Source organism: Elgaria multicarinata, chromosome 17 (genome assembly GCF_023053635.1).
Source record: "Elgaria multicarinata webbii isolate HBS135686 ecotype San Diego chromosome 17, rElgMul1.1.pri, whole genome shotgun sequence".
NCBI lineage: Eukaryota > Metazoa > Chordata > Lepidosauria > Squamata > Anguidae > Elgaria > Elgaria multicarinata.
In genome coordinates, this window is record NC_086187.1 from 12143792 (window position 1) to 12285587 (window position 141796).

Sequence of the window (141796 nt, forward strand, 5' to 3'; positions counted from 1 at the left end):
TGCAAAAAAGTTAGGAAACTAGATTTTCAACCAAAACGGGCATCTCTCTCTCTCTCATTCTCTCTGTGGTTAGGGAGGCATCCAGAATTGTGATCAGATCCATTTTAAAAAATTGGTACCTGTCTGTACAGGTATATCTAAGATAGGGTGACCCTATGAAAAGGAGGACAGGGCTCTTGTATCTTTAACAGTTGTAATGAAAAAGAAATTTCAGCAGGTGTCATATGTATATATGGGGAACCTGGTGAAATTCCCTCTTCATCACACCAGTTAAAGCTGCAGGTGCCCTGCCCTCTTTTAAATCTGGTCACCCTGCTATAGCTCCTGCAGCTTTAATTATGATGAAGAGGGAATTTCACCAGGTTCTCCATATATACAAATGACACCCGCTGAAATTCCTTTTTCTATGCAACTGTCAAAGATACAGGAGCCCTGTCCTCCTTTTCATATGGCCACCCTATTAAGAGAAAGCCCCCATATTTAAAATTGTCTATAGGGCAGGGTCACCTTTCTGCCATGGAAACGGTGTGGTTTAGTGCGACCTGGGTGACAACCTGGGTAGAACTATTTGATGTACTTCTGATAGCCATTTACATCGGCAGGGGTCAGATCCAGGGTGTAGTCTGAAAGCACCCCAGGCAGCCACCTTGTAAACTAAGCTGGTCTGGGTCCAGCCAGTAATTGGAGGGAAGGCAACCTGGGAATCCCAAGTAGCCATCTTGATCCACAATGAAAGAAAGGTGGGGTAGAAATAAAGACATAAAGAATAATGTAAAATAGGTGTAGACACACATTTAGAAAGAATTGATATGGTTTAAATAGAAATAGATCTCATCATATTAATTAAGGGTGGAATCCTGGGCATGTTTAGACAGAAGAAAGTCCTACAGCTCCCAACATTCGCTAGTGAGAGCTGCTGGCTGGGGAATGAAGGGACTTGTAGGACTTTTTTCTGTCTAAACAGTCATATGATTGCGCCCAAAGTGAGCTGTGTGCCTGCTCTGTCCACTGTCCAGGTGCTAACTGATGAATCATGGAAAACGTCAAGGCCCCGGACCTGTTCCTTAGGGTTTTTCCTCTTTAAACTGGTCTTGGACTGGACAGCCCTTCAAGCAGCCAATGCCTTGAAATAGAGGACAGTCCTCTGTAAAATAGAACACACGGCCACCCTACTTGCACATAAACTTGGGGACACAGGACACATGAATAATAGTGCTTGCTGCCATTGCATTTATATACCACTCCCATAGCCAGGGCTCTCTGGGCGGTTTACAGAAATTCTAAAATTGAGATAAAAACAAGTATACAAAATTTAAAGTTCTAAAACACAGAACATACACACATAAAGCATTAAAAACCGTTAAAAAAACTAAACATGTGGGTGATTAAGATGTGCCGCCATATGCCTGGGCAAAGAGGAAAGTCTTAACCTGGCGCCGGAAAGATAGCAGCGTTGGTGCCAGGCGAGCCTCGTCAGGGAGATCATTCCACAGTCTGGAGGCCACCACTGAAAAGGCCCTGTCCCTCGTTGCCACACTCCAAGCCTCTCTCGGAGTAGGCACCCGGAGGAGGACCTTAGATGTTGAACGTAGTGACCGGGTATATTCACGTTGGGAGAGGCGTTCCATCAGGTATTGTGGTCCCAAGCCATGTAAGGCTTTATAGGTCAAAACCAGCACCTTGAATTGGGCTCAGAAACATACAGGCAGCCAGTGCAAGTGGACCACAGCAGGTGTTATATGGTCACACACACACATTTATATGTTGCCCAATCACTGTGTTAACCAACTCAACACCCGCTGGTCAAAAGCCTTTCAGTAGAAAGAAATCCAGCAGAATCCGCTTAATAGCCGGAATGACAGAGGAGAAGGACAACAAATAGATGGGTTTTCCTATTAATTATTATTATTATTATTATTATTATTATTATTATTATTATTATTTATTTGTATAGCACCATCAATGTACATTGTGCTGTACAGAGTAAAACAGTAAATAGCAAGACCCTGCCACATAGGCTTACATTCTAATAAAACCATAATAAAACAATAAGGAGGGGAAGAGAAAGCAAACAGGCACTGGGTAGGGTAAAACTAACAGTATAAAGTCAGAGCAAAATCAAGTTTTAAAAGCTTTAGGAAAAAGAAAAGTTTTTAGCTGAGCTTTAAAAGCTGCTGTTGAACTTGTAGTTCGCAAATGTTCTGGAAGAGCGTTCCAGGCATAAGGGGCAGCAGAAGAAAATGGACGAAGCCGAGCAAGGGAAGTAGAGGCCCTTGGGCAGGCGAGAAACATGGCGTCAGAGGAGCGAAGAGCACGAGCGGGGCAATAGTGTGAGATGAGAGAGGAGAGATATTATGATTTCTCATAAAGCACTTCCAATTTTGTAAGTGCTGTACAAAGAAAAAACAGTCCCTGTGAGTAACACAATGAGATCATATATAAGCTGACTTATACCCAGTTGGACCGTTGGTCCATTTCCCGCGGTCTGACTTTATGTGTGTGCATTTACATACATCGCCCTTACAGTTAAGGTATGTCACAGCGAGATTGAACCTGCAGATGAATGTATACGCACACGAATGGAGGTTTTAAAGGGCATGTGCAAAATCTCTCCGAAAGACAAAATGAGGGGGCAGAGATTTATCTGGAGCAGAATTCAGGGACGGGGACAGTAGAGGCTGGTGGCTCCAAGGTCAATGGGGCAGTGAATCCGCTCCGGGTTTTGGTCAGAACCAGTCAGGACTCTAAAGCACCTCAGATAGCTCCTTTAGAGTTCTAACTGGTTCTGGCTGAAATTTGGAGTGGATTTACCACCCCACTGACCTCAGAGCCACCAGCCTTCACTGGACCGGGCAAATGGGGCACAGAGATGGCTAAAAATAGATTGGGGTTAAGGAAGCCAGAGAGGAGGTCAGTTAACGGTAGGGCATGCGAGGAGATAAGGGAGGAACCTTCTGGTGGCATTATTTGTCCGACCAGGTCAGGAAAGCAAGTTTTGAGAAAGGTGGCATGAAAGTTCAGGTAGCAGGAGAGCAAACTCACCTGTCGATGGCTGCACTCCCCTCTGCTGGTCAGGATTCTCCTTGAATTCTTTCCTCTTGAATTTCTCCTGGATTGCAGAAATGCTGGGAGGAAGCTTTTGATATAAGGGTATCCTGGTGCTGCCAGCTCCAGATCTCCACAGCAAAGGAGGATTCCTACTAACTGGAGAGCGGAGAGAGGGAGACAGACCCTGAACCTACCCTCCTTCCCTTCCTCCCAACTGCCTAAAAGTTTGGATGAAGTTCCTAAGGGACCATCTGCCCCCAAGAGGAAAGGAGAGGACACTTCAGGAGACCCATCATCACCATTCTGCTTATCACAGCTGCAGCATCCCAGCGGGAGAAAAGGAATAATCAGAATGATGTAGCTTGCAGACACGGCGGCCGGCCCTGCCGATAAGCAAAGTGAAGTGCGGCCTCAGGTGGCGGAGAGGGGTGGGGGGGGCAGCAGTTGCTTTCCGGTGACAGGGTCTCAGTCCTCAAACATATCCGGCAAAATGATATTCTGCATGGTGTGAAGAATGTGGATAGAGAGGCATTTTTCTCCCTCTCTCATTATACTAGAATCCAGTGGAGTCGTCTAATGAAGCTAACTGGTGGGAGATTTAGGAGAGATCAAAGGAAGGACTTCTTCATAGTCAAGCTATGGCATTCGCTGCCACGAGACGTAGCGATGGCCACCCACTTGGATGGCTTTAAAAGGGGGTTGGACAAATCTGTCAGGGATGCTTTAGGGTGGATTCCTGCATTGAGCAGGGGGTTGGACTAGATGGCCTTGTAGGCCCCTTCCAACTCTGCTATTCTACGATTCTATGATTCTGTGAAATTCCTGGAGGAGAAGGCGATCCATGGCTACTAGTCCTGATGGCTTCGTGCTAACTCCGTTATCAGAGGCAGCATGGCTTGCTGGGGGATGCAGGAGATTCCCCCCCCCCGCCTAAACATCTGTAAGGTTTAGGGTGACCCTATGAAAAGGAGGACAGGGCTCATGTACCTTTAACAGTTGCATAGAAAAGGGAATTTCAGCAGGTGTCATTTGTATATATGGGGAACCTGGTGAAATTCCCTCTTCATCACCACAGTTAAGGTGCAGGAACTATACTAGAGTGACCAGATTTAAAAGAGGGCAGGGCTCCTGCAGCTTTAACTGTGGTGATGAAGAGGAAATTCACCAGGTTCTCCATATATACAAATGACACCGGCTGAAATTCCCTTTTCAATACAACTGTTAAAGATACAGGAGCCCTGTCCTCCTTTTCATAGGGTCACCCTAGTAAGATTTCACCCTAATGCAGCCTCCACTTCTGATTCCCGTTTGAACGCCGACAGACAGGGGGTCGATTGCATCATTGAGGGGCAAGAGACCCTCTACTCTGCTTTGCATCCCAAACCCGGCACGAGTGTGTGGATTTGCGCACTTTCCTTTTTGCATCGCTAGGGGGGAAAAAGAGGCGTTTATTACGCCTATAGATTCCTTCGCATCGGTTGCCCCGCAAGTTCGATTGGCAACCGTTAGTATCGTGACAATTTCCTTGTGCGCCTTGGAACTCCCTCTTTGGAAATGCGCGCTCCTGCTGCGCCCAATGGCGGTACCGGAGCTCCAGCGTGGGCCCTCAATGCGTTCCCTTCCCTTGCCCGCAACAAATATGGCGTCCGGAGAGCTCGCGCGCGCTTCTCGCGAGGCTTCCCTTGCGAAGGCGGGGAGAGCGGCGGAGGGGATGAAGCGCTGCCGCGTCGCTATGGCAACAGCAGACGCGTCGCCAACGGTCTCCGCTCTGCTCCGGGCAGGTAGGCGGCGGGCTCCCCTGAGGCCTCCATCCCCCTCCCGCCCTTCACACCTCCCATCCATGTCCATCCAGAGCCAGGGAGTGAGTGGGGCTGCCCCCCTGCCGTAGGGCCACGGCCACGGCCCGGCGCGGCGCCCCCTCCCGCTCATTAACTACCGGGCTCGACCCAGGTCCTGAGGCGGAGCAGCAAACGGCGCCACCCCCCTCCCCCGCCCCACTCCAACTCCCTCGAGGGCGGGGGAGGAAAGGAATCCCGCAAGCGCCGAAGGCGATGATGCAGTTGGGGCGCAATCCTGGGCGTGCCTAGGCAGAAAAAAGCCCTCCCAACTCCCAGCATGTTAATAATAATAATAATAATAATAATAATAATAATAATAATAATAATAATAATAATAGGGCGCAATATTGCATGCCTGGGCAGAAAAAAGCCCTCCCAACTCCCAGCATGTGAATCATCATCATCACTAAAAATATTAGGGTGCAATCCTATGCATGCCTGGGCAGAAAAAAGGCCTCCCAAGTGTGCAATATTGCACCTAATAATAATAATAATAATAATAATAATAATGTGCAATGATGCATTCTTGGACAGCAAAAGGCCTCCCACCTCCCAGCATGTGAATAATAATAATAAATTTAGGGTGCAGTCCTTTGCATGATCGGACAGAACAAGTCCTCCAACTCTCAGCATATGACTATTATTAATGATAATAAATTTAGGGTGCAATCCTATGCATGATCGGGCAGAAAAAGTCCTCCAACTCTCAGCATGTGAATAATAATAATAATAATAATAATAATAATAATAATAATATAATTTAGGGTGCAATCTTTTGCATGATTGGGCAGAAAAAGTCCTCCAACTCTTAGCATGTGAATAATAATAATAATAATAATAATAATAATAATATAATTTAGGGTGCAATCCTTTGCATGATTGGGCAGAAAAAGTCCTCCAACTCATAGCATGTGAATAATAATAATAATATAATTTAGGGTGCAGTCACTTGCATGATTGGACAGAAAAAGTCCTCCAATTCCCAGCATGTGAATAATAATAATAATAAATAGGGCATAATCTTTTAAAAGTTTGTGCAGAAAAAAGTCCTCTTAACTCCCAGCATGCAATAAATAATCCTAACCATAAATTTAGGATGCTATCCTATGCATTCTTAGAAAAAAGTTCTACAACTCCCAGCAAAGGATTGTGCCCTAAATTTATTTTTATTTATTTATTTATTTATTTCTCCCCCCCCCCCCACTCTCTGATTGGATCGAGGCGGGGGACAACTGCAAGCATAAAATACATAAAATACTGATTAAAAGCACAGTATGCACTGTCATTGCATGCTGGGAGTTGGAGGACTTTTTCCTATCAGAATGTGCATAGAATTGTGACCTAAATATATTTTTATTTATTTTATTTATTTATTTATAAATAAATAAAAGCTTTCTGGGCGGTTCACAAAAATTAAAACCATAATAAAACAACCAACAGGTTAAAAACACAAATACAAAATACAGTATAAAAAGCACAACCAGGATAAAACCACGCAGCAAAAATTGATATAAGATTAAAATACAGAGTTAGAACAGTAAAATTTAAATTTAAGTTAAAATTAAGTGTTAAAATACTGAGAGAATAAAAAGGTCTTCAGCTGGCGACGAAAGGAGTACAGTGTAGGCGCCTGGCGGACCTCTCTGCGGAGCTCATTCCACAATTGGGGTGCCACAGCGGAGAAGGCCCTGCTCCTAGTAGCCACCTGCCTCACTTCCTTTGGCAGGGGCTCACGGAGAAGGGCCCCTGTAGATGATCTTAAGGTCCGGGCAGGTACATATGGGAGGAGGCCTTCCTTCAAATAACCTGGCCCCAAACCGTTTAGGGCTTCGAATGTCAATACCAGCACTTTGAAATGGGCCCTGAATATATTATTGTTGTTATTATCATTTCATGCCACCTTGTGCTCCCTGGAGGAAAGGCTACCAACTGCCACTGCAGAGGCCACCAGTGAGGGAGGAAGCAGCAGCCAGGCACCTCTCCACCGTGCCTGGGTCCAGCTCCAGCTGAGAGCCCCCTCCCTCCTGCTGTCAACTGTAACTGCTGAACTTTCCAACTAAGATTGTAGTGCCTGAATTTGCTTTCCTTTCCCCCTCCTCCTCGTCCCTCCCAATCCCCTTTCCTTTTGTGTCATGTCTTTTAGATTGTAAGCCTGTGGGCAGGGACTGTCAAGAAATACTTTTGTAAGCCGCCGTGAAAAATCCTTAAATAAATAAAATAAATAAGGCGGATTGTGGACAAATTACAATTTGCCACTTTTCCTGTTTTGTTTTGTTTTTAGATGTCTAGCTGTCTCTCTTCACCAGCAGAATCTTCCTTCTCATGGCTGTCTCATCTTCGTTCTACCATAATGAAGCACAGGGGAATTCAACCAAGCCAGTGAGAATCACCGTGCTAGGCGGACACGACTTGGTAAATGTTTCTTCTGCAAAAGTCTCCCTTCATCTTGAGACGTTAGCTGGAGGCTATTATTGCCCTCATGTTCTACTTGTGGGTTTCTGCAGGCAGAACACTGTGAGCAAAACGCTAGACTAAATAGACCTTTAGTCTGATCCAGCATGGCTCCTTGTATACTCTTATGAATCTTTAAAGTATATCATCATCAAAGCAAAAGTAGAGGTTTAATCTGTGTCAATGGTAATAACTTTCCTAGATGCTTTTGAAATCCAAAGTTAGGCTGCTTGGTTTGATCTAGAAGCAGTACGGAGTATTAATCATCTGTCAATACTGGCAGATGTTAAGGATGGCTTGCTATATGAATTTTCTATAAGTTGTCCCCCTCCCCCCCAACACACATACACGGCAGTGAGGGTTTTAAAAAAAAACCATGAAAAACCCACTGGTACCAATGGAGGTGGCCGTCGTCGTCCCCCGCCCAGTTTTACTTTTTTGGCCCTTGTGTGTGTGTGAGAGAGAGAGAGGGAGAATGAATGGAAGACAGAAACAAACCTCAAAGTGATCTTGATAGGCTGGAGCGCTGGGCTGAAAACAACAGAATGAAATTTAATAGGGATAAATGCCAAGTTCTACACCTAGGGAAAAGAAGCCAAATGCACAGTTACAAGATGGGGGACACTTGGCTCAACAATACTACAAACGAGAAGGATCTTGGAATGGTTGTAGATCACAAGCTGAATATGAGCCAACAGTGCGATGTAGTTACGAAAAAAGCAAATGCTATTTGGGGCTGCATTAATAGAAGTATAGCTTCCAAATCACGCGAGGTACTGGTTCCTCTCTATTCAGCACTGGTTAGGCCTCATCTAGAGTATTGCGTCCAGTTCTGGGCTCCACACTTCAAGAAGGACGCAGATAAGCTGGAGCGTGTTCAGAGGAGGGCAACCAGGATGATCAGGGGTCTGGAAACAAAGCCCTATGAAGAGAGACTGAAAGAACTGGGCGTGTTTAGCCTGGAGAAGAGAAGATTGAGGGGAGACATGAGAGCACTCTTCAAATACTAGAAAGATTGTCACACAGAGGAGGGCCAGGATCTCTTCTCGATCCTCCCAGAGTGCTGGACACGGAATAACGGGCTCAAGTTACAGGAAGCCAGATTCCGGTTGGACATCAGGAAAAACTTCCTGACTGTTAGAGCAGTACGACAAGGGAACCAGGGAGGTGGTGGGTTCTCCCACACTAGAGGCCTTCAAGAGGTAGCTGGACACCCACCTGTCAGGTATTCTTTAAGGTGGGTTCCTGCACTGAGCAGGGGTGGGGTTGGAATCGATGGCCTTGTAGGCCCCTTCCAGCTCTACTATTCTATGATTCTAATTTAGGGGTGAAAGTAGCCGGGTGGGAAGGTTTAATCCTCTCCTACCCACGCATGGTGATCACAATCTGGATCGTTCCCATGCATGTTTACTCTGACTTAAAAAGAAACGACAAAAACCTGAGGATCATCTGCACTTCACATACTTAATGTATCGTGTGGTTTAGCCCTTGTTCCCCAGGCAGTCTTTTAGCAAGCTGTTTCTGGTTTAATTCAACTTTTATTGTTCCTGTTCCTACTGTGCAAATTGTTTTTAAATTGTTTTAGTATGATATAAGAGGTGTGTTGTTGTTTTTAAAAAATTGCAAACCGCGTCGATATTTCTATAGAAAAACAGTTCATAAATATTTTTAAAACAATCCAAGTATAATGCCACATGGAATCTGAGCTTTGATTCTGCACAGTGTAATGCCTCTGCAGTTTGTTCAGAGAGCTGTGGTGGTAGCAGTTCAGGATTAATCAACGTGGAGAACGAGAGCGTGATCTACGTAGATCAGGTCGTGCAGTGTGAAGGCATGGGATGCTGCAGCCTTAATGAAGCTAAGCAGGTGTAGGCCTTGTCAGTTTCTGGAAGGATGGCTACCTGGGAACGCCATGTGCATTGATTCCTGCATTGAGCAGGGGGGTTGGACTCGATGGCCTTGTAGGCCCCTTCCAACTCTACTATTCTATGTTTCTATGAATCTGTCTTGCCCAGGAGAAGCTAAGCGCGTAACAACGTTTGTCTGTTCAATAGAAAGGCGTGAAAGGAGATGGTCCGGTTACCTTTGTACGTGCCGAGTACAATGGCGTTATCCTTGGTGACTCTTCAAAAGTAGATGCTTCCCCAGAAGGAAATGTGAAGTATAATTTCACCACCACCTTTGACTGCCAGCCGGACGGGCCACACACTCTGGATGACATTGCACACAAACCTTTATTATGTGAGTAAGAGCTACCTTCCTGGTTCCCCCCCCCCCCCCATTAATAGGAATTGCTAGTGAATGGAAACTAATTTAAGAACTGGGGTGGGGGGAAATAATAATTTTTGTTCTATCATTTTATTTTATTTTTAATTTTATTTTGAGACAGACACAATTACATGCTGCTGATGTCAAGTGTTCAAATGCACTTTCAAAGCACTTAACAATCTTTATAGCAACTCTGTAGGGTAGGCCAGTATTATTTCTATGTTGTAGAGGAAGGGGCTGAGACTGAGAGCAGACAGGCTTGCTTCTCTTCTTCATGTGACTGAGGTGAGATTTGAACTCTGGAGTTTTCAGTCCCCACTTCTCTCTGGACCTGTTCAGACAACATGCTAAACTATGGTTAGGCCGCTAATCCTTTTGCAGTAAATGGTTAGTGAGCAAGTTTAAACCGTGGTTATGTAGCCACCATGGTTAGGAATGTTTCACGTGACACGCTAAGTCATGGTTCACATGACACGCTAAGCCTTAATGTTTAGCTCAAAATGCTTAACCACCATGGCTTAGTGTGTCGTCTGAACAGGGTCTCTTTTTCTTTCTTTCTTAAAATTAAAAAAATCATCAAACTGTATAGCTGTCATTTAACTGCTAATACACCAAAATCCACCCCACCCACCACTGTTGGGAGTCTATCTCCTCTTGGGAGCTCCACCGGAACAGGAGTGGGGAGTGCATGAGCCAGAGGCTTGCCTAGGCTTATTCTTGTAATGACAAACCGTTGTTTATTGTTACTCTGAATGCAGCCATTGTAAGGCGAGCGGCTGCGAATACAGTTTGTAGTAAGTAGGAGAAGGCTCTCAATGGCTACTAGTCCTGATGGCTAAGTGCAACCTCCAGTATCAGAGGCAGTAAGCCTGTATACACTAGTTGCTGGGGACCATGGGTGGGAGGGTGCTGTCGCACCGTGTCCTGTTTGTGAGTCCCTGGCCGACAGCTGGTTGGCCACTGTGAACAGATTGCTGGACTAGATGGACTCTTAGTCTGATCCAGCAGGGCTCTTCTTAGGTTCTTATGTTCTAAGTAACGTTGTGTAAAAAACAGACAATACCTTCTTCGTTGATCTATCCACACAACATTGTCAGTGGATTGTAAAGCAACGCATACCTCATTTTATTAAATATTGAGCTGAATCATATTCAAAAGTGGGGTGCTTTTAAAGGGACAGTAAGATTGCTGATTGGACAAGTAGGGGGGAGATGTGGGGCTGAGCTACTTAGAGGTGAGATTCCTAAATTGACAAATTGTTAGATAGGTTTCAGTGCTTGTTTCAGGGAACCCCTCGACCCGTGAGTTGCACGCCTGAAAGAGTTAAGCACACATGAGGGCAATTCAAATGAATTGTGCCAATAGCGTTCTGAACATCCTTGGGATTCCTGAGAAGCTTCTTGGAGGATCTTCAGTGAGAAGATGATGGGGCGTAGCTGTTCACTTTCACAAGGAAAGAGCAAAGAGTCTTGTGGCACCTGCAAGGCTAACAAATCTATTCTGTCATTAGCCTCGTGCAAGTGGACTGTGGTGCACAAAAGCTGATGCCACAATAAATTCGTTGATCTTTAGGGTGCCGCAAGACTTTGTTGTTTTTGAGTTCAGTGAGACACACTCAAGTAAATACTGTGACTTCAATGCGGTGCATATTCATATTTTTGTGAACCGCCCAGAGAGCTTCGGCTATTGGGCAGTATAAAAATGCAATAAATAATAAAAAATAATATAATAATAAGGGAAAGGACGCATTTTCAGGCCGCTGGGTGCTTCTGCATCTCAGAGCTTTAAGGAACCCCGTCCGGTTTTATGCTTGGTTTTCCCAGTCACTGTGATTGAAGTCTTACCGAAGGAGAAGAAGCAGAAAGACGAGAAGACTGTGACCCTCAGTCAAGCCGCGATGGACCTTCTGCCTCTCTTGGAAGGTGGGTGATAGAATTCATCTTCTGTCCTCTTCAGCCCATTGGAAAGTACACAATGGAAGGTACACAGTGTGTCTGCGTGCAGAACGCGCAAACAGAAAAGCACCCAAGCTGAACAAAATGGGGGAAAGAGAACATTTTCTCAAAGGTGCATTTTTGCATTTTGTGCAGGCAGGATGCACAGATTCCTCCCAACTCAGAAGTGAGCCCCATTGAGTTCAATGGGACATACTCCCGGGTATGCGTGTCTAGGATTGCAGCCCAGGAGTCCCTGCCATTTGAATACATTTCCTCCCTCATATGCCCCACCTGTGATCAGGATAAACAGTTCACCCGTGGCTTAAAAGAAAATGGGTAGTGCTTCCCCCGAACATTCCAACCAAAAAAGTCACTTTTTCTTTGTGACATTCCCAGATCTTCTCCAATCTTCTTTTTCTTTCTCTGCAGGATCGTGTGAATTTAATGCAACACTTCCGCTCTACCCTGTGCCTGGCTCTCCCCTGGAGACCCTCCGACCAGAGGCCAAGGTACTTTTAATACAGCTTTTCAGAGACATTCTCTCCAAATTGCAAGTGTGTAACATAATTTGGACATCTCCATTTCCAAATTATTGGTGACTAGCTTTCCAATCCTAAACTGATGGAATCAGCGTTGCTGTGCTTTGTATATCAGTACTTTTCTATTTATCTGCTCTCCCCTGTTTTATTGTTTAATTTCTTACTGGTGGTTTGATGGTTTATTTGGGGATTATTTTAGAATAAAAAGTGGGTAATAAATTTTAGAAATAGATAAATGAGTTTATTATTTATTTAAGTTATTTATATCCCTCCTTTCTGCTTGACACTGGGCCTCCAAAGTAGCTTACAGTGGGGGGAAGAAACCTAACACACAATAAGCATAAGAACAGGAGACTGAGGGGAGACATGATAGCCCTCTTTATTATTATTATTATTATTTATTTATTTATTTATTTATTTATTTATATAGCGCCATCAATGTACATGGTGCTGTACAGAGTAAAAGTTCTTCAAGTATTTGAAAGGTTGTCACACAGAGGAGGGCCAGGATCTCTTCTCGATCCTCCCAGAGTGCAGGACACGGAATAACGGGCTCAAGTTACAGGAAGTTACATTCCGGCTGGACAGCAGGAAAAACTTCCTGACTGTTAGAGCGGTACGACAGTGGAACCAATGACCTAGGGAGGTGGTGGGCTCTCCCACCCTAGAGGCCTTCAAGAGGCAGCCGGACAGCCATCTGTCAGGGATGCTTTAAGGTGGATTCCTGCATTGAGCAGGGGGTTGGACTGACTGGCCTTAGAGACCCCTTCCAGCTCAGCGATTCTATGATTATTTTCGACATGTGAAAGCAGTGGGCCAGATTACCTCCTCTTGGGCAGCTGGATCACTTTGTGGCTCCCAGTTCTTACCTTGGAAGCAAGGCTAGCTGCTCCATACATTCTCATCACTTGTTGGCTACAGCAACCCCACAGTGACCGGTGTCTTTGGCCACTCCTCAAACGTCCTTCTTCTGAGCTGAGGATAGGGACAGCTCTACCTTTAGGCAGAGCCAAGGGACCAGCAGGTGTTGCGGGGCAGGGAGCAGCAGCATGCTGTTGGAGGACAGTTGTGTATGTCGCGCTGGAGCGGCAAGAAGCCATCTTTTCCTTTGCCTGCTGTAGCAAAATGTCTTGGGATGGCCCCGGTTGAGGAAGAGGCTTCCCCGTACCTCTCACCACATCCGTTTTCCTCTGTTGCTGGCTGGTTCAGAGTAGAAAAAGGCAGCCAGGAGGATGGAATAGACTGAATCTTAACCTAGAGACCTGCGGCTGGATCATGCTGGCCTAAATGTGCAGTAATGTTGCTGCTCTCGTGGTGCTGTTTCCGCAGGATTGTGTCTACACCGTTAGAGAGTTATCCTCGTCCCAAAAAACCCTGAGAATTGTAGTTCTGCAGGGGGGTGGGCTAGGGATCTGTAACAGGGGATTCTCATTACCCTCCCACCCCCATTAAACTTCAATTCCCAAGATGCCGTGGGGATGCTACGACACTTCAAGGTGGTATAAAAGTGGAATTCGTTTCTAGTGCCAGCTCTTGTTTTGCAGTGTGCCATCGATGTAAAAGTGTCTGTCCACGAGAGCCTGCTGTCTCCAATACAGTTGTCCGAGGGCAATCTTCTCAGAGTGACCATGGAGGCTGCTTATGCCGTCCCTGAAGCGTTTGTTCCCGTAGGGCCCCAGCAGAACTACATGGTGGGCTTCCAAGTGCCAGCAGTCGGCGAGGTGAGAGCTGCTGGAGTCCCAAATTCTTGTATTTCTCTCCCTGGGCTGTGCTTTCCTTTCCTTCTGAAAGCCTTGCTAACAGTGCTCCTGTTGACATTAATAGGTGCCATGACAGAGCCTCGGCTATGGGGCGGTATACAAAGGTGATGATGGTGATGATGGTGATGATGATGGTGGTGATGATGGTGTCCAAACTAGCCCACTAGCAGCCCCGGTGCAACCATGTCCGGCTACTGAATGTTAAGAGATGTAAAACGTAGAGCCCTCTAGTTCTAATTGTAGGGTATCAGGTTTCTGATTTTCAACCCTCTATGAATTCTGTTTGATAAACAATTATGTGTTTATTTCAGTCAAGGGTCAGCTCAAATTCCAGACCCTAGCCTCGTTAATTGTTATTAACGAGGCATTTCTGTAGCTTCTCACCTGAGGTACCTGTGACTTTGCAATGTGAGTTACATGTGTGTGGCAAACGCTCATGAATCCAGATCCACACAGCAATGAACGAACGGGTGGACTTGGAGCAGGGAGAATCAAGTCCTGCCTCCGGTATGGAATTATTGTATGGCCTTCAGCAAGTTGTTAGCTCACTGTGGGCCTGTTCAGACGACACTTCAGGCTCTGGGGTTAGCGAAACTGTGGTTCTCTGGGGTCAGCACTAACCACAAGCCGCGCTGTCGCACACAGCACTTTTAAGCCACGGTTAGAGCCGCTAACCCTGCTGCAGACGGTCCGGTGAGCAGGGTTCAGCAAAACGCACTGCACCAGATACCCTAAACCCTGGTGCTTAACCACAAGCCTTAACCAGCAGGGTTGAAGGTGTCTTCTGAACAAGGCCCTATACGAGCAAGCCTTGGAGTCCCAAAATTAATGGCAGTTCCCAGTTCTAATTTGGAGGGCAATCACAGGACATAATTAGCCAGTTTGGATGTAAAGGCAAACTATGGTTTGCTGTGAACCAGGACGTCAAGGAGGGAACCAGAAACTGGGAGGGCTGATGGAGGGAGAAGGCGAGGCTGAGGAGTGCTTATGTAGGGTGACCATATGAAAAGGAGGACTGGGCACCTGTATCTTTCACAGTTGTATTGAAAAGGGAATTTCAGTAGGTGGCATTTGGATATATGGAGAACCTGGGGGAATTGCCTCTTCATCACAACAGTTAAAGCTGCAGGTGCCCTGCCCTCTTTTAAATCTGGTCACTCAAGTATAGCTCCTGCAGCTTTAACTGCTGTGATGAAGAGGGAATTTCACCAGGTTCTCCATATATACAAATGACATCTGCTGAAATTTCCTTTTCTGTGCAACTGTTAAAGATACAGGAGTCTTGTCCTCCTTTTCATAGGGTCACCCTAGCCTATGCAATGGCAAACCATGGTTTTGTGTTGTGTGTGAACTGTGTCTCCACCTCCATTGTAAAATTTGAAAAATAGTGGCCTAATTCATGTAAGAGGTTTTTAGGCAGACTGGGAAGTTTTCAGGCAGCCTATGTAATTTTTTATGCACCTTCCCTCCTGTAACTCTGTTGGAATATTTTTCTTCCAGGTGAGTCTGTGCTTCATTTTTTTCACTGTGCTGTATGAGTTATTTTGCTGACTCCGTGGATTAAAGGGCTTCTCCTTTATCACCCTTCCAGAAAGAATGTCCTTTCATGTTCAAGAATGGGATACTGAAGCTTGGCGGTGAGAGAGAACCAGTACCCCGGCCCAAAAAGTGGCCAGTCGCCAACATATTAGCCCCAGGGGCGCAGAACATCCCAGATTCCTTAATTGTTGGTGGTCCTTATGAAGAGGAGGATGGAGAGCTGAACACACCCGAGGTGACTTTGGCCAAGCTGGGAGGGGAATAGCTCAGCTAGTTGATTGGAATCATAGAATGTAATACTTGGCATACTAAGTCAGGCCACAACAGCCTGTTTACCCTGTGTCTTTTTGTACAGCTAAAGGAGAGTATAAAAAGCTGAATATTGTCATGATGTCCCTCCCCTCTTGTGAATGCAGTGTGCAAAATAAGAACAGGTTACATCAGCGGGGAAAGACAGGAAGCCTCTTTCCAGACAAGTTCGTCACTCTCCCTATTCCCCCATCTAGAAATGCCCTTTTGCCCTTCCTTTAATTTTCGTCTGGTGCCATCAAATAAGCACTTTTATCAAATACGTTTAATGGTGGGGGGGGGGGTTTCCTGCAGCCGAATGTGCAGTTCTCTTGAAATGCAGATATCTAGACCGCCTCAACCATGTAGTCTTTCCCTTTCTTTTCTTACAGGAAAGGGATGTCAGGATTCAGGGAGAAATCCTAAAAAAACGGATTGTGTGGGACTTGGAACGGCGCTGTTACCTAGATCCTGCCGCTGTGTTCTGGTGAGAAAACACAGGCCATTTTCCGGCGGTTCTTAACTTAAATCAGTGGGATAGATCAACCTAAACGAGACGTACTGTGGTGCAGTAGCTAAGAGCAGAAAGTTGGGAATCTTGCTGCAGCCGCCAACATTCTTTAGTGGCCGTAAATAAATTCCCTATCAGAGGATAAGATATGACTGAGTTTGACTTAGCTTATGGGGGTTTTCATAAGGGTTACTGAGATAAAGCTCTATCTACTATTTTATGGTATTTTTGTATTTAATGTTGTTCCCTGCCTCGATCCAGAGGGAAAGGCGGGTAAGAAATAAATTATTATTGTTGTTGTTGTTGTTGTTGTTGTCGTTGTTCAATAATTCATTTATTTATTACATTTTTATACCGCCCAATAGCCGAAGCTCTCTGGGCGGTTCACAAAAATTAAAACCGTGAAAAGCGCAACGAAACAACCAACAGTCGAAAAACACAAATACAAAATACAATATAAAAAGCACAAACAGGATCAAACCACGCAGCAGAAATTGATATAGATTTAAATACGGAATTAAAACAGCAAAGTTTAAATTTTAGTTACAGTAGGTGTTAAAATACTGAGAAAATAAAAAAGGTCTTCAGGTGGCGACGGAAGGAATACAGTTTAGGTGCCAGGCAAACCTATCTGGGGAGCGCATTCCACAGCCGGGGTGCCACAGCAGAGAAGGCCCTGCTCCTAGTAGCCACCTGCCTCACTTCCTTTGGCAGGGGCTCACGGAGAAGGACCTCTGTGGATGATCTTAAGGTCCGGACAGGCATATATGGGAGGAGGCGTTCCTTCAAATAATGTGGCCCCAAGCCATTTAGGGCTTTGAATGTTAGTACCAGCACTTTGAATCGGGCCCGGACCTGGACTGGCAGCCAATGAAGTTGTAAAAGGACTGGCGTGATGTAGTCTCACTGGCCAGTCCCTGTTAATAAACGGGCTGCCCTGTTTTGTACCAGCTGAAGTTTCCGGACCGTTTTCAAAGGCAGCCCCACGTAAGTGTTATAGCTATGGCTTTGCCTACACTGGTATCCTGCGCATTGGGATATTACTATATTTGTATCCTGATTGACTTCCCTGCTCCACATTTGTGTGCCCCTGCTGATGGTTTGTCGTACCACCCCCTGCCCATCACTTAACACTCATCCTCCACAGCCAGCCTGATGCTGAGTGTGGCTGTTTCTGGGAGGACGTTCTACGACCTGGTCGCAGCGGAGATGGCCTCTGAGTGCTGGAGGTGCTCTGGCAGCCTCAGTCAGAGGGTGTGTGCTGTGCTGGGCGCTGCTCTCAGTGTGTTGGGAAAAGCCCCAGTCGTGGTACGACTCGCTGGGGGTAGGAAAGACTGAAGCCTCTCTCAACCCCCAGCAATTCCTAGATCTCAACAGGCAGATTTAAATCTCCGCATCCCTGTGCGCTAGTGTGTGTGAGAGAAAGTGAAAGTGTGTGTGTGTGGACATGTGCAGCTCCGGGGGCGGGGGGGGGGGCAGCCTACACCAGATGTGGCCCTTGGAGCTGGAAACTTTGTGCACACACACACACGTACACACCCTATGCAAACTGAAGACAAGTACACCTTTCCTGGATGAAGAGGCATCTCGTGGCCACATTTCTGTACACGTGTTTACCTTTGTTTGGTCACTCGGCTCCTTGATACAAATACCTGCTGGTACTATTTCATAGAATCATAGAATAGTAGAGTTGGAAGGGGTCTCTAAGGCCAGTCAGTCCAACCCCCTGCTCAATGCAGGGATCCACCCTAAAGCATCCCTGACAGACGGCTGTCCAGCTGCCTCTTGAAGGCCTCTAGCGTGGGAAAGCCCACAACCTCCCTAGGTCACTGGTTCCATTGTCGTACTGCTCTAACAGTCAGGAAGTTTTTCCTGATGTCCAGCCGGAATCTGGCTTCCTGTAACTTGAGCCCGTTATTCCATGTCCTGCACTCTGGGAGGATCGAGAAGAGATCTTGGCCCTCTTCTGTGTGACTGTGACAACCTTTTAAGTAGGGTGGGGCTGACTGAGTGGAACCCTGAACTGGAACACCGTCTGTGCAGCAGCACAATTTGGCTGCAGGAGCTCCTTGTTACTCATTTTAAAATTCTGTCATAGAATCATAGAATAAGTAGAGCTACAAGGCCATCGAGTCCAACCCCCTGCTCAGTGCAGGAATCCTCCCTAAAGCCTACCCGGCAGATGGTTGTCCAGCTGCCTCTTGACTGCCTCTGGTGTGGGACAGCCCACAACTTGCTGCCCATCTCCCTCTATGCCACAGCTTTCGAAAGCGGATTGCAGATTGCCGCTACTGGCCTGTGGAGATCACCAGAGTGCCCGTGGTAACGTCCACCAAAGGAAAAGGCGGAAAAGGAGAGAAGGTAAAGGGCCTCTTATGCTCGGGCAAGGGAGTGGGTCTGCGTGTTTAGATGTTGCTTACTTGCATGTGATTCCCTTGGTGTCGGAGGGTGACTGAAGTCTGGGGAAATCCTGCAGCTTTGTAAAGCAGCTCAGCCATCCGGAAATGGGTCTACCATGAGCTAAAACAGGTTGGCAGTAACAGTGGTAGAATGTGTGTGTGAGCACGAGAGACCTGGACCAAGTACGTACTAATATAACAACGCATCGCCCATGTGAGCAGAAATGATTTAGAAGCAAAAGAAGAGCTTTCTTTCCAAACAGATCCAACTCCTCCATATCTGAATCATACGTACGAGTTTGCATGAGCTCTTCGCGTGCCCTCTCATGCCAGCTCTGTTTTCTCACCCTGCCATCCTATAATAGTTTGCTTTTGGCAGATGGGCAGAGAGAGGGGCAAGAGGATGTGGTGGCAGTGCTGACAAAGGGTCCAGGAGCATCACTGGGGCTGATAGAAGGGTGGGAAAAGCAGCAAGGAGGTGGTGCCAGGCCCTTGACAGCTGCCCAGCCATGGCCAGTTTATATGGGCACGTTATCTTTTCAGCAGTAGTTTAATTCAGTGCTGAAAGGAGCAAAAATCGTGGGTGCCAAGCAAATGCCTTCAACTGTTTGGCATTTGCCCTGGGTGCAACCTCAAAGAATGCCTTTTCCCTGGTGACTAGCTTATTTCTGAAGGCAGGGATGCCCAGAGCAGGGCCTTGGATGAGGACCTCAGTAAACAAGCGGGTCCATCTAGTAGAAAATGTTCCTTCAAATATTGCAGCAGAGACCATATACTCACTTCTAGGTTCAGTTGGAAGGTCTTTACTTTGGCAGGACTTCCTTCTGTAGGCTGTCTGGAATCCTTTCTTGAAGGCAAGGGCTGTTCCACTTGCTTGCAAGTTAACCTGGCATACCTTAGACACCACCTCTTCCCATGTCCCCCAAAATGATTTCTGGGATCTATTGAGGACATCCTCATCATTAATTCCATTTATACATCAGGTTTGGGTACCAAGGTATCAGAAAGAGGCATTTATACCTAGGAAGTGCTTGGCTCTTAGGTATGAACCTGCTTCCTCTGCAGATTCTCCAAGGTCCAAAGCTGACCGCCCTTGTGAGGACTTTCTGTTTGGGCTGGCCTTCAGAGCCCAGAATGCAGTCTGCAAATGGTGGGGGGACATTCTGTGAATGCGATTAAACGTGACTCTGTTTTGCTGCCGTTGTGTTTTTTGTTTCTTCTGCTTAGCTTTGGCTACCCACTCTGAGCCTTCAAGACCGGAGGCAGGGCGAGCTATAAATCTCAATCATTTTCCAGGGAGGAGCTGGTGGAGGAGCTGGTGGAGGAGATGAAGAACCCATCTCCTTTCACGGCGTGGCTTATGTCAACTTAATTCCTTTGCTGTACCCTGGCGTGAAGCGGATCCGGGGAGCATTCCGGGTTTTAGCCTACCACGACAGTGAGGTGTTCGAACGGGTGAGAACCTGCACTGGGTGTCCTCCTTGCCTTTTGATGTTCTGGCCATGGGTCTTGGGGAGAAGCACCATGCAATATGCTTTCCCCATTCATCCTCTGGTGCTCAGGTTGTATGAGCAGGACTGATTGTCTGGGTCTTCCAACATGAGATGGACCCGTGGAAGGAACTGCCTCCTCTCCAGCTCAAGTGCCACATTTAGAGGGCACCTCTGTTTGCCAGGACTCGCTTTATTATCGGTTGTACCTCCGCTTGATGGTTTCCCTCCGCCCTCGTTTGTTTCAGACCAAGTGCCTCTTCAGTCTTTTCCGTGACGTTGGCCACCAAGCGGCCCTCAATAAATTTGGGCCGGTAGGAATGTACACCCCGCATACCAAAGGTATCCTCGGGAAGAACACAAAGGATGACAAGACCGTTAAGGAGGTCATCCTGAGAAAGGTGCGTATGGGGAGAAAGAGATGGAAGCCTCGATGGTTTTACAGAAGAAAGCTTGTTTGGCGAGGGGGGCAAGGAGTGATGAGGACCCGTGCCCTGAGTGACCCTTGTCAACTCCATGTGTGCTATGGAGTCCTGTATAATGAGCAAAGGAGAGGGGAGAACCGCTCTGTTCCTGAGGGTCAAGTCATAGCAGCACTTGCTGTGTCTCTTTGGGCGGTGGTGGCTCCCTACCTGTCGTGTTTCTCAGAAAGCCCCTGCTTTCGATGGGAGACAAATGACGAGGCCTGCTAGGTAATCCACAGAGCTTTTATTAAGCAGCAAACATCTCTTCTACTTGAAGAGAGTCTAATCTCTTGGAAACTTCCCCCTAGGCAAAACTATGCAAACTAAGCGAGATAATTGTCCGACCAAGGAGAACAGGAAGCCCCTTCCCAAACGCCCGTAACTTCAGAGAGCCTGGTGCGGAGGCAGGTTCTGGCGCCATCCTAAACGGACCGACTTTCTCACGCCTTCCTTCCGCTCTGTGCGTTTTAGCTTTGGGCAGACCCTAGCACCAGCTAGCTTGTCGGGACGCTCTCCTCCGGAAGAAAGCTCACTTCCCACTGAGTGTGTAGGATTTGGCCTTGAGGAGATAAGCTCTGGAGAGGGCTGACTCCCAGCTGGTGAATCGCCCGTGAGAGCTTCCTCCCTCACTGGTACAGGCTGGCTGGTGTCTGGCGCCGCCTCCTCTAGGTCCAAATCTGATTATGATTGATTACTTGAAACACCTTTTCCCAAAACAGGGGCAGTAGGTTTAGACATGACACCACCAAGATGGATTTCAAGTTCCAGGATGCCCTCAGCAAAATGCCCTCTGTTGCCCCACCACTCAGTCAGTGAGCCCTGGTGTGCTTATCTTTAGCTGCAGTGCTAAACCCACACTACGGGGCCCGGCTCTAGCCAACGTTTTAATTTCCCCACCGTGCTCCAGACCAATGCTGTGTTGGGGATCTCATGGGAACATTAAAATGGGGTCTGGATCCAGCCACCTGATGCTCCTGTACTGGTTAGTCTGGTCGGAGGTTGCATCCTCCCACTTATATGGTTCCAGATTGGAGTTTACGTCCCTTAATTGTTTGGTTCCAGCCACCGTTGGGGATCACGTTTGAGGTATGGAACTTGGAGCGGCAGATAATTGGCTGGGCAATAAGACGGTCATAGTTCTGGCCTCAGCGGACCAGAAGTGTGGGTTCTAATTTGATGGACGTGCTAAATCTGAGGTTCTTTGACTGCTGAGCACTATATTTCACATTTCTTTTACAAGGCATCCAATGTTCTAAAAAAGGACGCGTCCGATATCACAATAGAAGCCGCTGTGTCTGTCTGCCAGAACCTGGAAGGACAGGTAAATGCATTATTTTAATAGCTGGGGAATTGTAAACTCAGCCCTTTCTCTTGAGTTTGAAATGCTGAGTCTCAGTCCTGGGTCATGTGAAACCTGTGCCTCTGAGCCATCTACAGAGTGTCTTTCTCAGCACTACATCAAAGTGTGTGTGTGTGTGTGAGAGAGAGAGAGAGAGAGAGACATGTGAAGCAGCAGGTTAGTTCATAGAGCAATTGTGGGCACTGCTTGAATGAGCTGTGTGCTCCACTTTGATTAGTTCTTATTTCTTAAGCCTTAGCTAAACCTAAGGTTTATCCTGGGGTCGTCCCTGTTCATGTAAATGACACACAGAATATCCCGGGAGCAGGCAGGGATGACCCCGGGACAATCCGGGGATAAACCTTCGGTCTAGCTAAGGCCTCAGAAACCATAGTTGGTCACGACTTCCAAACCAGCAAACAGTTATTTGCACAATCCCTACAAACCAGGCTTGCAAACCACAGTTTGATCCTGGTTTGCAGTCATGGTTTGGAGGGCTGTACAAATACCTGTTTCTGTGAAAGCAGAAGTACTTCATTAAAGTGATGCAGATGAAAAGGGCCCGGGGAGAGGAAGGCAGGAAGCGCATGAGCAAAGCACCCATTCACGTAACACTACTCATGTTTGAGTGTTGACCAAACCACATAAAATGGGATTGTAGAATAATAGGAGGGGGATATTCTAGTATATTTGGTTGGTGATGGGGATAGGATGGGTTTTCTTTAGTTAATGCAATTTTGAGCTAGATGCTGGCCCTGGGGGTGTTCTGCCAGGCTCATAAGGCCTGCATTTGCAAGACTTGCTTGCTAGTGAAAAGGCTGCTGTGCCGCTAGAAAGCAGCTGGTCTTTCTTTATTATAGCCTTGGTTAGCGAGGTCAGTGTAGTAGATTATGAGGGAGCTAATATTTTTGCATAAAAGAGACAGGCAAAATCTTGACATGGTAATATGCCCCACTCCCCTTCCTTTAGGGTCATGGAGAGCACTGATTCCTCTCTGGTCTCCTTTTCTCTTCGAATTTCCCTCCCTCTCCCCTGCATGTTTAGAAATGTGTTCGTTTCATTTATCAGTCTACCCATCTGTTCTCTCATTTCCCGCTCTGTGCTTACCAAAAGAACGAGGATACCTGTTTTATTTTTATAATCAGGCCTGCATAAGGGCGGGAAGGGGAAGAAGTAAACAGGGAATAAGAAGGAAATTTTTTGTAATGGTGGACTGTTGTAACTTTATTATAAAACAGTAATTTCTTTTCTTATAAAGTAATAAAAAGTTAGATAAATGTCATCACACAAAAGGTGGGAAACTATCTTTACTTTAGCTCCAGCTGCGTCCCTGCAGTAATATTAAGGAAAGCCATTACAAAACAGTATATCAATTGTATTTATGTAGTCAAGCCGCTATGGAAGTTCATATCCCATTGTGTATTTCTCTCCAGGGCCAAACTCCATCAGAATTGGTCCTGCCATTTTGCAGCAAGGGCTGGCTGTGCACAGTATCGATTGGCCAGCACCTGCATTGTCACAACCCCACTCTCCCAACTCCCATGCTGAGAAAGTGTCAATCTGCTTGTCTTTTCAGCAATATGCAGAATCTGGAACGTTTCTTGTGATAGAGTTTGCACTGGACAGAGCTTTGGTGCCCAGGCGTTTGCCAGAGGAACTCGCCAGCCGGTGCGCATGGGCAGCGATCTGGGGGGATTGTTAAGAAACACTTTCCATAAACGTGCATCTCAAGGTGCTTCTGTGAATTTTCCTCCTCGCTCCACAGACTGGGCCAGGCCGATAACTCCAGACTCTTAATCTTTCATTGCATCCTGTTCTGATCATGAACTCAAGGGGTCGGACAGATACCTGAGTCAATAGCAGTTCTAGCTGAATCAACTGCCTGTTCTCGTTTTCTATTTGCACAATTCTTTTTTTTTTTTCATGTAGGGGAGCATTTAAAAATGAAGTCCACCATTTGCAGTCCAAAATAGTACTATTATTCTAAACCCTCATTCCCATTTCAGTATCCTGTTACCTATTGTTGTGGAATCCGTATTATATAATGGAAGATACAGTTTGTAATGGAAAGTCGTTAGCCTAGATAGAAGTGACTTAGAAACGCAATCCTATACATGTTTACTCAGTAAGTCCCATTTAGTTCGGTGAGACTTACTCCCAGGGAAACTGTGTATAGGATTGCAGGTTGAACTGCCAGCTTACTAGAACCCACTTTTTTCTTCTCTTACGTACAGAGTGAGGGAGATGATTCCTCCACGCCCTCAACTCCCTCGAAGGACTACAGGAGCGAAGAAGGTATCAAGCAAGGCAGTATTCATAAGAGTTTTCTGCGCCTGAAAAACAATTGAAATTCTGTGCCGTGGTAGTCTAGTTTTTGTGCCGGGGAAAAAATCCGGCTATTGGGCGGTATAGAAATGTAATAAATAAATAAATAAAATAAAATAGTTCTGTAGATGGAATAGATTTGCACAAATATGCTTAATTACTATTCCTCTGCATAATTTATTTCAACGATTTCCAGAGGGATAGGCATCTCTGTTGCAGGAAAACCAAGTCATTAAGGTGTCTTGTGGCACCTTGATGTCTTCACAAATTTATTATAGCGTAAGCTTTCATTGACTGCAGTCCACCGTCTGATATATCCGATTATTTGTAATATTACAGCTCCTGCCGTAAGAAATTTGTTTATTTATTTTATTTTATTTGTTACATTTTTATACCGCCCAATAGCCGAAGTTCTCTGGGCGGTTCACAAGCATTAAAACCGTGAAGAGCATAAAAACAACCAACAATCTAAAAACACAAATACAAAATACAATATAAAAAAGCACAACCAGGATAAAACCACACAGCAAAAATGGATATAGGTTAAAATATGGAATTAAAACAGCAAAGTTTAAATTTAAATTAATGTGTTAAAATACTGAGAAAATAAGAAGTGCTTTAGGAGCCACAAAACTCTTCGTTGTAGCTTATGTGGTTTGGCTGGTACAGGGGAGCTGAGCAAAAGCCCTAAAGCCTTTCTCTTGACCACTGGGCTTTCCACCCCCCACCCCAGCTTCTGAGATTTCATCAGGCACTGCCTACCAACACGTGTTTCCAAGCATTTATTTGCAGCCATGAGGGCTAAAGACTTGTTTCTTATGGGGAAAATGAAGTACTCTAGAAACGCCCTCTCCCAAAATCTCATTAATGGGACCTTGCCCTATGCTCCCCCTGACATGGAAGGAGACTCTGTGCAATTTCTGGCTCTCATCCAGCCGCTGCACATGACCGACTTTGTTCTGCCTCAGTCCTCTTTCCGCACTCACAAGCCCTCCGCATCTGGGTTCCACTTCGTGGGAGGCAGAGCTGTGAGCAACGGATCCAAAGTGCAGGACACGGAATCACGGACTCAAGTGACAGGAAGCCAGATTCCGGCTGGACATCAGGAAAAACTTCCTGACTGTTAGAGCAGTATGACAATGGAACCCATGACCTAGGGAGGCCGTGGCGTTCAAGAGGCAGCTGGACAAACATCTGTCAGGGATGCTTTAAGGTGGATCCCTGCAAGGAGCAAGGGGTTGGACTCAATGGCCTTGTAGACCCCTTCCAACTCTACTCTTCTATGATTCTACTGACCAAGACCTTACTGGCAAGCAACGGCATGGCACTTGGAACGGCTCTCTTCAACCGTGAGGGCGGAGCAGCTGCTCTCCTTCCCCAAACTTTATTTCTGTGTCTTTTTAGGCGGTGGAAGATTACCATACGCAGATCACCAGCATTGCTGGGTCTATTCTGGAGGAGTACCACGAGCTGTTTGGAAGACAGATGGCGGCCGGGGTGGCCGTCGACAGCCACACCCTGGAGAACCAGAAATGCCAGCTTAATTATGAGCTGAACAGCTCAGGGAAATACTTCACCTTTAAGGAGCAACTCAAGGTATGGGCTCCGTTTCATTTGATTCTGCCATACCCCCACACTCTGCCACCAATGTCTCCAGTTCTGCCTGTGAACTGGAGACACTGGAAACTGATATACTATTTTGTAATGGCTTTCCTTAATATTACTGCAGGGACGCAGCTGGAGCTAAAGTAAAGATAGTTTCCCACCTTTTGTGTGATGACATTTATCTAACTTTTTATTTTTTTATAAGAAAAGAAATTACTGTTTTATAAGAAAGTTACAACAGTCCACCATTACAAAAAAAAAATCCTTCTTAATCCCTGTTTACTTCTTCCCCTTCACGCCCTTATGCAGGGCTGATTATAAAAATAAAACAGGTATCCTCGTTCTTTTGGTAAGCACAGAGCGGGAAATGAGAGAACAGATGGGTAGACTGATAAATGAAACGAACACATTTCTAAACATGCAGGGGAGAGGGAGGGAAATTCGAAGAGAAAAGGAGACCAGAGAGGAATCAGTGCTCTCCATGACCCTAAAGCAGCCTTCCTCAACCTGGGGCGCTCCAGATGTGTTGGACTGCATCTCCCAGAATGCCCCAGCCAGCAGCTGGCTGGGGCATTCTGGGAGTTGTAGTCCAACACATCTGGAGTGCCCCAGGTTGAGGAAGGCTGCCCTAAAGGAAGGGGAGTGGGGCATATTACCATGTCAAGATTTTGCCTGTCTCCTTTATGCAAAAATATTAGCTCCCTCATAATCTATTGCACTGACCTCGCTAACCAAGGCTATAATGGCACAGCAGATGTTTTGGAATACAACGCCCGGCATTCCTGATCACTGCGCGTTGTGGCTGTGGCTGATGGGAGTTGAAATCCAAAACATCTAGAGGGCCCCTGTGGTCATGTGGAGCCTTTGTGTCCCCCGCAGCACGCGGTTGTGAAAATTGTGAGAGAGAAGTACTTGAAAACATCCGCCTTCAACAATCTGGACCAACTGCAAGCTTTCCTGAGCGAGTTGTACGTGTACCTGGTGGATCAGATGCATGTTGCTTTGAATCAGGTAGGTGAAATTAGAAGACCGAGCCGCGTTCCTGAAGGTGCCGCAGCAACGCCACAGTTCTTTTTATTGGAGGGGTGTCTTGGGGGACGGTCAGATAAAGGCTAGAACAAGAATCGGTGATGGATGTTGCTATGCTCTAAGTGAAGTTTTGATCTGAAAAATGCAAGTCTGTGCCTTGCATACAGACGGTTGGGGTTCCAAGGACCATTTGTGGGGGGGGGGGGGGGGGGCGGTTTGCAAAAAAATTGGAAAAATTAAACAACTTTGTATTATGATACATTTTCTTTTAGCATTTAAGATGAAAGTATTTCTGTATTGTCCCGCCTCCTCAAAATGCTTTCTAAAATCTATGTAATAATAGTTTTATAGAAAGACTAGAGATGCAAAATGTCTAGAAGTAATGAAGCCAGGGGAGGATTTTTTTTTAAAATCCTCCCTGTAAGATTCCCAGCATAGTTAGTTCGTTCCTTATTAAAATTATTGATCTAAAGTATATTTTATTGATAGACATTTATGATCACTTTCTCAACATGCGAGTAGAGTCACCTTTGTGCGTTCTTGACAGTTTGCATTTTGTTCTATAGAGTCCTTTAGAGTGTTTCTGATGCTAGTTCTAATCTATTCAGATAATAATGATAGATTTGCTAATTGAGTTTACTTTAAAAAAAATTGTTTAAAACGTAATGTTCCTGAAGCAGCCCTACCCAACCTAATGCCCTCCAGAAGTTTCGGACTACAGTGCCCAGGTTTCCTGACTTTTGACCATGCTGCTTAAGGCTGATGGGTGCTGAAGTCCAAAATATCTGGAGGGCATCAGGTTGAGGAAGGCTGTCTTAAAGCAACAGCGTGACATTACATCTGTAAAGAGCACTAAAAAAAAAAGTCTTGCTTATTTTTCCGAAATTTGCATTTCCCCCCCCCCCCCCATGGCCTCAAAATTTCCAGATATTTTACATCTCTAGTCTGCATGTAGAAAGCCTCCCTTTGAGTAGGGATCTTCTTGGGTAGGGCCACAGGGGCCTTGGCGAGCCCACGTGGTTCTGCAAGCCCCCCGTGCATTCTTTGAAAATGTGTGTGGGGGTTGTCATCAGAACGCCCCCTCTCCCCCCTACTGTGTCGAAAATCTTTTCAAGTGCTAAACGCACCTACTTTGACCATGTCCCCCAGCACGTCTTTGCTGTTTCCCTTCCCTTGGCCAGGTGCTGTCCCAGCAGAGCCCAAGTCCTCCTCCTCCCATCGTCACCATCTCCCAGCAGCTCTGGCTCTTTGCCCGTGAAGCCCAAGTCAACGGAGACTATGACACGGCATCGACTTACTACCAGGAGGTGACAGAACTCCTTCTCTCCATGCGGAAGTGCTGCGGGAACAGAGAGCCTCTCTGGTTTTAAGGAAGGAAAGGAAAGGAAAGGAACCTCTCGTGCAAGCACTGAGTCATTACTGACTCTTGGAGGGACGCCAGCTTACGCTGACGTTTTCTTGGAAGGCCTTATATAGTGGGGTGGTTTGCCGTTGCCTTTCCCGGCCGTCATTACCTTTCCCCCAGCTAACTGGGTACTCATTTTACCGACCTCGGAAGGATGGAAGGCTGAGTCGACCCGAGCCAGCTGCCTGAAACCAGCTTCCTCTGGGATCGAACTCAGGCCGTGGGGAGAGTTTCAGCTGCAGAAACTGCTGCTTTACCGCTCTGCGCCACAGGAGGCTCTTTAAGGAAGGACCGGAGGCATTTAGGAAGGATGTTTCAGTCGTTTGTATTCTGGTGCCTCGACGGTGGCCATCATCTGGGGGAGGAGGTTGGGATTTAGGGGGAGGTATGGCTGTCTTCCACCTAGAAGTAGGAGGTTGGGGGAGGATTGTTGCTTTTGAACCAATGCATCCCATTATTTTTATTTATTTATTTATTACATTTTTATACCGCCCAATAGCCGAAGCTCTCTGGGCGGTTCACAAAAATTAAAACCATAATAAAATAACCAACATGTTAAAAGCACAATTACAAAATACAGTATAAAAAGCACAACCAGGATAAAACCACGCAGCAAAAATTGATATAAGATTAAAATGCAGAGTTAGAACAGTAAAATTTAAATTTAAGTCAAAATTAAGTGTTAAAATACTGAGAGAATAAAAAAGTCTTCAGCTGGCGACGAAAGGAGTACAGTGTAGGCGCCAGGCGGACCTCTCTGGGGAGCGCATTCCACCAGCGGGGTGCCACAGCGGAGAAAGCCCTCCTCCTAGTAGCTACTTGCCTCGCTTCCTTTGGCAGGGGCTCACGGAGAAGGACCCCTGTGGATGATCTTAAGGTCCGGGCAGGTACATCTGGGAGGAGGCGTTCCTTCAAATAACCTGGCCTCAAACCATTTAGGGCTTTAAATGTCAATACCAGCACTTTGAATCGGGCCTGGACCTGGACTTAGCGTTTTCTTGGTGAGACTTAAGTCTAATCTACACCTGCAGGCCTTCTGGGGCCAAGAGGGGGGACGTGGATCTCAGACTTTCCAGCTTCCGGGATCGTCCCCCTGGGTCCAAACACCAGCGCGTCATCCCAGAAATGAAGAGGGACGTTCCGGCGCGCCTTTTTTTATTATTTAACGAGAGGCGATGTTGTGCAACTGCGTGGGCGCGATCTTGTGCCAAAAGTAAGGTGTTTTTTTAAAAAAAAAAAAAAAAAAACCTGAAAACTCGGCACCGGAGACCAGCAAGAGACATCCCAAGGGATGACGAAAATGCCCACCCTCGATGGGCACGGACTCCCCCCGCAGAGGTCCTTGCCTGGTCGCTCAGCCCCACTACTCACAGGGAGGAGGGAGGACCCAGGAGCGAGCGGCACACTGCCCGCGGATCTTGGGCTTGTCCCGGGAGCGCGGGAAAAATCAGGATCAGTGCAGCACCGTTTATCCCGGGACAAATGAGAGGTCGGCCCTGGTTGACCCTGGGATTAGCTGTGCTCGAGCTGACCCCAGGATAAATGGCTGGTGTGGACACGGCCTTGTTGGACATATTTTGTCTCCTAGGGTACAAGGCCACCAGTTCAGATGGTAACACCATTTCTGGGCTGTGTCACTTTGGACTGCAGGCAGGGGTCGTCTGCTTGCACACTCCTCCAGATCGATGCCCCACTTATAGATAGCTGCCGTATAAAGCAGAAGCTCTGTAGGCTAGCTCTCTCTCTCTGATAACGCTAGTTTTCCATGTGTGGGGGTCTCCATGGGCAGGATGGGGGGTGGGTCTCATCTGCAGTCTGAAGTGGCACAGTCCAGGAAGAATTTTACCACCTCACCTGCTGTTTTTGAGCTAGGCTTGATTGACGGAGAGATTTGGGTCTGAAGGATAGATGCTCCTTTGAGGGCCTCTGCAGGGATGTGGTGCGGAAGAGGGATGGCTCACAACCCCCCCCCCCCCCAAGTCTTGAAATACCATCAGGTTAAGATCATACAACGCCAGTCGGCCTTTGACACGGAGAATCCTCAGGAAGATCGAGCCCCAGTCCTGATTCTCAATCCTACCCAATTCTAAGCCCTGGAGCAGAGGCCTGACTCCCGCGACGATACTTCTGTCCCCCAGAGATTGGCTCGCGACCGTCAGGATATCCAGAGCTGGCTGGATTACGGAGCGTTCTGTCTGCTCACTGAGAACAACCTGAAAGCCCAGGAGTGTTTCCGAGAGGCGGTTGGGCTGGATCACAATCACCTGCACAGGTATTCTTTGGTCTGAGGAGGGTAGAGCTGGGGCCCTATTCAGACCTTTGTCCTACAGCGGAAGGGCTCACCTGATGGAGGGGGGGCGCCTTGGCACGTCTCCCCTTGACCTTCAGTAACGTTTACTCTGGCCATAACACACAGGGACTAGGATGAGCTCTTAACATGACCCATCCTCCCCACCTCCTCTTTGTTTAAGGGAAAGGGGTACATGCCACAACACAGGCTCTGAACAACAGGCCTGGCCGCGGACCCTCCCTGCTCAAGCTAAGCCCCACCACTTGAAGAGCCTGAGGCGAGGGACAACCACCGCCTTTCTCCAAACTGTGTGGAGAAAGGGGTTAAATTGGAAGGATTTCAGTAATAAATTAAAGCGCTGTGAATTATATGCACTGGGGTGAATTATTGTCAGAGTGGGTGTTAAATGTAAATAACTGCAGATGATAAATGCCAAACAGACACGTGGGATTTTTGTGGTAGTTAAAACAAACCGATTACAGTTTTATTTTAAAAGTTCACAAGCTTTGTTTCATAATAAAACAGTTAAAAAAAACCCTTTTAAAACCTCTCATCCAATCCTTTCACTCTTCTCATACACGCTTTCCTTTCTCTCACACCTTCACTCTTGAACTTTATTATCAGTATTGGTTAATATACACTGACTGACTGTCAGCACACCACCCTCAAAAGACACCACTCTCTACACTGGACCTCAAATTCTCCAGAACCCAAGTACTCCCCACACCAAGAGCTAACACACAGAGAGCTCTCAATCCCCTCCGTCCTTCCCTTATATATCATTATTATTATTATTATTTATTTATTTATATAGCACCATCAATGTACATGGTGCTGTACAGATTACACAGTAAATAGCAAGACCCTGCCGCATAGGCTTACATTCTAATAAAGTTGTAGTAAACAATAAGGAGGGAAAGAGAATGCAAACAGGCACAGGGAAGTGTAAACAGGCACCGGGTAGGGTGAGGCTAACAGTATAGAGTCAGAACAAACTCAATATTTAAAAGCTATAGGGAACAGAAAAGTTTTTAGCTGAGTTTTAAAAGCTCCTCCCCCTCCCAAGACATTCTAACTCCGCCCACTCAGGTCCACATTCTAAGCACCACAGACTTACCAATTCAGACATACATTAGGGAACTGACTTGTGGGGTGTAATGCCACAGTACACAATTGTGGGAGGGGGGTGCTGTGGGCCTCTGTGTCATATGTTACTGGGGGGGGTAGTGGAAGGGGGAAGTGACCACGCTGCTCACAGTCTGTCCCAAATCAGGTGCGTGCGTGTGTGTGTGTGTGTGAGAGAGAGAGAGAGAGAGAGCCTTTCCCAACCTGTTGCAGTCCAGATGTGTCAGACTACAACTCCCATCCTCCTCCAGCCAGCCATGTATGTATGTATTATTGCATTTATATCCCGCCTTTTTTCCTCCAAGGAACCCAACGTGGCCTACATAATCCTCCTCCTCTCCACTTTATCCTCACAACAACAACAACCCTGTGAGGTGGGTTGGGCTGAGAGTCTGTGACTGGCCCAAAGTCACCCAGTGGGCTTCCATGGCCGAGTGGGAACTAGAACCCGGATCTGCCGACTCCCAGCCTGACACTTTAGCCACTACGCCACATGTCCAACACACCTGGAGGGCACCAGGTCGGGGAAGGGCTCATATGTTTCATCGCAACATCCTTTTCGCTCGTCTCAAGAGTTCCCAACTTCTCTTCAGGAGGTCTTAATGCACGCTGTTGTGGGAGTAGCAAGCTCCATTGAAAACAGTGGGGCTTACTCCTGAGTGCACAGGCATAGAATTTCCCTGAAAAAGACACTTATTGCAGTAGGGACTTCCATCGTCTTCAGCATAAAGGGTTGCGTTTGCCGTCAGGTTCTCCTCCTCCTCCTCTGTTTTCTGTTTGCCCAGCGTGCTGCTCTGCGGCATCATGGCTGTGATGCTAGAGAACTACGAAGAGGCCGAGGTCTTCTTTGAAGACGCCACCTGCTTGGACCCCACCAGCATTCAGGCCTGGACTATTTTAGGTACGAGGGCAACTAGGTTTGCTTGGGTGGGCTTGTTGATGCTTTCGTATTGCGTTGTCTCCCCAGTACCGGGTGTAGCTTTCTATTATTGCATAGGCTCTCAACAAGGAGGAAATTTTATAGTTCCAGGGGGGAATTGGGACCACTATTCAGCAAAGTATGATGTCCTGTAGATTATATCTTCCTACACATGTGATTAAAAACGTCCCAGAAAAGTGTCATGTCGTCTGCAAAAGCCAGGCCTTTGCTCTCTTTTCCCTCCCTCCTTCGCAATCCTAAAAGTTTCAAGCTTCCCATTTAAAGGGACAACGCAGAGCATGGGAGCTGAGAATGTAAAAGGAGCCTTGCTTTGCATTGCCCCTTTAAATGGGACTAATATAGAAAAATAAATAAATATATGCATATTATTTGGAATGCACCTTTTGTGTTAGACTATCTTGGGAAGGGGGGTATTATATTCTGAACAATGGTGAAAGGGGGGGAATGGAGCAAAAAAGGTTGAGAACCACTGTATTATTGGATTCCATCTGCACATGCACAGGAATTCCAAGGCCCAGGTAGCTTTGCTCTCTGGCCATCGTGATCATGTTGTGCCTGTACTTTTCCTTCTGCACTGGCTGTCGGTCCATGTCCTGGCCCGATTCAAAATGCTGGTATCAACATTCAAACCCCTAAATGGCTTGGGGCCAGGTTTCTGGAAGGATCGTCTCTTCCCATATGTACCCAGCCCAGACCCTAAGATCATCCTCAGCAGTCCTTCTCCAGGAGCCTCCATCAAAGGAAGGGAGGTGGGTGGCTACCAAAAACAGGGCCTTTTCTGCTGTGGCACCCCGGTTGTGGAATGAGCTTCCCAGAGAGGCTCGCCTGGCACCTTCTTTGTGCTTTTTCCGGAGCCAGGTGAAGATCTTATTTTTCCAGGCGTTTTAGTCTTTTTTGTTTGAAATGTGTCACTGTATTTTAAATCTTTGCTTTGCGGCTAGGTTTTATCTTGTTTTGTTTGTATGCTGTGGATTTATATGTTTGTAATGTAACTGATGTTGTATTTTACAGTTTTAATCATTGCAAACCACCCAGAGACCTTCGGCTGTTGCTCAGTCTAGAAATGTAATAAATAAATAAGCATTGGTTTGAGTCTGGTTTGGTTCCCAATCTGATACCTTGCCCATTCCTGCCCTTTATCTTCTCAGGCCTACTGCTTTGAGGATTCAGCCTAAGCATCTCCAACTTCCTTTCGGAAGAACTCTCCCCTTTTTCCTTCCCGTTAAGGTACCTGATCAATCAAGGGTCCTCTCCTCCCTGCCGTGATTTATCCGGATGCATTTCCCCTTGCCTTTTCCTCAGGGCTGTTCTATGATATCCAAGAGAATGACATTCGGGTGGAGAATGCATTTCACGAGGCTACCAAACTCCAGAAGGCTCGCCTGGCCAGGGAGAGACCACCACCCGAGAGTGTGGACGCAGGAGGACGGAGGATTCTGTCTGCCCACATGTCAAGGGCTCAGTCTGTCGTCATTTGCATGGAGGAGTTGGGTAAGCTGAGACACGGCCTGCGGGACAGTAGCAGAACGCAGGCCCTGGAAGAAGGCAGAGTTTGTCCCCGGCACATCAAAGCTCCCAATTTTTTTCACAACCACAGAAACGTTCTTCAAGTTCAAAGCAAGCAGAATGGATTATGCTGGCCGGGCCATTGGCATGGGGTGCCTGTTCTATGACCCCTCCCTGAGGCCTAATTCTAATGATGCTGGTATACCAATGACTGGGCTGTATCACTTGTGATGATGGATGGGGCTTACATAGTGGAAGGCAGTACACCAAGGAAGGAATCTGCTGGTTTCTCCCATCTCAGAACAGACACAAAAGCGGGGGTGTGAGCAGCTGGAGATTTGACCAGTGTTGGGAGGTCAGTGTTGGGAGGCACGCTGGCCGAAAACGGGGACTCAGCTAACAGCTGGAGGGGGAGTTGCTCTTCCCAGTGCCGGCCAGCTTCCTTTCTCCGTGCTGAGAGAAGCATGGAGGTCTGTGCCTCTCCCAGCACGGAGAAAGGGAAAATGTGATGAACTACACCCACTGACATCATCTGGCTGTGGAGGGCCCAATAGGGGCAGTTCAGGGGTGGGGGGGGGCACCTGAAAACTCTTCCACATCCGTGGGAGCAAACAAGCTGCCTGTCTGACACCAGCTTTGGTGGAACCCTTATTTGTGAATTTCCATATTCTGACAGTCTTTGAATCGGGAAGTCTCACCCATGACAAGTTTTGTACATAGATACCTTCCAACACATAGCTTCAGCTACTGGGTGGGATAGAAATTGAATGAATGAATGAATGAATTAATAGGGTTCCATGTCAGGACATGGGGTAGTCTTTGGGTGGCAGGATATGGGGCGAAGGACCCCTTTCTGCTAAACGGAGGCCTTGCTATCTGTTTGGCTATATTTGAACCCAGGTTCGTTTCTGTTCTCTTGCGGTTGCTGATTTCCCTGTAGCTTCTGAAGACGGTGCAGACGCCTCCCTGAAGACCCAGCTGGACTCTCTAGAGCCAGCCATAACCATTCGCTTGCCCGAAGAAGAAGTCACGGCCAAGCTATCCAAACGGTTGTCGCTAACGTCCAGTAGAATCAAGATGGGCCCTCAGAAAGGTTAGGGGCAGCAGGCCTGAAGTGCGCGGAATAACCAAATGAGCCACACAGCCGCTCTTGGTGGTACGAATGGGCCCAATAGTTTGCCAGCAGCCTGAGGGATGATGATGATGATGATGATGATGATGATAATGATGATAATAATAATAATAATAATAATAATAATAATAATAATAATAATAATAATAATAATGTATTAGCCGCGGGTAAGAAATATGCTTCTGCTAAAATCCAACGATTGTGTTCGGGTCGGTGTAGCAGGGTCTGGATTGTGTAGGCTGATCTTTTCGGTAGACGAATGGCCCTACCTATTGGCAGAGTGGCTGGCCACCGAGGAGGTAAGCCTCCTACACTTTAGCAGAGCTCAACAAGAGAGGGCCACAGACCAGGCTGGGCTATACTAGACTAAGAAAGGCATCTTCTTCCATCTTCCATCCTACTTCCACCATCCGTTGTGGTCCCCATCCCACCTCGGTGGTGTGCAAGTGAAGCATGCCCCACAAGGAGAAGAGGGTAGGAAGGTCGGACAACGTGGTAGGAAGAGGACCAGGGCCACTGCCCCCCTCCATCTCAGCTTTTCTTTAGTTTCCCTTCTTCCCCTTGGCTCCTTTCCCCAACCCCAGAGAGGCATTGAAGCCTCTCTCTCTGTGGCAGATGGGGGATTGGCTGCTGTAGACTGTTGACAAGCATACATAACATCATGTTGTTATCTTTGGGCAGGCAGTTGGATAGTGGCCTGATAGAGGGCCCATGCTTTGCATATTGGAGACTCTTACAGTAGTTTGCGGGTCCTTTACATTACGTTGTTAACCTCCAGGACCTCTCCCGTGCTTCGTGACCATTTCCGCAGCTTTATTTGTAACGGGGATAATGAGCTATTTAAATATCGCAGTTTGAATCTCAACATGTAATGATGGAGTTGCGCTATAATCACAGTGCCATCTAGTGGCTGTATAATGAAACATGTAGAACTTGCCAATAAAGGAAATCCCGGGTGGAGTGGGGTGGAGAGAGAGTGTTTAAAAGAGTCGATCTTAATTCTGCAAAGAATCCGGAAGCAGAAGCCCTGGTAAAGTTACTGGATAAAAAGCTTATAGTGAAGCCCTAAAATTTCTTCCGTATTGGAGTTCTTTAGTACTGTGAAGGAATTACTTTTACAGAATTAGCCGGAGGCAGAATTAGAATCATTTCTTTTAGACAGCAGGAGCTGAGCCAACCAGCTAGCACTGTACCTGTTTCACAGTTCCTTATCTCGCTCTTTAACACATTCATGGGGCTACGGCTTTGTCGTTTAGTGGTCAGAATTCCCCCTCCACCCCACCGCGGTCTTGTCTGAATATAGTTTGGTGGGTGCAGTTGGGGAGAGGGGTTGCTTGATGGGTGTGCTTTTGCTGTATTTGCTTAAAAGTTCAATTTTAAAAAAATACGTGTCTTTGGCTCCATGGTTCAGTGGTTTAAGGGCTCAGCGGTTCAGTTCCTTTTGTTAACAAACGGAACCACGGAGAACCAAAGAGTAGCGCTGGAGATCGGCTCTTGATTTTGAAGGGGAGCCCTCGAATGCCTTGATTTTGTCCACTCCGTTTCAGAAGCAGCCAAAGCTCCTGCGGTTGCATTTGAGCCTGAACCTTGCCCTGCGGCCCCTCCTGCCCAACCCACCGCCTCCATCTTCATGGAGACAATAAACTTCTTGATGGAGGTCAATGCCATCCAGGTGAGTGCACAGTTGATTGGGGATGGATGGTGGTGGCTGCAAAATGGTCACGATCCACTTCGATGGGGGGTTTATTTGATTGATTGATTGATTGATTGCACTTACATACCGCTCTTATAGCCAGGGCTCTCTGGGCGGTTTACAGAAATTCTAAAATTAAGATTAAAACGAGTATACAAAATTTAAAATCCTAAAACACAGAACATACACCCATAAAGCATTAAAAAACGTTAAAAAACTAAACATGTGGGTGATTAAGATGTGCCGCCATATGCCTGGGCAAAGAGGAAAGTCTTAACCTGGCGCCGGAAAGATAGCGTTGGCGCCAGGCGAGCCTCGTCAGGGAAATCGTTCCATAGTCGGGGGCCACCACCGAAAAGGCCCTGTCCCTTGTTGCCACACTCCGAGCCTCTCTCGGAGTAGGCACCCGGAGGAGGACCTTAGATGTTACCAGGGCTGCAAGCTTTACTTGGTGGATTAAGGTGCAGCCCTATGTATGTTTTAGACAGACCAAAAAAGTCTTACCACTCCTAGCGTGACCCAGCCAATACAGCAACCCAAAGGTAGTATGAGACAAGCTACCGTCCAGAAAACAAAAACTACCACTAATTGCTAGAAGGAAATGCCCACAACTAAACTATCAAAACTCATCCACTAAAATTGGGCCCCCAATGAATAAACTTTAGTTGATTGAAGTTTTAGTTGATTAAGGGAATAAGAATAATAACAAAACCAACAGGTATTAGCCATGTTTCCACCCCAAAAGGGCTCTTAAAACGGTGTACAATGCATAAAGAGGGGAGAAAGCTCCAAAAAAGGAAACATCCTATAAAATAAAGATAAGGTGGATTGTGGGCTTCTGTGGGTAACAGTGGAACCAGTTACCTAGGGAGGTGGTGGGCTCTCCCACACTAGGGGCCTTCAAGAGGCAGCTGGACAACCATCTGTCAAGTATGCTGTAGGGTGGATTCCTGCACTGAGCAGGGGGTTGGACTCGATGACCTTGTAGGCCCCTTCCAACTCTACTATTCTATAGGGCTGTGCTCCACTTCTCTTCAGGTCGGAGAAGCAGTAGCAGATTGGGGTGCTTCGCCTCCCCTTAAGGTGGAGGCAAAGAGGATCGGGGGGGGGGCAGCGGAGCATCACGGAGTGGATCGAGATGAAGGCGGATCCTTCGCCTCGATCCGGAGCTCCCAAAAAAAAGGTAAGGGGGCCTTACCTGGCGCTGCCGCCGCCCGTGCGGCGACAGCGGCAGAGCCAGGGGAGGGGGGGGTCTTACCTGGTCCGTCGCAGCCCGGCAACAGCTTCACTTGAGCTCGCGGCTCAACCCAGAAGTGTAGGCCGGGTTGAGCCGCGGGCTCAAGTGAAGCCGGCGACGGGCCACGATGGACCGGGGGCGGATCTACACAGTGTACTGAAGGCGCTTGTGTGCGCCTGCAGTGCGCCCCGAAAACGATTGTGTAGATCCTACCCAGGAAGAGGGGGAGGAGGAGGCGGCTGGGGAATCCGGCCGCGTCCTTGCCGCCGCCCACCTCCCCGCCGGCCTCCCGCTGCCGGTGAAAGAGCCACCCGGGTCGGAGAGCTTGGCGGAAGAGGCCGCCCCTTCAGTACGCTGTGTAGATCCGCCCCAGGTAATTGGTGTGCACGAGGGAGGGGGCTTACCTGGCCTCGCAGCCACCGCAATTTGTGTGGCGACGGTGGCGCAGCCCGGTAAGTCTATGGGTGGGGGGGAAACGGAGCTCCAACTCGGACCTGGAGCTCCATAACGAAGCGGACCAGGCCACAGGCGGATCGTGGCGGGGCGGATCGGCTCGATCTGCAACTTCCGGATCGGGCCGCAAAGAGGATCGGGGGGTCCGTGCACAGCCCTACTATTCTATGAAATCTGCTTGATCAAACCGTGATGCTTTTAGGGCGCAATCCTATGCGTATGCAGAGAGGGGGGAGAAGGGGAACCCTACTGCTCCCCGCATGCCCCTGCTTCCATCCCGGTGGCCTGTGTTGCAGCCCTGCGCTGCCGGCTTTTCCCTCTTAGTTTGTTCACAGGGCGTTGGCGCATGAACTGCTCTGCCCACAAGGAGGCCCCAGCTGCGACTACTACCTGGTGCTGGCCCAGACGTACTTGCTCAAGAATGAATATGGCAAGACAGAAGAATGCCTCGAAATGGCCGTCCAGATTGATTACCTGGCAAGTATCTCTTTTCAACGCCGGGCTGGTTCTTTCCCTTCCCCAGCTGCACAAGGAAGGTGCCTCTGTAGACCCATACCCAAAGGGAGTGAGAGCGTCAAGTTACGGATGTCACAGGCTCTCATTGCCACTGGGCCCTGTTGTTTTCATTCCCCCCGCCCCCTGTACACACATCCTATCAATTGAGGGTAATGCTTCCAGAGAGCCAGCGTGGTGTAGTGGCTAAAGTGTCGGACTGGGAGTCGGGAGATCCGGGTTCTAGTCCCCACTCGGCCATGGAAACCCACGGGGTGACTTCGGGCCAGTCACAGACTCTCAGCCCAACCCACCTCACAGGGTTGTTGTTGGGAGGATAAAATGGAGAGGAGGAGGATTATGTACGCCGCCTTGGGTTCCTTGGGTTCCTCCTCCCTCCCAATCCCCTTTCCTTTTGTGTCATGTCTTTTAGATTGTAAGCCTGTGGGCAGGGACTGTCAAGAAATACTTTTGTAAGCCGCCGTGAGAGCCTTTTTTGGCTGAATGGAGGCATAAAAATCCTTAAATAAATAAAACAAATAAATAAAAAAGAGGCAGGATATAAATGCAATAATAAATAAAATAAATAAGTATCCGATGAAGTAGGACCCTAGTCCGCAAAAGCTTACGCTGTGGCCTTTAAGGTGGCAGATGTTCTCTTGCTGCAACAGGCTTACACAACTGCCCCTCTGCAGCAGAATGCATATCCACCCGACTGCTAGACGAAGCTCTCCCCTGTCAACTTTGTGGTAAGAGCGGGAATGCCGCTCATCCATACGGAGGGAGTTCGTTGTCCAGCCGAGAGTCAATTTTGAGACGGACAAGCGGCTAAGATTCCAACAATGCGTTTATTTGATGCACTTTGCCTCAGGCCCAGACAAGCAAGGAAGTACGAGCGCCGTTCTGTGGTTACAGCAGTGATTTTATACACATTAGATCCTTCAAGGCGCAGTCTTGTGGCCTCAATCTCGTTGCTATTCTTTTCCAGGCATGGCGGGGTGCCAAGTTTTCTCAGTAGGAAATGATACTTCTCACTTTTGCTTAGCCACTGCAAAATTCCAGTCAGCCCCCCCCCCCGCCCCCCGCCCCAACTTTTTGGTGGCTGTCGCTCTTCCTAGCTACGCACTTTGCATTCCTTGTATCTAAACTTAAAGCAAGAGCTTTTTCCCAGGGGTTCTAGCTGGCTGACATCTGTGTAGTTCAAGGACTTAGTGAAATTCCCCACAGCTTCGCCTACAGAAAGCGCTGAAACATTCAAAAAGTCTCCGCCGCCATTTTGTTTGCGCAGAATCCGGAGGTCTGGGCCCAGAAAGGCCATCTCTGCTACCTGACTGGGAACTTCAGCGAAGCCAAGGCCTGCTACGAGCGAACCATCAGCTTTGTGACGGATGCAAAGGATATGCATTTTGTGTACCTGCGGTTGGGATCCATCTACCTGGAAGGGAAGGAGGTGAGGAGTCGAAATAGGAGGGGGGGGGAATTGCCAGGTGAGCTGGCAACCTTGACGTGATAGCTAGTTGAAATGTCCATGTGCAGACTCACGGTACCACTGGATGCCAGTTCTTTGTGGGGAGGAGTGGACAACAGGAGAGGGCTCTGCCTTCTAGCCCTGTTTGGGGGGCTTCCTGGAAGCGTCTGGTTGATCACTGTTTGAAACAGGACCCTGGATTTGTTGGGCTTTTGGAGTGATACACCAAGGTCTTAAAATGTTCTGCAAATTATCGTCTCTTTGCTACGGTGACCTGTGGGGTTTTTGCTTTTGCTGCAAAGCAAATTGATACTGCTGTATAAATGCTGTGGACGTCATATATCTTGACTTCAGCAAAGCTTTTGACAAAGTACCACATGACATTCTGATTAACAAACTAGCTAAAAGTGGGCTAGATGGAACAACTATTAGGTGGATCCACAGTTGGCTACAGAATCGGACTCAAAGAGTACTTATCAATGGAACCTTCTCAAACTGGGGAGAGGCAACGAGTGGGGTGCCGCAGGGCTCAGTCCTGGGCCCAGTGCTCTTCAACATTTTTATTAATGATTTGGACGAGGAGGTGCAGGGAACGCTGATCAAATTTGCAGATGACACAAAATTGGGTGGGATAGCTAATACCCTGGAAGACAGAAACAAACTTCAAAGTGATCTTGATAGGCTGGAGTGCTGGGCTGAAAACAACAGGATGAAATTTAATAGGGATAAATGCCAAGTTCTACATTTAGGGAATAGAAACCAAATGCACAGTTACAAGATGGGGGACACTTGGCTCAGCAATACTACAAACGAGAAAGATCTTGGAATTGTTGTAGATCACAAGCTGAATATGAGCCAACAGTGCGATATGGCTGCAAGAAAGGCAAATGCTATTTTGGGCTGCATTAATAGAAGTATAGCTTCCAAATCACGTGAGGTACTGGTTCCTCTCTATTCGGCCCTGGTTAGGCCTCATCTAGAGTATTGCGTCCAGTTCTGGGCTCCACAATTCAAGAAGGACGCAGACAACCTGGAGCGTGTTCAGAAGAGGGCAACGAGGATGATCAGAGGTCTAGAAACAAAGCCCTATGAAGAGAGACTGAAAGAACTGGGCATGTTTAGCCTGGAGAAGAGAAGATTGAGGGGAGACATGATAGCAGTCTTCAAATACTTAAAAGGTTGTCACACAGAGGAGGGCCAGGATCTCTTCTCGATCCTCCCAGAGTGCAGGACACGGAATAACGGGCTCAAGTTAAAGGAAGCCAGATTCCGGCTGGACATCAGGAAAAACTTCCTGACTGTTAGAGCAGTGCGACAATGGAATCAGCTACCTAGGGAGGTTGTGGGCTCTCCCACACTAGAGGCATTCAAGAGGCAGCTGGACAACCATCTGTCAGGGATGCTTTAGGGTGGATTCCTGCATTGAGCAGGGGGTTGGACTCGATGGCCTTGTAGGCCCCTTCCAACTCTGCTATTCTATGATTCTATGATTCTATGAAAGAATAAAGATAGTAATAATAAACCCTAAGATTGCTTTAGCAGTGGAGGAATTGAACTCAGCTCTCCCCGCTGCACAGTTTTCTATAATTGATTCCAAAGGTTTATGGGCTACTCATCTCTGGCAGGTCACATAGACAAATGTGTTTATATTGTCATCTATGGATCGTTTTTTCTTTTTTCTGGAAAGGTGGCCAGAGAAAGCTGCTGTCGAGAACCAAACAGCCGGAGTGCCATGTCAATGGCCATGGCCTTGAGAGTAACTCTCCCATCTCTTCTTTTGGCAGTACGACAAAGCAAAGTACATCTACCTGATGGCCAGTAAGAAATCGCCTTCTTGTCTCACGTGGCTGGGCGTAGGAATTGCCTGCTACAGGGTAAGAAACTCGGCTGCTTTGGACATGAAGTGCCATAGCTCAGTGGCAGAGCGCCTGTTTTGCATGCAGAATGTCACAGGCTCAAAATCCAGCATCTCTAGCGGGCTGCCTAGACGGTCTGAAAGACCCACAGTGGCTGTGAGATGGCGCTGCGTCAATTACATGACACAGCAACCACCTTGCAGCCATCACGGGGCTTTACCACGAAGCTGCGACTTTACAAAGTCGGGGACTTAACCTGACTTTTTTACCTGGAGCAAGGCGAGTACAGCACCTCCGCCATCTGTCCTCACTCTGGAGTCACAGTGGAGGTGTTCCCGGGCCGATGGCGACCCCTGATTGGTTGCCATCTGCCTGGATAAGGGGCGGGCCAATGGCCACTGGAAACTCCACACCTTTCCTCTGCGTCAGGATTAGCCACCGCCACCCCAGTGTAGAGAAAGCGCAGGGCTTTGCTTAAGAAGGTGGCAGCCCAGAGCCATATAGGCAGCCCCAAGGTCAATAAGCCAAAGATATTCATCTGAAGCCAAGGAAAACAAAACCAGATCTAGGGATGCAAGGAAGTATAGTTGAAGTCATTCCAGGTTCAAAAATAGTCCAAGCTGGGACCAGGAGCTGCAAGAATGCTACTGCTGTGGATAAGCAGAAACAACAATTGCTTCCAGCCTGGAGAAGAGAAGATTGAGGGGAGACATGATAGCACTCTTCAAATACTTGAAAGGTTGTCACACAGAGGAGGGCCAGGATCTCTTCTCGATCCTCCCAGAGTGCAGGACACGGAATAATGGGCTCAAGTTAAAGGAAGCCAGATTCCGGCTGGACATCAGGAAAAACTTCCTGACTGTTAGAGCAGTACAACAATTGTTTCCTAGGGAGGTGGTAGGCTCTCCCACACTAGAGGCCTTCAAGAGGCAGCTGGACAACCATCTGCCAGGGATGCTTTAGGGTGGATTCCTGCATGGAGCAGGGGGTTGGACTCGATGGCCTTGTAGGCCCCTTCCAACTCTGCTATTCTATGATTCTATGAACTGGGTTTGAGACGTGCCTTTATGCCGAGGCTGACGGATGAGTGAGGCCAGCTAGCAAACACTCTCAGAAAGTGATATGAAAGCGGTATATAAGAGTCAGGAGCCACACGACTGCTTTATAACGGCATGGAAGTGCACTGACAACTGTTGGGGCTCATTGATACATTCCATCTACTGCTTTCATACCACTTTCATCGTGCTATATCCTGCTTGGTGTGGCTCCTGCCTTTTATATAATGCTTTCATAGTCCAATATCCTGCTTGGTGTCGATTAGGCTTAACTGTATTCCTTCCTCCCTCAAGCTCAAAGAGATGGTGGAGGCGGAAGACGCCCTCTCCGAAGCCAATGCCCTCAACAACAACAACGCCGAAGTGTGGGCGTATCTGGCACTAGTCTGCATGCAGGTGAGCTCCCAGGGGGCCATTTTATCCAGCAACAAGCAGGGTCCTTTGCTTTCCTCTGCAGCCAGGTGGGGACAGAAGTGGATGTATTCAAGGATGCTATTAATGGAAACAGGTACTCTGACGTCCAGTCTTAACACAGTTCCCCATGGGTTTACCTGCCTGTATGTTTGAAGCAGCACATCCTCTGAGATTTGACTGGTAAGAGGATGGGTTCAAGGATGCTCTCTGTCAAATAAAAATGTTAGATGTAAAAAATAATAATCCAACACAGTTTTCTTTCTGTTTGTTGTCATCTTTCTCTTATCTTTCCCGAGAAGTCAGCAAAAATACTCTTCCTCAGGGGATGTGTTCCTCCACTGTCTGTTCTCGTTAAAAATGTGATTAACCCCTTTTAGTATCTCACAATTGCAGTCTTGCCTTGTCAAAATCAGCTTATCGTGAATCGTTGCTTTTCAGGGTGGAAGACAGCTGGAGTCAGAACAGTCCTATAAATATGCTGTTAAGGTTTGTTGCCTTTCCTCTCTTTCCGGCTTGCTAGATTTGTGGAGGGGTGCAACATTTTGGCTCTGAGGCCACTAGCATGTGCGACTAGCCGGTCACTCATGCTTAAGCCAAGAATGATTCATTCATTCATTACTTTTTCTACAAAAAAAGGGGTATCTCACATTTTCATTTTTTGTGAGATATCCAAAGTGCCCCAAAACAACCAAAAATGAAAAACAAATTAAGAAAACAAACATGAGCAGCAAATACGCTCAACCATGATCAGAAAGCCAGGCATAATCAATGCAAACATTGATCAGGCCAAAAGCCTGCCAGATTAAACAAGCAGAAATTAAACTGGAGTCCGAACACCATTGGAGAGAGGGCCACTCAATGGGCAGTTCCATAAGCACAGCACCAGAGACGAGGCCTTTCCATGGGTTCATGCCACAACACAGGCTCTGAACACCAGGCCCGGCCGCGGCTACTCCCTGCTCAAGCCAAGCACCACCGCTTGATACACCTGAGGCAAGGGATAAAAACCGCCTTCCTCCAAACTATGTGGAGAAAGGGGTTTAAATGGAGAAGGATTTCAATATATAAAATAAAACACTGTGAGTTATATGTGCTGAGGTGAATTATTGTCAGAGTGGGTGCTAAATGTGTAAACTTCAGATGATAAATGCCAAACAGACACGTGGGATTTTTGTGGTAGTTAAAAACAAAATAATTAAAATTGATTTTCAAAAGCTCACAAGCTTTGTTTCAAATAAAACATTTGAAACCTTTCATCCAATCCTTTCACTCATTCACATACACGCTTTCCTTTCTCTCACACAATCACTCTTGAGCTTTCTTTATTATCTGTATTGATTAATATACATCCACTATGTGCACACCACACTCCAAAGACACCACTCTCTACCCTGAACCTCAAATTTCCCAGAACTTAAGTACTCTAAACACAGAGAGCGCTAAAGACTCTAAGACAGCCTTTCTCAACCTGAGGCGCTCCAGATGCGTTGGACTACAACTCCCAGAATGCCCCAGCCAGCTGGCTGGGGCATTCTGGGAGATGCAGTCCAACACATCTGGAGCGCCCCAGGTTGAGAAAGGCTGCTCTAAGAGGACCTAAAAAGTCCCCTCAATCCCCTCCGTCCTTCCCTTATATATCACTCCTCCCTCTCCCAAGACATTCTAACTCCACCCACTCAGGCCAATATTCTAAACCCACCACAGACTTACAAACTGCAGACATACACTTGGGAACTGACTTGTGGGGTGTAACGCCACAGTTCCCTCTGAGGACACTTCAGATAGAAGTAAAGCATACAAAAGGGTTTCTCTAGTTGATCTAAGGAAATGACCACCACCTCAAAACAGAGGTAATTTGCTTGAGACCAAAGCCAAACCACCTGTTCTAACCGTGTGCAGCAGTCCATGCATTCTTCCGGAGACGAGATGCTATTCTTGCAATCCTCAGGGTGTCTTCTGTCATGTGCCAATAAATGTTTGTTACCAGTTGCCCGGCCCTGGTGCAAACTAAACAACAGAAGACTGAAACCAGTGTGGTAAAAATTTAATCACTAACGCATCGTTATTGTATATGTTTTTAATTTTGTAAAGCTGCCTTGAGTCCCAGTATCGGGGAAAAGGCGGGATACAATTAAATGTAATAAACAAACAAATAAATAATAAATCCTGTGTGTACTTACTTGGGCCAAAGCTACACTTCGATTAATGGCACTGAACTTCAGAGTAAACATGCATAGGATGGCACTGGAAACTACTCTGTGAATTGTCTAGTCAGTTACTACCAAAATACTTATTTGAGCTTTGATTCTGTTTAGAAACAAATACAGATGTAGATTGTTTTAAAAACGACAGTATATTAGATCTCTGAAGATTCCCGTAATGAAAAGTGAGACACATCATACGTTGCAGATGCCGTTGAATTAAACATGGCATTTCTGACAGCTGGTTTTGCTCGCTGCCGTCTCACCACCCTGACGTGAGATATCAGATACCAGCGTTTGGCAAACTCACAATGACACTATTTCAGCTTGTCTTGTGTGGCCTTGGCGTGGGATTAGCCGGCCCAGTCTTCCTCCTTGAACCAAGGCAGACTTGACAGCTCTTTAAATAGTTGCTTGATTTGTGCCTCACTCTCCTTCTCCTTTAGTTGCAGCTGGAGTTGGTCAACAAGGAGCTGTTGCAGGAGATCAAAGAGGTCCAGTTAGCTGTTGGCTTCGGCGATCCTTCTTTCTGAACCCCTCCGACTTATGCGGCTTCAAACAAACAATTGGCATTACAGTGTGAAAAGATAGGCCAAATTCTTGCCAGTGGGCAGCCTGGGCTGCAGTCCGCAAAGCCCAGAAATGCTGGCCGTTGCGGATTGGTTACGTCTAAAATTCATTAAGGATTGTGGGACTTCCAGACGGCAGCTTTATAAGCTCCAGGGAGCAAGAGGAGCATCCCGGGATACACAGGTACCTTATTTCTTGGCAACACCCCCTGCTCATGGCAAGGTTCTAGCTGTGCGGCGTGCACAAGCAGTGCCCTCACTGTCAGCCGTGTGAGCCGGAAAGGAACCACAAAGGCGGACTGAATGACAGAGACAAAAGCGCTGTCTGCTGTCTGAAATTTCAGGCGACAACAACAAACCAGACAGAATTTGAAAATAACTTCTGGAGCTTAAATTTAAATTCATTTCTAAATTTAAAATAAACTTTATTGATTTATGAAATGCATGTGTCGTTTTTGTTTTTTTTAAAAAAAAACTCAGCAACGTACACAGCTGAAATACGAGGTAGTGGCAAATGTGTTGGACTTAGGCTGGGGAGATTCTGGTTTAAATCCCTGCTAAGTCTCAGAGCTTGCTGGATGATGCTGGGTCAGTCATGGTCTGTCTCAACTTACTCTACCTCACAAGGTAGCTGTGAGGATAAGATTGGGGAAGAGGTAAGTATGCCTCCCTCAGCCCGTTGAGGGAAAGCTGGGGTGAAAATGTAAGAAACAAATAATAAAATAACCTGTAGAGCGATACAAATAAAAAGCATTAGCAGCATAAAACTGTGCTCCAAATCCATCACCTAGCAGTGGAATACTTGAAGTGATGAAGCTTGTGACATATAACTGGCATGAGTTCCAGAAAGTCCGTGCCACAACTGAAAAGGCCCCGTTCTGCACCCTGCAAATCTCCAGTAAGTGAAAAGACGTAGAGCAGCAATCATTAGTTGTTTCCTGGCTCTTCATGCCCCTTTTACCCTCATCCCCAAAAGGTGGAAATACCTCTCTTAAGGGTTAGTTACTGACAGTAAGAGCTTGAAGCTAAAATATGCTGGTATTTTGGCCCTGCCCCTTTTGCCCGCCACTGGAATGCACCAACACAACACACACCCCAAGAGATTCTCCAGAATGTCATTTGGCCCTCTGGCTGAAAGTGGTCCTGCACCTCTGGTCTCTCTCATGTGCAAAGAAATGCTTGTTACCTTGCCCTGCATGGTGCAAACTAAACGAGAACAGAAGGCTGAAACAAGTGTAGTAAAAACTAAATTGCTAAGGCATCCTGTATGCACTTACTTGGGCCTAAGCTGCACTTAAATTAACGTCTCTTAATTCAGTGTAAACATGCATAGGATTACACAGAAAATTACTCATGGCTGGCTGGGGCCTGCTGGGAGTTGGACCTTTTTTTCTGTCTAAATATGCACAGGATTGTGCCTTTAGACTATTCACTCTGATAGGTAAATTTCACATCTACCCAGTCCAGTGGATCACAGATCCTTTCGCCTGTATCCGAGGCAGAGTAAAAGAAAGAACCAGAGAGTGAAAATGGGGAGATAATAGAGAAATGGAGTGAGATGAAATGAGTGAATTCCAATTCTAAGAGTGATCCTGAAGACCTTGGGGTGTCATTTCATATCTCAAGATTTATGTCAATTTCATAATGAAGCACACCGGCAGACCTGTTATTCCAGCCTGCGTAGCCATTGGGTGGCCTTGGGTCCCACGTTACAGAGGACAGTCCTCTATTTGAAGTTGGCTTCTATCGAAAGAGCTGCCCAGTCCAAATCCAGTTTCAAGAGAGAGAAGCCTAAGGGGGGGGGGGGGGCGCTTGAGGCTGCCCATCAACAGTTACCATCAGGATAGCAAACTCAGTCAGCACACAGGGTCACCTGGCCACACAATGGAGAGAGAGACTGAATTTCTATTTATATTATAGCAATTATTTTAAAATTTGCATCTCTATAAATTAGACTCTGCAAATGTTAGGCAAATCTGTGTCCTGTTTTGGGTGGTGTGCAAGCAGCCATAACCAGTAATTGCTGATGTGTAAATGGCTGTATTTTTCAGTGGCCGCTATAATCCGTAAACTTTCTAGGGAAGAAGTCACCGGTGCTCCTGCCATTGCTTTTCCACTGCTTCCAGAGCTCATTCCACATTAACACGTTGCAGCGTATTTCAACTTCTGCAAAGACGCCTGGCTAAATAAATTGCGGGATCTCACTGTGGCTCTGCTTGTACTCGTCATAGAACATTGCTGCCACTCACAGCACATTCAGCAAGGCTGAGTTCCTAAGCCAGGGGCAGTTTTGGGGGAGATGGAAGGGAACTGATCACGCCTGCGCGTTCCACCAGGCGGCTTGGCCTCTAGGTGGCGCTACTCTTCCACGCCCACCCACAGCCCCGCTTTCCCTCCGGCTCACTAGCCAAGACCCGAGAAGCTGCGCTTCGTCCGCCGGCCGCCAGAGGGCGCTGCGACTGATCTGCTCGTGATGCTCTATGGCGCGGCTAAGGGGAACGGAACCGGAAGCCGCGGGCGGGGAAGCCGCTGCTGTGCGGTGCCACAGGGTGGGAAGCTGTCAGGAGGCGGGTAGCAGCGCCGCCGCCGCGGCCCTGGGAACGGCGGCGATGAGGCGGGACGTGCGCATCCTCCTGCTGGGGGAGGGTAAGAGCCAGGGTCGGAAATAGGCGGGGGGGAGGGGATGGTGGTGCAGCCGTGGCACGGGGGGAGAGGTGGGGGAGGTCCGAGGTCCTGAGGGGTGGGTGGGGTCCGAGATCCTGAGGGGGCGGAGCAAGGGGTGGGTGGGGTCATAAAGGGGTGGAGCTTGGGGGGGTCAGAGGTCCTGAGGGGAGGGAGGGGGTGCGAAGTCCTGAGGGGGTGGGTGGGGCAAGAGGTCATGAGGGGTGGAGCTAGGCGTGGGTGGGGTCATAAAGGGGTGGAGCTAGGGGGTCAGAGGTCCTGAGGGGAGGGAGGGAGGGGGGTGCGAAGTCCTGAGGGGGGTGGGGCAAGAGGTCATAAGGGGTGGAGAGAGGGGTGGGTGGGGTCATAAAGGGGTGGAGCTTGGGGGTCAGAGGTCCTGAGGGGAGGAAGGGGGTGGGTGGGGCAAGAGGTCATGAGGGGGTGGAGCAAGGGGTGGGTGGGGTCATAAAAGGGTGGAGCTGGGGGGTCAGAGGTCCTGAGAGGAGGGAGGGAGGGGGTGTGAAGTCCTGAGGGGGTGGGTGGGGTCAGAGATCATGAGGGGGTGGAGTTATAGTGGGTGGGGTCAGAGTTCACGAGGCGGTGGAGGAAGTGGGTTGGAAAACCTGAGGGGCTGGAGGTAGATGGTGGGTGGGGGTCAGAGGTTCTCAGGTGGTAGACCTGGCAGAAGTCCCAAAATTCTGGGCGGCCAGGAGGTTTTGGGGTTGTGATGATGCAGGGGGGTCTTTGGAGGGTGTTTGAGAAGAGTGGGGATGGAGGAATCCTAGTTCATAGATGTGTGAGGAGAACGTAATCCTAGGTGTCCCTCCAAGGTTTTGGTGCAACAAGAGTACACGGATACCTTTTTTTTTGGAGGATGGGGTGTAATTCTAAAGTGTGGGCTTGGTCAGGGGCATTTAGGATGCATTTAGGACAGCATCTCTAGAAATCCCTGAGCCAGAGCCTCCATGGCTGGGGCTGGTGGGAGTTATCATCCAAAACAGCTGGAGGGCACTAGGCTGCTTACCCCCCTTGGGTGTGAAGAGGAAAGAATTATGACCAGTATCAGCATCTTTGGACTTCTGGATCTGCTACTTTGCTAAAATGATGAAGGCGGCTTACAAATTTATTTGTAAGATACCGGTATCAGTAGCAGAATATTGAATGTTTCTGCATCTGACATAATGGCCTCCTGCTCATGAAAGCTTATGCTGTCTTTAAGGTGCTGCAAAGACCGTTTGATAACATTTTAATCTTTATTAAATGCCCAGGGTGATTGTCCATCAAACCATGCTACATTTTGCTTGTAATCAAAACTGTTTTGGGAAGTAGAACACATGGGAGGCAGCTTAAAATATAGCAGTAAAATGGTTGGATGCAGGATACAAAAGTTTGAAATAAATGAAATGCAATAAAGTATGGAAATTAGCAACCCGAATTGCAGTCCTTTCCCAAAGACTGGGAAAAGTCAGCAGTGGATAAAGCCAGAACAAGCTTTACTATTCACTGAAAGTCTAGAAGAAAAGAAAAATGGGGGCAAAGGTGAGGGTCACACCAGGGAGGAATGTGGAAGAACCAGAATGATAAGGGATAGAAAAGGTACAGTGAAGCGGGGGAGAAACAACTTGTAACTTTGGTATTTCAGACTTTGTGCGTTGTAGTCACTAAGAGGCTGAGGCCCAAATCACGAACTTCCCAGTTCAAATTCCATCTTTGCTATGAACTTATCTGGAATATGAAAGATAATATTTCTGACTTGCTTTAGGATTGTTGTAATGATAACAAGATAATGCAAGCAAATCAATAATAATAATAATAATAATAATAGATGAATAACTGATCTGTTTTGGTTTTGACCTGTTAATTTCATTAGTAACATTAGTATTATTGTTTTGATGGTTTAACTTTGTTTCAATGATTCCAAGGTTTTGACTCTCAGATATACTGGTAATGGTGATATTTGCATTCTTTCTTTGGGCCTAGCATGTGTCTGATATAAATAAACCTGTCATTCCCAATAAGGATGTTGGTGTGGAAGAACCTTTGAAAGTGGGTGTGGGTGGGTGGAGCGCTTGGGAGGAATGGAAGTGGCATTCACCCTGCCCATAAGGACAAGATGCATTGCATTTTAATCCCAAAGAGGCTCTTCAGTTACACTGGGACAGGAATATTACTGCTTTAAGTTCTAGATTGTTGCAGTCTGGCCATCGTAAGATTTTCCCAGGCCTTGGTTTAAGTGTTGAGGTGAAAAATCCTAGCGAGAAGGTGTGTTGAGCCACCTGTATATCCCTGCAAAATTGAACAAGATCGCAGACTTGTATCCTAGTTGTTTGTGGCAAGTGCAAACTGACTACAGGCAAGGTTGCATTTATACATTGAAACACAGTTGATTCCACTTTTCCTCTTCCAGACCTTATGGACTAATAAACATCTTTCTAGACTAGTAACTATTGTGGACTGAGCTACAGTTTTCCCTGGATGGTATTGCTGCAGAAATCACATGCATGCATGCATCCTTGTACAAGCCCATTGGATGGAGTACCAGATGCTACCTGACTGCTGAAGCAAAGCAGATCAGTTTCTTGAGTGAGAAACCACCTGGGAATGCCCTGTGAGAGCACAATAGAAATACAATCAATACTTTTTAAAAATTAATACTGCCATGTGGATTTTTGCCCTGGGTGTGGGGATCATCCTGCATGTAGAAAACTAACCGAGAACCGTTCTCCCTGACATGCTTTCTGTGTGCAAGGCTTTTGCAGGGGAGCATTTGTACATGGTACACATGAAACAGAAGCTAGAGGCGCACGGTGGAGAAGAGTGTGATCTATTATGAGCCTTGGTGAAGTCCTTTGGTGAAACCTCAGCCACAAACTCCCCATGTCCTGCTAAGATACCTGCTAATCTCTCAGCCCCTTGTTTACAGTGTGGTAATGCTGATCCACCCTACAGGGCTGTTGTAAGGATTTCTGAGATGACGTGAAGTGCTTCAGGATTTGCATAACACATGCCAGAAATTCAAGTATTGCTATTATCCATCGCCCACCTGCACTCTGAGCTGGTGCAGTCCAGCAAATGCCAGGTGATTTTGCTGTGTGTATAGTTTGGCTCTTCTTCCTTCCGAATCTTGAAGGCAACTCTAATCCAGTTTCTCTCACAGGAGTCAGAGATCCCTGTAATCTGAAAGCATTGGGGTGGGGCTAAATGTCCTGGCAAGTTTTCTTAGCTTGTAAAGTTGAGATTTCTATATGCAGACCATCCACCCAGAAAATAACCGACCTCCCGGCACACAGACTAGCTTACAGAGGATTTGTCTGTCACGGAGCAGAATTATTTCTAAAATTAGGTGCATCTCACCGAAGGACAACGACCCTGTGATCAGAAGGGTTTCCCTGTGACCTGTTGCCTCGTGGGTGGCAGAAGAAAGGGAGGCTGGGTAGGGAAAGCAGGAAACAAACGGGAACGGCCAAATTGAAAGGGGTACTTGGCAGACAGTGCGTGGCCAGATGAAGGTCCATGGTGCTGCCGCCTCGCTGGCGCGAAGCAGGTCTGGATCTAGTCAGAGCCTGGATAGAGAACTGTCTAAGACAGCCTTCCTCAAGCTGGGGCGCTCCAGATGTGTTGGACTACAACTCCCAGAATGCCCCAGCCAGCTCTGCTGGCTGGGGCATTCTGGGAGATGCGGTCCAACACATCTGGAGCACCCCAGCTTGAGGAAGGCTGGTCTAAGAACCCCTTGTGCTTCAGGGAGGAAAAGTAGGATTTGACTGTAATTAGAAAGTGCAATTTTTAGCTGATTCATCAGTTCGATGAACAGATTCAGAATCTTTTGCTTCAAAAGGTGCCTCTGATCAAATAGACGTCGGCACGTGTGTTGAGTTTTATGTCTCCTAAAGTTGTTCATTGCATGAATTGTGAGGGAAGTCCCTGTTCCGGAGCGAACGTCCTTCTCGGATCCAAAACGAGGCTTCAGGAGATCCCTTGGCTTGGGTTTTTTTTGCCAGAGTGGTGGCTCTGAGTAGACTTCTTACAGCAGGGCTGAGCAACTTTTTTTCTGTCAAGGGTCACATTCCCTCCCCGTTAACCTGGCACAACGAGCTTTGGCTATGGGGCAATATAGAAATGTAATGTAAAAAAAAATTTTTTTTTTAAAGTGCAAATTGCATGAGCATTTCCAGGTGGAACGCTTACTTTGGGGACTAGTTACCCTTGCAATTTTATTTATTATTTATTTATTTAAAATATTTATATCCCACCCTATATCGCTAAGATCTTAGGGCGGTGTACAAATAAAAAACATACAGTATAAAACAATAAATATACACAGTTAAAAAACAAATTAAACCATGATCCAAGTTAAAACAATATATAATTTAAAAGCAATAAAAGCAGTTAAAACAATGTGCCAGTGAGTTTAACCATCAACGGCTTTGTTAAAAAGCCATGTTTTTACTTGGTGTCGAAATGCAATCAATGTTGACGCCAATCGGGCCTCCAAGGGGAGGGCATTCCACCACAAAGAAAGCTCTCTCCCTTGTCCCATCATAACGTATATGTTGCATTGGTGGGATGCGGAGAAGGGCTCCTCCTTCAACTCTCCATGTGCAGGGTACAACGTTTCTAGAACGCTGCTGGCTTTTGGAAGTCCCAGGGCTGGTTCACACTTACAGGTGTATCATTTGATTCCTTCAGGCTTGATTATGTTATGGGGGCGGGGCGGGGCGGGGGAACTAGCTCAGCAGTAGAGCCTATGGTCTGCCTAGCGAAGATCCGGATTTATTCTCTGGTTTCTCCAATGCAAATGGGTCTCTCATAAATGCCGAAGACGTTTTCGGTACAAAGAAAAGAGTCAGAAGACCTCCCCTGGTGAGTTTCTGCTAGTCAGAATAGCCGGTACTGGGCTAGCTGAGCCAATGCCGTGGCTGGGTCTAAAGCTGGGGCGTTGAACCTCTTTCAGCAGAATTCAATGTCAGAAAAGCTGGGGGGGGGGGGGGCTGCATTCCAGTGGTGGGCGGGACTAAAGGCAGAACGGGAGGAGCCAAAAAAGCCCCAGCACATTTTAGCTTCAAGCCCTTACTGCCAGTAACGAAACCTTAGGGGAGGCATTTTGACCTTTTAGAACAGGGGGGGAAACTGCACAAAACTACCAAAGGTCTGGTGGTTGGGGGAAAGCCAAGAGGGGCCATTTAGGGAATACCAGATGGCTGGATTTGGCCCCTGGGTGTGAGGTTCTCCACCCCTGATCTAAGGCAGTTTTGTATGTCCTCGCACTCGATGCCTGGCAGCTGAAGGTGGGAACTGGTGGCTCCACTCGAAAGCATGATCTTTGAGGCCATGTGAAAGTCCGAAGGTCTATGATAGAGCCCCCGCCTTACATGCACCCCTAAGAATCAGGATACAGATGCTGCGAGTGCCCCTTCTACACCTGAGACCCTGGAGCACCACTGCCAGCCAGAGCAAAGAGCACTGATCTAGATGGACAATAGGCTTGGCCTGGTAGAAGGCAGTTCCTTCCTATGAAACATCATGGAGGAGAAGGCTATCAATGGCCACCAGTCCCGATGGCTAAGTGCTACCTCCAATATCGGAGGCAGTAAGCCTGGGTTCACCAGTTGCAGGGGAACATGGGCGGGAGGGTGCTGTTGTCCTCTTGCCCTGCTTGTGGGTTTGCTGTGGGCAGCTGGTTGGCCACTGGACTCGATGAACCCTTGGTCTGATCCAGCAGGGCTGCTCTTATGTTCATGTTTGAGCTAAACACAGAGGTCTGCCTTGGCTTTGTCAACAGGGTTGAGCTTGCCTTTATCACAGGCTGGCGCAGCCCGTAAGTGAGGCAGACTTGGCTGTGGGAAGCCTGATAAGTCCGCAGAAGATTGTGGCACCATCTTCTCAAGAGACACTAACTGCAAAGCCCGTCCACACGGTTCAAGCAGCACCTGCACGGGTTAACTGTCTGCATATGCAACTTTGCGCGTCCAGGGCCTTGCTCTCCTCCGTCCTTCCTTGCCATTCCCCCCTTAGGATTTTTGCAGCTGTCTTTATTTTATTTTGTTGGAGAGAGAATAGCCCTCAGGCAGTAGGACAGAGGCACAGTGCCCTGTGTGCTCAGCTTCTTCCTTAACTGCACGCAGTTGTCTCCAAATGTTTCCTCTGGAGAGCCATTGTGGGGACATGTTTGCCTTCAGGAAATCCCCCCCCCCCCCGCCAGTATTTATGTAACCAGAAGGGGAGCAAAAGGACAGATTCCTTCCTCCAAATTTAGTGGGATAGTTGGTCTCCCCCCCCCCCCGCCGCCTTCCTCTCGCTACCCCTCCCAATTCTGGGGGTGCTGCTGTCGCATCCACCTAAATTCTGTACCTGGGATAATGAAAAGAGACCTGAGCGAGCGCCTCTCCCATAGAGGTGTGTTTGCAGTTCCACTGCACAACAGGTGGAACTTAGTCCCTAGAATAGAATTCCAGTGTTCATTTTGGTGGGGGTAAAAAAACGTTGTTTAAAATCACAATCTTTAGACACTGGATCTATAACATTTTTTTTTAAAAGCCCATCAGTGATCGTTTTTAAACGGCCTTGCACTACTCCTGAACGCAAGCGAAAGGCGTCTTTCCCTTTTATTTTAACGAATCCGGGTTTGCACCGTTCCATCTCAGCGATGTAAACATGCAAAGAAGGAACAGCAGTTCCCACTGACCTACATGAGCGGGGTGATTCCATGTGCTCCTTCCTTAAGTTGACTGTGTCTCCGAAAACGGCACTAAGAGCTGCCGGCATTAGGAGCATGTGGCTAAAACAAACTGCTTTTTTCCTTGCTGCTTGTGCTTCAGACAACCTTTTCAAATATTAATAACTTTCCCCCCTAAAAAGCAAACACAGCTGAGTGCCTCCACTTTGCTGAGAGCTGTTCCTATTCCCAAATTTGGCCCGAGGTGCCGTGTATTATTAATTATCAGAGGTCCTTTAAAGATGTGTGTCTGTGTGTGCGTGTGTGTGTGTGTCTGAGAGAGAGAGAGAGAGAATATGATACAGCATATTGGGAACTCTGATGGTTCAGTCCCCAAATGGGAAGCTTCAAGCCATGGCCTTTGTATTGTCCATGCACTTGGGAATGGCTTGATCACAAGAAGGTTACATTTTCCACCAAATCGGCCTTCGCTTGTGTCCCACTGGTGCGATTGCTTGGCTCTTCCAACAGAATGCTTGAGTTCTTTTGGCCATTTTAAACTTCAGCATATGGCTGATGCAGGCCTTGTAAATGAGTTCATAAAAATTGCCAGCCGGCCAGCTTGCCCAGGCTACTAGGCCTGTGTTAGGGGCAATCTTGTGCATATATAGACAGAAAAAAGTCCCTGGCTGGGCAATGCTGCAAATTGTTGGACTTTTTTCAGTCTAGACATGCATAGGATTGCGCCCTTAGTAAATTATTATTATTATTATTATTATTATTATTATTATTATTATTATTTCCTGCCTTTTGTCCAATGCTGGGCCTCAAGGCGGCATTACAAAATTTAAAACATATACATTTAAAACCTATAAATAGAAACTTTAAAAAAGAACACCCAACCTTTCCAGTTTCGAGATGCTGGTTGTGTTCTTTAACCCTTTCCTCCCTCTCCCAGGTAGCACAAAGGTTTTCCTTTGCCCTCCTCTTCCCCGTTCCTTGTGTCTCATATTCTTTCTTTCTCGATTGTGAGCCTACAGGCAGGGTCTTCCCTTTTTCTGTGCACAGTGCCTGGTGCAGATTAGGCGCTTTGATACAGGGCAAAGAATGATGACGAATTGATGGCACATTGTGTAGAATCTCAGGCCTGGGAGCAGGGGGATGCAAATCCAGCCCGCTTGGAGTCCTAGCCAGGACCTCTGAAGTTTCCCAGATGGCCATATCCCCCTTTCCCTGGCACTGCTCCCTTTCCGTTGACTGCTGATCGGTGAATGGGGTGGGCAACCAGAAGTTCTGGCATTCAGTTCCCAGGACTCCTTCCAATTGGCTGCACCAGCAAGGGCTGCTGGGAATTTTAGGCCAGAACATCTGGAAGGACCCAAGTCGCCCTACTCCTCCTTTTGTTGGTTTTGGAGGGGTGTCCCATCCCCCCGCCAATTCTAAAATGGTCACTACGTTCAACATCTAAGGTCCTCCTCCGGGTGCCTACTCCGAGAGAGACTCGGAGTGTGGCAACGAGGGATAGGGCCTTTTCGGTGGTGGCCCCCAAACTGTGGAATGATCTCCCTGATGAGGCTCGCCTGGCGCCAACGCTGCTATCTTTCCGGCGCCAGTTTAAGACTTTCCTCTTTGCCCAGGCATATGGCGGCACATCTTAATCACCCACATGTTTAGTTTTTTAACGGCTTTTAATGTTTTATGTGTGTATGTTCTGTGTTTTAGAATTTTAAATTTTGTATACTTGTTTTTATCTCAATTTTAGAATTTCTGTAAACAGCCCAGTTAAAATGTCTTTCCTAAGGCCACGTTACTGGCAGTAAGAGCTTTATGCTAAACTCTGCTGGTATTTTTGTATATTTTGGGCATTCCTCTTTGGGGCCCCTCCACCACTGGGGTGTGGGGGGGAAACCCGACCAAGGGCTTACCTGAAATGGAATTTGGCTCTTGAGCTGAAAGTGGTTCAGCCAACTCCTCCCCCAAGCTTGCGCTATAAACAATCACATTTCCGTCTTTCTCTAATTTGCGCTCCTGCTTCCCCCCAGTGCTCAGTGTGACACAAAATGTGCATCCAGTCCCCAGTGTTTCGGTAGGAGTGCAGGTGGGCCTCCCCGCATCTTGGTGCCCTAGCCGTTGAATGCAACTCGAGTCAGACTAGGGGACGGCGTGACCTGCAAAGTTGTCCAATCGGTCTGAACGAGAAGCCTCTGCCCCCTCCCCAGTGTCACATACCGTATTTCTTCGATTCTCAGACGCACACTAATTTCAGTACCACCAACAGAAAAAAAGCTTTGATTCTAAGAAATAATAAACGTACCCGCAATTCTAAGACGTGCCCCGTTTTTAGAGAGGGGGAAAAGTGGGTCTTAGAATCGAAGAAATAAGGTATATCAGCCTTCCCCAACTGGGGGCCTTCTGGATGCGTTTGGGATCCCATAATTCCCAGCCAGAGTGGCTATCGGCAGGGCCGCTGTGAGAATACAATGCGCCACACCGGCTTTTCTTAACTTCACAGAGTTCCTGTGACGCTCTTGATTTTTTTCTTTATCTCTCTTGCAGCCCAGGTGGGGAAGACCTCCCTGATCATGGCCCTGGTGGGTGAGGAGTTCCCGGAAGAGGTGAGTGGAAGGGGGCTCCCTTTCCAGTTGGGTTGCGTTAAAATCATAGCATGATGAGCAACCTGCAGCCACAAATGGATCGATTGATTGTTTATATTGGTTCTCTACTGCGTGATATGCTAAACTGTTTACATCCCAAATATATAGAATACAGTATAAAAATCTATGTAAAAACAATCTAAAATAATAAATAAAATGTGTTACAACTAGAACAACAGTAAAACAGGTCAGCAGCATAGACGTGTTTTCCCCATAACAGCAACCCAGACTACAGGTTGACTATGGGTTGTTGTTGAATCATGGGTTGTGGGTATGTGCAATCCCTGAACTGTGGTTCGTTAACCATGAACCGCCCAGAATTTACAACCCAACAACAAACCATGGGTTCTGTTCTTGGGTTCTTTGTGGTTACCAACCTATAGTTAAACCGTAATGCAGGATTCACACATAATGAAAATCCATGATTCAATGACCAGCCACTCCCTTCCGCCTGGGCGAAGCTGTCACGCCCAAGCAGCCTCCTTCCGCCTGGGCAAAGCTGTCACGCCCAAGCAGCCCCCTTCCACCTGGGCAAAGCTGTCACACCCAAGCAGCCCCCTTCCACCTGGGTGAAGCTGTCACGCCCAAGCAGCCCCCTTCCACCTGGGTGAAGCTGTCACGCCCAAGCAGCCCCCTTCCGCCTGGGCGAAGCTGTCACGCTCAAGCAGCCCCCTTCCACCTGGGTGAAGCTGTCACGCCCAAGTAGCCCCCTTCCGCCTGGGCACGCGTAGGCCTCTGGCAGCTGCTACTGAGCGTATTAGTTCGGTGGGACATCCATGGGCACAGAAAAGGCCTCTCTCTGGACATCTGATGCTGGGGGCCATTAGGGGACGGCCAGCCCTGCATCTATGGTTCCCAGGGGCTTTTGGTCGGCCAGATGGACTTTGGGCCTGATCCAGTGAGTCCGTTCTTCTATTCCAGCCTGCTTCGGCTGCCGCTTCCCTGTCCTTTGCAGTGCTGTTTCTTTGGCCAGGAGCGTTCCTCTGGAGCCCTTCTGTGTGTGTGTGCATGCATCTACACGACACTCCCAGCGTCGGCCATCTGTTCAAACCCTCTCAACGCCATCCGGCCTTCCTGCCATTTGCCTCTGAGCCTCGGCAGCCGGCCAAAGCCGCACACACACACACACACACACACACACACACCCTGCTTCTTCCCGTGAGGCCGTGCTTCCCCTCTGCCTGCCCCTCATCCCAGAACCGGAGTCCCTCCGAACCGCAGCGAGCAGATGGTGTCGCCGCCTGTCCCCCTTTTGACCCCCGTGACCCTTGTGCCGTGGGTGCAGTAAGTCTCCCAATCCGGCGCCAGGATCATTCTAAACGCCTTTCCAGCTTCAGGCCCAGGCAAGCGGCTTAACGTTTTCTCTCCCACCTGGGGTGCTTCTGGGTCAGTGGATCAGGTCATCATTGGCCAAGACTTAAGGGGGTGCAGAAGTGCTTTCCGCCAGCCAGAAGGGGAGCAGTTGGGTGCCGTTTGTGGGGCGAGAGCAGGGCCGTGTGTGTTTCACGCTTCTGCTGTCGCCCGACGCAAGCGTAAAATGGACTTCCGTTCAATACACACATACGAGAGGGTTTCCAAGTCTCACCTTTGCATAGCCGGAGCATCCTTTGAGAGGAGACATGCTTATACTCCCTGTTGGTACCCAACATAATCAGGGTCGCCAGGCAGCACTCAGTTCATCAGGCCTCCGCAGAGGAGAAGCGGGGCCGTTCCATCAGCTGTGCTCTCCTCCTCTCCCTGATCTCTTTCCATTTCAGCTGGCCGTTCTAAGAACTACTGTTTAATCCGAGAGTTGCTGCTTGAGTTTGTTTGTTCTTTTTCCTCCTCCTGCCCCATTCCCTTTTCCTTTTGTGTTGCGTCCTTCAGAGCATGAGTTCGATGCTAGGGGACCGTCTTGCTGTGTTAGGTCATAGAATCATAGAATAGCAGAGTTGGAAGGGGCCTATAAAGCCATCCAGTCCAACTCCCTGCTCAATGCAGGAATCCACCCTAAAGCATCCCTGGCAGATGGTTGTCCAGCTGCCTCTTGAAGGCCTCTAGTGTGGGAGAGCCCAGCACCTCCCTAGGTAACTGGTTCCATTGTCATACTGCTCTAACAGTCAGGAAGTTTTTCCTGATGTCCAGCCAGAATCTGGCTTCCTGTAACTTGAGCCCATTGGTCCGTGTCCTGCACTCTGGGATGACTGAGAAGAGATCCTGGCCCTCCTCTGTGTGACTGTATGTAAGCCGCTCTGGGAGCCTTTGGGGCAAAAGCGCAGGATAAACGTGCTTTTGATAAATCAATGGGGGCAAATCCTGACTACATCTCAAGCTGGAGGGGGAACTGAGTAGGTTTCCCAGTGCTCAAATAAGCAGGATAGATGTGCTTTCAATAAATTGATGAGGATGATGCACTCTCCGTACAACTGTAGGATGGCCCAGTCATTATCCCCTCCTTCTCTTCCCCCCTTCATTTTTGCTGAGCCAATCAGAGGTTGGATATCTGGAAATCTCAGCTTTGATTTAAAACAAAACAGTCTTTACAATTGGGGGCAAATCCTGACTTCCTCTCTCTTTAGTAACTGCCTCCTTAATAACTGCCCAGTTATAATTCCCTTCTGCTCTTCCCTTCCTCTTTGCAGAGCCAATCAGGGGTTGGGCTGGTGCATTCTGGGCCGGTCTGCTAAAGCCTGGCTTGGGCGTCTCCTTCTTTGTCGCTTTCTGCTGCAGGGAGCCGGGGGTCCCACCCCTTCTCCATTCGGGGTACGCTTCTCCTCCCCCCCCAACAGCCGCGCACACCTGTTGCTGTCTTGTGCAAACAATCACCTGCCTTTTGCTCCCCAGGTGCCGCCTCGTGCAGAAGAGATCACCATCCCAGCGGACGTCACCCCCGAGAAAGTTCCCACGCACATTGTGGACTACTCAGGTAGGCGTCCCGGGTTGCCTCTTTGCTTTCTTTTCATTCCTAAGCAGCATTTTTAATCCACGTATTTCCCAGCGTAGCCTGGGGGCCGTGCATGCGCTCGCTTTCGCAGAGCCCATCTTCACGTCACTCAGACTGAAGCGGTAGACTTTGGAATTGTCCCACTTCGGGCTGCAAAGGTATAAGTGTGTGCTTGTGTGCTGGCCGTGTCATTTTGTAATTCTCCCACACATTAAAAAACAACAACAGCAACGATTCCCTTCTGCGTGAGAGAGGGAGGTTTAGCATGGCATCCCTGTTGTGCTAGTTTACTACATGCAAGGAGCTTTTCACATGGGCGCACGCTTGGAATCTGAAAAGGTCCCCCACCCTGCAATTTGTCTATTGAGGTGGCAGAGCGAGACAGCAGAATTCTGGGCCGCCACCGCTTCATATTCCAAGTGAGGTGTGTGTATTTATTTATTTTTTAAAAAAGTGCTCCCTGCATGTAGTAAACCAGCACAACAGGGATGCTGTGCTAAGCCTTCCTCTCTCAGGTGCAAAGTTTGCTTAATTTACATGCTGTGTTTGCAGAATTCAGCTATTCTGGGCACTGAACGCGAGGGACGTTGGCACAGAAGTGTGTGTGTGTGAAATCCCATGTTCCTGCTTGGAAGACAGAAGCAGTGTGGCTCTCCCTGCTTGCTCTTGTTTTGCTGGCTCTTGGCAGAAGCCAAGCGCTTCTTGCTTTGCTTCTGCAGTCCCAGAACACCTGGCCATCGGAGCAGAGTGTTCTTTCTAGCAGGCAGGGAGGAAACGAACTCCTGCAGCGGCGGGAGGAGGAGGAGGAGGAGGGCAGACCGCCCTTGCTCTCTCCCTTGCCATGATCATTTTCCTGGCGTGGAAAGGAACCCCCCCACCCCCCCATGGCCCTTAGTCCTCTGCCCCAGCTCAGAGGCCAGGTTGTCTTTCCCCTTGCCTCTCCAGCCCCAAGGCAACCTCGGGCCTGCTTTTCCACAAGGAGTAGTGTGAATCTATTAAATGCATGCAAACGTGCAAAAAGCTAATAATAATAATAATAATAATAATAATAATAATAATAATAATAGATTGCTTTACAGCAGCGGTTCTCAACCTGTGGGTCGCGACCCCTTTGGGGGTCGAACGACCCTTTCACAGGGGTCGCCTAAGACCATCGGAAAACACATATTTCCGATGGTCATTTATTTGTAATTAGAAATAAATATTTCACAATATATAATTACATATTGTTTTTGTGATTAATCACTATGCTTTAATTAGGTTCAATTTGTAACAATGAAACTACATCCTGCATATCAGATATTTACATTACGATTCATAACGGTAGCAAAATTACAGTTATGAAGTAGCAACGAAAATAATTTTATGGTTGGGGGTCACCACAACATGAGGAACTGTATTAAAGGGTCGCAGCATTAGGAAGGTTGAGAACCACTGCTTTACAGGGTGGTTGTACTGAGGAGATGCCTCTAAATCTTTTTGAACTATTATTATTATTATTATTATTATTATTATTATTATTATTATTATTATTATTGCTACATTTTTATACTGCCATAGAGAAAGCTCTCTGGGCTGTTTGCAAAACATTAAAAATCAATATACAAAATTTAAAAACGTAAGGACAGACAGCATACAAAGACAGCCTCCATTTAAATACAACTTTGAGCTCTCAGCCAGACCTAAAGATAGATCTGGGGTCGATTTGAATGTATTTTATGAATCCAAACTATTACATATTAATAATAATATGTATCGGTTTGAATTTGTAACGCCTGCTTGAACGTGCAGAAAGCTTCAGATAGTAATAATATTCCCTGCAACCTCATGCCGTGAAGTAGGAGGACGTCGTACACCCAGGGATGGGGGACAGAAGGCCGGGTGGGGGGGCGGAAATCCGACCCTCCTAGGGTGTCAGTTCTGCCCACGCACCCTCCTCTGACTCCACCCCCTTTGCCCATTTGGGGGTTTCCTGGCTTTTGTGCACTTCCCCCCCCCCCAAACTAAAAGGTTGAAATTCTTCTCCTTTTGCCTATGGTCCCGCCTCCTTTCCCTTCAGCCCCACTCCCTATTGGACGGTATCTCTTCCCCCACCTGCCCCACTTCCACCCTGAGGGCTCCTCTGAAATTTAATTTGGTCCTCGGGTTGAAAGCGTTTCCTGCCCCTACATATTAAGCATCCTTGGTGGATTATTTATTTATTTATTTATTTACAATATTTATATATCACTCCCCGTTGAAAATTTCGGAGCGGTGTACAAGATAAAATAAAATAAAAACAGAATAAAACACTTTAAAATAGATTTTAAAAGAAGCAAAATGTACAGTGAACCGTGGCTGGTCCTTAAGGAAAGGCTTCGTGGAAGAATGACGTTTTCAGGAGGCACCGAAAGGAGTACAAAGTTGGTGCCTGCCTGACCTCCAGAGGCAGGGAATTCCATAGGAATTCCATATTCCATAATTTCCCCCCTCTTGCCTTGAAGATCTCTGTGGAAGGAGGTTTTTCAGTACCCAAGCCGCTTACTCCACCGGCAGACTGCTCCTGCGTTCAGGAGACACTTGCTTAAACCTTAAATCTGTAGCTTGAATAGCCCTGCTGCTTCTCCTAAACCACAAGGAGATGAGTTTGGGGACTGGAGCGACCTCAGCATCGTTCTGACTTTCAGCCGGAGAGCCGAGGCCGGCAAAGAGCAGCCTTTTCCCAAGCGAACTGCAACGGCCTATCAGGAAGCCTAGGTCGTGTGATCCTTGGGTGCTCTGCTGTTCACCCCAAGCGATGCTCCAGCTCACGGGCTGCGTTGGGGAGCAGGGTACCGAAATGCGTAACCTTTTCTTTTCCTTCCAGAATCAGAGCAGACGGAGGAGGAACTCCAGGAGGAGATTGCCAAGGTGAGCCAGGAAAGCGGTCTGGGGGCGGAGGGGTGGGGGCGCTTAGAGCAGCGCCCCCACCCTACCCCGGTGTTTTCAGTGTTGCTCTTAAAGCTCAGCTGGAGCAGGAGAGACACCCCCTCCCTTCGTGAACTCTGCTGAAATCCCTGATAGGGCTTCTTGGGGATTAACATTATCAGTTTTGTTAAGGGCTTGCTTAATCCTTTGCTTGCTTGTAAGCAGCTGTATGTGATTTAACCCAGTGGGTTAAATCAGACTTCAGGGGAAAGGGAGGGACACAGCGCGAGTGTTTATCTTGCGGGCAGGCCCTGAACTTCCACGTGCCAGCTGGGGGAGAGGACCCCCGGAGGCCCAGCGAGCCCTGGACGTGCGCTTCCTTTGCATCAGGAGGAGCGGGGTGCCCAACTGAGGGGCAGGCGTTCCTTTCCCCTGGCAGCGACCTCGTTCAGTGTTTGACAGATGCTTTGACGCCCGGAGCAGGTTTCTTTCTGGACTGCGACGGGAGGCGTGCTTTGCTCTGTACATAACACATCTAGATTTTCTCCCACTGACCCCTGAACAATGCACAGGCCTCCTCCTCACAACGGCAGCGTTGCCCAGTTCCTGTGGCCTCCCAATTTGTGCTGCCCTCCCCCTTGGGTTGGGGGTTGCCGGACTCTGGGTTGGGGGGGGGAAGGATGCTCTTTGGGTGGCTGTGATGCTTCCGAGATTCCCCGGTGCCTCCCAGCTGTAGCACAGGCTGGGCCAGGAGGAAAGCCTGCTGCCTCCCTGGGAATGATGTGTCTGCATGGGGAAGTCATGTGCCTTTCAGTGACGTGTGTGTGTGTGTGTGTGTGATCAATACTGCACATGACCTCTCCACTCCAAGGAGCATGGTTTGGTGAATCCATCTGAGATAGCATCTTGGCTTTTCAGGACACGCATATCCCCTCCCCTGAGAGCGCATCATGGTGTCCTTGAATGTGCGCCCTCTTCTTATGAACATAAGAATGTAAGAAGAGCCCTGCTTGATCAGACTAAGGGTCCATCGAGTCCCAGCATTCCAGCTGCCCAGGGAAAACCCACAAGCAGGACATGGGTGCAACAGCAGCACCCTCCCGTCCCCGTTCTCCAGCCACTGGTGTATTTATTTATTTATTACATTTATATCCCACCTTTTCCCTCCAAGGAACCCAAGGCGGCCTACATAACCCTCCTCCTTTCCATTTTATCCTCACAACAACAACCCTGTGAGGTAGGCTGGGCTGAGAGCCTGTGACTGGCCCAGAGTCACCCAGTGGGTTTCCATGACCAAGTGGGGACTAGAACCCGGATCTCCCGACTCCAACACCATAGCCACTACACCACGCTAGGCACACTGCCTCTGAGACTGGAGACGGCATATAGCCATCGGGACTCGTAGCCGTTGATCCAGGGCTGTGGGTCTGTTGGCAAACCTGGCAAGGGATAAGGCCGGGGCTGGATCCAGGTTTGAGGGGGTCTTGGCCAAAGTGACTGTGGGGGTCCCTTGGGCTTACCTGGCAGCAGCAAGCTCTGAGCTGAATCTAGCTGCCAGTTTTAATTTCCCACGATGCCCCTGAAGCGACGCTACGCGCTTGCATGTCTGCGCCAGAATATCTGCTGGATTGAGGCAAGCGGGTGAGCTAAACAGCCTCTGCCTTTGCAAGGTCTCCTTCTCTGTAGTTTATTTCACCCAGTCCTGCGGGTGGCTGTCGAGGCCTCAGGCCCTGCTGCCCAAGCTCATTTTAAGTGGCGATATCAAGGACTGAACCCGCGCCCTTCTCCTTGAGAAGCCTCTCCTCCTCCTTCCCAGCCGTTGCGTGGACATTCAGGAGGCTCAGAGCACCCTCAGCAAATCCCATCTCAAACCTCGTGCATCGGAGAGATTAAGCGATAAACACGCTCCCCGACGGGGCCTGTGATCCCCCCGCCATCTGCCTTTCCCTGAACTGCTCTTGCGCTGGCACCGCTTCAGCAGAGAGCGGAGCGTCGGAAGGCCGGCAGGAAGATGCCCTGCTTGGGCCGGTGAGGATGAGGCATCGGGAGCGGCCCTCCGCAGGATTCGGACCACGACTCCCAGCATTCCAGGCCAGGGGCCACGCTGGCCGGGCCCTCTGGGAGTTGAAGGCCCAAACATGCAGAAGGCACCAGCCTGGGGGAGGCAGCATTGGGCTTATCGAAGGGGAGGGAAGCACCTTTGCCCCTCTGGTGATTTCTCACCTCTGAGCTGCAACCTGGGATCTTGGAACCATTTCAGGTGGCAAAGATGTTCCTGGTTTGTTTATTTATTTATTTAGTACTTCAAACAATACATCAATACAGAATAAAACAATGCTACATAATACACAATAATATAAAACAAACGTTTGATAACATATATTCTAACTTAATTCTCTTAACATAATCATACTTAACATAAAAGTGCTCCCCCCAACCACGGGATCTTATTCATGTTTCCAAAATCTCATTGCTTCCTCTGGGGGTGTTTCCCCCCTCCCCTTTGATAATACAAATTCTAGAAACTGTTTCCATATTCCCTCAAAGTCATTCATTTTTATCATCCCTCTTCTAACTTTTATATTACATGTTAATTTATCGTTAGTAGCAGTATCCCATATTTCTTTATACCAATCTTCTATAGGATAATCCCCTTGAACCTTCCAGTTCCTAGATATCATTAATCTTGCTGCTGGTAACAAATTCGTTATCAATTCTTTTGTCTCTTGATTACAATTCAGTTCTCCATATAATGATAACAATGCCACTATAGGCAAAGATGTTCCTGGACTTCAACGCTTTCTGTGTGCTGGGAATGTGCGTGTGCGTGTATTTTAAAGGGACAGAGTATTCAAGCAACCCTCTCCTCACCTGCATTTTGTAAACTAACGTGTCGTGGGGAAACATCCTGCACTGTCTATCTATGTACAACAGTTGCTGGGGAACATGGGCAGGAGGGTGCTCTTGGACCCATGTCCTGCTTACGAGTTTCCCATTGGCAGCTGGTGGGCCCCTGTGTGAACAGAGTCCTGGACTAGATGGACCCTCGGTCTGATCCAGCAGGGCTCTTCTCATGTTCTTATGCCCTTGAGTTATCCCTGACAGGCTAGATTTCTATATAAAGGGATCCCAGGGAACTGCCTTATACCAGGTCAAACTCTTTGGCCATATAGCCCTGTATTGTCTACTTTGACTTGTCGTGGGGAGATTTCCGGAGTTTGGGCAGGGCCTTTCACACCATCTGCTACTTGATCCTCCTTTTTACCTAGCAATGGCGAGAATTGATCATGGGTCCTTCTGTGTGCAAAGCTTGAGCTCTCTCTTTCTTTCTGTCTCTCTCAACTACGGTCTCTCCAGAGCAGGGGAGGCTGGTGGCTTCATTGTCATTTGGTCTGTGAATCTGATCTGAGTTTCAGGCAAAACCGGCCAGACCTCTAAAAGAGTTCTCCAAGGTGCTGAACCCTGTGCCCAAAATAAGTTAAGAACATCAGAAGAGCCCTGCTGGATCAGACCGAGGGTCCATCTAGTTCAGCACTCTGTTGTCCAGCTGCCAACCAGGAAACCCAACAGCACCCTCCTGCCCATGTTCCCCAGCAACTGGTTTATACAGACTTACTGCCTCTGCAACTGGAGGTTCAGCACCTTGGATAGCTCCGTTAGAGTTTTGACTGGTTCTGGCTGAAACCCGGACCGGATGTACTGCTCCGTACAGTACATCCGTACAACTTTGCTGCTCCAGAGTTGCCCATTCAAAGAGACAACCTTCCCCATTCTTCCTGCTTGCAGCTGGAAACTATAAAAACCAGCAGAAGCTTTTCCAGTGGGTTCTGCTAACTAAAAGGACAATCCTGTGCAGAGGCTACTTTTCTACCGAAGAGACAGAAGCCGCCTGACCTTCACCTGGTCTTACAGCATACAGAGAGTTTTATTTGAACCTCCCAATTATCACACCACCACCCTGTGTGGCCAGACATGGTGGAATCCAGGAACAGTGCTACTTCTTGGTCCTACCGCTCAGCTCATGGCCTTCCAGATGTTTTGTCCTACATCTCCCATCATCCCTCATCCTTGGCTAAGGCTGATGGGAATTGGAGGCAACCATTTCTGGAGGGCCACAAATTGCCGAGCCCTGGGCTAAACCACACAGCTGACTGACCTTAGCGACAAACATGCCTTTGAGCATGACCGGGGGAACGACAGCTGTGGATGACAGAGTTGGTGAGCTCAAGGACAGGGCCCCTGCTTCGCACGCAGAAGGCCCCAGGTTCGATTCCCGGCATCTCCAGGGAGGGCTGGAAAAACGCCTGCCTGAAACCCCGAAGAGCCGCTGCTGCCAGTCAGTGTTGACAGTACTGGGCTAGATGGACCACGGTTCTAACCCAGTATGAGGCCGCTTCCTATGTCCAATTTCAGTTTATCTCCTGCCCTAGCCGGAGCGTTGGGTGGAGGACATTGGGTTTGGGCCAGGATTCAAACCTCTACAGGGCCTGCCTCTCTCTTTCTCTCTCTGTGCCTAGCCTACCTCGCAGGGTTGTTGTCAAGATAATGGGGAGTGGCTGCAGTTCAGTGGTAGGTCCCAGGTTTGATCCCCGGCATCTCCAGGGGATCCGCCTGAATCCCTGAAGAGTTGCTGCCAGTCAGTGTCGACAATACCAGGCCTTAGATCAGTGGTTCTCAACCTTCCTAATGCCGCGACCCTTTAATACAGTTCCTCATGTTGTGGTGACCCCCAACCATAAAATTATTTTCGTTGCTACTTCATAACAGTAATTTTGCTACTGTTATGAATCGTAATGTAAATATCTGATATGCAGGATGTATTTTCATTGTTACAAATTGAACTTAATGAAAGCATAGGGATTAATCACAAAAACAATATGTAATTATACATTGTGAAATATTTATTTCTAGTTACAAATAAATGACCATCGGAAATACGTGTTTTCCGATGGTCTTAGGCGACCCCTGTGAAAGGGTCGTTCGACACCCCCCAAAGGGGTCGTGACCCACAGGTTGAGAACCACTGCCTTAGATGGACCCACGATCTGACTCCGTATGAGAGAGCTTCCGATCTTCTGTGACGGTTGCACAGCCCGAGAAAGGCCGGCTTCACCCACCCCTTTCTCTACCCGTCTCCCATCCTGGAGCCGCAGTTTCTGCATGGTCCTAAGAGCCTTGTCCCCCTTTGCTCCCTTGCAGGCCAACGTGGTGTGCATGGTGTACGACGTCACGGAGGAGGCCACCATTGACAAGGTAAAGGCCGTTGTGCCCATTGTGAGTTTTGTCCCCCTCCGCCCCCCCCCCCCCAGACATGTTGAACCCGCTACTGTGCTGCGGCTCAACACTCCCCTGCTAATGGCCTTCATGGACGGCAGCCTTTGCAGGATGGGAAGACGTTGCAGCTTATGGACTCATGCCGGCTCTCTTCTGTTGCTCTTCAGGCACCTGCTCACAGTAGCCTGGATTGCATGGATCTCGCATGATTTGGGGGGGGGGGGGCGGAGGAGGCTGGCACTTTTGGGGGGAGGAGCAGGGGGGATGTGTAGCCTTTGGGTGACTTCCAGCCTCTCCAGGGTCTTGTCATGCACGGGCTCCCCGCTCCGGCATTTTGTTTGACGATGTAGTGGGCTCTCCCACCTTAGAGGCATTCAAGAGGCAGCTGGACAGCCCTCTGTCGGGGATGCTTTAAGATGCTTTAAGGTGGATTCCTGCAATGAGCAGGGGGTTGGACTCACTGGCCTTAATAGGCCCCTTCCAACTCTATGATTCTATGTTTCTTTGCTGTGTCCTCCATCCCACTTCCTCGCTTTTCCTTTCGTTCTGCCCATCAGATTCGGACAAAATGGATTCCGATGGTGAACGGTGGAGCTGAAAAGTGTTCCAGGTACCCCCATATCCAGCAGGACGGGGCCGCTGTAGCTTCCTCATTTCTGAGTCCCCGTTGCTCCCTGCTTTGTAGGGGACTCGTTGCCCCTGTGTTTAAAGGGTGTGGAATTCTACGCCGGCAGCAGGCTGAGCTCTGGTTCCCACAAAGAACAGCAGACGCGGGGGGAAACCGGTTCCTACTCAATGCACTTCAGAGGAGTTTTCACAGCGATGACTTCAGTTCTTCCCCTTGGACGTAACGCTTCGGAATCTCGTCAGATCGTTGGGTCTGTCGGGGCCAGTATTCCCCACCCCTCCCTTCCCCAACCTGGTGTCTGCTGGATGCGTTGGACTACAATTCCCATCCTTGTGCTGGCTGAGGATGATGGGAGCTGTCCCATTGTGCCGGTCGGCAGTACCGTAAGGTCTGGGAAAGCGGTCTTTCCCCAGCCTTTGTACTTTTAACTGGAGAAGCTTGGGATTGAACCCGGGACCCTTCTGCACGTGGGGCATCTGCTTTAGTAGTGAGCCCCATCCTAGTAAACATGCTAATTTTGTCCATGCGCGCGTCTACCTAACAAGGATTGGGGCTGCTTGCATGGATGGAAAACCGCCCAGAGAGCCTCAGCTATTGGGCGGTATAGAAATGTGATGAATAAATAAAAGCTAGGGTTGGGTCTACAGCACATTTCTCAGTGGCAAAGCACTCACTTTGGGCATGTCTACACCAGCCCTATGTCCAGGGATCATCCCGGGATCGTTCCTGTACATCCAAATGCCACACAGGGGATCCCGGGAGCAGGCAGGGATAACCCTTAGGTGTAGAACGGGCCTTTGTGCGCGTAATACCCAGGATTCACTCTAGGAATGGGTAAATCTGTCTGTTTTAGTTCCCCGTCTATCCAACCTTAAATTCCTCCTATCCTATTTCCATATCAGTTTGCAGATTTTTTCAAATATATGTCCACACAAAGCTGTGTATGCTTTTTTGGGGGGTGCCCTTCTCCTAATAGATGCGTTTTTGTATGCAATGTGGCCTGATATATGCATTTTTTGCAAGCGCCTTTCCAGAACACCTTGCATTTTTGTACATTATTTTCACAAATATATACATTTTTCTACGTGCCGTCCCTGAATATGCATACTCTGCGTTGCAGAGTGCTGGAGAAGCACAAGTAACTGCCTTTCAGCTTGCACATCCTGGTTTGGGAAACACAAATTAGGTCAGCCTGCCAGCCGACGTCCGTGTGCCGCTTTTCCTCTTCAAAACCTTTCCCTAAGAGTCATTGACCTGCAAACTGAACACAGTTCTCCCACATCCCTAATTCAGTCCCCATCGTCCCCAGTTAATGCATTTCATAGGGTGAAAATTCACTGCACAGACAAAACTAGGCCGTCTGGGAGAAGGCTTAGCTGACAAACTCTTCTCCCTGCATTCTAGCTTTCTGGGTGCAGGGAGGGTTTCTTTAAATGCTGGAGCAGTCAGTCATGCCAACCATCTGCTATCAATGTGAGTCAAGTCCTAAATGACACAAAGCATTTTTTTAAAAAAAATGGCAGACCTGAATTTTCAGATCCCACCTCACCCCTTTTCAAGTTGGACAATTTGGGTCGCCTTGGCCCAGACGGGCCAGAATTGCAGCCGGCCAGAATCCATACGCTGCTCCTCCTCTTCAGAACCTCCTCTCTTTTCTAGGATCCCCATCATCCTTGTGGGAAACAAGTCTGACATGCAGAACGGGAGCTCCATGGAAACCATTTTGCCCATCATGAATCAGTTCTCGGAGATCGAGACCTGTGTGGAGGTGCGAAACGTCTCGGGAGTCTTGGGGGGTGGGCAGGAGAGAAGTTTCTGTAATCCTCAGCCGCCTTCCCCCGACCGGGTGCCCTGCAGATGTGTTGGACTGCAATTCCCATCATCCACAGATAGTGGTCCTTCTCTGCTGTCACCAGCTCAGAATTCTCCTCCTGGGTGGGAGTTAAACAAAGTATCTCCTTCTGGGATGACTTCTAGCCTTGAGTCCGTGGGCCTTTCTCCGTGTCTTGCCTGGAAAAGAAAGCTGGGACCGTTTCCTTGCACTAAGTGTTGTTTTTATTGGCCAAACGTTCCTCTCCCGCTTTCTAGTCACTGAATTAGCTTCTCTTTCTCTCTCTCTCCCCCTCACCTGTCTGCACCAGTGTTCTGCAAAGAACCTGAAGAACATCTCTGAGCTCTTCTACTATGCCCAGAAGGCTGTCCTGCACCCAACAGCCCCTCTGTATGACCCAGAGGAGAAGCAGGTAGGATGCTTCATCTCAGAGCCATGACTAGAAGGTTTCCGGGCCCTGAGGGGAGACCCACAATGTCAGGTTGTAAGGAGCCACCTTCTGGGATTCTTGAAACATTGGGTAGGACTTCCTGATGGTACAAGCCAAGCTGTTTGACAGTGGAGCACCCTGCCTAAGAAGGTGGTGGGACACTCCTTCGGTAGAGGAGTAGAGGTGGGAGGGGCCGCCTGTCAGGGATGGCATAGTGGTGGACTTCCTGCGTTGGCAGGGGTTAGATTACATGACCTTTAAGGTCCCTTTCAGCTGCATGATTCTACATCTCATTGGAGGATGTTCCGTCGTGCCCCAGGGAAGTTCCCATTGCTAAGCCCTGGGAGAGAGGCATTCCAACCTACTCGAGTGGAGAACACACTGCCCAAACCCTGGGAAGTGATGGGTGGATGGGTGAAAGGGGGCGGGGCCAAGGGAAGGGTGGGGTCACCTGGGGGTACCAGGAAAACTGGATTTGGCCTCTGGGGCTGAGCTTCCCCGCCTCTGTCCTAGATAGTCTGAGCAGCAGCTTGGATGGACTCTCTCTCCCTCTGCCTGTGATAGGGGCATTCTGGGAAACGGAGGGGTGGGGGCTGTCTCAAAGGGCCTGCTTTCCTAAATTGCGCCTTCCTAATTCTACCTATGCCTCCCCCCCGAACCCCCAGCTGCGGCCGGCGTGCGCACGAGCGCTCACTCGGATTTTCAACATGTCTGACCAGGATAACAACCAGATCCTAAGCGACGAGGAGCTGAACTATTTCCAGGTACGTTTCCGGGTGGCACGTTCTGGGCTGGGCGGAGGACCAGCTGGAAATCTGTGTTGTGCATTTGGGATCTGTCTCTGTAATTCTGAATCCAGCGGCCCGTTTAAACAGGAGGGGTTTCTAGTAGGGATGTGCTCCGCTTCTAATCGGACTGGCGAATTAGAAGCGGAGCGGGGTGCTTCGCCTCCCCTTAAAGCGGAGGCGAAGAGGATTGGGGGGCCGGCGGAGCGTTGCGAAGAGGATCGAGGTGAAGGCGGATCCTTCGCCTCGGTCCGGAGCTCCGCAAGAAGGTTAAGTGGGGTTAACGGGCCCTGCCGCTGTCGCTGTCGCCCATGCGGCGACAGCAGCAGGGCCCGGTAAACCCCCCTCCCTCCTCTCCCTTACCTGCGTCCGTCTGCGGTCCCTCGGCTTCTTCAATTGAGCCTGCGGCTCAACCAGGAAGTCTAGGCTGCACTTGCAGCCCAGACTTCCTGTTTGAACCACGGGCTCAATTGAAGAAGCCGAGGGACTGCGGACAGACGCAGGTAAGGCCCGCCCTCCCCCTTGGTCTCTGCAGGTAAGGGAGAGGAGGGAGGGGGCCTTACCTGGCGCCACTCCCCTCCACTGCGGAGCTCCGATTCGGAGCCAGAGCTCCGCGGCGAAGAGGAGTGGACTATGGGCGGAGCGGAGCGGGCCGATCCGAAATTTTCGGATCGGCCCGCGGGGCGGAGCGGGGAGTCCGTGCACACCCCTAGTTTCTAGCCGTTACGCTCAGAGCAAAGCTAGAAAACCAGCCTGCTGCGCCTGCTGAAAGACTCAGAAACCAGAAGGCTTTGGGGGGGGGGGAGGTGTTTGGGGCACAGGTCCAACTCTGTCTGTCCTCCTTCCTGGGCTCCAAGTCTAGACTCTCAGATTAGTAAAGCCGGAAAGGAACGTCATCAGCAAGAACTCTCCCTTGGCGATAGTTTCAACCGATATAGCTTTTCTCTCTCCTCTGCTACGCTCAAGGCAGCTTGTCAGTCGATAAGCTACAGGGACCATAAATTCCACTTAGCATTTAAGGGTTCAAACCTCTTCGCGTGCATTATCTCAGCAGTCCTGCAAAGTCGGTTGGTATTATTGCCCCACATTGCAGATGAGGAGCGTGTTCGTGTTGTGAGCTGAGAGGTCTCGCCCAGAACCACAAACTCCTTAAAGGTACTTCTCGAGTTTGTGGCTTGGGGTGAAACTTCCCGGCTCTCGACCTGAGCCGCTTCAGTTCAAGCATCTTTAGGAACGTCAGAAGCTGCCTTATACTGAGTCATCTAGCCCAGTATTTATTTTATTTATTTAAGGATTTTTATGCCGCCATTCAGCTGAAAAAGGCTCTCACGGCGGCTTACAAAAGTATTTCTTGACAGTCCCTGCCCACGGGCTTACAATCTAAAAGACATGACACAAAAGGAAAGGGGATTGGGAGGGAGGAGGAGGAGGGGGAAAAGGAAAGCAAATTCAGGCACTACAATCTTAGTTGCAAAGTTCAGCAGTTACAGTTGACAGCAGGAGGGAGGGGGCTCTCAGCTGGAGCTGGACCCAGGCACGGTGGAGAGGTGCCTGGCTGCTGCTTCCTCCCTCACTGGTGGCCTCTGCAGAGACAGTTGATAGCAGGAGGGAGGGGGCTCTCAGCTGGAGCTGGACCCAGGCACGGTGGAGAGGTGCCCGGCTGCTGCTTCCTCCCTCACTGGTGGCCTCTGCAGAGACAGTTGGTAGCAGGAGGGAGGGGGCTCTCAGCTGGAGCTGGACCCAGGCACGGTGGAGAGGGGCCTGGCTGCTGCTTCCTCCCTCACTGGTGGCCTCTGCAGAGACAGTTGGTAGCAGGAGGGAGGGGGCTCTCAGCTGGAGCTGGACCCAGGCACGGTGGAGAGGTGCCTGGCTGCTGCTTCCTCCCTCACTGGTGGCCTCTGCAGAGACAGTTGATAGCAGGAGGGAGGGGGCTCTCAGCTGGAGCTGGACCCAGGCACGGTGGAGAGGTGCCCGGCTGCTGCTTCCTCCCTCACTGGTGGCCTCTGCAGAGACAGTTGGTAGCAGGAGGGAGGGGGCTCTCAGCTGGAGCTGGACCCAGGCACGGTGGAGAGGTGCCTGGCTGCTGCTTCCTCCCTCACTGGTGGCCTCTGCAGAGACAGTTGATAGCAGGAGGGAGGGGGCTCTCAGCTGGAGCTGGACCCAGGCACGGTGGAGAGGTGCCCGGCTGCTGCTTCCTCCCTCACTGGTGGCCTCTGCAGAGACAGTTGGTAGCAGGAGGGAGGGGGCTCTCAGCTGGAGCTGGACCCAGGCACGGTGGAGAGGGGCCTGGCTGCTGCTTCCTCCCTCACTGGTGGCCTCTGCAGAGACAGTTGGTAGCAGGAGGGAGGGGGCTCTCAGCTGGAGCTGGACCCAGGCACGGTGGAGAGGTGCCCGGCTGCTGCTTCCTCCCTCACTGGTGGCCTCTGCAGAGACAGTTGATAGCAGGAGGGAGGGGGCTCTCAGCTGGAGCTGGACCCAGGCACGGTGGAGAGGGGCCTGGCTGCTGCTTCCTCCCTCACTGGTGGCCTCTGCAGAGACAGTTGGTAGCAGTAGTAGTATTGTCAACACTGACTGGCAGCAGCGGCTCTCCAAGGTCTCAGGTGGGATCCTTTCCTTGCCCTACCTGGAGAAGCCGGGGGTTGAATCTGGGACTTTCTGCATGCCAAGTATGTGCTCTACCACACTGAGCTACGGCCCCCTCCCCAAGAAAGAAAAAGAAGCAGATCCATGCCTCCCCATGGATGGGCACCCCAGGCTGGAAATAAACGTTACTGCTACTGTCTCATGGTTTAAGTCCGATGCAGACTTTGGTCTAATCCATCAAAGTTCTAACCTAGCCAGCTGCTGGAGGCCTCCATGAGGGCGGACATTTCTGCATTAGCCTCAGGATGATCCATTCCTGGACTCGCATCACCCATTGGACGGTTCTTCCTGCTGTTCGCACAGAATCCTGTTTGGCTCCTGCTTTAGTCACTTGTTCTCCTGCCTTTTCTGCAGCCAGAGCTGTGGCACACGTGGTGTCTGCTGCAGTAGCCAAACAGGATCGCTGCTGCTTCTGATTGGTGAAATGATTCTGCCATTCTTCGCGCAAGACTGTCAGAATTGGTTCTCAATCCCAATTCTTGGCAGACACAAATTCTACAGCATGAGTAAACCTTGGAAATGTACACATTTTGCTTGATTTATTATTGGGGTGTGTGGGAAGGGGGAGACAAGGTGCGACACTGAAGTCTTAGCCGGCCCCTCCCTCTGCATCTGAGATTTCAGCAGCCACAGTTGTCATGTTTTCATAAGGGCCAGAAACTTGCTCTGTGCGCATTTGGGTGTGCATGTTCTTCCCCCATCCTCCCAAAACTGAGACTGAATCCTGGCAAGACGGAAGCCCTGTGGGTGAGCGGTTCCTGAGTCCCGGAGACAGGCTCATTGCCTGTTCTGGATGGGGTTGCTCTGCCTCTGAAAGAACAGGTTCGTAGTTTGGGGGTACTCTTAGACCCATTTCTGTCGTTGGAGGCTCAAATAGCCGCCACGGCTCGGAGTGCCTTTTACCATCTTCGGTTGGTTCGCCAACTACGGCCTCTCCTGGACAGGGATAGCTTGGCCACAGTGGTATAGGCATTGGTAACCTCAAGGTTGGATTACTGCAACGCACTCTATGTGGGGCTGCCCTTGAAGCTGCTCCAGAAGCTGGAGCTAGTGCAGAATGCTGCAGCTCGGCTGTTGTCTGGAGCTGCCCCTTTCCAGCATGTAACGCCTCTGCTGAGGGAACTGCACTGGCTGCCTATTCGCTACCGGGCCAGGTTTGAGGTTCTTGTACTTGTGTACAAAGCCCTAAACAACTTGGGACCAGGATACCTGAGAGAGCTCTGCCTTCTCCCTTACCAACCTGCCCGGTCACTGAGGTCATCCGAGGGCCTGCTCCTGGTGGTTCCACCTAGATCCATCCTCCGATTGGAATCCACCAGGGGAAGAGCCTTCAGCGTGGTGGCCCCCCTCCTGTGGAATTCCCTGCCTCTGGAGGTCAGGCAGGCGCCAACCTTGTACTCCTTTCGGCGCCTCCTGAAAACATCTTTATTCCAAGAAGCCTTTCTTTAACATGCAGCCTTGGATTTCTGTTATTGCTTCTTTTAAATTTTGTTTTAACTGTTTTTATTCTGTTTTTATTTTCATTTTACCTTGTACACCGCTCCGAAATTTTTCAATGGGGAGCAGTATATAAATATTCTAAATAAATAAAATAAATAAAAAGGCGTTGCAGTAGCACAGAAAAGTGGCAGGATGTGGTTTGGGGCACAAAATTCAGCTTCCTGAAAACCTCTGCTTTTTTTCCTTTTCCTTTCCATAAACTAAGCAAGTTTCTAGTCCATATGGGTGCAAATATATGCTTTTAAAATGTGTGGGCAAAGCCTGCTGAAATCTCAGCAGCTGTTTGGCTACCGGAATAAGATTTCCATATGTGTGTGTGTGTTTCCAGTGCAGTCTGTTCCTCATTTCATCTCCCCACAACCAGAAAAGTTAAGAGTAACACATGCAAAGAAAGCATGACCTTTATGATTTATGGAGATCTTGTCACTGAGCTCCTTAATTTGTGTTAGTACTGAGTACGCACAGTCCTGTTCAGCGTAGGTACAGAAAGCAACTGAGACCTGTCCTCTTAAATGCAGCCCTTCAAGGATTTCAGGAGTGGGCAACTTGTGGCTCTCCAGATGTTTTGATCTACAGCTCAGCATTGGTTGTGCTGACCAGGACTGATGGCAGTTGTAGGCCAAAACAACTGGAGGGGGCTACAAGTTGCCCACATCCTGGAGTATTTGAAGGGTTGCTATGAAGTCACCTCTGGGTCTTCTGCAAGCTCAGCAAATCTAGCTTTCCCCCACCTTTCTCCATATTCTCCAGACTTCTCTGTGTGGTCGCTGCTCTCCTGTGGATGATTTTTCTTTTCTAAAGTAAAACCTTTTAAACTTATCATCGCCGGCTAATCACATCCTGGTTGGTGAAATGACGTTTTTCATTCTCGTTGCCAATGAAAGCGCAAGGTTTTTGTGTGTTTGTGCTCAGCTGTTTTCCAAAGTCTTAAGCAAATCTTAGGCCCTGGGCTGTTTCTTTAGGCAAAGATGGATTTGGCTGCGGTTTTGATTCACATCATCTGCTCTTGCCTCCTTGCGTCTCAAGGGAGATTTGCCCTGCCAACATAACAAGCATCAGCCTAGGCTTGTAACAAAGTCTATTTTACTTTTGCTCTTGCCTATTAATTCAGGACTGGAAGATTTTGTGGCCTTTGAAGGCTTGAAAAACTTAACAAAATGAGTGCCCTGGTAAAAGAGGGGGGGGACCTCCCCTGCTCTGTGTTGGAAGGTCATGTTCAGAACGATATGCATTTGGCAGTTTGAGGGGAGGGGGGAAAACACCCTCCAAATGTGGTGTTTGGACACACCTCCAGTGTGGGGTAGTGGTTAGAGTGTTGGACTGGGAGTCGGGAGATCCGGGTTCTAGTCCCTGCTCAGCCCTGAAGCTCACTGGGTGTTTTTGAGCCAGTCACTGATCCTCAGCCTAACCTACCTCACAGGGTTGTTGTGAGGACAAAATGGAAAAGAGGAGGATCCATGTACACTGCCTTAGGCTCCTTGGAAGAAAAGATGGGATAAAGATGTACCGAGTGCATACATACATAAATATGGCTGAAGGTTATTGAAAGGTGTTGCTTTCAGTCAAGAAGCTGGGTCCTTTATTTATTTATTTCATTTTTAACTGCCCGTTAGCCGAAGCTCTCTGGGCAGCACACAATTAAAACCATAAAAAGCAAGTGTCCAAATAAGTTTAAAATTTAAAAGGTGCAGCACTGAAGTCTTAGCCGGCCCCTCTCTCTGCGTCTGAGATGACAGCACCCACAGTGGTCGTGTTTTCATAAGGGCTGGAAACTTGCTTTACGTGTGTGTGTGTGAGAGAGAGAGAGAGAGAGAGTGTGTGTGTGTGTTTGGGTGTGCGTGTTCTTCCCCCACCCTCCCCAAAAGGCTCTGATTCACAAATAATTGACCGTGCGTCAGATTCTATGCCGGCACGGAATACCCACAGCTTGAATCCCAGTTGAACTTAGGGTGTTAGAGTATCCCAGTAGCTGCTGAGCTTCCACCCTCTTCCCAAGCTGGCATGATGTCCCCGCTTGTCCCCAGTGGAGGCTGCCTTCTTTGGGACCCATCTCCTTTTTTCCTGATTGGCCCCCTCGTTTCTCTTGGGAGGTAGAAGTCCTGCTTCGGAAACCCGTTGGCTCCACAGGCTCTGGAGGACGTGAAAATGGTGGTCTGGAAGAACACAACTGACGGGGTCCAGGACAACGGCTTGACGCTGAACGGTAACTACCGCAGAGAGCTCTGGGTCTAGCCCTGGGGATAATCCCAGAGTCCTCCTTGGCAGACCAGAAGCTGCGTGGCTAGCCCACGCAGCCATGGCTGTCCAGCCAGTTTGGAGCACAAACCATGTCCCGAAGGGCGGACGCGGTATTCCGTCGAGCCAGGCTGCCTGCCGTGACTTCTAAAGTCTTCCCACTAGAGCGAGCTTTCCCTTAAATAGAAGCCCCTCTTTTCTGCAGCATCTCTCCGTGTTCGCTTGATTTTGTTTTAATAACCTGGGGGGCAATTTAGTGGGTGCGCCAGAAGAACGGGAGCAACAGAGGGGGAAGTAACGGGAGCTCTTTGACTGCTGCACCTGGGAATAAGTTGAAGAAATGAGAAGCAGGGAAAGGGGGGCTTGAGGAAAGGCAGTTGCGGCAGAGTTTGGGATGAAGCCCCTGCAGCGATCCGGAGGCTTCCGGGCACGGTGCCTCCTACGTGGGAACTCACGCTGCAGAAATGACACCCGTGCCCCTGAAATAAGCTGTTGTGAGAGAGCGAGGCCCTGCCCGTGCAAATAATGGGTGCATGCTGACCGCAGGAGAAGGACTTGGGAAAGTTAGGTGTGGCGGCGTCTTCCTGTAGCTCCCGGCAAGTCTGACGTGCGCACGCACGCACAGCGAAGCCGTACAGTGGCGCTTCCCAAAAGCCGAATCCTACATGGGGTGACGTGCCCATGAGTGACTCACCGTGGGCTGGGAGGCCGCTGCGGAGAGGTGTTCCCCGTGGCTTCGTTGCCCGCAGGCCCAAGGAGGTTCGGTCGCGGCCGTCCATTCCCGGGCTCTCCTGCGCTCGGTCTGAGCCTCTGTTCCCCTCCTCCAGGCTTCCTTTTCCTCAACACGCTCTTCATCCAGAGGGGGCGCCATGAGACCACGTGGACCATCCTGCGTCGCTTCGGCTACGACGACGCGCTGGAGCTGACAGACGACTATCTCTGTCCACCGTGTGTAAATCGTGGCCTTCTTAGATTTGGAGTGGGGAGGGGGTGGGCGTTGTTGATGGAGAAGGCAAGCTTCTGAGCGCTACTGGGCTCTTCCTCATTGCCGTTCCTGTCTGCTCACTTTGTGTTTTGTTGAGTTTATTCCTTATTTCGTTTTCAGTTACCAACCCGGTACCCTCCAGACGTGTAGGACTACCAACCCCATAATCCCCAGGCCGCAGGCCGCTGGTTGTGCTGGCTGGGGATAATGGGATTTGTAGTTTAACACCTCTATAGGAGGTAGAGGTGGACAAACTCGCCTCAGTCTGGGGCTCTGGCCGCTCGCCGGACCTTCGCAGACCGCCCGATCCCGCCTGTGGCGAGCTGCCGGCCGGCCTGCATCCGCCTGATCCCTGGCCAAGGCGCCTCCTCAAGCGAAAATGGCGGCGCGGCCTTTTTCGTAAACGCTCACAGGCGCCGACGGCAGTATTTTTGAGATTGCGCCCTCGACTTGCGCCTCTCTTTTTCCTCTTCAGGGTCCGGGTGCCCCTTGACTGCTCCACGGAGCTCAATCACGTTGGCTGCCAGTTCCTGCAGAAGATGTTCGAGAAGCATGACAAGGTGCGCTGCGGAGGGGCAGGAGCGCTGGGGAGGGGGGGGCGGAGGGGGGCGGCCCCGAAGCCGCCCATGGTGTCCTCGTCCCATCAGGCCGTTGGTGCATCGCTCCCTTTGTGCGTATTCAGCACCTGAAACTACTCATTGGCTGACCCAGAGTTGGATGCAAAAGAACTGCCTTGCGGAATCCAGTTCTGCTCCTGGTGGTGTCCAGTGAGATTTCCGCCAAGAAGCCGCTAGCAGGGCCGGAAGGCTGTAGCAGCTTGTGCCGTGCCGTGTCTCCGTGGCACTGCCGCTCAGGTGCCCGTTTCTCCCCCTCTCCCCCCCCCCCCCGGCTGTCTGTAGGACCGTGACGGAGCCCTTTCTCCTGCCGAGCTGCAGAGTTTCTTTAGCGTGTTCCCCTCCGTGCCCTGGGGACCCGAGCTCTACAACACGGTATGCACCACTGATAACGGCCTGCTTTCCCTGCATGGATTCCTCTGCCAGTGGACGTAAGCGCAAGCCCCTTTCTGCCTTCCCCCACCCCCTCTTAATACCAGTCCCGTCCACGCTCTGCGGGGTCTCCCCATGTGACCCCTGTAACGGGGCGGCCGCCTCTGTGCTTGCCTTTTCCCCTAGGCTGGTGGCCTATCTGGATGTCCATCGCTGCCTGGAGCACCTGGGCTACCTGGGCTATCCCATCTTCTCCGAGCAGGACTCTCAGATCCGCGCCATCACAGGTGGGTCGTCCCTTGTTCCGGGGCCTTGGGATCGGGGCCTTGCCCGCCTGCCACGAAGCTGCCACTCTCTGCTGCGAAGAGCTGGCGAGCGCCCACTTCCACCTTGTCCACAGAGCAGGCCTCAGGGATTGTGGGTAATATGTCCCCCAAGGGGCACCGATCACACAGTGCCCTGCTTCCTGTCCTGTGGAGATGACACTGTCTGCTGCAGCAATCAGGGGTCTGGAAACAAAGCCCTATGAAGAGAGACTGAAAGAACTGGGCATGTTTAGCCAGGAGAAGAGAAGATTGAGGGGAGCCATGAGAGCACTCTTCAAAGACTTAAAAGGTTGTCACTCAGAGGAGGGCCAGGATCTCTTCTCGAACCTCCCAGAGTGCAGGACACGGAATAAGGGGCTCAAGTTAAAGGAAGCCAGATTCCAGCTGGACATCAGGAAAAACCTCCTGACTGTTAGAGCAGTACGACAATGGAATCAGTTACCTAGGGAGGTTGTGGGCTCTCCCACACAAGAGGCCTTCAAGAGGCAGCTGGGCAACCATCTGTCAGGGATGCTTTAGCGTGGATTTCTGCATTGAGCAGGGGGTTGGACTCGATGGCCTTGTAGGCCCCTTCCAACTTCTATGAGAAGGAAAAGGATTCCCCATCAGTAACGTTTCCCCTCCCTACCTCAACCACCGTTACTTTTTTCCTGCTCCAGTTACACGGGAAAAAAAGATTGACCTGGAGAAGGGCCAGACGCATCGGAACGTTTTCCTGTGCAAAGTGATCGGATCCCAGGGTGCCGGCAAGTCCGCGTTCCTGCAGGCCTTCCTCGGAAAGAACTTGGCTGTAAGTGTGCAGGATTCTCGTTTGGGTCTCCATCGGCCGAGGAGGAGCAGCGCTCCCAAATCACGCCTTTCATGTTGCGATAGTTGAAAGGGGGGGCAAAACCTTCCCGGCATCTCTCATTGAGAGACGTTGAACTTTGTGAAATCCCTGCGTGCACATTCCCAGTCCACTGCAGACCGGGGATGCCATAACAATTTGCGGTGTCCCGTAGAAGCCCTTATGGTTTCCCAACTAAACAGGGTGGGCAAGTTGTAGCCCTCCAGATATTTTGGCCTACATTGCCCATCATGCATCATTATTGGCAATGCTGGCTAGGGCTCATGGGAGTTGTAGGCTAAAACATCTGGAGGACCACAAATTGCCCACCTCTGGACTAAAGGACGTCTTGGCTCTGGAGGTTCAAAGCCAAAACCATCCTATTGGGGCTGTTCACACATCACGCTAACCCATGAGTGTAGGTTGTTGTTGAATCATGGGTTGTTCGTTGAAGCATGGATTAGCCCGTTGTCTGAACCCAGGACATTTTCCTTAGGGTGGCTGGTTAACGATGCAATGGGGCTTATTTTTCTCGAACAGGACACCTTGATAAACCATGGTTTGTCGCTGGGTTGTTCAGGGTGGTTGACAAGCAACCCTCCATGGTGAACAAGCCAACCTGTGGAAAATGTCTTGGGTTCAGACAGTACACTAACCCATGGTTCAACAAAAAAAACGCAATTCAACAGCAACCCACACGCAACCACTGAGTGTAGGGTAGCGTGTTGTGGGCACCCAGTCCCTGTCTTCAGCACATCCCATCTTTTCTTAAACCTGTTTTTCTGTGGATGGGGCTCCTGAGGCCGCAAACCATAACTATCCCTGCTTCTCTTTCTGTTTCCAGGCCCAAAGTGAACCCAGGGGGAAGGAATCCTCTTACTCAATTAACACAGTGCAAGTCAACGGGCAGGAAAAGCATTTAATAGTAAGTATTGTTCGTTTATTTTTAAATCAACTTCATTACATCGCTTGTGTTTGACTACAATAACCTAAATCTAAATAAACCTAAATATTGACATGGTTTAAGGCCACACATACAGCTAAGCTTATTATTCTGCAACACTGGAAAGCAAATAAACCTCCAAATATACACAACTGGATTCAAGGTCTGTTGTCCTTCGCTGCCCGTGAAAAGTTATATTATATCAAACAACTAAGAAAATAAATTCCATTTCATCCGGGGAAATTTTCTTGAATTATCTGCAGAGGAATTATCTCTCCCACCCTAGAGGCCTTCAAGAGGCAGCTGGACAAGCATCTGTCAGGGATGCTTTAGGGTGGATTCCTGCATTGAGCAGGGAGTTGGACTCGATGGCCTTGTAGGCCCCTTCCAACTCTGCTATTCTATGATTCTATGAAATACTTGAACGGTTGTCACACAGAGGAGGGCCAGGATCTCTTCTCGATCCTCCCAGAGTGCAGGACACGGAATAACGGGCTCAAGTTAAAGGAAGCCAGATTCCAGCTGGACATCAGGAAAAACTTCCTGGCTGTTAGAGCAGTACGACAATGGAATCAATTGCCTGGTGTGGTTGTGGGCTCTCCCACACTAGAGGCCTTAAAGAGGCAGCTGGACATCCATCTGTCAGGGATGCTTTAGGGTGGATTCCTGCATGGAGCAGGGGGTTGGACTCGATGGCCTCAGAGGCCCCTTCCAACTCTGCTATTCTATGATTCTATGAATATGACCCACTACAAAACCAGTGCAGGCCAGTGAAGAAACATGCATGTCGCAAGCCTTTTATTTAATTTATTTATTTCAGTTTATTTTTTTCTATGTAACTTGCCTTGGATTTCACAGGAACTTGCCTGCAAAGCTAAGAGCCAGACGTGCCTGTCCTCCAAAAATAGTATTGATTTATTCAATTGATAGGCCACCCTGTTAAAAGCAAAACAAAACAAAAACTTCTGAATGTGCCTCACACAATAAAACAAATTCTCAGGGCGGTTCACACAATACCACAACAAAGAAGATCATACAAATCGAAAAATCTAGACAGATGGAGCTTCTGCTGTTGAATCCTTGTCAGGGAAGAGGACCGCCTTACCTCTCTGCTCCCTATACCAGAGACGGGAAGAAAAGAGATCTCCCAGAGGTTTCGGACTTCAACTCCCAGGATTCCTGGCCATTGGCCATGCTGGCAGTGGCTTCTGGGAGTTGAAGTCCAAAAACCTGGAGCTCTACCTCCTGCTCCCCTTTGCTGCATACAGTGCTTGGTGTGTCGCAGAAGAAGATGAAGAAGAGGAGGAGGAGGAGGAGTCAACTTGAAATTTGGTGCCCTCTTTCAGCTGGTTCACACAGCCAGAAATACAGCGTGGCGTGGCGGTGTGCGCATTTGCCACTGTGCAGGGTGCTCAGTTCCTGCCAGGATTCCTCCCTTTTTCGAGAGGGAGCGATTGTGGGAAGGAAGCCGCACAGGTGTGCATGTTGCTACTCATGCGGGTCCACGCCCCAGTGCCCATGCAGTATTTCCAACTGAGCTGGCCTTGTATCAGACAGAAAGGGAGGGATTTTATCAAATCCAGGCAAGTTTCTGCCAGAGAGAAAAATGAAACATATTCCCCTCTGTTTTCAGGGAGAAAAAAGCAGCGTGACGTACTTAAAACAAAAAAACCAAAACTGCCACAAAACATCTCCTAAACCCTGTGAACCGCCTCGCGTTTCTTTTCAGCTGCACGAGATCGATGCTGGCGCGGAGTTCGTGAAGGCGTCCGACGCGTCTTGTGACGTTGCTTGCTTATTGTACGATGTGACGGACCACAAGTCTTTCAACTACTGTGCCAGTGTTTACAAGGTAACTTGCGCCCCCGCCCTCCCCACTTGCTCCCCAGGGCCGGCCCTACCAGTAGGCAAAGCGAGGCAGTCGCTTCAGGCAGCAGATGCTGGGAGGCGGCCTCAACATGCTGAAGGCGAGTGCTGTGCGTGTGCCGTGCAGCCAGCCCTGCATGCCCTAAACTGGCCTGCTGCCTTTAGCTGCACTGGAAGACGCTGCTCCATCCCCAGTGTTGAAGAGAAGAAGAAAAAACATGTGCCCTCTCCCAAGTAACTAGACTGTGTTAATGGTTGCTTCTGCAGCAGCACTACGTGGACGGACAGATCCCTTGCCTCTTTGTGGCCTCCAAGGCAGACCTGCCAGAGACGTCGCTGCAGCGTGGCCTGTCACCGGCCGAGTTCTGCTACAAGCACCGCCTGCCGCCACCGTTTTACTTCACCTGCAGCGGACAAGGCCTGCCCAGCCCCGGCGTCTACACCAAGCTGGCCGCGGCTGCCACCTTCCCGTTAGTACCTGTCTCTCCCTGCTCGCGTGGTTTTATATATATCCCTCTCAGCGAGTGTCATAGAAATATAGAATAGTAGAGTTGGAAGGGGCCTCTAAGGCCATTGAGTCCAACCCCCGCCTCTGTGCAGGAATCCATCTTAAAGCATCCCTGACAGATGGCTGTCCAGCTGCCTCTTGAAGGCCTCTAGTGTGGGAGAACCCACCATTGGTCCCTAGGTCATTGGTTCCATTGTCGTACTGCTCTAACAGTCAGGAGGTTTTTCCTGATGTCTAGCTGGAATCTAGCTTCCTCTAACTTGAGCCCATGATTCCATGTCCTGCACTCTGGGAGGATGGAGAAGAGATCCTGGCCCTCCTCTGTATGACAATCTTTCAAATATTTGAAGAGTGCTGTCATGGCTCCCCTCAATCTTCTCTTCTCCAGGCTAAACATGCCCAGTTCTTTCAGTCTCTCTTCATAGGGCTTTGTTTCCAGACCCCTGATCATCCTGGTTGCCCTCCTCTGAACACGCTCCACCTTGTCTGCGTCCTTCTTGAAGTGTGGAGCCCAGAACTGGACACAAGATGAGGCCTAACCAATGCCGAATAGAAGGGAACCAGTACCTCGCGAGCCTGAATGTACCACCTCCATGGCCACCTCACACATTTTGGTGCCTGAGGTGGAAAATCCAGAAGGGACCTTCCTCACAGTCAGGCGATGAAACGGCTGACAAGATGTCACCCCAAATCTGTCTGAGGCAGACCACAGAGCTCTGCGAAATGGGCAGCTGCTAGACCTCAGCCCTTCTTTTCAGCACAGGTTATTTATTTATTTGAAATGTTCCTTGGCTGCTTTTCAGGGCCAAGTCCAAGCCCATCCCCCAAGCCAGCAAACCCGCCCCCCTCACAAGCAATAAAATAGATAAAAACAGTTAAAATGTTGAAAGCAGTAAAAACATAAACACAATAAAATTAGCAGTAAAAGCCAACAATAAATCGAGCAATAGCCACAGTGTCAACCACAGTCGTATCAAAAGAAGGCCACAGTGAAATAATAATAAATTTCTGTGATAGAGCAGAGCAAACCTCCGATAGGAATTTGTTTCAAAGGTGTGGGGCCACCGCTGAGAAGGCCCTGCCACGTGTGTTCACCCACCGAATTGCTCTCACGGAGGAGCAGATATGAGAAGGGCCTCTCTTTCTGGTCATAAAGGGCAGACAGGCTGACACGGGTGAAGGTGGTCCTTCAAGTAAATTGGTCCCCAAACCGTTTAAGGTCAAAAGCAGCACTTTGAATTGGGCTCGGAAACACACAGATAACCATAGAATCATAGAATCACAGAATAATAGAGTTGGAAGGGGCCTACAAAGCCATCGAGTCCAACCCCCTGCTCAATGCAGGAATCCACCCTACAGCATCCCTGAGAGATGGCTGTCCAGCTGCCTCTTGAAGGCCTCTAGTGTGGGAGAGCCCACCACCTCCCTAGGTCACTGATTCCATTGTCGTACTGCTCTAACAGTCAGGAGGTTTTTCCTGATGTCCAGCTGGAATCTGGCTTCCTTTAACTTGAGCCCGTTATTCCGTGTCCTGCACTCTGGGTTGATCGATAAGAGATCCTGGCCCTCCTCTGAGTGACAACCTTTCAAGTATTTGAAGAGTGCTCTCATGGCTCCCCTCAATCTTCTCTTCTCCAGGCTAAACATGCCCAGTTCTTTCAGTCTCTCTTCATAGGGCTTTGTTTCAAGACCCCTGATCATCCTGGTTGCCCTCCTCTGAACACGCTCCACCAGTGCTGCTGGTGTAGCGTTTATCATATTTCAGATCCTAAGCTTCCCTTCAAGGAGTTCCAAGGTGCCAGGGTTCCTTCTCTTCCCCCCATCCATTCCTCCTCCTCCTCCCAATTTTATCTTCACAAAACCCTGTGAAGTAATTTAGGCTGAGAGATAGTGGCTGGGCCAAGCTCATCCAGTGAGCTTCACAGCTGAGCGGGGATTTTAACTTGGGGCTGCCTGCTCCTAGTCCAGCACTCTAACCACTTGGCTGTACTGTCTGTGTACTACACTGTATATTTATTTAATTATTTGTTTATTTATATTCTCCCTTTCCTTGAAAGTTTGGAGTTGGGCTCTAGCACTGAAACATCATCAACTTTATTACAGTCACCGACCAGACTTTACACATGCACGAGAGTAGTGCAAAATTACATACAGATTTGAGAAGTATGCAGCGGAATCAAGTCTGGAGAGACCTTATTCTCGTAGCATTCTCACAGCAACTGGGTAAATAAAAATGCACAATCCTAAAACTCAAAATTGCGCCATTTTGATTTAACTTGAGCTATGAAAGGGCCGTTCTCCGTCCTTCCCCACTCCAAAATAAACTAAGGTAAATCTCTAATGCACGTGGGTAATTACCAAGTGTGGATTTCGCTGAGGCATGGAATTCCTCAGTTGCAGGGCCAGCCGTCGAGAATTTCTCTTCTTCCTCTTCAGTTGTGGAAAGAGCAGGTGTTCTTCACTGGTATGGAGCATCCCAGAAAGAGCTTCCACACCTTAGATAGCTCTCTTCTGGCTGGCTGTGACTGACGCCTGGAGCGGATTCACCGCCCCACTGGCCTTGGAGCCACCAGCCTCCACCAAAAAGGAGGTGGCCTCCAAGGCATGTTGGACTTTAACTACATAAAGCATGTAGGATGCTGGTCAGAGATACCCCCTGCCTGCTGCTTGCCCTCCCAATCAGGAGGGGAGCGGCGTGCAGAAGAATCCCTTGTTATCTCCAACCTGTGTTTGGAGATAACGAAGGAATGTCTCTCCCCACATCCTCCCAAAGCCTCCAGTAGCCTCCAGGCCAAGTGGGCAGGGTCCATGGAGAATGCCCAAGCCCACAAGCCAGAGGTACGCCACTGGTACAACCCAAACAAACATTACAAAAGAGGGAGAAAGCTTTCAAGGAAAACCTAATAAAGGTATTACACTATTGTTGCTTGAGAGAGGCTGTTAACCTTTTAAAAAAAGATGCAGACAACAGTACTTAACGTCTGCATAGCACTTTCACGGACATTAACTAGTTGAAACCCTTAAGTAACCCTGTAAGGTAAGTCAGTGTTATTATGTTCATATTGCAGCTCCCTTGTGAAGTCTCCCAGGGCTGGCCGGCCGTGAGACACAGCTGAGGGAAACGGCCAAGCCCTGCGGACCACTCTCTAACCATTGTTTTTAAACGTGCACCTGAAGCATTCTGTGTAACTCAAAAGCTTGCCCTTCTAACCTTGCGAAAATTACTTGGCCCAATCAACAGTGCTGTTGTGCCTGCCCTGCATCTTGGGTCCGGTGGGACCAACTCAGCCGCGCCTGAGGCTTGGGCCGAGCGAGTTACTTGAACAAGCCAAGAGCTTGCGAGGAAACGCGCGGTTGTTCCACCGGCTCACATCCGTGTAAGATTTCTCCCCACGGAGGAGGGGAAGATCCATTATTTATACCCAGCTAAATCCAAAACGGGGCAGGGGAGAGCGAGCCAGTCTCGGGCCTTGCATTAAGAGCTTTATTTATTTATACTACAATTCTTAAACCTCCCTAATATATCTATGTGATAAAAGAAACATTTGTAGAAGGGGAAGGAGGTGGGGGAGAGAAACGCTCTGTGTGGCTGATAACATCCTTTCAGTTTCAGGGATCCGCTTTTATCTTGGTTCCTTTAATATTCAGCTTGTCCAATTCTAGATCCGTATCACAGCCAGGTCTCCCAGAATTTGGAAGGAAATGGGGCTGCAGCTGCCTGCCTGCCTCCCATCCCATAGTTTGCGTAGGCCCTTGCTTCTTCCCTCCCTCCGTCCCTCTCTTCCTTAGGGCCCCTCCTCACCTGCATCATTGATTTCGTCGTCTTTCGGTCCTGTTTCAATTATAACCCATCCCTCTGGCCATTCTATCTATCTATTTATTTATTTATTTATTTATTTATTGCACTTCTATACCGCTCCCATAGCCAGGGCTCTCTGGGCGGTTTACAGAAATTCTAAAATTAAGATAAAATACAAAATTTTAAATTCTAAAACACAGACCATACACACATAAAGCATTAAAAACAGTTTAAAAAAACTAAACATGTGGGTGATTAAGATGTGCCGCCATATGCCTGGGCAAAGAGGAAAGTCTTAACCTGAAAGATAGCAGCGTTGGCGCCAGGCGAGCCTGGTCAGGGAGATCATTCCATAGTCTGGGGGCCACCACCGAAAAGGCCCTGTCCCTCGTTGCCACACTCCGAGCCTCTCTCGGAGTAGGCACCCGGAGGAGGACCTTAGATGTTGAACGTAGCAACCTGGTGTATTCACGTCGGGAGAGGCGTCCCGTCAGGAATTGTGGTCCCAAGCCGTGTAAGGCTTTATAGATCAAAACCAGCACCTTGAATTGGGCTCGGAAACATACAGGCAGCCAGTGCAAACGGACCATTCTACACTTCCACAAGCCCTGGGGTAACGTCTCACTGCTCCCCAGGTCCTGCACTGTCAGTCTGTTGCGTCTTCGAACGATACCTGGTCGTCGCTCGGATCTCTATGCCCGTGTCCGCTCTTCCCCCACTTGCAGTTCAACGCGGCAATCCGTTAGTCAGTGCATTAGTGTGTGGGTTGCTGTGCAAGCAAATAGTTGTGGGATGAAGAGTGGGATTGGTGTAAATGGCCAATTTCCCTATGCAAATCCTATAAGGTGGGGGGGAGCGCTTTCTCCTACGTAGAAATATACGGTTATTTCAAGCGTCCGCTATGTTCTCTTCCTGTAAGCTTTCAAGCGGTGTCTTTTCCAGCTGTTCAGGCGAAGCCGTTCAAGAGGTGAAGGCAGAGGGGCAGACGGCGTTAAAGATGTGGGGCATTTGTGTCAGGCCGGACTGCCTTTTAATATTGAGGGAGTTTTTGACTTTTGGTGCTCCCCACGAGGCACACGCTCCATTAATTCCAGTAGAGCTTGCCTTGTTTTCCTAACCATTGAAAGGTGTGGAGGCTTCATCTAATTGATGCCAGAGGCAGAGGTGGATCATGGCTTTTTTCCAAGTTTGATTGAAGTTTTATCCTCTCTCTCTCTCTCTCTCTCCCTCTCTCTCTTATTTTGGTCTCCTTTAATGAGAATAGGTGCCAAAGCAGCTTGACCTAGAAAGGCAGCACTAGAACTCATTTCTGCTACAAATTATTTAGACGTCGTCACGCTATTTATACCCCAGCTGAGTGGAAGTGTTAACGTAACACCTGTAGCCCAGCCTACCTCGTATGCAAGTACAATGGTTGGGAGAAAGAACTCATTAGTTCATCTCTGGCTTTCTAAACGCCATGCTAAAATAAACCACAGAGAGAGAGAGAGAGAGAGAGAGAGAGAGATGCTTAAATCTTGCAATTCATCTGAGTTACCCAAGTCTAGTGGATCTGGTGTATTTCCGTATTGTGCATCATTTATTTTGCTTCCGGTACTCTGACCCAGGAGGGAAGAGCTGTGTAGGGCAATGACAGCCTAGGCCCAACCATCGGGGAAGATAACTCATCTCCTTTGCATGCAGGTGGTCTTCGTTTCAATCCCCACTTATAAGGGTTTGAAGAAGGAAGTCTTGGAAAGATCTCAGCCGGGGACCCTGGATCACTGTTGGCAGTCACATTGGGCAATGCCGGGCGGAATGAGGCGGAACAGTGGCTTAACTAGATGTAATGATGCATGGGGTGGAGAATGTGGACAGGGAAGCATTTTTCTCCCTCTCCCATAATGCTAGATCCCAAAGGGCTCATTCCCCATGAAGCTGATTGGTGGGAGGTTCAGGAGAGGTCAAAGGAAGGACTTCTTCACACGGCACAGAGTTAAACTAGCCATACACAGCTTTAAAAGAGGATTAGATCAATTCACAGACGCTAGGTTTGCATTCTGGCCACAGTACCAACTTCCGTGTCTGTACAGTGTTGCGCAATAAGACACGAATCTGGGCCGATGGCGCAACGTGGCCTGCCCCCTCCTCTTCCCTTTTTGCTCTCTCCTCTGGGCTGAACCGCTGCTCCTCTCGTCCTGCAGGCACCTGAATGACATTGACCTGGGCACCGCGTCCTTCTGGATCCGGGTGGCCTTGGGAGCGACCGTGGCCGCCGTCGTGGGAATCACCGTCTACAAGGCGATGGCGAAGAACAAGTAGAGGAGGAAGGGAAACGGAACCCTCTTTCTCTCCCTTTTTTGCCCTCTGCCGTTTCTCCACCCAATTCCAGAAAATAACCAGTTTCATTTGCCCCGAGCAAGCTACACATCCGGGAAGGAAAGGGGCAGGAGGAAGAAAACGGGTCCCGGAACACCAAAACCCCTCTCATTTTCCTCTCCTCTCGTTGCGGGGAGGTCCCAAACCGTTGCACCAGCATACGCAGGAATCGACACAGAGCCCTCCGACAGGCCCGGGCGAGCCTCGCTTTCTCATTCCATCCCTTCGAAATTATATATTTCCACACTCAGGGAGTGCTTCCCCACGCCGACGCTAATAGCTTCGGGTGCCCTGTAGTCCCACTTGCAATGCTAAGACGTATCTCAAGCGCGCGCACGCTTCGCTTCATGCCCCATCTGGACGCCTTCAGAGTCTGAAGCTGTTGCAGCCTCACAGCAGAAACGGATCTCTTTTTAAAGCCTTCCCTTCAAGAGGGAAGCCCAGACTCAAGATATGGGGCTCAAGGGAAGCCGGGTGCACCGTCCGGTCCCTGGGGCTGCAGCAACAGGACTGCCCCTCTTTTCGGTATCCTGTTCTATGGTGGTTCCATGTGTCTACTGTTACCATCGTGGGAGAGCCCAAAGGCTTCTGGGATGCTTTCGAGGGCCGTTCCTAGCAGGGCCTCTGTTGGGACGTCACTGGCAAAGGATGAAGACCCCTTGAAGAAGAGGCGGGAGGATGGCACGGCGCGCCTGCCGGTATTAACGTTACCCTGCTGTGCGTTTGGGGCCGTGTCCCCCTCTGTGTGGTTTTCCTGGGCTCTGATTACTCTAGCAACCTGGGAGTTCCTCGTAGGCCGGGGCCACTGCTCTGCACCAGGGCCTGAAAAGACGCAGGTGAAACCGACCGAGGGGACCTAAAGGTGGTGGAGGGACGTGAGGCAGGTGCGAAGCAACTCCCGAGCTTGTCCGGTTGGCTGCTGTCCACAGCGTCCCCTTTCCCTGCTTTGGGTCTCTCGGCCTATGCAGGTAATGACGAAGAGGCAACATTTGTGGTAGAGAAGAGGGAGCGTGACTCAGACTTCCGACTTCCAAGAGTATTTTGGGGCTAGTTGTAGTTTTTTCCCCCTGGCTCTGCTTTTGTGTCTTTGCAGCCTGACTCAAGGAAGCTGGTGAAGGGGTTCACCTCCCTCCCTCCCTCCCCCCCCCCCCGCCACTCCTGTCTGCACACCAGGAAAAGTGTCACCAGCACCATTTCTGTGCGTCGGGCTCCCCGTTTGAAGGTGCAAGGGAAAGGAAGAAAAGAAAAGAGGTAACTTCTGGCCAGCAGGCTCCTGTGCGTCTGCTCTTCGTGGGGCTCACGGCCCCAGCCTTTGAGGCCTGCTTAGAGACTTTTTAATCCGACCCTCGGCTTTAAAATAGTTGTGTAAATATGTATATGACAAACGGAATGCGTTTCTGTGCTCCTCGCTAGGCAGCTCAGATCAAATTAAAGGAAAGGAAAGGAAAGGAAGCTTTTAAACACGGACGTGGCGCTTCGCTATTCTGGCACACTTTACGCTTCGCAGTTTTTGTGACAGGTTAGGGGTGTGTGTGTTTTTCTCCCTCGGGGGCCCTTCCCCGCCTCTTTCACCTGGGGGACGTGTTCCTATCCTGAGCTTCATGCTGGCGTAATTTTTAGGATGCAAATGCTTCACAGAACGCCGGCGGACGTGCAGCCGGATTCTCTCCTCCTCCCCACCCCCCTCCGGCCACCCCCCTCGATGTGCCGGAGAGATGGGAAGGCGATAACGCGAAGCCGGAGACGGGCAGCAACCGTTTTCCACCATCGTGGCTCCCCCCGTCCCCTGCCGCCACTGCTATTGCAGGAATAGCTACAGCTGTATCTGTATAGAGTCAGGTTAATTCTGACATTCCCCCCCCCACCCCCATGGGATCACTTGCATGCGTTTGCTCACGGGCAGAGCAAGCTTCCATGTACGTATCAACGCCAAGACAACAGACTTCACAGTATTAGAGCCCCCAGGTCCCAACCTGGATTTTCTCCTTGTCACTTTAAAACCGGGGTGGGTGGGGGGTGAGGGCATGAATAAATACAGCAATGTCACTTCCTGCCCCCACAGTATTGCCCTCCCTCCTATAGAAGGGGTGGTGGTGGTGTAGCTTAGGAGGGCTGGCTAGGGTTAGCCACTTTCTCTCTTTAGAACTAGATCGTAAGCTCTGCCATCTATGAGCCTGTCGGACAGGCGAGCCCAACGCCCAGGCCCAGCTCTTCCCTCTTGGCCCAGCTGGGCCGTTTCCTTCTGAAACTGTGTAGGAGCAGTGTTCTGGTAGCCAGAAAATTGAGATCTGGGGACCAAGTGGCAACAGGAAAGGCAGGGGGGCTTTGGTGTGGAGGAAGACAGGCGGGAAGCCGAATTGCTGTCCATTTGTACCCAGGTCACTAGAGCTTCCTGACAACTTTCACTGGGATGGTCAGATTTTTTTTTTTCTCTCTCTGTCTAGCCAGCAGCAGAGTTTTAATGGTCGGAGTTGTGCTGTCGCATCACTGGTCAGGCAACGCAGATCTCCATTGCCAAGCCCTTTGCTGGCTCTTGGCCCAGTATTTTAGGTTACCAACAGTGGGGTCATGTCAGTGTGGGGAGAGACCTGCTGGGCCTCCAAATTCCTGGTGGGGGTCGTGTGGCTTTGAATGCAAACTTGGTTCGTCCGAGTGTAGCAGACGGCTGATGTATTCAGGCTGGGAGTTGCCGACGGACGCAGCGGCATGTCTGGAGCAGAAGGTTACCTGACAAAGAACCAGTGGAGGCTGGTGGCTCCGATGTCAGTGGGGCGGTGATCCGCTCCGGGTTTCACGCAGAACTCTTAAAAGGCTGTCCAAGCTCCGTGGAGAGCTCCTTTGGAGTTCTGACTGAAAGCCAGGGCGGATTCGCCGCCCCGCTGACATTGGAGCCACCAGCGTCCGCTGCAAAGACTGGGTTGAGTGTCGTCCCCCCAACACACACAACATGCACCCACTAAGCCTAGTGCAACTTATGCCCAGTGCTGATGCCATTGCAGTATGCAGCTTCTCCATCCTTGGTCTATATTGTTGGCCTGGTGAAGACGGGGCGATGATGACTCGGACCAGACTTTCAGTGGGAAAGGGGACCTTTCCGTGGGGCTGATACTTGCAGCAGCAGCAGCCCTGGGTTCTTTATGACATGTAGGTCCGCCCTCCGTCTCCTGGTCAAACTGGAACTGTGCTTTTCATTGGACTCCTGCTCCCACTAAGCCTTTTTGCGGCTGGATCGTCGGCCTTCCATTCGTTGACATGTCTAGCTCGGTTGCGTTGGCCAGGCTTGTAGGTTGTTCCCGAGACCATCTCTGACTCTCCCCAAACAGGAACGTTTCTTTTGCTGCTTGTACCATTGTCGTAGCTCCTGCATCTCACACGAAGCCGAGAAAATCAAGGAGGCAACCAAGTGATGAATGGTTGCATCCCTTTCGTTGGGCCTGGAGCAGAGGTGGTTTAAAGCAGCGGTGGGCAGAAAGTAGATCTCCAGAAGTTCTGGGCTTCAACTCCCAGCATTCCTGACCATCAGCCGTCTTGGCAGAGGCTTCTGGGAGTTGGAGATCGAAAACACCCAGAGATCTACTTTCTGCCAAGCCCCGGTTTGTAGTGTCCTTATGGGAGAACGCTCCTCTGTCCTTGTTAAGCAGTTTTTTAATCTAAATTCCACCGTCTGCGATGTCTGCTTGCTCTTCCTCAGAAGTCCCTATATGTGATCTAGGCTTGGAGTCGTTTCACTCATCCGGGTTTTCCTTTGGATCCCCAGTTTGCAGGCAAACTGGGGATGTCCTATATAGCTTTCCAGATACTCAGGTAGTAATAACGCAACGCAGCCGGAAAGCCCTACCATGGCAGTACCAGCTTACTCCAGGCCTGTTGAAGGAGCTTGCAGTGGGTACTTGGACTCTCCTTGCTGCCTCTGGTTGATGCATGTTGTGCCTCCTTTGGATTTTGGCCCCTCGGGAAGCCATCTCGGCATGTACTCTGAGGTTGTAGCGTGTTAAAACCTCGGGTTGAGTTCTTTTTCTCCCCAGACCCTGCTCCTGTACCTTTGACACCAAGGTACAGATGATAGTGTTTTTTTCAGACATCGGAATAAGCAACAGGAACCTCATCTGCTTAATTTCTCTGCTGCGTTGCTGTTAAAAGCACAGAAACACTGCCAAGGGGGGAAGAATAAAGGCACACACACACCCTCTTTAAACCTAACAGTGTTTGGCAGCTACCGGAAATCACCTTTGGCCGGTAGCCTGCTACAGGACTGAGCTGAGGAAATTGAAAGGTCTTGTTCATTTCCCAGGTCTCTGTGCCTGCCCCGGGTAAGTCATAGCTGATGGAGGCTGGAAGCGTTAAACGTTGTGCAGGTGACACCGAAGAGTATGAGTTGTAAGCGACTTTTAAAAAGGTCGTAGTTGAGTTGTTGCCCAACTGGTGATTTTTGTCGGCTCGATTTCATCCCATAGGCTACTCATTTGTCACTGACCTAAAGAAACTGTGGATCGGGCCTTCGCCTCTAACGCTGCAGTAAAGGGGGCGAGCGTTTTAGTTTTCTACACCTCTGCAACGAGGAGGGTTCGACTACCAGAGTTCATCTCAAAAGTACAATCTGAGCAACATCTCTTTACAATCAGGGTCCCAACTGCTGGACCCCCGTCCCTTTTGCTCACGGCAATGACTCAAGACTTTTGACCCTTGAAATGTCATTGTTCGCTTAAACCTGGAGGTACTATGCACTTCCTGCCATCAGACTGGAAGATCTTTAATGCTTGGTAGGTTTTGATTGCGGAGAACAGATTTTTTTAAAAAATGGCAACATGTTTTTGTAAATAATGGTTTTTTAAAAAAGAAAGAAAAGAAAAACACCCAAAGTTCTTAGGAACATCCCATGCTCAAGAGAGAGAGAAAAAACCCTCCTTGGGTGGGATATGTCCACTGAGCACATATCCTGGACGGTGTGCACATGAGCTGAGCAGGGGCTGGAATTCCCCTAACCTCTCTCGAGACCGTCATTCCAGGTCATGGCCATCCCTCATTTCCTTGTAACCGCTTGAGTTGATTCTTGTAAGGTACGTAAAGGCGACAGGTGGCCTGAGGTTGGGTAGTCCCTGGAAGCAAATTGGTTGTCCTCGATTGCAAGTGGGAACACGTTGCCCTCACTCAGGCTCATGGGAGATCCCTTCCCAACTTAAGACCACCTGTTGGCCCCATAAGCTGGTTGTGTGATGGTCTCGTTCAACGCCTTCTGCCTCCCTGATGCGTGTTTCCGAACCAAAACACGTATGGGGATTCTCATGTTACCGTATACCTGTGTGTGTGTTTTTTCTTCCAAACATCAGTGTGACTCTTAAGGACTAGCTTTATTTTACGTTAAGTTTGGGGCGGGGGTGTTTTAAAGAAGTGTTTAATGTGGTCGACTTTATTTCTAAAGAAAAAGCAGCAGTTGTGAGATCTCAGTGCGTGGAGTGCAATTCAGTCTTTCCACTCCGTTTCCCTGAAAGTTGCGAAGGAGAAACAAAAAGCCACCCACTGCTAGTTCCCCCAAAGGTATTGCTTTCTACCAGTAGCACGCTCAAGAGCAAAAAGCCGGTGGGGTGAAGCAATTTGGGGAGAGACAACAGGATAGGAACAGTGGGTTTCTATGTTTTTTTTAACCTGCATACTGTGATTCTCATGCATCTGGGAGGCACCTTTTCTCCAGGAAAAAAAAAGTGGATTGCATGAAACACACTTTTAAAGAGAGGCTTAGTTCTCACAAAAAGTTATAGGTGGTTAAAAAAAACCTCTTCCTGGACAGGACCAATCCAAAGTGGGTTGAACATTTGTCCGGGGAAGAAAAATCCATGCATGTAGAGAACTTGGGGAGCTAGAATTACTCCCTGGCATCTTTGTCGCCCCCCCCCCCCCCCCTGTGCAGGGCTATTTTTATATGGAGGAGCAATCGATCAAACAACCCCCAATAGGCAGCTTGACGTGGTACTGTCTAGGAACAGTTTCCCCAACCTCACTTGCTGCTGATCCAGACCGTAGCGTAGGGCAAAACAATAGAAAAACTGGCCTTAACTATTGCTGCTACTGATAGCATGTGCATCAGTTGTATTGAATGCAGGATGTCCTTGGCCCTTCCGGAGTTATTGGGGACCTCCAGGAATCCTTTTCACTATGCACTGGAAGGCGAGACAGGAGCCGTATGTGCAATTTTGCATTTTCCCTCTCCCGCTTCCTCACTTGAGCGTCTGGTGTGTGTCGTCCATCTGAAGCTGAGTTCCAGCGATAGTTTTGGCGTGGCTGGAACCTGTTCTTGCAAAAGGGAAGAGGCCAAGAAGCCGCCAGCTATCCCCACCTTATATCCGTCTTGGCCTGCATCTCGATAGGGCCGTATGACTTTATCAGCTGACTACTGTTGACCAGAATAAATTTTTATGCACCCTGCCGGTTGCAGAAAAGAAAATTCTTTGTGTCTGGCTTCTGTTTTGGGGGAGCGTGGAGGCTGGCTGCGTTATTTACCACTTCCATAAATAACACATATAACCCATCTGACTAACACTCACCTCTACAATTCCTCCTTTAAAAGTCCAAAATTCTGGGGATGGAACTAATATGAAACCGTGTTGTTACGTGTGCCTTTGGATCAGCCTGCTGCAAGCTAGGGCTGGGAGGTCGATTCTTCTTTGAACATTTCTGTCGTGTCTTTCAAAATTTCTGTACGATTCCATTAATTTTTAAATAAATTTAAATAGCAAGAAATCAAAAAACAGGAATAGTAAAAAGACTTCAGTTAGTTTAAAAGAAAAGCAGCAGGCCAAAACATTTGCACCTTCATTCAAAAGAGGATTTCCAGGCTGTATACACAAAAATCAAACGGCTAGTTCAGTAAAACAGCATAAAGCTAAAACAGCATAAAGCTGAAACATCAATACAGCATAACTGAGAAGCATAAAAATGATTTCAACAGCTTTAAAAAAGAGAGAGAGAGAGAGACGTGGTGCTGGAAAGAGTACAGTGTTGTAATACTAATATATAAGTATATATTTGCGAAACATTCTACAAGGGTTACAAACAAGATTGTCCTTGCCCTGAGGCTTATAATCTAAAAGGTGCAAAAAGGAAACATGGATAGAAGGAGAAGATCCAGACTACCAAATTGGGGGGTGGGGGGGTATAGTTATAGGGGGTGGGGGGACCAGACCCAGTGGAGGCTGGTGCCTCTGATTTTGGTGGAAGGCACAAACACAGGCAGCATTTGCAAGTAACCAACTGAAACATGCTAAAAAGCACACACCTGCACAGAGTATGAATGAACGCCAAGGTCAATAGGGTAAAGTAACAATATAAATGCAATGTAAACACAAGTCACAAAACAGGAGTGAAACTTACTAGTTGTGCCAATACTTAGAATTGAAACATTCAACACCTTTTGCAACAATACAGTATTTATAAACAGAGTTAAGACATTTCGGTGGAGCCATGAATCCATTCTGGGTTTAATCAGCACCACCCTGTAAAGATGCTCACCAGGGTGCTGAAACTGACCCCCCAAATAAGGTCAGTACCTTGGACAGCTCCTTTAAGAGTTCTGACTGCAACCCAGGCTGGATTCACAGCCCCACTGGCAGCAGAGTCACCAACCTCCACTGACTGGACCAAATTAGTTGCAAAATCACTAGGACTTAAATCATGATTCGCTTTTCAGATGGATTTCAGGGCAACATAAGTCTGGGTCCAGCTCAGTGTTTTTAGGATGCCCGGCCAGATCAGACGCCGTGAAGAGCCAGATGGCAACCGGTCTACCAGGTGAGCCCATGGTGTGGGCCCTGCTACTTTCCCATCAGCATAGCTGCTAGCAGTTGGTGAGAAGTCAAGTGGCAGCTGGTTATCTATCTCTGATGTATCTATGATTTACTTAATAGCAGTGTTTTACCTTGCTCTTCAGTCAAAAGGTGGCAGCTTACAAAGAAGATGAATAAAACCATCCCTGCCCTCTGGTTTATAATCTAAAAGACATGACACAAAAGGAAAAGCGATTGGGTGGGAGGAGGAAAAAGAAGCGAAACTCGGGCACCAGTGCTTTGTTTCAGAGTTCTTATAGGTGTTTTTTTCTGTTAGGGAAAGTCAACACGAGCTCCCTGCAGTGACGTATGGGGTGAGAGTAAGGCGGTCTTCCCCTAGCCATGATCGTTATCCTGGGAGGCAGGGGAGTGTGCAGCCTCCCAGTAGCCCTTGGCTCTCTGGCCAATGGCTGAGGCCAGAGTCTGCAGTGAGGGAATGACCAGGTGAGCTGATGGTGTGGGCACTGCCACTCTCCCTCTACTGCAGCCAGATGGAATGGCTGCTAGCAGTGGAGGCTGGTGGCTCTGGTTTCGGTGGGGCAGCCAATCCATTCTGGGTTTCAAGTCAGAGTCAGCTGGGACTCTAAAGGAGCTATCCAAAGTGCTGAACCCTATTCCCCAAATTGGGGCGTTCTTTTTTTAAGAGCAAGAGAAAATGCAGTATTATTTGTGAAAGTGAAAGAAACCGCTTTTCCCACTTGTGCATTTGCGCTATTCTGCTATACCACAGTCCCATCTAGAGGTTATACAGTGGGAAAACAGGAAAGAAAACACGTCTCATGTAGGGCTTGGATCTCAATTCTGTGTCCAAAGCTAAAGTAGATCGAATGGATGAACACCCCCTTGTGTAGAAAAGCCTTTAATGTCCAAGAACTGTAAGATGGGAGAGCCCAGGAGGTCTTGAAGGTGCCCATCCACAGTACACAGACAGCGGACTGACCAGGCACACGGGTCCCTTAGCCAGGTTTCTCCACTATGGTGAGATATATTGTGTTTCTGTTTAAATTCTAGTTATCATTCCTACATTTGCGTCCGTACATATAAATTTGCATATGCAAGTGTAATTGGTGCCCTTCTGTGTGTGTGTGTGTGTGAGAGAGAGAGAGAGAGAGAGAGAGAGAGAGATGCATTTCCCCTCGTCTTTCAGCAATGCGTAAGCAGCCCACCCTATCTTCTACCAACCCTCCAGAAGGCCAGTCAACATTTTTTTGCAGGCTATTAACTTTTTATGTAACTTCCTTACGAGGCTGCATTAGCCGGTGTGCATATATAGTACTTAACAATTTGTTACCCTCTGAAACAGGAGCGGGCAACTGTCCGGGGCCAAATTCCTCTGTGGATAATCTGTTGGAGGCCACATGGTGATGGTGGAATGACCCAAAAGCGGATGGGTCGCCCCTTTCCCCCCTTCTCCTCTTGCACCCCGCATTTCTCTCTTTCTCCTTCCCACACAGCCAGGGAAGGGGTACGTTGCTCTTTCCAGAAGCCTGGACTGATCTCACCCAGAGGGCCTCATCCACTCCTAGGGCTGCAAGACGAACAGCCCTGCCCAGGAAGTACCCAAAATGTACCTCCTGAGGCCTAGTGGCCTGGAGTGCCATTTGTTCTTCCCCACCCTTCATCTGGAAAGGATTTCCTCTTCCCCAGCCCTCTTTCCCACCCCTGATTTCTTCTCCCATCTTTCCCACCCCCTTCTTTTCTGTCGCATCCTTCCTCCAATCTTCCTCCGCTCCATCCCTTGCAATCCCGCTCTCGCTCTTTCTCTCCGTGGCTATTTCTGTCTCCGAAGGGGTCAGATGGAGCACAGCGTGCAGCAGGCCTGCCGAAAGGAGCCAGAGCCGCCTGCCGCCGGAACGTTCCCTTGGAAGCCTTCCTGAGCTCGATGCACTGCGGGGGACGCAGCCGTCTCTTCCACCGAGGCAAAGGGCCCGTTTTCTCGGAATCCGCTTGGAGTCCTTCCTCCCGCCAGCTCGGCTGGCAAATCACTGAGGGGGTGAAAAGTCTGGACCGATGGATGTCGACGTGAAAGAACAGAGGCAGAGTCTAGTTGTTGAGAAACGGTCCTCTCGCAGGTCCCGTACTTTTACCTCCTCTTTTACTAGCATGTCGGAGGATTTTTGTATAGAGAAAAATTTAGAAAATGAAAGGGAGAGGTTGGGTTGGCCCAAGACATTTGTCTGCCTGAGGTAAAGGAGAAGATGGTGGCCCCCTCCCATTCCATGTACAAAAGCTGACTGGACAGGGGGTTGAATCTTTCTTCAACACTGGCCGTGCGGCAACATTCTCCAGCACGCCAAAGCAAGCTAGTTTAGGGGGCCCAGGGCAGGCTGAATGGCACACACAGCACTCGCCCAACACTCTGAGGCCACCTGCCAGCATCTGCCGCCTGAGGCAACGGCCTCACTTTGCCTACTGGTAGGGCCGGCCCTGGGAGAGGCTGTCAGTCACATTATCTATCTTTGCCCCTTACTCCCAGCTGTGAGGCATTAGAGCATCTATGCACCACCCGGAGAGGCTGGTGGCTCTGTTTTCGGTGGGGTGAACAGCAACCGGCAGTAACATCACCGTTTTCAGAAATGAGACGGTTTCTCACCGGATCATCTGAATGGGACCATCCCATTTCCAGCTTGTATGGGAGACGTTCCCAGTGGATTGAGGTCCATGGATCAGTCCTGCTGTCTTGAAATGCCTCTAAAACCGTCCACCTGAGGCAGCTGCTTCACAAGGCCTTGTGGAACAGTGTGACCTCACACCACTACAGCGTAATGGTGGGTGAGGGGGTATTATTGACAAATAAGATTCTTAACATCGTTTGTAAAATTGCTCCCAGGACAGGAGTGAACAACGTCTAGCCAACAAGAAAACCATAGGATAGTAAGAGTTGGAAGGAGCCTCTAAGGCCATCTAGTCCAACCCCCTGCTCAGTGCAGGAATCCACCCTAAAGCATCCCTGACAGATGGTTGTCCAGCTGCCTCTTGAAGGCCTCTAGTGTGGGAGAACCCATGGCCTCCCTAGGTAACTGGTTCCATTGTCGTACTGCTTTAACAGTCAGGAAGTTTTTCCTGATGTCCAGCCAGAATCTGGCTTCCTGTAACTTGAGCCCGTTATTCCATGTCCTGCACTCTGGGAGGATCGAGAAGAGATCCTGGCCCTCTTCTGTGCGACCACCTTTCAAGTATTTGAAGAATCCTAGCCACTAGTTCCTCCTTCCTCTGGCCCCAACAGGGCCGGCTCTATCATTAGTCACAGCGAGTCGACTGCTTCAGCCGGCAGATGCTGAATGGTGGCGGCAGCCTCCTGCCATTCCTCAGAAACTGGCCACTTTTCCTTTGACTCAGGCAGCAAACCATTCTGGGACAGACCTGGGCCCATAGGAACGAGGTTTAGCCATCACCTTCCAGCCTGTAGGAGCAGATGGGCGAAATATACAAAAGCGCAACTTGAATGCGCCGATTGTGGCCTAGTCCCGCTGTGGGCCCCTGGGCAACCATATTATCTGTGCAAATATATATATATATATAAAAACTTTCCTCTTTGCAGCAGGCTGTGTGCGTTTGCAGAGGGGTATACCTGCCCCCTCTCCCCTCCCCACCCTCTGACGAGACTTATTAATACACGGCTTCTTGGCTGTGTTGGCATGTTGCCGCCTCAGGCGGAGAAGCCCTCTTTAGATCTTCATTAAAGCAGCTGCGGAGCAAGGCCTCCTGGGATGAGCAGGGCCTGCTTCTCAGCAAAGCTCCCACGCCTGCTCCTCAGCCACTGAAAATAGCAGAAATATCATTATTTAACTTTTTTTAAAATTTACTTTTAACTGACCAGCCCTTAGAAATAAAGCATTAAAAAAACCACAGGGGCTTAGTAAAAACAAAATACCCCCTTCAAAAAACACCTGGCCAGGTGAGTGGCCGGCTGTAGCCAGGGTTGGACTAGTGGGGGCATGGCCTCCCTAAATTTTCACTGCCCTGCTATTTTCTTCTTTTTTTTACAGACAAATATTTTTTTAAAAAAAATTACAATTTTGTCTTTAAAAGGCCTGCAAAACAAATGAACTGCTCACTCCCTACTTTTTTGGCTCCCTACCCCCAAACATTTAGGCTGGCTTCAGCCTCTCTCTCTCTCTCTCTCTCTCTCTCTAATCTGCCACTTTTTCAGCTGGGCCTCACACCCGGTGCTATGGAGGGATCGTTTGGGGGAGTGGCAGGGAGAGAAATAGGGGCTTACATTTATTTCACAACCCCCTGGCCTGGCTCTCTCCAACTGTAACTGAATCAAAGCACCCTCTGGCCTTTTAAAGACAATATCTAAGGGAGGTATCAAACCTCTTTCAGCCTGAGTGCCAAATTCAATTTTGTGGAAGTGCTCGGGGGACACGTTCCCATGGTGGGCCCGCATGCTTGGGCTTCCCTAACTCCCCACTACAACACACCTTTTTTGTGCTTGCCAGCCAGCAAAGCAAATTTAAGTTTAAGAGCATCTCTTCATTAAGGGGAAATAGCATTGCTTACCCGGGGCTTTGTACTTCCTGCTTCTTTTGCGCAATTATTCTGGGCTTCATCACACAGGTGAGGTTTGAATTGAATACTTTCCCTCCATTCAGTTCCATTCAGATGGCGCCAAGTAGTGGTGGAAAATCCTGCTTTTTCTAGATATTACCACATTAAAACTGGTTCTTTTCATAGCGAGATTTCCAGAGGATGTCCTGGTCATTGACAATGTCATGTAATGGATCCGCAAACTTCTGTGAGTGGCCATTCATGAGCCTGCAATAAACCACTCATTTAAAGGAGCCCTAAGCCAGGGCTGTTTTTCAATGCTAGGGTTAACCCCTGTAAGAGGTGGACACAATCATAATCATCGGGTCTTCAGCATGTGCAGAGTTTTTTCTCTGGTATATCTTGGGTAACATAACTGGACTTCAGGTAGGATTTTTAAGCAGGTTTGAGAATACATATCTTTAACAGCTGCTCAACTGGATTGATATTCACCACCACCCTCATGTAGTTCTCCACACTGGGAAAAGCTGTTTCTGATGAATTTCTGCTTCTCATATAGCTGTTATATGCACAGGAAGGGGAGGGGAGCCTATGAAATGGCTGGGCATTTCTAAGAATACTGGGAATATAGTTACTATCTGGAAGTTCAGTTGGCATGTTAGCCCAGCTGGAAGTTAAATCACTTTCCAGAGGTTCAAAACTCACTTTGCTTCAAAATTCAGCTTCCTGCTTCACTTGGTACTGGAGGAGGCAGCTGCGTTCCTTCTGCTTCACTAGCCTTCCTGGTGGTGGAGAGCGAGCTCAGTTGTGCGGGTCTCGGATGATGAATTGGACAATGATCCTGAGCTGCCCCACGACTGGGGCGAGGGCGGGGGGGGGAGGAACCTCCTTCCCTCAAGAAGGACTGGGAGAACGGGATTGAAATTCAGCCATGGCATAATTAACCTCTCCAAATATTGAAAGGAAAGGAAATTGACCTCCTGTGATTGTTAACTGTTTGTTTATGAACTGTTTCTCTTGTTACGCTATTGAACTGAATATCACTACAAACTTAATAAAAAAAATATATTGTGGTCCCGTCGGAAGCAGGCTGCTTTCTGAAAATTATGATGCTCCGAAATTTGCTGTGTTTCCAACAAAGTTGTTGCATATTCATCCTGGATAAGGAAGGAAGGTGTGTGTACACAGACAAACTTATGTGCATGTGAATTAGTGTGATGTATTCCTGCAATAACTACATAATTGAAATATTAACCCATTTCAAACCAAATCATCTTTTTTAAACCAAGTGATATCATTCAGCTGCTGTTGCAAAAGTAAGACTGCGTTTTCCAGATGGCTCACCTGGGCTGGTGGTGCAAGACTTGCCTCTTTTAAGGAACATCACAAGGGCCATTGCCATGGTGTGTGTGTGTAGCATTTTGAGGGGGCTGGAGGGCCTGCCATGGTAGAGGGACGAAGAGGTAGCAGAGTCCTCATACAACAACCCAGTTGCAAGGGTGGGAATCTAAAATTAAACCCATTAAATTGTACTTTGTAAACATTTAAGGCAATGAAATAACTTTAAAAATAATATCAGGGAACCTTATAGCCAAAATAGGTTCAGCACCTCGAATAGCTCCTCTAGAATAATAGAATAGTATTATTAGTATTATTATTATTATTATTATTATTTATTTATTTATTTATTTATATAGCACCATCTATGTACATGGTGCTGTACAGAGTAAAACAATAAATAGCAAGACCCTGCCGCATAGGCTTACATTCTAACAAAACCATAATAAAGCAATAAGGAGGGGAAGAGAAAGCAAACAGGCACAGGGTAGGGTAAACAGGCACAGGGTAGGGTAAAACTAACAGTATAAAGTCCAAACAGCATCAGGTTTTAAAAGCTTTAGGAAAAAGAAAAGTTTTTAGCTGAGCTTTAAAAGCTGCGATTGAACTTGTGGATCTCAGATGTTCTGGAAGAGCGTTCCAGGCGTAAGGGGCTGCAGAAGAAAATGGACGAAGCCGAGCAAGGGAAGTAGAGACCCTTGGGCAGGCGAGAAACATGGCATCAGAGGAGCGAAGAGCACAAGCGGGGCAATAGTGTGAGAGGAGAGATAGGAAGGAGCTAGACCATGAAAAGCTTTGAAGGTCAACAGGAGAAGTTTATATTGGATTCTGAAGTGAATTGGAAGCCAATGAAGAGATTTCAGAAGTGGAGTAACATGGTCAGAGCGGCGAGCCAAGAAGATGATCTTTGCGGCAGAGTGGTGGACAGAAACCAACGGACTGATGTGAGAAGAAGGAAGGCCAGAGAGAAGAAGGTTGCAGTAGTCCAGCCGAGAAATAACCAGTGCATGAACAAGCGTCTTGGCAGAAGAGACAGACAAAAATGATCGAATCCTGGCAATATTATACAGGAAAAAATGACAGGATTTAGCTACTGCCTCAATATGAGGAATAAAGGAGAGCGAGGAATCAAATTTAAAGCCAAGACTACGAGCTTCCTTGACCAGAGTAAGCGTAACATCATTGACAGTAAGAGAGAATGAGAGATGAGGAGGTTTAGGAGGAAAAACAAGCAATTCAGTCTTTGCCATATTAAGTTTCAAACGACGATGAAGCAGCCAAGCTGAGATATCTGAAAGACATGCCGAGATACGATCGTGAGAGTTGGAAGGGGCCTCTAAGGCCATCGAGTCCAATCCCCTGCTCAATGCAGGAATCCACTCTACAGCATACTTGACAGACAGCTGTCCAGCTGCCTCTTGAAGGCCTCTAGTGTGGGAGAGCCCACAACCTCCCTAGGTAACTGGTTCCATTGTCGTACTGCTCTAACAGTCAGGAAGTTTTTCCTGATGTCCTGCCTGAATCTGACTTCCTGTAACTTGAGCCTATTATTCCATGTCCTGTGCTCTGGGATGATCGAGAAGAGTTCTGGGTGGTTCTGCCTGAAACCCAGAATGGATTCACAGTACTACCAAAATTGGAGTCACCAGCCTCCACGGGTTCTGACTCTTCTGCAGTGATTCCCTCCCCCAGACTCAATATATATAGATACACAAATTCTCTGGCTGCAAAGAAGCCAGGGTCCATTTTGACAGAGATCTGGAAAGTGCCTAGATATCTCTGATGCTAGAAGGAAGCATGAGTTCCTTACTGGAGAAATCGTTCCCTTTTTAGCACTGTACCCAAAAGCCATGCCTCAATTTGAAAGATTACTGTGGGAGGCAGGAAAAGAGGCGTTTGTGAGTGGGGTATCCTGCCCTCGCTAAAGGAATCCTCCACAGAAGAAGCAGAGTACCCAAAAACCAGGGGGACACCACATCAGTCCCTGGCACCAGACTAGGAGGAGCTAGGACCTTCAGGAGAGATGGCTCCAGGTCCTTCCCTGTCAGGGGGAGGGGTCTCTGGAGCAGGTGCTCAGCAACCACCTGATCCCAGGGGCACCGTCAGCTCAAGCAACAAACTAGTAGGCCTCCTGCAAGAAGGAGTTTGCATGTGCAAAGACAGTCTCCTCTGGAGAAAGCAACTCTTCTTGCATAAGGCTCTGGCCGGAGAACTCTAATGGACAGCAGCTGAGCCTGGGTGGGGCTCAGCAGCCTCTGTGATTGAAAGCCTGCAGTCAGAGCTTGCTAATTGCAAGAAACAATGGCTGCGTTCAAATAATACAATAATCACTGATGGTTTGAGTCGTCAACCATGTGTTGAGCAGTCAACGGTTGGTATTTGTGTCGTCTGTCAGGCAAAAACCACCCACAGTTGACAACCGGCTGCAGAGTTGACTAGTCACACAACCGGTGGTTATGGTGTTGCCCGGACTGAGCCAGTGAAGTTTGTTGACCCGTTGAGTTGACTTTTTTTGCCTGGCTACAAAGTTCCCAGGCAAGAGCAACCAAAGCGGTGGCTGCCACTCTAGTCCAGCCAGCAGAATTTGCAATGGCTGATGGGATACCAGCAGAAGGACTGGGGGAGAAGAGGGGCTGTGTCAATCAAATGCCAGGTTGACTATCAATCCACTCAACGAGAGCTTCAACCACCCACAGTTGTGTAGGAACATGGGGGGGGGGGAGTACCTACAAAAACCCCAAAAACGAGTTGACTATTCCACCCACCACTGACTAAAGTGTTGTCCAAACGCACCGGCTTCTCCTGCCTTGTCTCCTGACTCTGTGTGGTGCTTGAACCTCTGAGCTACGAGACAGACTCCTGTTCCTGGGCTGTGTATGTATGTGCTTTGACCCTTTGCCTGTTTGACCACTCCTGCTTTGCCTGAACTCCTTGTCTGATGGGACATTGGCCTGGGTTATTACTTGGCCTTCCCCAACCTAGTGGGCTCCGCATATGTTGGACTGCAACTCCCAGAATGCCCAGGCAGCATCACCATTGTCTGGGGTAGCCCTTCAGAGATGCCTCTTCTGAACTGCTTCCTTCACTAGGGCTCTTTAAGGGCTTCAGTAGAGCCCTGCTGGATCCGACCAAGGATCCACCCAGTCCAGCACTCTGTTCACACAGTGGCCAAACAGCTGCCCACCGGAATCCCACAAGCAGGCGATGACTCAAACAGCACCCTCCCACACATGTTCCCCCAGCAGCTAGCATACATTGACATACCTGCCTTGGATACTGGAGGTGGCACATGGCCATCAGGACTAGCAGCCATGACAGCCTTCTCCTCCAAGTCCCTTTCCAAGTCATCCCAATTGGTGGCCATCACTCCATCTTGTGGGTGTGAGTTCCATAGTTTAACTCTGCACGAAGAAGGAGGAGGAAGAGGAGGAGGAGGAGGAGGAGGAGGAGGAGGACCCCCCTCTTGTGGATGCTTTAATTCAGTGGTTCCCAAAGTGGGCGGTATTGCCCCCTTGGGGGCGTTGGGATTGCATAGGGGGGCGTTAAGAAGCAAGGAAGTGGCAGGGGGGCGCTCGAGGTGGTCTTTTCCGAGAAGCGCCTCTCCAAAAGGTCTTAAAACCCAGGGATACTTTTATGGGAGAAGGTAGTTTGTGTTGGGTTATTGTGCCAGAACTTTTCTCCTTCTGGGACTCTGTTTGTGCTCAGAAACAAACACACATCACGCAGGTCTTACACAGCAGAGCTGGTTTATTTCCTTCAGACTTCTGTGCAGTTCAGTTCAGATCAGCACACTGAGGCATACACAGAGAGCAGTGATCGTAGAGCAGTGATCAGTTCCATTTTACACAAGTGAGAAACTATATACACATCTTACACAATTCTTATCTACATTACATACAGCTGTGATGAGGCTAACTTAGAATCTTGGCAAGGTTCCCAGAACAGCCTCTATCTCAAGGTAATTGCCCACAGATAGACTTTCTCTGTTTAACCCTGAGATAGCCATACACACACAATTTTAATGACTAAGCAAGTATTTCTTTTCATATACTTAACAGTCCTCCTCTTGCGCATGTTGTTTAAATTGTGTTACAATCTGAGACCCAGCTTTAAAAGCATCTCTTTGTGTTTTACCATTGAACGTTCCACCTGTCCTTTCTCATTTTGTTTTACTTTGAATACCCATTGACCTTCAGGTAAAGGTACTAGCTCCCACGTTTCATTTTTTCCCCATTGCTCTGATTTCCTCTGACATTGCTTCATGCCAGCCCTGAGCTTCTGTAGGTTCCATTTCCTGAATTTCCTCAAATGAAGTAGGTTCATAGGCTATTAGTAAAGCTCTATGAGAAACCTGTTTGCTTTGGTATTCATCTGAGTAACGAATTGGAGCTTTGCGTTCCCTTTCTGATCGTCTTGGCATAGTTACAGGCATAGTTTCCTCCTCCACAGTTTCTTCCCCCTCCCTCTCTTGCTGAGATTGTTCAGGAATTTCTTCTGTTTCTACAGCTTTCTGTTCTACAGGCAAACTTACATACTGTTTTGTTTCCTGCATTTGTTCATGAAAAACTACATCTCTGCTCACAATTACACTTTTGTGATATGGAGACCACAAACGATAGCCTTTTGTTTGTGTATCATATCCCAACAGTTTACATTCCAAACCTCTTTGAGCTAGTTTTCCTGGTCTGTTTTCTTTCTGAAAATGAGCAAAACATTTACTTCCAAAAACCCTTATATGTGACACTCTAGGTTTTCTTTTGTAAAACATTTCATATGGAGTTTTTTCATGTACAGAGTGGTAAAGCCTGTTTAACAAATAATTTGAGGTGGACAAAGCTTCTGCCCAGAACAGATTAGACAATCCTGACTCTTTCAATAGAGCTCTTAACATGTTCTGCAAGGTTCTGTTTTTCCTTTCTGCAACTCCATTTTGAAATGGTGAATATGGAGCAGTAAGGTCATGTTGTATACCCTCATCACTGAGGAATTTTTTTTAATTGGTTGCTAAGAAATTCACCTCCCCGGTCCGTTCTTAGATTAGCTATAGGTTCTTTAAATCTATTTTTACTCCACTTAACAAACGCTTTGAACTTTCCAAAAGTTTCACTCTTCTGTTTTAACACATACACAAATCCAAATCTACTGTAATCATCAACAATAGACAAGAAAAATCTGTTTCCTCCTTGACTTGTCTCAAAAGGACCTGCAAGATCTGCATGTATTAATTCAAAAATTCTTTTTGTTGTTCTCTCACTATGTTTTGGAATGTTTGACTTATGACACTTGGTTTCACTGCATACATTACATTCTACATAGTTAGAACATGGTTTGATTTTCACCCCTTCACACAATTCTGGAATCTTAGAAATTGTTTTATAGTTAGCATGACCAAACCTTTTATGAGTTAAATGGATGCACTCTTGGTGTGGTTTGCAATTGGCTATTGTTTTTGTTGTGACTTTGCTGGCTACAACTTCATTTTTTGTACAAGTATTAATCACATACAAAGATTCTTTCATTATTCCCTGCACACACACCTTGTTTCCCTGTTTTATAGTACAATTTTCTTCAGTAAAACAAACCTCATACCCCATTTCTGTTAACTGAAACACACTTAGAAGGTTTGTTTCTAATTCTGGTACATATAAAACACTTTGTAGTTCAACTCCCAGACAATCAAAATATACATTACCCACACCACAAATCTGGATTTTTGATCCATTTGCAAGGGTAACACACTTTTGCTTTGAAGTAGAAGTTTCCAATGTTACAAATGAAAGTTTGTCTTTTGCCATACTTATTGAAGCCCCAGAGTCCAAAAACCAAGGATTCATTGTCTCTTTGACTCTTGCTAGAAGACACTTCTTTGTTGATTCAGCTTCATTCATGTTGTTCTCTTCTCTCCACTTTGCTGTTGACTGCTTTTTCTTCTTGTTGTTGCAATCCCGCCGTAAATGTTCCGTGGAACCACAATTAAAGCATTTCCTTGCCTTTAATGCAGCCACCACATCAGAAGATTTATGGCTTTGTTGAAATTCAGCCACAGGATGTTTAAAACTCTGTTGTTTTGAAGCTTGTCTTCTTTCATAGGTTTCCAGTAGTTTTCCAGCTACATACTCGAGGGTTAAATTTTTCTCCTCTTGACTTTCCATCATGGTGACAACCGCGTCGTACGATGAATCAAGACTTGACAAAATCACATAGACTTGGTGTATAGTTGTAAACTCCATCCCTCGTGCCCTGAGTTGATTGAAGAGTTCTCTCATGCTTTTCAAATGGTTTGACATAGACTCCCCTGGTTTCAGCTTCATTCCATACAGCTTCCGGGTTAGAATTACTTTACTGCCCGCTGTTTCTCTTTGATATACAGCTTGTAGCACATTCCAGCACTCTTTTGATGTATTCAAAAACTGAATGAAGGAAATTTGAGAGTCTTCCACAGCTAATGCAATAACTGCCATTGCTTTTGCATCGTCCTTAAACCATTTAGCATTCTCTGGATTTGCTCTATCTGGTGGATCCTCTGTGACTACATACCACAGTTCAGCCTGAATCAGATACATTTGCATTTTGTAAGACCATAATGCATAGTTAGAGTCATTCAGCTTTTCTAACAATTGATGCAAACCAGACATATTAGCTCCTGCCATTTCCTCTGCTTTAGGAATTGGTATCTCACCGTCCTCCTGCTCAGAGTCCTCCTCAGAGTCAGCCGACTGAGATTTTTCCTCACTTTGCAGCACTGGCTTTAGCTTGATGTCTTCCTTCATCAACAGTTTTCTGTTTTAGCAGACTCCTGGTTCTGATACTGATACTGCACCGTTCCCACCAAGTTCTGGTTCTTCTGCCTGGGTTAAGCTGGCGTAGGCTTCCTGGACTGGACTGGGCCCATAACCTTTGTTGGGTTATTGTGCCAGAACTTTTCTCCTTCTGGGACTCTGTTTGTGCTCAGAAACAAACACACATCACGCAGGTCTTACACAGCAGAGCTGGTTTATTTCCTTCAGACTTCTGTGCAGTTCAGTTCAGATCAGCACACTGAGGCATACACAGAGAGCAGTGATCGTAGAGCAGTGATCAGTTCCATTTTACACAAGTGAGAAACTATATACACATCTTACACAATTCTTATCTACATTACATACAGCTGTGATGAGGCTAACTTAGAATCTTGGCAAGGTTCCCAGAACAGCCTCTATCTCAAGGTAATTGCCCACAGATAGACTTTCTCTGTTTAACCCTGAGATAGCCATACACACACAATTTTAATGACTAAGCAAGTATTTCTTTTCATATACTTAACAGTTTGGTCCTAAGCCATGTAGGGGAAGAATCCACACATGTATTAATACTATTTAAGAAGAGTCCTTTTAGCAGTGAATTGAAATATTTCAAAAGCACCAAAACACTAATGAAGAGACATACCCTGCTTGGTGTGCCCCGCCATGCCGGCTACAAAACAGAGGCGTTCGCTCTCTTTTCCCTCCCTCCCTCGGCAAGCCTGCGGCGGTGCTTTGGAATAAATATTCCATTAATTGTTACTGTTCTGAATTTTATGGTTATTATCTTCCTTAGCGGGTCGTTGAAAACCGCTACTCTGAATAATGATTTTTATAGTGTAGGGTAGGGGGCGCTGGGCATGAGTTTGTGGAACCAAGGGGGCGGTGACCTGAAAAAGTTTGGGAACCACTGCTTTAATTGGTTTTTCTGCACATTGCAGAGGGTTGGACTAAATGATCCTTGTGCTCCCTTCCAACGCCACGATTCTATGATTCCCTTTTTTATCTTTGTGCTCAGATGGGGCAAAATCATCCCTGAAAGGCAGTGGCAAGTCCAGGGGACTCATGTCAGGAGGTGCCCAGTCAAGACTCTCCTTGGTGTTGGCCCTGTTCACAGCTCTGCGTTGTGTCGCTTGCTCTTGGGCGCTTGCTGCAGACCCGTAATTTGCAAGAGCCACTGCAAGTGACCTGTTGGTCCTTACTAGCCCAGGACTTTGCCACCATGTTCGGGGCTACAATTCTCCCCCTCTCCCTGCTGCCCCCTACAGAGTCTCCATCAGGCATTCCTAACCGTCCCCTCAGCCTTAAGGGGCATATTCCCTTCTAATAGCAAACTTAGGCCGCAAGTGCCGACCGGGATTGTAGCCAAAGCGGAGCCATTGGGAGGCAGGAGGGAGGGACTGGCGTGGGTGGGTGGGACGGGACTCCTACGTCTACAGAAGTTAAAAACTAAAATGATTGGAACAAACTGAAGGGGGGGAAACAGCTTATACAGTCTCTGTGTCTATGTGTGTGGAAACAGAATAGAGTATCCTGGGGGAGGTTATGGCTGGCAGGCTGAAACCCTGAGCAGGACCACTGCTGTTTATGAGATGAAAATCCTTCGCAGCGTTTTGCTGTAGCTGCCAGTTGTCTCCTGCTAGTAGCAAAGTCCTTGGAGCGTCCTATATAATTATTTGTCTTAATCGGGAGAAAAGGGGTGGAAGGTGGAGAGGCAGGTGATGATGCCGGCTTTTCTGCCCGTTCCCATGAGGGATCCCTGCATGCAGGGAGGAACAAATGCAAGCTTTCAGGGGATTTGCAGTCATCTCAGAATGGGATGTTGTGAGCGCCTGAAAATCATTTTTCCTTTCCCCCTGACACTCACGTGGCTCCTGAGCATGTTCAGGCCTCACCGCGGTGTGAGTACTCTTCATTTTGATTTGTTTGGGTGGCTTTGGGGTAGGAGTTGCAGTCAGGTGTTGTGGTTTTCTTTCCCCAAGTTAAATACTTCTTGTACTTTTGCAAACCTTAGGGCTGCCCTGAGGCTGCTGATCCCTCTGTCTTTGTTTCTCAGCGGTCTCATTTTCACTACAACCCTGTCCGCGCTCACTAGCTGAGTTTCCTATTAGAAGGAAGGGTGGGCAGTGGCTCTGGTTTTGGTGCTGCTGTGAATGCATCCTGGGCTTCAGCCAGAACCAGGCAGAACTCTAAAGGAGCTATCCAAGGTTCTGGACCCTGAGCCCAAACTAGGTTCGAGGGTGGCTTGCTAACCATGCGATGTGACTTATTATTCTTGAAGAAGCCACCTTGAGAACCCAGGGTTTATTGCTGAGTTGTTCAGGTGGTTGACAGAAAACACACTGCGTTCAGACAACATAATAACCCACAGTTCAGCAACAACCTGCACTCAACCACTAAGTGTGAGTTAACGTTTGTGTGTGAACCCAGTCTGTGTGTGTGTATTTCCTTGTCCCTCGCCACTCCCAACTAAGCAGAGCCAGGAGGGGCGGAAAACACTGAACATGAAAACACAATATAGATGTTATTATATAGTATGGTTTTAACACACACTTTCTCCATTGAATTCAGATACAGCCTGCTGCCTGCCCGTCGTCCCGTCCCCCACACACCTCATTTTATCATTATAACAACACTGTAAGGTAAACTAGCCTAAGAGATTGAGGCAAAGCTGTCCACTGAGCATCATGGCTGAATTGGGATTTGAAATTATGTTTCCCCATCCTAGAGCCTTGTGTGGCACAGAGCAGTAAAGCAGCAGTTTGTGCAGCTGAAACTCTCCCAACGGCCGGAGTTCGATCCCAGCGGAAGCTGGTTCTCAGGCAGCCGGCTTGGGTCGACTCAGCCTTCCATCCTCCCGAGGTCGGTAAAAGGAGTACCCAGTTAGCTGGGGGAAAGGTAATCACGGCCGGGGAAGGCAACGGCAAACCACCCCGCTATAAGGCCTGCCAAGAAAACGTCAGCAAAAGCTGGCATCCCTCCAAGAGTCAGTAATGCCTCAGTGCTTGCACGAGAGGTTCCTTTCCTTTCCTTTCCTTTCCTTTCCCCATCCTAATCCAAAAACCACACCACACTGGTCCTCCTATTATAGTCATCCAAGCAAGCAAACCCACTTTCATGAGGTCCAGTAGCATGCACTATCAAACGATATTTCAAATGTTAATCTCAACATACATATTTTTCTCTCCCAGCTTTTCAGATTGAGATAGCATAAAATTTCCTGTGTCATACAGCTAGTTTTACCACTTATGCATCATCTATATATATATATATATATATATATATATATATATATATCACCAAAAGAAAAGAGGATACAGATTTGCAAAGAATTTGCACGTGCTAATTTTTATGGATAGATGCAAAGTTAGAAATGGTTACTCTAACTTAAATAGAAATACCATACTAGAGAGCCAGTGTGGTATAGTGGTTAGAGTGTTGGGCTGGGACTCTGGAGATCTAGGTTCTGGTCCCCACTTGGCCATGGAAGCTCACTGGGTGACTTTGGGTCAGTCACTGACTCTCAGCCCAACCTACCTCACAAGGTTGTTGTGAGGATAATATGGAGAGAAGGAAGATTGTGTACGGCACCTTGGGGAAAGTGGTGGGGTATAAACGTAATAAATAAATACAAATAAATAAATACATCTCACCCTAGTGGGGAAGTTTATAACCAGGTAAACTGTCCCTGCTGCTCAGGCTGTCACTCAGGTGCTGGTCAAGGTGTTTGGCAACTCCAAAGCCTTGCCTTGCTTCCCTTCTTATGGCTCTTTCTCTGTAAATGGGCCTTGGACTAGACAGCCTTTCAAATAGGGAACTGTCCTAGGACACATGGCCACTCTATGCTCTGCACTCTTACTTCCAAAATGTTAATGGCCAGATTTTCAATTAGAACAGTGGCTATATTGTACAATTCTGGTGAACCAGCCTATGTTTTGCCAATCAAAAGTTTGGCAATATCCAGTATTTGCTTCTTTTGGGAAGGAAATTGTTATATGGATAAATTTTGTACTGGAACAGCCTTTGATATTTGCTGATGTACATGCTCTTTTAAATTATTTACCTACTTCATAGATATTAATGAATGGCAGCATAAATGGATCCTCCATTTTCTCCATGACAGCTAGAACACTGATATTACAGCACTGGAAAGATAAATTCTCACCTTTTATAATGCAATGAATTGAGCATCTTACAATGCTTTAAACGTTTGAAGGGGTATCATTTATCATGTGGCGCAGAGTGGTAAAGCAGCAGTTTCTGCAGCTGAAACTCTCCCCACGGCCTGAGTTCGATCCCAGCGGAAGCTGGTTCTCAGGTAGCCAGCTCGGGTCGACTCAGCCTTCCATCCTCCCGAGGTCGGTCAAAGGAGTACCCAGTTAGCTGGGGGAAAGGTAATAACGGCCGGGGAAGGCAACGGCAAACCACCCCACGATAAGTCCTGCCAAGAAAACGTCAGTGAAAGCTGGCGTCCCTCCAAGAGTCAGTAATGAGTCAGTGCTTGCACAAGAGGTCCTTTCCTTTCCTAAATGGGTATTTATTTGAATATCTTGCCCACTTTTGATGAAGCCTAATATATATATATATATACATTTCATATGTGTTCTTTGCTATGGATATATATGAATGTATGTATGTATATTTAAAAAAAACAAAGAAGAGAAATTTTTACCAATCACAACAGGTATGTTTGGCAGCTCAGCGCTCTGGAATATTAGGTACAAATTTAGTACACACTTGCAACAGCACATAATGAGAAAATTCTTACTGTACCTGTTTAAAAATAGGCCCAAGTAGAGGTTATGGAGGCAAGTTTCCTTTGCTTCCCCCACAGCAACTTAAGAACATAGGAAGCTGCTTATACCAGGCGAGATGATTTATTCATTGAGCTCCATAACCTTAATGCATCCCATTAACCATTTTGTGGTTAAGCCTCATGGTTTAGCATGTTGTCTGAATGGGGCCATTGTCTCGCCTGGCGTTCCCAGCCGGTTTGGCCAATGGCTAATGTGGTGGGTAGCAGGATCGGGAAACGTGACGTAGAGAGCTTCAGAAGAATGTCTGAGGCCTTAGCTAGACCTAAGGTTTATCCCGGGATCGTCCCAGCCCGGGGTCGTCCCTGCCTGCTCCCAGGATCCCCTGTGTGTCATTTACATGAACAAGGATGACCCCGGGACGATCCCGGGATAAACCTTAGGTCTAGCTAAAGCCTGAGTCTCTCAGATTTCACCCCCAAAGTTTACACATTCATGCCACCTTAAATGCAATGCTTTTTAGTGGGTCTAATTTGCAGCCCTCAATCACAGGAAAAGCAGGGGGGTGGGATGCCCATGCATAGGGGAACCAGACCAGAGATTTAACAGCACACCCCTCACTTCTCTTAGCTTTCAAACTGTCTAGCACAGTTTTCATTTTTAGGGTGATGCCTGGAGGCATTCTCTTCCTTGCTCATAACACTCACCTAATCAAGCTCAAGACAGTATATTCAGATACAGCCGTCCAAGAAAACTCCCCTCCCCGCTTCCCACAACCTCCAATCCTGGCCTTTCACAGCAGCTCGATCGACAGGCCTTAATAGCGTGATCACACTCATCTCCGTGCGATCACCACCACACGTTCCACCGCTGATACCTACCGATCACAATTAGAGGGCTAGGAGACAGAGCGCTTGGGTCTGGTTTTCGTTTGATGAACGAGCAGCCTTTTCTTCAAGATACTAGTTATATTGCCGCCCCAGTTCCTGAGAACCATGAATTGGGAAGCACGGTCAGCATCAAGGCCAGGCCTGGTTGGGCACCTACCAAGAGCCCACACCCCATTGGGGGCCCATGGGCAAGAGCCCCCTTGGACTTCTGGTGCTCCTCTTCACCCTTGCAACCTGCTTGTTCCCTTGCCTCTCACCCAGGTAGTGGTGGTGGTCAGAAGGAGGCGGAGCGGACACCACGGCCTCCTGGCTCCCTGGCTCTCCGCCTGCCAACCGAGCAAGTGGCAGCAATTTATTTATTTATTTATTTATTTATTTATCATTTATTTATTTATTACATTTCTATACCGCCCAATAGCCAGAGCTCTCTGGGCGGTTCACAAAAATTAAAAACAATCAAAGTATAAAACAACAGTATAAAACCATACTCTGAAATACAATATAAAAGCTCAACCAGATAAAAAGAGCAGCAATGCAAAATTACAAATTTAAAACACCAAGTTAAAATTTATTTATAGACTGTTACAATGCTGGGAGAATAAAAAGGTCTTCACCTGGCGTCTAAAAGCATATAATGTAGGTGCCAAGCGAACCTCCTTAGGTAATGGATTTATATGTATATGTAAATTTATATGTAATAAATTTATTACATTTATATATACCACCCCATAGCCGAAGCTTTCTGGGTGGTTTACAAAAGTTAAAAACAGCGAACATGAAAAGCAAATATACAAAACTTAAAACCATCAAAAACATAAAAACAACACTATCCTTTAAAAACAAACTATTCTGGGGTCAGTTAAAAACAAACAAACTCAGCATCTGTTGTTAACTGCCTGGGAGAAGAGAAAAGTCTTGACCTGGTGACGAAAAGATAACGATGTTGGTGCCAGGCGAGTCTCATCAGGGAGATCATTCCATAATGGGGGGGGGGGCACCACTGAAAAGGCCCTCACTCTTGTTGCCATCCTCCGAGCTTCCCTCAAAGTAGGCACTCGGAGGAGGACCTTAGATGTTGAGCGTAGTGTATGGGTAGGTTCATGTCGGGAGAGGCGTTCCGTCAGGTATTGTGGTCCCAAGTAATGATGGGTGAGAGGAGGAGGAGGAGGAGGAGGAGGAGGAGGAACCGGAGCAGCTGGTGAGAAAGTAGACTCACTGAGGAACGAGGGGCATGCAGGATGCATTGCCGAACCCCCTCCAAAATGTGGAGTCTGCAGCAGTGGCTGCTATTGATTAACTAGATCTAACATACCAGGTCCCCGAACTAAAAACAACCACAACCATTCCCTTGGTTTACAAAAGAAAAAGAAAAAGAAATGGTGGAAGAAGGCATTTGTCTTGCGCTGATCCTGTTGCTCTACTTACGACGAAATCCAAAAATGGAGGCAGGACCAGTGTCAAGGGTAGGCGTGGCCGGGCACCTGCCAAGGGTCCACACTCCAGTGAGGTCCCCCTGGAGTTGCTCCTCCTCCTCTTCACCCTGGCAAGCCATTTGTTCACCGGCCTCTCGCTCCAGTCCAGACAACCGGGGTGGTGAGAAGGAGCAGCCATAGATGCCTCTGCTTGCTTGCTCACTCACCGGCTCTCTATTTGGCAAGCAGGCAGTGGCAATGAGGAGGCGGAGCAGCTGGTGACAATGGGGGGGGAGGTAGACCCACTGAGGGTGGGGGCCCATGGAGGGTCCTCCAAACCTGGAGCCTGCACTACTGGGAAGGCCAGAGACGTGGGACCAGCCTTCTGCAATCTGGTGTCCTCCAGACGTGTAGGACTGTAGTCAACACATCTGGAGGAGATCATGTTGGGAAAGGCTGCCTTATACTCCTCCAGGAAGCTCTAGTCTAGATCTTCCCTTTACTCCTCTAGGAGCAGAGAAGCAATGGAGTTGTTATCCCACCCACCCCGCCCCCAGCCCCAACACACTGCCCTGACACCCAATTGCTCATTGCCTGGAACATGTGAATATGTATGGAGCAATGATGAATATTCAGACTCCTTGGTTCTGTGGGCTTCACAGCCGGCTAACCAGCTGTAGGTATGCCAGGATCTGCTATCTCCAGTTCACAGATGAGCGTTAACCAGCAAGAACAATGACTGAACCATACCAATACACACACACACACACACACACACACACACGCACGCACACCCCTATCTATCCCTGCCTTGCATAAGTCCCTTTGCAAATCGCCACCTAGGACTACACTTGCCAATTTTCCAACCAGCTCCTGGAACTGTGCTTTTAACCGCAGCTAGAAATGCATAAACCGGTTATAACGTTTCTGTCTCCATACCAGTTGTGAAAAGCGTCATTTGCCAATTCCTGCACAGCAAGTTGCTGTTGAAGGCACAAGAGCAGGCCAAGGATTTTTCTCTGGTCACTTGGCAACCTTATCTAAAGACCCATCACTGACCCCTGCCTTGGGCTGCACCACATTTTTGTGGGGTTCTTCTTTTTCGAGGGCAGGCTGTGCTATTGGGAGAGGGGAGGGTGCAAAGTGTTCTCTAAAACAGCAGCACCCCCTTGCAAAATGGCTGCCTTCCATCCTACACACTGTTGTTCTGCTTTAGAACTATATATTTTAGTTTCAAATAAGTATTTCTGGGCTTTGAACTACGATTCCACAACACTCCTATTTTTTCTTTGGGATCTCACTGCATTTAAATGTGCACACTCCCTTTCTTGTCCTGTATCTGCTGCTGGGTGTGGAATTGTCATGAACCACAGCCCTCGGACTCTCCCATGTACAGCAGAAGATTCTGCTAAGATCAAGGCAGAGGCTACTTCCTTGGGGACTAGACAGTCATGGCTCTCCAGGCCAGAATACCCAGCCCTCTCATCATCCTGTGGTTCAGAAGATGAGTCTCCAGCGGCTACAAAAGTCTCAAGCTACAAAATCAGGTAGCCAGGAGGCATCTCCTCCAGGAGTTTGGAGCTGACCCACACTACAGGTCTTGCCTGCCTACATCAGGATTCACTTGGCTTCCGTTCCCTCCTGAGACAACATCTTCCTATTGAAGTAGGAAACAGTTCCAGCCAGTAGGACTCACTTGGAGTTATCCAAGGTCTTATTTTCTTTTTTCATTCTTCCAGCTGCTTTGGAATGCTGCCAGCTTTCCCTGCAAGCCTCAAGGGATGAAGCCTCTGTCGGACAGGCTTTATTTATTTATTTATTTATTACATTTTTATACTACCCATCAGCCGAAGCTCCCTGAGCAGTACACAATTAAAAACCATAAAATGCAAGTATATATTTAAAACATTAAAAGTTTAAAAAGGCAATATAAAACCAGCTACATTAAAGACCACGAAAGCCTGTGTAAAAAGGTATGTCTTCAGGAGACGTTTAAAAGATATTATGTTTTCCGCCTCCTGAACTGCACGAGGGAGGCTCCTCCAGAGGGTGGGTGCCGCCACAGAGAAGGCCCTGCCATCAAGGTTCTTCATGCTGTGGAGAGCTCCTTTAGAGCCCCCCCGATTTCACACACACACACACACACACACACACACACACATACTGGGTGATCCAGCTCTTTACCCTATTTATTTCTAGTAGGCAGAGGAGTGGGAGGGCAGGTTTACTGGAGGAAGAAAACAGTGACAATTGCCGTTGGAATGATCCACAATGCCCTAGGGCAACGTAGCATCCCTTCTGGCCATTCTGAGCAATTAAAATGACAGCTATCTGCATTCATTGGTGGAGCACGAGCAAAGGGAGGGCCAACGAGGCAGCAGTGGGCCCTCGGCAGCTGCCTGATCGTGCCACCTGTTGGCACCAGGACTGCCTTGGTCCAGTAAGTTGTAATCAATGGCTACTAGTCCTGATGGCTAAGTCCAACCTCTAGTATCAGAGAGGCAGTAAGCCTCTATACACCAGTTACTGGGGGAAATGGATGCAAGGGTGCTGTTGCACTATATCCTGCTTTGTGTGTCCCCGGTTGACAGCTGGTTGGCCCCTGTGTGAACAGAATGCTGGACCAGGTGGACCCTTGGTCTGATCCAACAGGGCTCTTGTGAAGTTCTTGTGTTCTTAATCCAAAAGCTGAAGCCTTTCACTTTGTAGAAAGCCCTGAGATGGGCAACCATGGCTGAGACCGGGAGCATTGTCCAAAGCTATCTGGAGCATCCCAAGTAAGGCTGCCCATTCCCCCCCCCACACACACACACCTTTTACAGGACTCCCGTGTCTTTACAAGCCATGTGAAATGCAGCAAGGGAAGCCATTGATGGCATGTGATGCGGTGGGGGAAACCCTTCCTGGCTGATTTTGTGCTTGTTACATAGCTGTGCACAGCGGTGAATTTTGGAGTTCAGGCACCCATCATGACAGCCCCCATAGCCACGGCCCCAAGGAGAGGCCAGAAATTGAGGAAGCTGTGTAGATCCGAATCAACAACCTCAACCAAGCCATTTTCATCTCCAGCAGGACTGGGTCTTTTGTCAAGCTAATAGCAATTACCTTCCCCTTCCAAAACAAGCAGTCCCCAAAAAACTTTGCATTACAACAGGGAATAATATATTGTTGTAGCTACTGCAGCTACTGGGAGCCTGCAGCTACTGGGAGGTTTGCAGCTAAGATCAGAGGGAATAGGGAAGGCTGAAGGGGGTGGCAGATGGCAAAAGCGTCTCTGCTAGGGATGTTCAGATTATTTACAATCATTCACGGAATCGGGCTTTTTCCAATTTCCTGAATTTGCGCAAATTCTCTGCATTTGTGCAAATAAGAACTTGTGAAAATGTGCAAATCCTCCCCCCCCAAAAATGTATAATTCTTCTGCAAAATGCCCAAATCAACCCAAAATGCACCTTTTCATGCTTTAGCTTATGGAGTAAATGCACATTCTCAGCTGTGGTTTTTTTTAAAAAAATTTATTTTATGCATTTTTCTACAGCTACATTTGTGGAAAAATTCTGGAAAGTGGGAAAAGTGGTCTGCAAACCCGCAGAATTTGTGTGACGTGGGAAACACCAGTCTGGTGAGGGATCTGTGGGTCAGATTCATAGAAATCTGAGCTCGTTCTGTTGTGGATTCCCTGACATCTTTAGACCTTGCTAATAAAATAAGTGCTGGCACTGCGTCTCCTGGGAAGCCTGGCTCCAATACATGACTGGTCGTGGGACGCACTGGAGCCTTGCCATAAAAATAGCTGGCAACTCTAGGCCCCCAATGATGACCCTGCCTCTGTAGTCATCCATGGACACTACAGTCTGCAAGTAAGCACAGCATCTATAGGTGGGTGTACTATATATATACGACCTATAACACCTATAATACGACCTATAATATGACCACAGCATATAGGTACATTGAGAGCTGGTATAATATAATGGACATAATGGTATAATATAATGGACATAGTCATGAGAGGCTGCATTAATAGAAGTAAAACTTCCAAATCATGCGAGGTACTTGTTCCCCTCTATTCAGCACTGGTTAGACCTCATCTTGAGTATTGTGTCCAGTTCTGGGCACCATACTTCAAGAAGGATGCAGACAAGCTGGAGCGTGTTCAGAGGAGGGCAACAAGGATGATCAGGGGTCTGGAAACAAAGCCCTGTGAAGAGAGACTGAAAGAACTGGGCATGTTTAGCCTGAAGAAGAGAAGATTGAGGGGAGACATTTTCCGAAGGGCTGAGGGGCAGAGTCAACTCCCGGTCATGATCACATGATCCCAAAGTTGGAGGAGGGGATAGGCAAAACGGGTAACTTGGGATTCTGGGAACTTCTCTTTCTTAGTCTGAAAGGACTTTTCCCAGTGTTTTTTAAAACAGTAGCCCCACCAAATGCACAAACACAACCTGAAATCATATACTAAGCCAATAATAAGAGATAGAAACACAGCACTGCTACCCACCCTCACTTTGGGGAACAACTGAAAAGATGTGGTGCAAGGGGATGAGCTCCCCTAGGGCATGCCATGTGGATGTGCCCTCACTCTCTCCTGTACTTGGAGAGCCATCAGAGCCCTCCAAAGAGAGTAACCCGGTGGAGCAATGCCTATCATGAGTTGAAGTGAGAGTTCTACTCCTCAGCTTGACTTTCATGAGTTGAACTGGCAGCTGCTTCCCCCTCCCCTGGGCACGTCCCCCTATTGCTGGTAAAAGACAGATATAGCCTTTTTTAAAAAAGTTCTTCTTGTTGTTTATTCAGCAACACTGCTGTTTTTAATTCCACCCCTCCTTTGTTTATTTATTTATTTATTCCATTTTATATGCATTACTGGCTTATCCTTGGCTCACTTCCTTATGCCCCCAGAAATGTCTGCTGCCTGCCTGCCTTCCCTCTCTCCTCCCCTGCCCGCCTCGCAGGGATGTTGTGTGTGTCTGGCTTTGACTCAGGGGAGAAGTCCTTCCTGTGCTCACTTGGAGTTTTGGAAGTTCCAAATCCATTTTTCAAGTGTGGAAGAAGATTCATATAGGTTTATCTCTTCTCCCCAATTCATGGCATGTTGGGATTTCCTTTGAAATGGCCCCATTGAGATGTCTGCAGGTTTAAGCCCCGCCAAAAAACAGGGGATGATGGGACTGCCTTGAGTCTGGGCATGCGTGTGTATCCCTGGATAAGCTATCATGGTGGCGAGTTTGAGGTTTTTAACGTGCAAATTGACGGAGCTATCGAAAGGGGTGTGAATGGGGTGTTGGATTTTCATAAATTCCCCAAAATTCAGGGGATGATGGGATTGCCTTGAGTCTTGGCGTGCGTGTGTATACCTCCATGAGGTGTGATGGTGCCAAACGTGAGGTTTCTAACTTTCACAGAAAAAAAGTTGTATACTTTTTAAGCTTAATGCAAGCCTATGGGGGGGGGGGAAACGGAGCTCTCCGATCCGGATCTGGAGCTCCGCAGCGGAGCGGAGCAGACATAGGCGGAGCGGGGGCGGAGCGAAGTGGCCCAATCCGCAAATCGCGGATCTGGAAGTGAAGCGGAGCGGGGGTCCGTGCACACCCTTACTTGTAATCCTTTTAATACTTGCTTACGGCATTGCATTGGTCTGATCATATAGGTATTTGTTTTGTTTTGTTTTTTGAAAGGTGCTATCTTATTCTTTTTATGTATTCTGTATTTATTGCACTTCTGTACCACCGGTTAGCCAAAGCTCTCTGGGGTGGTTCACAAAGCCAAAACCATAAAATACAAGACTGTAGTCAAACATGATATAAAAACCATACATTTAAAATAGAATGGGAAGCAAAGTGAAACCCCAGATAAAAGCCAGCAGCAGTGCAAAGATCTTCAAATGCATTGACGCCATTTGTAAAATGGACTAAAAAGCTTGGGGAAATAAAAAGACCGTAACGTAGGCACCAAGCAAGCCTCTCTGACTATGTAATAATATTTTATTGTGGCTAGCATCCAAACAACCAAATGGCTGGTCCCAAACCCCCACACAGGTGCCCACTTTCGGCTTTTTACCACCACCATCTTTACCAAATAACAAACCACTTTTGAACTAAGGACACAATCCCATGCATGTTTAGAGGGGGGGCGGGGGAAGTCCTACAAATGGCTGGCTGGGGAATGCTGGAAGTTGTGGGTCTTTTTATTCTTGTCTAAAGATGCATAGGATTGTTCCCTAAGGCTGTAAACCTAATCTCATTTACCTGGGAGTAAGTACCCTTGAACTCAATGGGCCTTAGGGCACCTTCAAAAGCAGTTTGTCTCAAAGTCACCTGGGCTCAGCTAAGACTTTAGGCCAATGATGCAGCTTGGTAATTTTAGACTTTGGCTTTAATGATCTCATGGGCGCTTCCCTTTGGGATGGCCACGCGTATTATTTCAGTTGCGAAGTTCAGTGGTCACATTTATGCTACAATGACAGCATGTTAGAATAATGACTAAACTATTTCCCAGCCTGATTTCATCATCATCATCATCATCATCATCATCATCATCTGAGCAGGTAGTTTTGCAATAAATAAATAAATAAAATAAATAAATAAATAAAATTTGTGCTTCACCATGACCACAGGAATAAAACGGATTTTGCTTCTGCTGCCCCCATCCCCCGCTGCTCTCTGGGTGGTCACTTGTGGGGCAGGAGGGGGGCTTTGCTGGACTTGGACCCCAAGGTAGAGCCTTAAGTTAGGTGCGCCATGCAACCCTGTGGAGCAGGCCTGTGGCCAGGAGAGGACTGGGAAGGGCTGGACTCTGGCCGAAGCACCAACCTTCAGCCCTAACTGCACCGTGCAAGCTAGGTGCGCCTTGCGTCCCTAAATCCCCCCCCATTTTTTCTCTGCCCCTATTATTATTATTATTATTATTATTATTATTATTATTATTATTATTATTATTTGTACAGATAATTAAAAAGCAATTTGCAACGTGGTCCTTCAGAGGCCTGCAAACCAGATGAAGACCCCTACTTTGTGTGTGTGTGCGTGCGCGCGCGCGCGCGCCCCAGGGAACTTTTACGCTGCCTAGGGCCTGCTGCGGACATGACGATGATGATGAAGATGTTGATGATGATGAAGAAGAAGACTAGAGGATTGCGGACGGGCCTGTACCATGCGTTCCCCATCTCCCACCCCACCCCTCGCGGCAACCGTCCTTTGGCGTGGGGTGGGGTGGGGGGAAGCCTGGAGCGGGAGGGGCGCGCGCCTCCTCCTCCTCCTCCTCCTCCCCGCAGCGTGGGCGCCGGTGGGGGGCTGCCCCTTCTCCGCGGCGGCGCCAGAGGGGGCTGCGGCGCCCCTCGCCCGTCCGCGTTGGCAGCAGCAGCAGCAGCAGCGCAGGCGGCGGCGCGTCCCTCCCTCCCTCCGTCCCTCCCTCCCTCTCGCTCCTGCGCAACGCCCTCCCTCGGCCCGCCCCTCCGGGCTGCCATAGGCTCCCCCCTTGCCCGCCTGGCCGGCCGCCACTCGCCTCTGGAGCTCGGGCTGCTGCGGCTGCTCCTGGATCGCCTTCCCGGCGGCGGCGGGGCAGGCAAGGCAAGGCAAGGCGGCGGCAGCAGCAGCAGCAGCAGCAGCTTCGGGCTCCCCGCGCGCCCCCCCCTGCTCCTCCCGCAGCGCCGGCCACCCCCGCGGCAGGTTTATGGATAGAAGTTCGCTGCTGCAGCTCATCCAGGAGCAGGTGAGCCGGGCTAGCTGGCTGGGCACGGCGCCGTTTCCACGGCAGCGGCGCCACTCCGGAGTGTCGCCGCTTAGCATCCGGAGCGAGGGGGGAAAGGCAGCAGGAGGGGTGGCTCTTGGAGTGGCCCCGGCTGCAGGGCTCCGGGGCAGGCGAACAGGTGGCTGAAAGGTTCGGGGGGCTCCTCCGCCCGGAGCCCCCACCCCCCGAAACGAGAGCCTCCCCGAAATCGGTTCAGCACCTTGGATAGCTGCTCTAGAGTTCAGGCTGGCTCTGTTGGCAACCCAGAGCGGATTCGACACCCCACGGACGCCCCAGCCACCGGACACCGCCGGTTCGTGGGCACGGTGCCAGCCCCCCCCCTCTTTTACCTCGGCCGGAGCACGTGTGTCGGTGCCAACCAGGAGCCACGCCGGCGCCAGGTTCCAAGCCAGGCTTGGAAATTGATTTTGGGGAGGTGGGGGGGGCGAAGGAGAGGATGGATGGCATGGGGTGCCGTTGGGTTGTAGCCAGCCTAAAAGTTGGGGCAGCACCAAAAATCTGGGGTGGCAGTTGATCTGCTTTGCAGACCTTTGAAAGACAAAATTGTCAAGTGTTTTAATTTTTTTAAACAAAAAATCAATTGAGGAGGTAAGCCCCCCCCCGCCCCCCAGCTACAGGCCTAGGTGGGCAAAGGTGGCAGTATGCAGGATTCAAGGTGGCATGGATACAGGCAGAACAGGATTATTTCAGCGTGGGGTCTTAAGCGATCTGCCTCGATTTGACAGCGGGGTGGGGTGGGGGACAGGGGGCACACAGGCTGGATGCCTCCTCCACTCTGGATCATGGGTTGGGTTTGCTGTCTAGCGCTGTGCGTCCATTCCGAGGTCATATTGCGTGAAACTCCAGATCTGCCCGGGGTGGCTGTCCAACGCTGCCCATGATGCAGGGTCGGGCTTCAGCCGATGGCAGCAACCTATGGAACCGCGATGCACTGAGGGTGTGTGTGTCTGTGTTCCATTGGTGCCTCCTCCCCTTTTCATCCCAACCTGGGTAGGTCCAGCCTAAAGGTTTGAGGCCGATGAAGAAATGGAGCAGATCTGAGTCAGGGGAACAGATAAGGGCCGGAAGGTCACCGCTGTGGCTTGAAGCCCAGGTCCTCAAATGGTATGCCAGGGGCACAAAAATGTACATTAACATCGTGGCGCTGTGCGTGGCTTCCCCACTGACGGAATCTGGCCACTGGGTTCTATTGGATCCAGGGTCATATTGGGTGCCGTCTCTGTGGCGCTTGAAAGCACTGAGTCCTTCCTTCCGATGGTTTTGGAAGGGGCTTTTGCCCTCTTCGTAGGCTTTCTATTTGGGGCAGTGGAGATTCCCTTAGAGGAGGGCAGATTGGTTATGGGGCCCTCGTGCCACGTTCCTGGTGCTCTCTCCCAGTGGCCTCGGGCAAAGCCTGAGAACTTGGCGGCATAGTTTGGTTTGTCAAAATGACAACCACTTGGCTGGCTAGGAAGGACCACTTCAGAAGAACAAGATGGATTTGCTGTCACTTCTAACTTGAGCGCTGGTTATAGCGTGCTGGTTGAGAGCACAAAGCACAAAGCCCCTGGTTCAGATTTCACCTCCGCTTAGGCAAACCACTGCTCGGCCAAACGCAGCCTGTCGACCCCCCAACCCCATCCCATCAGCAATATGGGGGGTCATCACTCAAAGGTCATCACTTCTGCCCTTTGATGGGATTTTTGTTTTCTTTTTATGGTAACGTTGGCGTGTTTGTTTTTGTACATGGAATGCTGGTTTCCGTATTGAAACACTGCAAAGTGCCTTAGCAGAAAGGCAGCATAGAGAGGGATTAAATACATCAAATTAAATCCATGGTTGTTGTGAGGATAGAAACGAGGGGAGAGCCGTCTATGCAGTTTTGAGTTTTCTGGAGGAAAGGCAAAGTGTAAGACGTTAGTGATGATGAAGAATCTCTTGAAGCTTTGGTAATAGGCACGTTTAAATCGAATGGATGAATCGATTCAAAGGTTATGTAACAGGTCTAAATCGGATGTTTGGAGTTTCTTGAAACTTTTCTGTACATTGTGACTACGCCATGCGGCCTGGCTCACTTGCCGGAATCATCTGGAGTTCATTTGACGTATCGGCACCTTTTTGCTGCATGCTGCTGTCCTTGCAGGGGCATGACACTGTTTGCCTGGCACAGGTGGGTTAGGCACAGGTAAATAATAGCAGCAGCCCTGGATCTTTTCCTTAAAAATACTGTGAGCACATCTGGGTGATCTTCTGCACTGGCATAGGGTTCTTGTGCACCCTTGCACGCAGGAGAGGCGTGCCCTGGAAATGCACGGTCGCATGGTGTGCATAGGGGAACAGATTGTCGTTCAGGAAAATACATGGCCAGTATAAGAACATCAGAAGAGCCCTGCTGGATCAGACCAAGGGTCCGTTCAGTCCAGCACTTGGTTCACACGGTGGCCAAGCAGCTGTTGACCAGGAACGCACAAGCATGATACGGTGTGTACATTATGTGTAATCTCTGTTAATATGCATGTTACTTGATGTGCCTGTTCCGGGATAAGGCACAGAGGAAAGAGCAGCTGGTTATAATAGGGGCAGCTGACTAGCTTTATAAAATGCTGACCTAAATAATCCACATGAATGGCGTCTACTATCCCCAGTGACCTCCCAAGGGAGAGATGAAAAGCGGCTGCAAGGAACATGGGCCTTTAATTGTCACCATGCTGGAATTTACCTGGTATTATGTATTTGGGTAGCACCCGGAAGACCACCAGCCCTCTAAGTGGGTAGGGGTTGGCTGGCACTTCCAGGCAGTTTGGATACTAGAAAGACCGGAGCTCCAAAGTCTTTAATATTTTATTCTATCATACAATTTTTTTCCTTCCCAGCATCTCAAATTTGCTCTTTCCATTCGAAATATCCAAAGCAGCAAACAATAACACCGTACAAAGAAACATGCCGCTAAGAAGAACCACAAGATTGTAATAGCAGCTGTTAAATGGCTTTTAAAAAAGATCAACGTAAAAGCATAAATGTAGAATTAAACCACATGCCAGAAACAGCAGCAGTTTAGAAAGAGAAGTCCCCCACCCGCCCACAGTTCTCATAATACTAGAACCTGGATGATACAATGAAGCCGAATTATGGAATTCACTGCCACAAGATGTAGTGACGGCTGCCAGCTTGGCTGGCTTTAAGAGGTAATTAGACCCCTTAGAGTCATAGTATCATAGAATAGTAGAGTTGGAAGGGGCCTATAAGGCCATTGAGTCCAACCCCCTGCTCAATGCAGGAATCCACCTTAAAGCATCCCTGACAGATGGTTGTCCAGCTGCCTCTTGAAGGCCTCTAGTGTGGGAGAGCCCACCACCTCCCTGGTTCCATCGTCATACTGCTCTTACAGTCAGGAAGTTTTTCCTGATGTCCAGCTGGAACCTGGCTTCCTGTAACTTGAGCCCGTTTTTCCATGTCCTGCACTCTGGGAGGATTGAGAAGAATCATAGGATCATAGAATAGTAGAGTTGGAAGGGGCCTATAAGGCCATCAAGTCCAACCCCCCGCTCAATGCAGGAATCCACCCTAAAGAGATCCTGGCCCTCCTCTCTGTGACAACCTTTCAAGTCCTTGAAGAGTGCTATTGTGTCTTCCCTCAATCTTCCCTTCTCCAGGCTAAACATGCCCAGTTCTTTCAGTCTCTCCTCATAGGGCTTTGTTTCCAGACCCCTGATCATCCTGGTTGCCCTCCTCTGAACACGTTCTCATAGAGATCAAGGCTATTGATGGTTACCCATCCCGATGGCTATATATTACCCCCAGGAGCAGAAGCAGCATGTCTCTGCAGGGCTGTCCTGAGATATTTTGCTGCCTGGGGCCAAGAATAAGATGTCTCCCCTCCCCATTCCATGTTCAAAAGCAAACTGGGACTCACAGTTGAATCTCTTTAACACTGGTTCTGGGACAGCATATTTCCCTGTACCTGTAGGCAGCAAGCTAGCTTATGGGGTGCAGGGCATGCAACACAGCACACAACTCTTTCCCCCAACAACTAGCTGCCTGAGGCAACTGCCTCACTCGGCCTTGTGATAGGGCCGGCCTTGTGTCTCTGAACACAACGATGTTAAAATTCTGGGTCAAACAAGAATATCTTAGCATGGCACCTAACATTTTTTTAAAAAGGTGCCAGTCAGGCGACATTGGGGAGGGACATTCAAGGAACAGCTGGACAACCATCTGTCAGGGATGCTTTAAGGAGGATTCCTGCATTGAGCAGGGGGTTGGACTTGATGGCCTTGTAGACCCCTTCCAACTCTGCTATTCTGTGATTCTATGATTCTATGAATCAGGCACCACCATAAATGGGACCTCACCTGAGTAGGTTCTCTTCCCTTATCTCCAAAAGCAGGGTGCTTGTAAAAGTGCCTCCAATGAAGATCTTAATTCTCAAGAAGGAGAATTATACAGGAGAACATAAGAACATAAGAAGAGCCCTGCTGGATCAGACCAAGGGTCCATCTAGTCCAATGTTCTGTTCACAACCAGCCATCGGCCAGGGATGAACAAGCAGGACATGGTGCAACAGCACCCTCCCGCCCATGTTCCCCAGCAACTGGTGCACACAGGATTATTGCCTCGAATACTGGAGATATTATTTATTTTTCATACTGGAGAAGAACAAGCCATTTTCAATGAATTTTTGTATAAAAGCTCCCATGGCAGGACCTAGAAAGTGACCTGCAATGCATTCAGTCAGCAGGAGAAACAGGCAATTTGCTTTTATTTGGAAATGAACAGGAGAATTTGTATCTGGCGAAAATTCACCCTTCTGGGCAAGAGCTTCCATTCCAGTGGGATCTGCCAGGCTCAAGTGGGTCGATAAGGGTTGCCAACTTTAATCCTGGCACAGCTCTTGCGCTTTTACCAGTCTGTGGCATGCGAGGACTTGGCCCGCGGAACACATTTTTTTCCAACCATGGAGATGCAGCAGCGGGCAAAAGATCACCAGTTTGAACCTCCTATTGTGCAGTTGTTAAAAGCGCAGGAGTTCTGCCAAGGGAAAAATGCCAGCCATTCTCTTCCAAATCATACATTAAAATTCCATTTCTGTGGACCATAGTATAGAGCTAGAGGGTCTTGTTGATTTGCCTGGAAATCATTGCCAACTGATCAAAACACCTGCTTTTCAACCTCCATTTTTGGGTGTTTTAGTCTCTCATCCAAGGGATTGAACACCCACTGAACTTCAGCAGCGAAGTCACACCTTATGGTCTCAGCCATTCACTGGCATCAAATATTTCCCCCAACCTCATAAATCTTCCATTTATTCGTAATCACCTCACCTGTAGCATCTTCCAGCAATGGGACAGGGCATGGTGTTCCCCCATGAAGCTGGCTGGCTGGCTCTTAATGTGCAAATCTCTAATCTCAGACAAAGGGTGCAATCCTGTACACATACCCTTATCTGAGAGTAAGTCCCCTTGAACTCAGTGGGGCTTACTTCTGAGCATAAGTGTATAAGATTGCACTGCATGGTTCCTCCCAGGATTCGTATGAAAGGGTCTAAAAAAAGATTGCCGAGACCTGCTTGCTGAAACATTGGGCACCAGGTGTTTGAGAACTTCTAAGTATTTCTTTATGCTTTATTCAGGGCAGGCAGACGTTGGTTTGAAAGGGATGCTGTGTCCCAAAAGGGCACCGAGGAATGGGGAAAGGACTTTTCCAAGACAGGGCTGTGAGACAGATGGGCTCTGCTTGCCTAGTTGCAACCTGGAGATGTTACATTTCCTTTGAAAAGTGATGAGTGTAGGAATCATAGAATAGTAGAGTTCGAAGGGGCCTCTAAGGTCTTCGAGTCCAACCCCCTGCTCAATGCAGGAATCCACCTTAAAGCATACCTGAAGGATGGCTGCCAGCTACCTCTTGAATTCCTCTAGCGTGGGAGAGCCCACAACCTCCCTAGGTAACTGGCTCCATTGTCATACTGCTCTAACAGTCAGAAAGTTTTTTCTGATGTCCAGGTGGAATCTGCTTTCCTGTAACTTGAGCCCAGTATTCCGTGTCTTGCACTCTGGGAGGATCGAGAAGAGATCCTGGCCCTCCCCTGTGTGACAACCTTTTAAGTATTTGAAGAGTGCTCTCATGTCTCCCCTCAATCTTCTCTTCTCCAGGCTAAACATGCCCAGTTCTTTCAGTCTCTCTTCATAGGGCTTTGTTTCCAGACCCCTGATCATCCTGGCTGCCCTCCTCTGAACCCCCTCCAGCTTGTCTGCATCCTTCTTGAAGTGTGGTACCCAGAACTGGACACAATACTCTAGATGAGGCCTAACCAGGGCTGAATAGAGAGGAACCAGTACCTCATGCGATTTGGAAGGAGAGGGAATTCTGCCCTGTGGTACCTCCCCCCACACACACACACGCTTGATATAGCAGCCAGATTTCGATTCCGCCTTGTGTCAGGTGGCAGAGGTGGGCAGGTGAGGGGACAGAGAGAGAGCGAGAGAGAGAGAGAGCATGGGCCAGGATGCTTGGGCACAAAGCATGGGCTCAAAGCCCAGCAGGGGTCCATGGACAAGAGCCCCCTAGAGTTGCTCCTCCTCTTCACCATGGCAACCTGCTTGCTCACCTGCCTCTCACTCCATCCCAGGCAACCAGGAGATGCCAGAGCCTGACTGCTGCTAGCTCTCTGGCTGTCAAGCAAGCAAGTAGTAGCAGTGATAAGACACAGGGTGTCCAGGATCAGAGGCAGTAAGCCTATATACCCCAGTTGCTGGGGAACATGGGTGGGAGAGTGTCAGACGCATATCAGAGAGTATCAGAGGCAGTAAGCCTATATACCCCAGTTGCTGGGGAACATGGGTGGGAGAGTATCAAAGGCAGCCTGCCAATATATACCAATTGCTGGGGAACATGGGTTGGAGGGTGCTATTTCACTTGTTTCCTGCTTGTGGGTTTCCTGTAGGCAACTGCTTGGCCACTGTGAGAACAGAATGCTGGACTAGATGGACCCTTGGTCTCATCCAGAAGGGTACTTTTGATGTTGCTAAGTGCTACAGTAATACCATTAATAATAAATATGACTTTTTCCCCCTTTATTAAACTCTCTTTAACAAAGCAGTTAAAAAAATTAAATATATATATAAAAAAACCATACAAGTCAGGCAGGGTTCCTAATAAAGACACAAACAGAGACCTCACGATTTCTGTAGATGCCAAACCGAGCTTGTTTCCTTCAACTTACTGTGGTCAAAGGAAGATTAGTTATAGCAGAGTTGGATGTCACATCTGTACCATTGATGTAATCGAGAAAAGGAGACCATATTTCATCGAAAGGGTCATAGCTAAGTTGGCCCAACGAAACTCTGCGGTGGTAGGTTAATTGTTCAGAGCAGGCTATATCCCACACTCTCCCTTTCCATCCAGTGAGTGTAGGGCCCTTCAAATCCTTCCAAAGTTCAGCAATTTCTAAACAAGCTGCCGTAAGGAGGTTAAATACCAATTCTTTATGGGTAAGGGAGGGGTTTAGAGCATTGGGCAGGGACAGCAGGGCCAGGCTTGGTTCTGGCAAGATGATCTGATCAGTGGCCTTAGAAATTATATTGAAGATAGTTTCCAGAACCGCTTCAGGGCCTTACACTCCCACCACATATGTAAGTAAAAGCCCTTTTCGTCGCATCCTCTCCAACCCAACGGGGAGATTGAAGTCGTTGCATGTGAGAGTTGAATTGACGTTGTAAGAAAACACATAATAAAAATGAATCACCCGTGTCTCGGGCCCAAAGGGAACATTCCCAGCGTGGTCCGTGATGATGCCCCATCCACATTTGCAGATCTAAGAGGTAACATGTCGAAAAATGCTCCTGCAGGCTCTGCCAGTAGGCCAGGGGTGGGTAGAAAGTCAAGCTCCAGATGCTTTAGACTTCAGTTCCCAGCATTCATGACCATTGGTCATGCTACCCGGGGCTTATGGGACTTGACATTCAAAAAATGTGGAATTCTGTGTGGGTGGGATATGTCTTACTATGCAAATGCCTGTTCCCGGCTTGAGGCAAATTCCACTGATAAGAGGAAAAGTGATTTATTTCTTTATTTAATGCATTTATACCCCACTTTTTTTCTTTCAAGGAACCCAAGGCAGGTTACATAATCCTCCTCCCCATTTTTATCCTCACAACAGCAACCCTGTGAGGTAGGTTGGGCTGAGAGCATGTGACCGGCCCAAATTCACCCAGTGATCTTCCATGGCCGAGTGGAGACTAGAACCTGGATCGCCCAACTCCCAGACTGACACTCTAGCCACCACACCACGCTGGCTCTTGTGTTCCTGGCTTGAGGAAAACTCCTTCCGTTTTGTACCTGCCTGAAACAGCAAGCAGCCATTTAGATTCCTGTGGCTTCTCTCTAGGTCAACTGTTTCTAGGTCTTAAATACCTGGTCCAGACACCTTTGTGCGAAGTTAAATCCTTAAAGTGCTGGTAACTGTTTTTAAGTGGCAAGACTTTTCTTGCGCCAAAGTAGCAGGGAAGTGGCGGAGTGCTTTCTACCTGAATACTTTGTGTTTGTATATATTTATTGTTTTATTTATTATTTATTTGTAGGGCTTTTATCCTGCCCTTCAGGCATAAGAGATTAATAATAAGCTGTAAGAGGTTAATAATAACAACACAGATTAATAATAAGACAGCCCCTCAAGCCTGCAATCTTACAAGACACAACAAGCTTACAAGTCACAACACAAAAGGAAAAGAGATTGTGGGGTGTGTGGGGGGGGGGAGCAAAATGCAGTGACCAATTCTTCATTTCCAAGATCTTGGTGTTTTTTCTGGCAAGAGAGAGAGAGAAACTTGCTAGGGTGACCATATGGAAAGGAAAACCAGGCTCCTATACTTTTAACAGTTGTATAGAAAAGGGAATTTCAGCAGGAGTCATGTAGGAATGCAGCACCTGGTGAAATTCCCTCTTCATCACAACAGTTAAAGCTGCAGGTGCTATACTAGAGAGACCAGATACAAAAGAGGGCAGGGCTCCTGCAGCTTTAACTGTTGTGATGAAGAGGGGATTTCACCAGGTGCTGCATGCCTACAAAGGACACCTGCTGAAATTCCCTTTTCAATACAACTGTTAAAGATACAGGAGCCCTGTCCTCCTTTCCATAGAGTCACCCTAACGCTCCCTGAAGCTGCTCCTTCTCTGGCTAATATAGGGTGACCATATGAAAAGGAGGACAGGGCTCCTGAAACTTTAAAGGGAATTTCAGCAGCTGTCATTTGTATATATGGGGAACCTGTTGAAATTCCCTCTTCATTACAACAGTTAAAGCTGCAGGTGCCCTGCCCTCTTTTAAATCTGGTCACTCTGGTATAGCTCCTGCAGCTTTAACTGTTGTGATGAAGAGGGAATTTCACCAGGTTCTCCATATATACAAATGGCACCTGCTGAAATTCCCTTTTCTGTGCAACTGTTAAAGATACAGGAGCCCTGTCATCTTTTTCATATGGTCACCCTAGCTAATATATGGGGGCTAGGTTGATCTCCTGATTATCCTGGGACATGGGGTGGGGGTGGGGAATAACAACCCAGTAGCCCTTGGTTCTTTTCTCCACGTTCCCCGCCCTAAGCGTTCTCTGCCCTGCCCATTTTTCATTGCCTGCTTGTTCCACGCTGTATGTTTTCTTCCCCGGAGAACAACATGACAAAGACAATAATGTTTTTGAGAATAGTTTTGTTTTACTAGCTCTGCCACATGCTGGAAAACTTGAGCTTTCGAGTGCCCTCGGCAAAACGCTTGACATTTCAGGGTAATACTGTCTGCTGAATCTCTTGCAGCCCTCCAACCTTGCTTTGGTTTGCATGCAGCTTTTTAAAAACACACACATGTCAAAGCCCTTACAAATGTCTTATGGCGTAAGCATTTGGGGACAAGAGTCCACTTCATCAGATGCGGACGCATGCGCGCAGCACATACAGAGATCATTTTCCGAACGACCCTGTTGGTTCGGCAGTTCCTTGCATTACTCAAGATGGCCCGAAGAGCGGAGAAACAGATCTTTGCAAAACACAAAAATAGCTGCACATCTCAAGACGGGTTTGTCATGTTGATTAGTAGAGATGCCTTTTTGGAGGTTACAATGCCCCCAGACACTTTCAATTGTACCTTCACATAAGTAACTCTGTTGGGGTGGGGTGTTGTTGTTTTGCACTGAGAACTGAGATTCCTACGAGACTTCGAAGTGGGGCAGAATCAATTTTGCTTCCAGCAACTGCTGTATGAAGCAGCATAGCTGAGGGCCTTAACTTTGTCTTATTTTATACACGTTGCTTGAGCTGGAAAAAGCATGGGAAGCCGACAAGCGAAATGGTCTGGAGCAACTCCCCTATGAGGGAAGGCTGTCGCAAACGGCCTGTCAAAATTCTCCACCGTTTTGTTGCGGGCAGAGAAACCGTTTCGCCGAATTCTCCAGGGGGAAGGGTGGCCATACGAAAAGGAGGACAGGGCTCCTGTGTCTTTAACAGTTGCCTAGAAAAGGGAATTTTAGCAGTCTTCATTTGTACATGTGGAGAACCTGGTGAAATTCCCTCTTCCTCACAACAGCTAAAGCTGCAGGAGCTATACTAGAGTGATCAGATTTAAAAGAGGGCAGGGCACTTGCAGCTTTAACTGTTGTGATGAAGAGGGAATTTCACCAGGTGCTGCATGCATACCAATAACACCTGCTGAAATTCCCTTTTCAATACAACTGTTAAAGATACAGGCGCCCTGCCCTCCTTTCCATATGGTCCCTCTATTACCATGGCTTTCTGCTTTTGGATTCTTTGCGGTATTAGGATGGGCTCCTTTATGTAGGGTGACCATATGAAAAGGAGAACAGGGCTCCTGTATCTTTAAAGTTGTATAGAAAAGGGGATTTCAGCAGGTGTCATTTGAATGCATGTAGCAGCTGGTGATATTTTGTCTTCATCATAAGAGTTAAAGCTGCAGGAGCCCTGCTCTCTTGACCAGATACAAAAGAGAGGAGGGCACCTGTACCTTTAACTATTGCTATGAAAAGGGAATTTCACCAGATGCTGTGTGCACAAAAATGACACCTGCTGAAAACCCTTTTTCTCTACAACTGTTAAAGCTACAGGAACCCTGTCCTCCTTTTCATATGGTCACCCTACTTCATGCAGCAGATGCATGGTTTGAATCGACAGAGTGCCTCCCTCCTTCCTTGGCATGTGTTTAAAGGAGCTATGGGGGAGTCTTCTTTTCGTCACTTAACTTGTGCTTTAATGTTTCCATGCAGCCCCTAGGAAAGCCAGAACTTAATTCTGAGATTGTGCCGTAAGTTTGCAACCCTCAGCACACTTACTTAGGAGTAATCCTCATTGAACACAATGGGACTTACTTCTGAGTAAACATAAGATCATGCTGCAAGTCTGTAACCCTCGGCACACTCACTTGGGAGTAAGCCGCATTGAACTTAAAGGGGTGCTCTTGGTGGGGTGGGGGGACCTGATATGCCACCTTTTGTTGCAGGGAGGCATTTTACCCTCTTCTCCCTCCGATCGCAAACATGGAAAGTCCTTCCTCAGCAAGCTCATAGCGCAATGCCAGCTTTACACACTGATGGTTTCTTGCAGCTTATCTCCGTTCTTTTTGAAAATGGGATAGGTGTCGGGGGAACGGCGGGGGACATCCTGGCTGTTGTTGATGTCATGTAATTGACCCAGAAACTTCTGCGAGTGGCCAATCATGTAGGGTGACCCTATGAAAAGGAGGACAGGGCTCCTGTATCTTTAACAGTTGTATTGAAAAGGGAATTTCAGCAACTGTCATTTGTATATGTGGAGAACCTGGTGAAATTCCCTCTTCATCACAACAGTTAAAGCTGCAGGTGCCTTGCCGTCTTTTAAATCTCGTCACAGTATAGCTGCAGTGTAGCTCCTGCACCTTTAACTATTGTGATGGAGAGGGAATTTCACCAGATGCTGTGTGCATACAAATGACACCTGCTGAAATTCCCTTTTCTATGCAACTGTTAAAGCTACAGGATCCCTGTCCTCCTTTCCATAGGGTCACCCTACAATCATGAGCGTGCTATAAATCACTCTTACGGAAGCCCTGTGTGTGTATAGGGAGGGGTCACGGCTCCATGGCAGAATGCCTGCTTCGCAAGCAGAAAGTTCGATCCTTTCCAACTCCAGGTAGGTCTGGAAAATCCCTGGAGAGCCCTTGCTGCCAGTCAGTGTTGACAACACTGGGCTAGATGTACCAAGGATTTGACTCAGTCAAAGGCAGCTTCTGATGTTCCTTTGTTTATTTTATTTATGTATTTTATTTACAATATTTATATACCGCTTCCCATTCAAAATTTTGGAGCGGTGTACAAGATAAGATAAAATAAAAACAGAATAAAACACTTTAAAATAGATTTTAAAAGAAGCAAAATGTACAGGGAACCGTGGCTGGTCCTTAAGGGAAGGCTTCCTGGAAGAATGACATTTTCAGGAGGTGCCGAAAGGAGTACAGAGTTGGAGCCTGCCTGACCTTCAGAGGCAGGGAATTCCACAGAAGGGGGGCCACCACGCTGAAGGCTCTTCCCCTGGTGGACTCCAATCAGAGGATGGGTCTATGAGACACCACCAGGAGTATGCCCTTGGATGACCTCAGTGACTGGGCAGGTTGGTAGGGGAGAAGGCACTCTCTCAGGTATCCTGGATGCTGGGACCCACCATCGGATGCATAAAGCTTTGCCCTCAATTGGAACACCTTCGTGTATCTAAGGATGGGCTCCTGCCTTTGAATTTTTCTGCCGCAATAAATCTCTTCATCTTTTAAGGCCATGCGAAACACTCTGTTGTGCCCCCTGGACGGGTGAGCGGTCACAGGTGCGGCTAAAACCACGCAGCTGCCAAAAGGAACACAACTGGGCTGTTTGCCTGCTAGCAGAAATACATTGGGGCTTGTTGCACAGCAGTTCAAAAGCACACACTTTGCGTGCAAGAAGTCCCAGGTTGGAGTTCCAGCATCCGCAGAGGACAGGATCATGTCGCAGGCAATGAGGAAAAAGATCCTTCTCTGCTGCTAAGACCTAGGAGAGCCAGTGTTGGTCAGGGTGACACCCTCCATATGTTTTGGACTACAACTCCCATTATCCCCAGCCAGCAGGGCCTATGGTCAGGGATGCTGGGAGTTGTACTACCAGTTGTTTTGTACTGGGAAAGGCTGGAGAAAACAATATTTCCTCTCCAAAGAGCCAGTGTATTTTAGCGGTTAGAATGCTGGCGTGAGATGTGGGAGGTCCGAGTTCTAGTCCCTCCTTGGCCAAGAAGCTCACTGGGTGACTTTGGGCCAGTCACTGACTCTCGGCCTAGCCTACTTCACAGGGTTGCTGTGAAAATAAAACGGCGAGGAGGAGGAGGGCCATCCCTCACAAGAGGGGGAAAAAGGGCCGGATATAAATGTAATAATAATAAAAATGTAATAATAGGATACTGAGCTAGGCGGACAAATTGTCTGACCTGGCGTAAGGTCGTTTCCTGTGTCCCATAAATGTCTGGGTGTCAAATGAAGGCATCGAAAAGCCGTGCTCAGGAATTCAATTGCCTCGCTAAACCCAGAGGCCAAGGGGGTAAATACGGAGCGTATGTCTTTGGCTCGCTGCATCAGCTGTGTCCTATGCTGCTGTTTTTAATGTCTTGTGTGAAGGATTGGATACATTCAAGGAAGGTGGGTGGGGAGATCCTTGTTCTATATCCGTCCTCCAAATTCTTCTCCACTCAAAAATCCGAATCGTGCCAATTAGACAGAGTGGTGATATTTATGTTGAATAATTGATTCATGCGCTTAGAGAACAGATGACAGAACACGGTGATGTGCTTTTTAAGTGAAGAAGTGTGAATCGAAATGAGTTGGGCCAATAAAATCTTTCTTTTACGCTATCCCTGAGGTTTCATCTCCCACATTTTTTCCCCTGTTATTGGTGCCTTCCCTCTTGCATTCTCTCTTCCCCCAAATAATTGATTCTGTTACTCTCAGGGACCAGCAAGGGGTCACAAGGGATATTTCATTCATGCTGCTTGATGGAAACCCTGCTTAGCCACCAAATCTGGGTTCCAGACGTTCACCCGTTACAGGCTTGAAAGCAAACTGATCTTTACAACCATGTGGGCTAGGAACTTAGTATTTTATATTTACAAATGTTCAAGGTTCCGAATTCTTTACCCAGTGCCAAACTCTGTGCTTGTACAGAATA

The 141796-nt window shown here is 48.4% G+C and overlaps 3 protein-coding genes across 3 annotated transcripts; all 3 read left to right on the forward strand.

Moving 5' to 3' along the window:
- Window positions 1–4816: 4816 nt before the first annotated feature.
- LOC134410276 (cilia- and flagella-associated protein 70-like) lies at window positions 4817–13368 on the forward strand. The gene is made up of 6 exons (XM_063143463.1): window positions 4817–4829; window positions 7168–7298; window positions 9392–9578; window positions 11429–11527; window positions 11972–12051; window positions 13291–13368. Exons 2-6 carry the CDS (start codon window positions 7209–7211, stop codon window positions 13366–13368), a joined length of 534 nt encoding a protein of 177 aa, XP_062999533.1. The 5' UTR covers window positions 4817–4829; window positions 7168–7208.
- On the forward strand, window positions 11972–46640 carry CFAP70 (cilia and flagella associated protein 70). Its single transcript, XM_063142985.1, has 24 exons — window positions 11972–12051; window positions 13626–13802; window positions 15433–15615; window positions 16061–16155; window positions 18441–18540; window positions 19875–20033; window positions 20317–20469; window positions 21773–21853; window positions 23448–23539; window positions 24106–24166; window positions 25601–25792; window positions 26681–26812; window positions 28012–28137; window positions 30374–30507; window positions 32436–32551; window positions 33893–34081; window positions 35037–35189; window positions 36776–36900; window positions 38936–39088; window positions 40392–40553; window positions 42356–42445; window positions 43777–43878; window positions 44335–44382; window positions 46544–46640. The coding sequence occupies exons 2-24, from the start codon at window positions 13710–13712 to the stop codon at window positions 46628–46630; spliced, it is 2826 nt and encodes a 941-aa protein (XP_062999055.1). The 5' UTR covers window positions 11972–12051; window positions 13626–13709; the 3' UTR covers window positions 46631–46640.
- Window positions 46641–49200: 2560 nt separating this feature from the next.
- On the forward strand, window positions 49201–93513 carry RHOT2 (ras homolog family member T2). Its single transcript, XM_063142968.1, has 19 exons — window positions 49201–49312; window positions 58539–58597; window positions 61460–61541; window positions 64405–64448; window positions 69645–69698; window positions 70277–70329; window positions 72007–72115; window positions 72489–72590; window positions 73274–73372; window positions 79631–79739; window positions 80599–80719; window positions 81232–81316; window positions 81656–81801; window positions 81929–82029; window positions 82728–82858; window positions 83739–83819; window positions 85567–85689; window positions 85971–86173; window positions 92194–93513. The coding sequence occupies exons 1-19, from the start codon at window positions 49276–49278 to the stop codon at window positions 92309–92311; spliced, it is 1857 nt and encodes a 618-aa protein (XP_062999038.1). The 5' UTR covers window positions 49201–49275; the 3' UTR covers window positions 92312–93513.
- The last annotated feature ends 48283 nt before the right edge of the window (window positions 93514–141796 follow it).

Coding starts and splice junctions, on each gene's coding strand:
- LOC134410276 (XM_063143463.1), top strand. CDS start 7,209: ATGGCTGTCTCATCTTCGTTCTACCATAATGAAGCACAGGGGAATTCA. Junction 9,579..11,428: donor TGCACACAAACCTTTATTAT/GTGAGTAAGAGC, acceptor TGGTTTTCCCAG/TCACTGTGATTGAAGTCTTA. Junction 11,528..11,971: donor CCTTCTGCCTCTCTTGGAAG/GTGGGTGATAGA, acceptor CTTTCTCTGCAG/GATCGTGTGAATTTAATGCA.
- CFAP70 (XM_063142985.1), top strand. CDS start 13,710: ATGGAGGCTGCTTATGCCGTCCCTGAAGCGTTTGTTCCCGTAGGGCCC. Junction 16,156..18,440: donor GATCCTGCCGCTGTGTTCTG/GTGAGAAAACAC, acceptor TCTATGCCACAG/CTTTCGAAAGCGGATTGCAG. Junction 23,540..24,105: donor CCAGAGGAACTCGCCAGCCG/GTGCGCATGGGC, acceptor TCTTACGTACAG/AGTGAGGGAGATGATTCCTC.
- RHOT2 (XM_063142968.1), top strand. CDS start 49,276: ATGAGGCGGGACGTGCGCATCCTCCTGCTGGGGGAGG. Junction 58,598..61,459: donor GTGAGGAGTTCCCGGAAGAG/GTGAGTGGAAGG, acceptor TTTGCTCCCCAG/GTGCCGCCTCGTGCAGAAGA. Junction 61,542..64,404: donor GCACATTGTGGACTACTCAG/GTAGGCGTCCCG, acceptor TTTTCCTTCCAG/AATCAGAGCAGACGGAGGAG.